We start from the raw sequence: 144,179 nt of genomic DNA, 5'->3' as shown, positions 1-144,179 counted from the left end.
TTTCTGTTCATCAATCAAAGTGCTTGGCACAATCTTCAGAGAAACCTTCCTCATGTACAGTTTTCTTTCAGGATGTGAGCATCTGCCTCGTGGTCTAAATTTAACTCTTCAGCCATCATTGTCCTGGCTAATCATGTATTGGAATCAGCCAAATCTCTGACCTTTTCAGCATTGTCTTTGGTCCTCTACACGACAGCATGACTGTACATCACCCAGCACATCTTCCTACCTTCTCTAAAATCTCCTGTGGCAGCCAAAATTTCTTGCCCTTGATGTTGCTTCTTTTATGATGCCAAATTTCTCACTTGTAGGTTTAACTTCTTGAAAATTATACTACGTACCAAATAATGATCATGAATTTATACAACATGAAACTCCATATGCTGCTATTCTCAGATGCTAGCACAAAACTGACTTTTCCTTCCCTAAAGTATTTCTGCTTCAAGGTAAAAAGTTTTCATAACATACACCAAAGCTATACAAGATAAACAATGAAAGCAGTTTCATGTTTGGTAGTTTCATGTTGTAAATATATGCACATAAAAAGAAGAGTTTGTTTTTATGAGTATCTTTGAACAATGACAAGAATGACAAGTGGAAATGGTCTTCCCTGATGACCTTGGGATGCATGCTCTATCCTCTGCTATCTCTGCTTTGAAAATGTTGGACTCTAGTTTTCGCTTCTTGGAGTGAGGACCCACGGCATCAACATTGTACTCTCACTCGAATATTTTAGGAGATTAATCTGACAAAAATTGGTTAAAGGTTCTATTTGAAAAGATAGGGACCCAGTGGTCAGTGTGTCCAAAATAAATTCACTGCCCCAAAGCATCTCGGCATTTTCACCCCAAGATGGTAGATCTATTTAGCAGGGAGGTAAAGTCATTACCAAATTAAATACCAAACTAGAAGGAGTTTGATATATTTGCAGATTAGTACAGGGAAGTGTGAAATACAAAACCATATGACTTTATGGATGAACAACAAATTGATGAATATATTGTCCAACGATTCCTGGAATTATTGAACTGGAGGAGCTCCTGAGGACAATGAGTCCAATCCTCGTAATTTCTAGATGATGGGAATGCTTGGTGGCTAAGTCATCTGTGCAGGATGACCAGCCAGGAGAGGCAGGAGGAAGACTAAGGTAAAGAGTGCAGGGCATCCCGTGTTGGTCTTTCCTACCAGGATATACTGATCACTGAGCCACACCTTAATTGAGCCTTTCAGGAGTTTGCAACTTAATATAATTATGACAACACAATTATAACAAAAAGTTCATACATACCCATTACTAATGAAATGCATTCTTAGTAAGCACTTGCTATATATCGCACTCTACCAGATATTTGGGACTGAAGGAAAACTGTGATCCAGGGTTCACCCCAAGGAACTTAAAGTCGAGTTGGAGAGACCAACTTTAGCAGATATTTCTAATCCATTTCAGTATGTGGGTAGGCACAAGGAACTTGGGCCGTACAGATGTGGGGTTAGTGCCCCCAGCCAGGCGAAAAGGGGAGAGACACTCGTCAGATGAAGTGACGTGGGGGTTAGTCAAGAAGAACTGGCGCACGGTGTCTGTCTGCCCGTCCGTGTCCGTATGTGACATGTTAATTTATAAAGTGCAGATGCAAAGGTAAGCAGTAGCCCTCTTGGGAGGATCTCTAAGCAGACTGATCCTTTTACTTGGTTATCAGGCATCAGACAGGGATTGAAAAGGTCAGCCACATGGAGCATATACAACCTCCTTTACACCTCATGAAAGCACTCATATTCGATTCAATATTACAGTTAAAAGGAGACTGAGACCGGAAAAGCCAGTGGGAAGATGGTGGATATGAATCTGACGACAGAGGTTAGGAAGTGCTTTTTGGAAGAAGTAACATATGAGAAATAGATTAGGGCGTCCCTGCTGGGAATCTAGGATGCAGACAGAAAAGCAGGGAGCTCGGTGCAGAAGGATGCTGGCCTGGGGCGTCCAGGGGAGAATGGCCACCAGTCCCCGTTCAGCCGTGCAGTCATCCACGGCACGAGGCCGCTCGGAGAAGCAGCCACTCTCCCCAAGGCAGGAGACCTCCCCTGGAGAATGGACCCGCTTCAAGGAGCTGCTTCTGCCCAAAGCCCCACGTTATTCCTTCCCGCGGAAGTCAGGGGCAACCCGCTTAGTCCGACGCGGACATTCCGACGACACAGCCCCAACAACATACCCCTGAACCGTAGAAGGAAGTTGTGAACGATGTAAAACTTGTACAACTTCTAGAAATCGGTAGTAAAACTTGTACAACCTGTAGAAATCGGTAGGGGTGATACTGGAAAGTTGCTTAAATCTCACACAAAGACACTGACAAGGAGCATTCGGTCATTATTAGGCACGTGGTAGCGCCACCCTGGAGAAACTCCGCAGGGAGGGCAGGGTCTTCTGAAGAAAGCGACACAGAGCTCAAGTCATTTCCTGAGAGAGATCCTTGGGAAAAATTATGAAGACCTAAAATATTTGTTTGCCAGGCGATTGTTACGGTTACACCGCAGAAGTAAACGCAAGGAGAAGGTTGTACAGTAGCCTAACCTAAAAATGTGTCAGAAGATTTTACAAAAAAACAAAAGCAAAAACAAAAACCTTTCTTATTTCTATTCTGGAACCATTTTTATAAGTTGTAATTATAACTGGATTATTGTTACAGGTAAGACAAAATACATTTATTTTCACATTTTCTTTTCTAAGTTCCAATTAAGTTTCATTTTCACAAATTATTCAGTGCGACATGGGGGCCTTGTTTTGGAAGATGCACCCCAAGTTACTGGCAGCGCCAGGGACCCACGGGCCATGAGATTCCTCAGGGGGTCCGGGAAGCTGTTCGAGCACGAAGGACTAGTGAGGCAGTCTCTCTCTGGATTCAGATCCACGGATGGCTACCCGTTTGTCACACATGAATGAAAGTCTGGTGCTGCCTTCCTGGAGGAGACCCCAGCTGGCTTCTAGTGAGATCTAGTCCTCTAGCCTCCCAGAGACCATTCGTCAGAGAGCTTGCATCTGCCCCTCTCTATCAGATGCCCTTCCTCACATACTCAACTTAATTGGTGAACAAACAATTATCAAGTATTTCCTGAGGGCCTACCTGTTCCAGGCAGGGGGTCAGGCACCTGGGATAGAGTTGTAAAAGTCATCAAAGTCATCATCCTGGATCCCATGGGGGGACCACCCCAGAGGCTGAGGCCAAAGATAAACAAATAGCAAACAAATTGATGCACAAACCCAGGAACTTCCAGAAAGGCAGTAAGGAGGAAATGACTGGTTTCCACGAGAGGGAATGAGGGTGCACTGGGGGCCATCCAGGTAAGGGCTGGAAAGCTGTGGAGGACAGGCTTAGCGTGTGAACTTGGCGTGTTCAAGGCTCTGAGGGAGGCCCGGTGTGGACAGTGCTTCTGGTGACCACGGAGAGAGGGCCCACGCTGCCCTGCGACAGCCATCTCTGCCTCGCTGAATTCTGATGCCTCTTTCCATTTATCAGACACCGCTTCCTGGGATGAAGGCTCCTGGCCCTCTGGGGTCCTGCGGGACGTCTCTGCGTGCCTCTCCTGTCAGAGTTAGCTCTGCACGTGTACTGGAAAGGCCTGATTCCGAGGGAGGCGAGCAACGGGCGTGCTAGTAAATGCTTAGCCCCAGGCTCTCTGGGGATGAGAAAGGCTCTTGCCTGATCCACATCCACAGCGCATCGTGCACGAGGGGGAAGGCTTTAAAAGTTAAGGAAGCACCTTCCACACCAGCAGTAGCTGCAGGAACTTGATCCCTTACCCCAGTTTCCAGGTCAGATTTTGTTAGCCCTTCCTCCACCCCTGCCCCTCCTCACGCGTGCTCTGGCCATGGTAACCACAGCTACTGCTGCCCCCAATCGTGACCCTCACCACTGTCCTGGGGGGACCCTCCTTTGTGTCCTCATGAACAGCTTCCTTCCCAGCTCCCGGCTGGCACACGATCCAGTGGCTGGACCATTGTGTGACCTCCCTCCCCTCTCTCACATCTGGTCCCTCCCTTATGTTCTCCCAAAGAGCCCCTCCTTCTCTGCCTGCAGATCCCCCTTCTGAAATCCTTCTCCAGCAAGCCATGGAAGGGACAGTATTGAAATTAAAACAATGTTTGTTCATCCGCTTGAACCAAGGATCTCCCCTCCTACCCAGACGTGGTCAGCAGAGTGGCCCCGTGGGTGATAAGGGCCGGGCCCGCTGACCAGACCACATGCATAAGGTAAGGTCCACAAAGGCTCTAGGGTGGGTCTCATCGCTGCTAGCGATGGGACCCTGAGACTAACGCCCTCAACTTGTCTTTCTGGATTCCTCTCTAGATGCGTGACCTTGGGCAAGTTACATAAATCTCTGGGCCTCAGTCTCCTCATTTGTAAAATGGGGTAATAGTCTGAACCTTTGAGGATTGTGAATTTTAACTAAGGTGAAATGAGTAAATGCTTAGCATGATGTCGAGCCTCCAAGAGAAAGATGAGTGCTCCCACTAGCGTTATTTCTCAGTGTCACTAGTGGGCAAGGAGTAACCGAATAAATGATTCATGTTTTGCCACATGTAAGTACATAATTTGAAGCTTCCTGTTATTATTTTCATGTGAGGAGGAAGTGATCTTTTCTTTGCCACACAAATAATTTATATGGAGGCTTAGAAAGAGTGCCTGAAGCACAAAACGTACCAGACTCACAGCAAGCAGACACGTTTGAAGTCCAGTGCTGATTGGCTTCAGTCTGCCAATGGGTGCGTGCTGGGGTCCAGGCTGACCAGGGGCCAGGTGAGTGGACCGGGGACCAGGTTAGGGGACCAGGGGCCAGGTGAACAGACTGGGGGCCAGGTGAGTGGACGGGGGGCCAGGTGAATGGACCGGTGGCCAGGTGAGCGGACTGGGGGTCAGATGAGCAGTCTGGGGGCCAGGTGAGTGGACCGGGGACAGAGCGAGCAGACTGGGGGCCAGGTGAGCAGACTGGGGGCCAGGTGAGCGGACTGGGGGCCAGGTGAACGGACTGGGGGCCAGGTGAGTGGACCGGGGGCCAGGTGAATGGACTGGTGGCCAGGTGAGTGGACTGGGGGTCAGATGAGCAGTCTGGGGGCCAGGTGAGTGGACCGGGGACAGAGCGAGCAGACTGGGGGCCAGGTGAGCAGACTGGGGGCCAGGTGAACAGGCCAGGGGTGTGGAGCTGGCCTCTGCCCGCGCAGAGCAATTTTAGAGTCATGGCTCCTGGTGAAGAAGACTGCCAGGTAAGGAGGGACTCTCCAGCTGTTATTTCCCAATAACACAGACATCATTCCAGGTGCTCGCACCTTCAAAATTTTATCGTTTTCCCCCAAATGTTGCACCCTTTCCTCCTCCTAAAACAGAGGTGAAGGAACCAACTGTAACCCTGATCCGGCCCGGCTCCCCCTCATGGAGGCTGGTTCTCAGAAGGAGTGGAGGCACTCGCGTCGCTTCCCTGTGTGTTCCAGAATGCTGGTGGTTCCTCCTTCCCTCCCAGACTGTTCTTGGTACCCTGTTTTCAAGTCCCCTTCTCCCCGAGGGCTGCACGCTGGTCAATGAAAACACCGCCTCCTCCTTCCAGTTTGTTGTTTTTCAGATTCTGGGGATGCGAAAACCAGATTCTAAGGATTGGGGGAACTGGGTATTAAAAAAAAGCATAAATAAGCCTTAAAGGAACCCCCATGGGGCCGATGAATACAACACACAGAATATCGGTATGGCTATTTTAGTTTCTCAGAGAACTTCTGTGTCTTTAGTAATTCCGCAAGTGTCTGCTGGCAGGAAGGGGATATCTTGCCTGTGGCTCTTCTGGAGGAGACCACACCTGGGCTTGCACCTGCCTTCTGCTCAACACCTGGATTCTTCATGACCAACTCTCAGTGCCGTGTAGTCTGCTTGAGAGCGAATCCGGCTGACGTTAAAGTTTGCCATCAGCTCCCAGCGCGGGAGACAAGACGAGGGGAATGTCCTTCAAAGTTTTTGGAAACATGAGGAGAGAGTTTGATGTATGGAAAGAAAAGGAAGAGACGCAGACATGTACACAAGATGAAAGCCCACGTGCCCTTCAGGCTCTGGAAATGTCTTCTTTGGGAGCCAAGGACACTCCCAGCGCTGGCTTACAGCAGATGATCTCTCCTGGATTAATGTTCATTGAAATCCATTAAAAGAGTATCAAGAACAATTTCTGTGAACACGTTTCCATGTATTTCCAGGGCTCAGTCAGGATAGCACGTAATCCGTAAGCAATCCCGCTCACACACACAAACACCCAGGGGTAGGAAATGGAGATGGAGACTAGTAGAGCAATGTTAAATTAGGTGCAAACAAAGGAATGCTCTGTTCTCACAGTTCAGGAAGCCAGGTCTCCAGTGCATTTCAGGGCAGATATAGACAGGGCAGATTTGCCTTCTTTACCCTCCCTTGTCATGAGGTGGGTTTGGTGCGAGGAGAAGGGTGTAGGGACCTCAGGCAGACTTGGATTTGCCTGGAGGTTTGTCAATTACTAGCTGTGTAACTTAGAGCAAATTCTTGACTTCTCTGAGTGTAAATGCACATGAAATGCAAATACTAAAATCTCTCTGGTAATTTTATTGACAGATTAAATAGAGGAGCAAAAGTAAAGTGCCTGACAAGGGTCGGCGTTCAATAGATATTAGTAATAGATATTCCCATATGCTACCTGGTTGACTATAAAGAAAACCAAAACGGTCAGTGAAGATTCAATACCCATGAGAACAAGGGGGAAGAGAGATGTATCATCTACTTAATGATGTGCTATTTCAATTTCTATCTTCCCAGGACAGCAGTTGAAAGAAACAGTCATAAGATGTGACATCGATATGTTTGCTGAGTTTGTACAGAGTAATTAATGTTTTGATCAGGTTCAAAAAATCTTAATTAGGTCTGTGAGGTCTTAGGGGATATATCCTTTTTGTCACTGGGTCTGTTTAGAAGACCGAGGCTCACTGTTCTCTGCGGCTTGCTTCCCTTGGGAGGTGCCCCAGGAGCACACCCTGACTCTAACTCAGTGCCAGTCACAGCCAGTGACACCCTGTCACTGTTTCCTGGGACACGGGGGACTCAGCGGTGGGACTCTCCCGTGTTCTGCCCTCATATAAGGAGATACCTTCTGTGTCTTTGCTGCAAACACGTGTGGCGCTTCCTGGCTGGGTTCTCTGTTTTGTGCATGTGAGTGTGGTTAAAAACAAACAGAACGAGCTTCAGAGTTAGAACTAGAAACTTTATCTCTGTGCCTACATACAGGTCTGCAGGTGAACAACTCTGCCCACACCTCTATTCTTCATGCTTTTACTTTGCAACTGGGTCAGAGAATGTGTTCCCAGCGAGCCACTAACTTTTTTTTTTTTAAGTTTCATTTATGCATTTATTTTTGTACAGAGGGGAAGAGAGAGTGAGAGAATCTCAAGCAGACTCCAAGCTGAGTGCACAGCCCGATGTAGGGCTTGATCTCAAGACCCTGGGATCATGACCTGAGCTGAACTTAAGAGTCGGGTGCTTACCTACTGAGCCACCCAGGTGCTGAGCTGTGAACTTCGTACCTGTCCCTCCTAGTGCAAGGGGTAGCCCTGGGTAACTTGACAAGTGGTTCTCTGTCGGTAAAATAGGAACAATACAGACATGGGACAGATGAGAGGACTGGCCATAGGTAACTTTGCAAGTTGTAAACTCACTTCAATTTGGGGTGATCTGTTTGCATTTAATAAATTCTACAGTAATGTTTCTAATAAATTCTATAGTCATAACCACCTATTTATTACCCTTTATTTGATAAAAAGAATTGGCCCTGAAACATGATAAAGTATTAGCGCTTATGTTCTGCACAGAGAAGAACAATTAGAAAATTCATGAATCGTCCATTTGCTTCCATCGCATTTAATGGAAGTGGATAGTGGTTCATTTCACTGAATCTTCTGTGTTGATTTGAGGTCTTAACATGTAAAAAGTACTACAAGTATAAAGAAAGCTGAGTTTCTGGTGTGAGATGTCAGGCCTCTGAACATCAAATAGTGTTCCATTTTATTAATAGCCTGAAGAGCCTATGAGACCATCTCAGAGATACCTATAAAGCAAGCTTCATGGAAGTCATCTAAGTCTGTGTAATTCAATATCCCTGGGTAATAGGGAGCCTTGAATGATTTTCTAAACTCAATCATGTCAGCTGTCCAAATGACCCCAAAGGAACACCCAAAAACCTGGTGTTTTCACTGGCCCGCACACATGTATCCCAGAGGTTGTTACTAATAGATGTAGCAAATACATGGCACTTCTTATTTCATATTTTATATTTATCTTGATGTTGTTATCCAAATCCTTAATAATATTTAGCATTTACGAGTAATGATTTTTTTTCTTCAGATCTTTTTATAAACATTAATGATTAATCCTCTTTGCACTTAGGTGAAAAGGATGTGTAGGAGGTTTCAGAGTTATATATAGAAGCAGGCTAATTCCCATTATTTTGACTCTGCTGAACCAGAGGATTTGGCCCATAAGGCACATTCAAGGCTCTTCCTGAGTCTTTAAGGGGTACAGAATGGCACAGATTCAACATCACTTCCTAAGTTTCCCAGATGGTGTGTTTGTAATCTGCTGTTTGCCTCGGACACCCTTGAAATGAATCCTGGGGTAAGAAACCTTGTGATTCACCCAGGTACTCTGAGCTTCTCTCTCTCCCCGCAGAGCTGTCGCACATTGCGCCAAGACCAGCCAGGCCACGCGGATTTCTGGTGCAGCCCCTCCTCTTTGGGAGCTTCTGTGGCTCGGGGCCGGCATGGTGCCCCCAGCTGCTGCCTCAGGGACCACCAAAGGCTCGTCCACCTGGACCTTGGGAGGCATCGAGACCACAGGTTGTTTTGTGGGTGAGTTTGGCAGTTAGGAGGGTCACAGCGATGGGGTGCAAGTCCCAGGTGATCTTCCCAAAAACTTAAGCAAGTTTCCTCCAGCAAGAAAGCAACTCCCAGAGCTGCTACTCGCTATTATCCCTATGGTGGGCAGGCCGCTCCTCCGGGGGAACAGTACTCACCCTGAATGTGACTGTGTGCTGAGAAAGTCTCCCTGAGAACATGCGTGATGCGAGGTGAAGAGAAATCTGCGGGTACTTGGACTCCGTGGGCCATCTTCTCTCCCATCTGCTACTGACGCAGGACATCCCCCAGAATCCGAGTCCCCAGCACCCACATCTGCCAGAACAGGACAAGTCCTCCACAGGAGACCATCCAGTGATCTGGTTTCTGGGCTCTGCAGGTTTTGTTTGTTTTCTTTTTCTTTTTTGATAACAGGAAATAAATCGGCAAAGACTGAAGATAGTTAAAGGATCCTTCTTGAATGTTCAAGTACTAGCTTCCTAGTTCCTTCAAGAGTTACAGGAGAGGGGCACCTGGGTGGCTCAGTCCTTAAGCGTCCGGCCTCGGCTCAGGTCATGGTCCCAGGGTCCTGGGATCGAGCCCCGCATCGGGCTCCCTGCTCGGCGGGAAGCCTGCCTCTCCCTCTCCCACTCCCCCTGCTGTGTTCCCTCTCTCGCTGTGTCTCTCTCTGTCAAATAAATCAATAAGCCTTAAAAAAAAACAGAAAAAGAGTTACAGGACTATGTCTGAGCCAAGGTGTCAGAGTTCCATCTGTATAGACAGGGGGAGGGGGAGGGGAGGGGGGGAGGGGCAGTGGGAAGGGGTGGGGGTGGAGGAGGGGGGAGGGAGGAAGGGGAGGGGGAGAGGGAGGGTGGGGAAGAGGGAAAGGGAGAGAGAAACAGAGAGAGGGAAAGGGTGGGCTGGAGGGATGGGAGGAGGGAGAAGGAGGGAGGGAGGGAGGGAGAGCCAGAGGGAGAGATGGGGAGGGAGGAAAAGGGAGGGGAAAGGAGGGAGGGAGGGAGGGCGGGGAAAGCGAGGCAGACAGGGAGGGGGGCGCACAGAGAGAGGACAGGGTGCCAGGCAGGAGGGAAGGCAGGAGAAGCAGAGAGCTCGGAAGGTTTGCGGTCAGTCCCAGGGCCCTGACACCCTGTCTTCTCTGCGGAGCGTCCAGGCTGATGCTGCCCCCCTGGAAGGGCGCTCTGCGTGTCACAGGGATCGCTTCTAGATCTTCCGGTCACCTAGCGGGTGGCCTCAGTGCTGGGACTTTTGGGCCTTCCACGGGGCCTAAGGGAACATCTGGTGATGGCCTCCTCATCTCCCTGCACAGCAGCCCCAGGTGATCAGACTTGACCCCCAAAGCCTCTGGCTTCAGAGGGCCCTTCCAGACCTGCTGGGGGGCTCCATCCCCAAGCAGGGGCTTTGTGCAGAGGTGCCTGTTGGAGCCTAAGCCCTGGCCCACGTTGCTCTCTTGCAGGCCCCGGCCCCTCCCCCTTGGGGTAACCAGGGAGACTAGTTGCCATGGTGACCGAGTAGGTTTGCTCCGCCCCTCCTGGAAGGAGCCTGGCCAGGAGCCCTTGCCAGCACTGCACTGGCTGCTGGGAAAAGCAGGGCCCGGTGCCAAGCAGGCCCTTGTTCTCCAAGGCTCTCTGCCCTCATTTCCATTCCTGCCCTCTCCCTTCCCCTCTGTCCCCTCCGGGCCTGTGGAAATGAGAGAGGGGACCCCCCTCTCCCACAGGGCCATTTTAGGTGGTTGGCAGGTAATTGGGTTGGGAGAGCCAGGCCGTTGGCTGCAGGTGGGGTGCAGGATCACTGCGGGCGGCAGCCTGCACGTAAGCTGCTGGCTCCTCCAGAGGCTGCTAACTTGCTGGCAGACAGCAGTGCCCATGGATGCAGGTTGCAGGGGGCCTGTCTCCTCGGAGGGGCTCTGGCTTGCCAGGCATTTCTAGCCAAGCCGGCCAGATTCCTAAAAGGGACCGCCCCACCCTCCCGTGTATTGGAATCTCCACTTCTCTGCATGCATGAGATGGCAGGAATGGTGAGCTCCAGACATTAAATATAGAGTCTAAATGTTTTTCACAACAAATCTGGCCGCGCCGTATGGCCTCCCTGGCCTTCCAGGCTGGTGCTGACAGCCCCGGTCTCATCCAGAACTGCCTGGCCTCCCCTCCCCAGGCCTCCAGGGGCCAGGCACTGCACCGAGCAGCGGTGACAATGACACAGTCTCCTGACCGGCAGGGCTGCGGGATCAGCATTCCTCACTCTTATTCCTGAGGCATCAGAGGGGACTTTGTAGGACACAATGCAGGCCTCCCAAAAGGCGCACTTGGTGTGCATTTGCATTCATGTACAGCAAGTGGGCGAACTGTTCTTCATCCTCGCCTACCCGACACAGTGAGTGTGCAAGCATTCAACATGGGATGCGCCCACCTCTGTGCTGCATAAAGACCACTGGGTGCCTCTCTGCAGAGGAGGGACATCCCTCCCTGCTGCATTTTTGACCAACCCAGATTCTGCTCTTCTTAGAAGACACTTTTCCGGCAATTTCTGGGACCCCCTAAACAACTGTAAGTCTGTTTGGAACCCAACATAGAGGTTTGAGCCTCTGCCTGCAAAACGGTTCACTGCTTACGCATCATAATTCATTAAAGGAGGTGCCATCTCCAGTAAAGGCAGATGTTTATGTGGAATTGTTCCTGATAGTAGATTTGCGAAGTGATAGGTTGGTCCACAAAGTAACAAAGTTCCATAGTTCCTGAGCCTAAAAATAATGAAAAGAAACCAGGCTTCTTGAAATATGTTTTCCTGGGCAAAACGACTAAGAAATAATCCAGCATTTTATTGTAATAACTGATGTGGGAAATGCACAGAAATGTAGACTGACGTCCAATGCAGAGGGGTTCTCTGATTCTTATAGGAGACAAAACAAAACAAAACAAAACAAAAACCCTCTTATAAATCTGAGAAAGACAAAATATAAAATAAAGTGTGCATCAAATATTCATCTGTGTTTCAAGCAGCTGGGAGGAGGGACCACGTATCGTATCAGCTAAATGAGGGGTTTGGATGAAAATAATCTCTCATTTCTCTTCCAACTCTGATGTTAGATTGTATGTATGTTTTCTGACATTTCACAAAACATCAGCTATCACAGATGGTCGGGCTATTTCCCCCCTTAGAAATGTGGGTCTTAGGAAAGTCATGGGGTTATCTACTGCAGTATTTTGGGGGTGCAGGTAAGTGAAGAGAAGAGGAAGTTGGGTCCTAAGACCTTGCGCATCCTGGTAGCACCTCTTCTCTGTTCCTGAATTCTACAGGCTGGGGAGGGGGATGACTTGAGAGATAGCCCGACTGTCATGCTCACGGGACATGGGCTCCAACGTCAGAACCACTTGGATTTGAATCGTAGGTGGGTGTGCACGAGGCAACTCGCTTAGTCTACTTCTCATCCAACCATCGTTCTTTTTATTTATTTATTTATTTATTAAAGATTTTATTTATTTATTTGAGAGAGAGAATGAGAGAGAGAGAGCACAAGAGGGAAGAGGGTCAGATGGAGAAGCAGACTTCCCGCTGAGCAGGGAGCCCGATGCGGGACTCGGTCCCGGGACTCCAGGATCATGACCTGAGCCGAAGGCAGTCGCTGAACCAACTGAGCCACCCAGGCGCCCCAACCATCTTTGTTTTATTTGTTCATTGATTTATTCATCCTTTCTGAGGTGCGAGGGATGCGCAGGGGGCCACACAGATAAAAATACCCGGTCTCATGGGCTTTAGTCTGCGGTGGGGAGAAGAACCACAAACAAAATCAAATATAAATGTACCCCATGCCAGGTAGTTAGCCCTATTCAGGAAATAAAGAGCAGACTACGCAGAGAGGGTTGCACGTAAGGGGAGGTGATATTTTGTCACAAAGGGCCTTCTAATAAGGTGACCCACATGATGTGATGTGCGTGCCCTGAGCATCTCCACAAAGTCACCATCACCACGGTGTCTCTCTCCCTCACAGGTCTGTTCTGAGGATGCATCACTCGTGTGATGCAGGTGAGCAGGTGTAGGTGACATTTCCCCTAATGCAAATGGAAGGTATTCACACTGCAGGGATATGCAGAATGGCCATCATCTTTCTCCGGACACACTTGGTAAGATGATTCTACAGAGGCCACAGGGAAGTTGCCCCTTCAAGGGGCTTTCTCATGTCACATAGAGGTATGCTCCTTGGCAACCCAATTTAGAAGCCAGAAATAGTGGTCTACATTGGTGTTCCATAGCTTATAAACCACTAGGAGATTTTAGGGTCAGAAAATGCCCTTTATAACTGGAACACCTGCCACCAGTGAGTGCCACTCTGGGCACCCAATGCTCCCAGATCTACCAAGCAAGTGTAATGATTGCACCAGGTTTGGGTTGAATTGGGTCCCCTGAAAAAGGTTGAAGTCTTAACTCCTGAACCTCAGAATATGACTTTATTTGGTTAACTTGAGGTCATACTGGGTTAGGATAGGCCCTAACCCATCGTGGCTCGTATCCTTATAAGAAGAGAGGAAGAATATAAATATAGAGACCCCCGGGGGGGAGACAGCCAGGAGACGTCATGGAAGCAGAGACTGGAAAGATGCATCTATGAACCAGGGAACACCAAGGTTTGGCAGGCATCACCAGAGGCTGGAGAAGGTTTTGGGACAGATTTGCCCTCAGAACTCCATGAGGAACCAACCATGCCAATTCCTGGCTCTTGGACTTCTGGCTTCTAGAAGGGAGGGAATGAATTTGTTGTTTAAGGCACCCACGTTTGTGGTCCTTTGTTACAGTAAATCCAGGAATCTAATACACTCCCTTTTTAGAGGTGAATAATCTATGGATTAGACAGCTTGTCTGATTTGGCCAATGAAAAATAATCAAGGGCTGGAATTTCAAGATCAGCTAGAAGATCTGCATGCAGACCCTTGGCCCATTTGCAAAGTGAGAACCGCTTGTATTACAAGTGAAGAAACAGAGAAACCAACCAACTGGGGCTGGTAATTCCCTTTTTCCCTTTTTAAAAGCTGTCACTCATGACTGAGAAATTGAAAATGATAACTTTTTTTAAGAAACCGATGGCACAAGTATACCCAATATTTTGATCTCCAGAATTGTCCAGATGAGGATGGGGCACATGCCTATAAGAGGCAGACATCAATCCAGCAATCCATCTGCTAGAGCTCCATCAGAGTTGAATGTGCCGAAGGCAAGTGTTTAAATGTCGATTGGACAGATTTCCAAACCAATTTAGAGGCATACGAAATGTAAAGGTTATCTAAACCTTGGGGGTGTCATATGGTTAGTAGCCAAGTAGCACCACTGGTCAGACCATCATGAATTGTGATAGATCATTCTTTTGCTGCTCTGACCCTGGTTCTTCCCAGAACATGATGCTTCACACCAGGGTGAGTGGATGGTTCTTCACCATTTATAGGTAGGAGATTGGTCTGAGCTTTTCCCCAAACACTGCTGTACTAGTCAGTGTTCTCCAGAGAAATAGAATCAATAGGATGTGTGTGTGTGTGTGTGTGTGTATTCAAATGTGAACCTCGTCCAGAAATGCCCTCCCAGACACATCCAGTCATGGTCCACCAAATATCTGGGCATCATGTGGACCAGTCAAGTCGACAGGTAAAAATAACATCACACTTGCCTATTGATAGAGGATGTCTTTATTCTGAAATGGCCAACAATCCCATTTCCTCATGGGCCATAAGTCTTACATTTGGAAGCATTACCTTGCATGCTTATATTCGAAGAAAGACATTTGCCCCCTAAGCAGCCGTATTATTTCTAATATGATAGCACTCTACCTACGTTCTTTCCCTTTGGTATTTAAGCATGTGATTGGTCTACTAGCCACTTGTCCCTAAAGCTTATAGATCATTTAGTTGTTGAGATTTAAATTTTATTTAAATTTTGACTCCAGCCATTATTTTTCAACCAACCTAAGGGTTATAGGCTCTGCATTTGACCTTAATATTCCAACCTATGAACCAGTTTCCGTAGTGTGAAATTATATTATGTAAGAGGCTCCCCTTTGTCCATTATCTGGGCATTTCAGTGACAGAGCTCTCAAAGAGGCACGATATTGTAAATCAGGAGGGGCCAGGAGGTGCAAGGGGAGAGAATAATAGTTTTAAGGCCACCATGGTAATTTCTTCTATTCTTAATGCCATAGAAAGAGCACTGTGAAGAATGGGCATGAGGTGTTTCTTCCTGGCAACTTGTCAAAGGAAGAATATTTTATGCAAATGGAGATATTCTATTCCGAGAAATAATAGATCTATAGTGATTTCATTCTTGTGTTTAACTGGACAAGGTTTACCTTTAAAAGATAGGTTGGCCCCTACCAGTACTACTTGTTGGATAAAGAAGGAATGCCGAGAAGATATTAATTGTACGACATTAAGCTAATAGCAAGCAACCCGCATGCCATACTAGAGAGGGGTCATCGATAAAAATTTGTTAAAGAATAATTGGGTGAGCTGAATTACTTAAATAGGTATTAAAAATGATAAAGTCAGTGCGGAAGGATTCAAAATAAAAGGCACTGAGAAAATGCTGAAATCCTGACCTTTGGCTATCAGCATTGTATTCTACCAGGAGAAATTAAGTCACAAATGGAATGTTTTAATTGGCTTTTCCCATTTTGATGCTGAAAGACTCACCAATAACCAAGAGATGATAGAAATAAAATGCAAAAAAAGGAAATTTGATTTTCTGGCTTTTTTGCCTTTCCTTACTTCCAGTTCCCATGTGAAGTTATACAAAGTCCGTGGGCTTCTGGCAAGATTCCTTACCATGTCCTTTGGCAGTGGGTTCCCAGCCTCAGTCCTGAGAGCTGTTGGTGGGATGGTGTCCGGTGCGGGACTGAGGAACAGAATTATAGCAGCTGCTTAGAGTGCACTGTGCCTTGGGTTCAGCACCCGCACGGAAGCCCTGAGGAATTTCGCATCATGTAGCAAGTGCTGATGTGTGAGGCACGGTGATAGTCGCAACACATAAGATGCAAATTCTGCTCTTGCTGTTGGCTTGAAGTCAGCAAGGAAGACAGAAGATAACTAACTTTGTTACAGCGTGTGTGTGTGTGTTGTGTGTGTGTGTGTGTGTGTGTGTGTGTGTGTGTGTCCTAGGGCCGGGGAGGGACGGACATGGGGTGCCATGGAAGCACCCATTAACAGTGTGAGTACACAATATTTAGATTCTGAAAGGTTTTCACACTGCATTTCTTCTCTTCTTAACAACTTAGTATTACTGTCTATTCCTTTTTAGACACATCGTACGATCGCCACACAATTCATCTTCTGCAAGAAACCCGGTAGCTAGAGATGCTGTGAGGACTGCTCCCAACTCTACAGCAAATTTCCAAATGCAATTGGCTGATGGGTTTGGATGCAACTCACTCTACTTTGAAAATAAAGCATTAATTCCACATATCACTCCATTTGTTTTCTCAAATGAAAAGTGAAAGATTGATTTGTTTGTTAAAAATAAATCCTTTCATAGGTAACTAGAATGATTTTTTTTCCTGATGGAGCTATATCAATTCGATATTAATTTCTATTGTTCATATTCATTTTTTGAGGTTTTAAAATGTTACGTAAATTGTTTAGTCAAATGCTGTCTCTAAAAAGGTATAGTTTACAGTAATTGTGATAATACTATTAAAAGAAAAATATGAATAAAAATGTATCAACAATTCCATGCTAAATGGCATGAGTTACTTTAGAAATACATTCTTAATAATCAAGGACAATCTTCCATATGTATATATTATGCTAGATACTGCATATGCTATTGAATCAGAATAAAACAAGATTATTCTGAATTTGAAGAAAAATGAAAACTTGGCTTTTTTGAGGAAAAAAGATCCTTAGCGGAACTACAAAACTGTTTAAAAACCAACCGGAATGAATAAACATTCCAGATTATCTTTTCTCTTTTTAAATCAAGTTCAAAGCCATATGAGGGAGACCTCCAAACTTTTGAAAGCCATGTTGGTATTTTGAATAGATATATCGCAATTAAAGGAAAACAGAATGTCTAAAATTCAATTGCTAATAATTGTGCATGTTTCAGGAAAACTTGCCCGTGGTAAATTTCAAAGTAGACTTTTTCAATTCAAGGTCTCAACATGGTTAGGCCTAAAATGGCCATTCTAATTCTTCCCAAGGTCCTCCAACAATATCATTCTGAAAGATATGAACCCCAGAAAGATATTCTGTAGCTCCTATGTCAAAAGCCATTTTTTGAATGTCATCAATAATTGTACTTTCCCAAAAAATTAGCATGAATATTTTTTTTATTTTGGAAGAAGAAGAAGGTATAGATTCAAAAAAAGAAGAAAATTTAAAAAATATGACCTGTTGCAATAATAGCAAACACATGGAATTACTTTTGTAAGTGATGTCACTTTATCTGCTCACACCTGACAACTCTTCAAGGAAGTGAAGAGATGCCAGTTATTGCCAATTATTGCCCTCCCGTTTCACAAGTGAAGGAATGGAGGCAAAGGGGATGAATAACCGGCTGGAGGTCACACAGCCGCAGAAAAGTAGTATAACCGAGGTTCATTCAGCGTGTTCTTATTTTTGGTGTTAACTTTGCCCTGCTAGATGGAGAAAACCATTATATTTGTGTATGGATGTTCAAGAAAAGGGAAAGATAGACATACCATTTTGTTAGCTGCTTTTTTCACTGTAAGATATATGATGTGCATCTTTACAATAATTACATCACCATATCAATTTTAACAGTTGCATCATAGTCAATGTTTCATTGTTTTGCAAAATCTCATCATGAGTTTCACTGACCCTGCTTGTTAAACATTGTCACCAACAATAGTCTTATATCTGCTGAGACCCGAATCTTCATACTCCTCCACAATTGTGCCCTGGGATAAATTTCTAGGATGGAATTATTGGGTGAAGAGTTTATAGATCTGAAGTTCTGGTACATTGCCAGGTTGTGCTCCAGGGAAGATGCAGGATGCTCAGGCCCTTGGCAGGCACCGGTCTCCTTCTAATTGCTGCATCGATCGGCTTCCTCTGGGGCTCGTCGAACAACCTCCGAAGCACCCACATGTAATCTTTTTCCTAGAAAATGTTTCCTTTCTTATTTTCTGTAATGCTGCTTTCTGGGTCCCCTGCAAATCTCGCTGCCTAGTCTCACTCAGGGTTTTCCCACTGAAGACCTCTAGGAATTAACAGAACCATCCCCTGCTGTTTCGCCCTTCATGCGTCCTGCCAGGTGAGTCCACCTTCCCTCACTCCCGTCCCTACACACAACGTGTCCAGGTGTACTCCACCGTCCCTTCTTCACCCCTGACCTCTAGTTTCCACCACCTGTGGGGTGTCAGAGCAGTGTCCTGCATGTCTCTGCACCAGCCCCAGTGTCAGGGAAGGCGAGCAAGAGGCCGTGGCCATGGGAGACCCCAGGATTAATGGGAAGTGAAGAGATGCCAACGACTCTGTGGACACCCCCCACCAACTTGTCGTGCTCACTTTTCCTACTTTTTCTCTGGCGTGCTAGGTTATAGCACACAAGCAGATATTCAAAATCACTTGATGGATTGCAAAATAAACTATCATAACTGACAAAGCTGAAAGAATATCATTTTCAGATACATAGCAGCCCAATTTATACATCAAAGAATGCTATTATTAAGTCAAAGAATAGGGGAAGAAAACCATTTCAAATATGTTAGATCAGTCAAAAATAGTAGCATAAGACTCTCTACCCACGATGTGCTTAAAATGTTGCTGGGGAGGTGCACCATATTTACAATGAGTGAATAAGATAGCAGCACATAATGTGTGTACGTGTGTGCATGTGTTGGCATTAGAGATGCTCTGACAAAAGTCTACACAGCAGTTTCTCTTCCATCGAGAGCATGATAGCAAACAATAGGGATTATTTATTGAGCACAGGCACAGGCCCCTTGTCTTCTGTATTTCCCCCAGTCAGTCCTTGAGGCTGATTCTCTGACCAAGTCTGCACAGAGGGAAAGTCATAGAGCCAGGCATTTGGCCTCCAAAGTCACGGTAAGCCACGAACCAGCCTAAATGTGGAAAGGGTGTCCCAGGCAGTCACTGAAAGATCCATGATGGGGTGTGGGCTCGTCATGACAGAGCAGTGAACGACGCCAGCGAACATGCCTCACATATGACCCACTCTGTATTTCTATCCGTTGGAATAACTGAGCCACTTAACCCCCTTGGGAGTTTTCCCAGCTCACTCTTGTTAATTCCCAGTGTTGGTTTTCTTCTCAAACTTTTACCTGCCAAAGTTATTATCCCTGCTTACATGAGCAAAGTAGACGTTTGACTCCGAAGCATGCCTTCCCTCTTCAGCTGTGCAGCCCCTCACCCGCCTTCCACCTGACGAGTGAGTCACGTGAAACTGTATGTCACATCTGTTTCTTACTGATCGATGGCCTTCAGTTTCTGGCTCTTGGTCGTTCAGCTGAGGTGGTCTCTACTGTGGGGAGGAGCGGGCTGGGCAGCAGAGAAGTCGTGTTTCCTCGCCCCCCAGCGCCATTGCTGGCTGCAAGTGCACAATGAGACGTAAAAAGACGAGGGGCCAGCCCCAAAGCGTTTACAGCTCAGGTCAGACATAAGGAGGTGGCAGCCAGCCCTAAAGACTCCATTTGTGCAGATATGACTGGTACACAGAAGGCTGCAAGACAGGACAGGAGAGTATGTCCAGTGCCCGGAAACCCGACACGGAGCTCAGAGAGGTTCAGGGAATAAAGTAGGAGAAGGTATAAGTCGGGGTGGTGATAAGCTAAAATGATCTACCAAACAATTGAAAAGAAAGTGCTGGGAAGGGGCGCCTGGGTGGCTCAGTTGGTTAAGCATCTGCCTTCAGCTCAGGTCGTGATCCCAGGGCCCTGATCCAATCCCACACTGGTCTCCCTGCTCAGCGGGGAGTCTGCTTCTCCCTTTGCCCCTCCCCCTGCTCCTGCTCTCTCTCTCTCTCAAATAAATAAATAAAATCTTAAAAAAAATGAAGGTGTTGGGAATAACTTAACAGGACAACCAAATAGATGATCCATCACCACATTTATCACAAGACAGTCATCTTCTACATTGTTACTTACTCAAAATGGCTTTTCCAAGATGACTGACCTTTTGGGGCTATGGCCCTGGTCTCATCGGTCCTGCTAAACACTGGGTGGTGTGAGAAGGGAAAGCAGCGCTCTCTGGTTCTGCTGCCCTCTTCGGTATCTGGGTCACCAGCACTTGTACCGGGGGCTCTAGCTTGCTCGAAGGAAGTGCACACCGTTGGTCCCTGAGAGAGCTTACGGCCGAGGAACACCTGTATGTATGATGATGAACAAGTGTCCTGAGAAGTAGGTAAAAGCTCCTTCTAAAGGACCCTGGTGCAGCAGTGACTTTTGTCATTAGAGTTGCTGGCGAAGGGGAATGTTGAATGCTTAGTAGGGGAATGGAAGGCAGGGGTGTGACTTTCAGGAAATTCCATGGCACACTCAGGGGGAACTGGATGAGATTTTGTACAAGGAGCCCACGACAGCAGGGATTTGGGGTGTGTTGTGGGGTCATGAGAACGCCCTGGGTGTGTACCCTACCCAAGCACTGAGGAAACCAATCCCTGTATTGGAAGACACCATCCCTTGGCATCCTGGCTCCTCAGGAGCACCGGCCACAAGGAGTCAGGAGGGCGGCTTAAGCACTGATAGTATCGATTACACTTTTTCTACACTAGTTCTGGGAACAACATAAATTCATTTAGGAAGTAGGCACATTATGGGGAAAAAAAGCAATCAGGTTTCACCACTCAGAAAAAGAACTGTTGACATTTTAGTGTAAAGTACTTTTATGCACTCATCTGTAGAGATTTTTAAAAGATTTAAAAAATGTTTTTTTAAAGATTTTCTTTATTTATTTGACAGAGAGAGAGAGAGAGAGAGAGCACAAGCAGGGGGAGCAGCAGAGGAAGAGGGAGAAGCAGGTTTCCCGCTGAGCAGGGAGCCCGATGCGGGGCTCGATTCCAGGACCCTGAGACCATGACCTGAGCTGAAGGCAGATGCTCAACTGACTGAGCCACCCAGGCACCCCTAAATCTTTTATTTTTAAGTAATCTCTGCACCCAATGTGAGGCTCAAACTTACAACCCCAAGATCCAGAGTCATATGGTCTATCTACTGAGCCAGGGGGAGCCCCAGTAGTTTTTGAACTAATATATCACAAATGTTGAAAGTTTTGCAGCCAATTGATTTGTAATGACTGCATTGTGTTCTTTTGATTTCTTAAAAGAAAGGAAAATCAGCAAACATACAGTTTGTGACTAAGAAAAAAAAAAAACTTACCCGATAGTTTCCCATACCTTTCACTCTATTGCTACTCCTGCAGCAGCCTCCTCTGGAGGGTGATGCTGTGTCCCCTACAGGATGTGAGCTTCAGGTCTTGCTGATGTGGGGATTCTCGGTCCTGGTGAGCAAGACAATCACGTGGCACTTTTTTGGTCTGAATGACGGTGAGGAGTTGCCACGCAGTGTGTGGAAATACCAGAGATACTCACCCGTCTCCTCCTAGGCTTCCCTCCCCCTCCAGACCTGGGACACCATCTCTGCGCCTGTCTGGGACTAAATTGAAAAGTAGGGCATGAGGGCGGTGGGGGCTGCAGAGCCCATGACCTCGAGAGAAGGCAGGTTTTTCTGGGGACTGGGCCACCTGGCTGCAGGCCAGCTAACAGGGTAGGAAAGGCCCATGCAGTCACTTGAAAAAAATCTTTCCATATAAAAAAAAAAAAAACTCCATAAAATTTCTCACCTGTTCTTAACAGTCTATTACTCCTGTCCTTCTGGGGGTGATATGTTTTCACTTCTTTTATATTCTGTGGTGAAGGATTCTTTTCATTATGAATTAGAATAACTTTTTTGTTTTACTTCTCTAATGTTTGTTCTGTCTTTGGACGTCTTGAGTCCTGGTTGAGCTCTGTGTTTGGTAAAATCCCCTATAGGTGATTCAGGGCTCCGTTGTCTTCAAAATTCCATTATTTGGGGGGACACATGACTCTGTATTTGCTCCCATTGCTTTACTTAGATTTGTTTTTCTATTTCTAGAGGAATTGTTATTAGCGAGCTAAACTCTACTGCCTCACATCTCTGAGAATTTATTCCAGTTAAAGGCTTCTTAGCCACTTTTAAAACTTGTTGAAATCCTTTCCCCCAAAATGTAATTTCTCTCTTTTAAACCATAAATTTAGTCTTTTTATGATCATTTCCCACATGATTTGACTACTGGCAACTAACCCTTCCTTGAAAAGCAAATAGAAAAGATCAAGTCCAAAGAATTATCTGTCTTGTCTTCTAAAATAAGCAACTATCCCCCAAACTACTTCAAGGAAATGTTTGCAAAGCTGTGGTTTTACTATTTTGTTTTTTGTTTTGGCTGAAGGATTTTATTTTGAGTCTAGCCCAGGGGCCAGCAAACTTTTTTTTTTTTTTTTTAAATAAATGTCCAGACAGTAAAAACTTTAGGTTTTGTGGGCTATATGGTTTCTGTCACAACGACTCAATTCTGTCATTATAACATGAAGCTGCCATAGATGATATGTAAGTGAATGACTGGGGCTGTGTTCCAATAAATCTTTATTTACAAAAATAGGCAGTGGGGGGCGCCTGGGTGGCTCAGTTTGTTAGGCGACTGCCTTTGGCTCAGGTCATGATTCTGGAGTCCTGGGATCGAGTCCCGCATCGGGCTCCCTGCTCAGCAGGGAGACTGCTTCTCCCTCTAACCCTCCCCCCCTCTCATGTACTCTCTCTCTCTCTCTCTCTCATTCTCGCTCTCTCAAATAAATAAATCTTTAAAAAAAAATGCAGTGGGCCGTATTTGGCTCACAGGTCTAGTTTGCTGACTGATGTTCAAAGTGATAAATTAAACTTCTCTTCCATCAGGACCTGGCTCATATGAATAACCAGACAAGGCATTTCACTTTTTCTGGTCTCATTAAGGGATATAGAATGATAAAACATTAGAAATAATCAAATATCAGCATTTTATAAGTGGCCTACCTGAGCACTAGAAAAGTTCAAATAATTACCAAAATTAACATGAGTCATAAATGACACAGCTCAAATGTAGGTCCCTGCTATCTTAGCTTGGTGAGCTCAGTAACCTTGGTCTCCCATGTACCCTTTTGGCATTAATTTTTAGGATGGGCTAAAAACCACCTATTATAGCTTCCACTATAACTCCTGCTCATCTTCCTCCTCTTCTCCATTTTTGCTCTAGTCCAGTAAGTTCCTTCCATTTTGCAGGTTTTTCAAGGAAGTGATTTTCTTTGCCTTAAAATAATATTCATAGTAATTATTTAATAATAGCAATATGTACTATGTTTGCTCTCAGCTCTCATTCTGTATCAGGTGTTGGGCTATCTAATCTGTACAATTTGTTTCCTATTCTTAAGATGATACTACAAAGTAGGTACAATTAGTTCTTTTTTCTTCTTTTTTTCCAGGTAAGAATATTGGCTTTCAGAGAACTTCATGGACTCACCTCAAATCATGCAGATTTTTACACAGCAACTTCCACATATTTTTTCACATGCCCATTGTTTTAAAATTCTTGATCCAATAGCCTCTTTTCTTTGTCCCTTCGGGGATACCACCATATCTCACTTTTCAGATTAAGTTGGAGTGGTGATTCTGAGCTAAGACCCCTGGTTCCTGTTCCTCATTTTTCACATCTATAAGACTGAGCCATGGAACACAGCCCATCTACAAATACTACAGTGATGTGGCTGCCATGGATATTTATGGAAAATAGATATTAGATGACAAGAGGACACCTAAGCAGCTGCTGTATGACGAGCTTTAATGGGGTGGCTGCAAACAGGGTGGAGTAAAGGAATTCCTCCAGGGACTGGTGAAGAACAACTTCCAGCAGAAGGCAGTATGATTGGGCACTGCTGGGACCCGCCTGGCACACAGCAATCAGAACTGGGTGGTTCTTTTAGTGCAAGAGAAGCCAGCAAACATGAATCTAAGAGATAGAAATGTCAAAAGTTACAAGCAGTGCAAATAGTCGCTCTAGTTGTGGGCCAAAGGAAAAGTCTTTACTTGAGTAAATGTGGAAGGAACTTCTGGCAACAAATATGCAGGCATGGATTAAACCAAGTAAATTATGATAAACTAGACCAACATCGGCAAGAGAAAAACACATTCGGATGAACCATCATCGAACATAAAAGACAACACACTTAAATTAGTGTAATTAGACTCAAACCTTGCCATCCGAAATTTACCACGGAGTTGAGGAGGCAGGACATACATTCACGCTCCTTGGAATTTGGTGGAAGTATTTCCAAAAAGACGGCCCTTTGTCGACTCATCCATTTCTACTTTCAAATAAGGTGGGATTTTATTTGTTTGTTTGTTTATTTACTACCGAATGGGAAAGTTTGGGGATTTTTCTGGATTAGTGCATTCCCTTGTTAGTTTGACCTTTTTGTTCCATGCAAAATGAGCAATATCCTTGGCTTCATCCAATCTGTCTTTGAAGAGAAATTGCTATCTCTTCATGATAAATCTCATGGTATGTAAGAATACTGTATGAATAAATGGGGGTTGGAATCTTGAATTCTGTCTGTGCCGAGTCACCCGGCATCATAGAATGTAGAGCGTGGTTTAATGGTTGCAACGCGGAAGAATAAAGGCGAGGACGTTCGACAAACAGTATGGATGGCTGGCCCGAATCCGCTATGGCGGCCGCCTGTGAGAGACGCATTCATATGGCGCCTCTACCCAGATGGCTTTCACTGGCGTTAGTCTGAGTGTCTCAGGAAGGAGACTTTCAACTACCCAAATCAGTTATCGCTTCAGTACATGTGTTTTTAAAATCCTTTTTATGTTTGGTAAAAAATCTCTGCTTGAGTAAACAGTTACATCACTAATTGCTAAATATGACATTATCAGATTGTTTTGACTTCCTGGGGGTGAGGGTAAGGAAAAAGGTTAATTACAATTACTTTTGTCTCTAACTAATGGAAAGCAGTGTTAACATCTGTGTGTTGCCTGCAAGAAGTTTGGCAATAATCTCTATGTATTAACCAGAGTAGAATAGAATGACCCATAGTGTGGATGTCATTGCCTTACCTGAATTTACCCAGCAGCTAACAAAATAGGTCTCTTTCGCTAAAGACTAATTTTCACATAAAAAAAAAAAATCTTTATTATGGGCCTAGTGCAGTTAAATTGCCTGACACAGTAGGGAATCTATACTTAGCCTGGTAATATTAAACACTGAGAAATGCCTCAGGTGATGATCAAGCTGAGCGGTAATTCAGACCCCTGATAATTCTCTTCCAAGAAAATTCCACCAGGTGGCACAAAATACCTCAAACGGCACTGAGCATGCTCTCTTTTTGGACCACAGTGAATTTTTTAAAAAGATTAAGAATTGCTAAAGATTGCAATAAGTCTCCCCTCCTCTTCCCAAACGCGCACATTCTTATCCTCAAACAGCTTTCTGAAAGACAAAAAATATATATGTGACAATATATACATTCTATATATTCACTGAAATTCATCCTTTGAATAATGTATAGGGCTACTCAGTAGAGATAAATAAAGCAGTGTGGGAAGAGAAATAGAGATTTGCAAAGTTGCCAAGTCACCAAATCTAAAGTCATCAAGTTTATAGAGAAATCTTAGTACAAAATCTTTCCATGAGTTTAAATGCAGGATCATTCATACAAGTTGTAAATGTTCTGGCATGTTGAGAAACTATAGTGATATAAAGATCTGTGGTGTTTAACCGAAGCCAAAATTGTTGCTACTCAAGGCCGGGGGAAAGACTTTATGGGGGAATGAAATAGGGTGAGACAGTTTTCTTTGTTCTAGATTCTGCCACTACTCCTTAAACAGTGGTCTAATATTTGCCCAACATTGGGAGTAAATATATGCTGGAACGGGGTGTCAATTAAGTAATTAGATAGAGATTGTAATAATATACAATCCCATGTGATTCCAGCCTGGTAAATAATAGGGGAGGGGTTTGGCTCTGGGCCTGTGAAGGGCATCTTGAATAACCTATGGAGAAGGTTTCTCAGCTTGCCTATGGCACTGTCCTGGTCCCAGAAATACTGTCTTGATATGTCTGTGCAAGGGTCAGGCCTATGCATTTTGAAAGAAAACTTCCCAGATAATTTTAAGGTGGCTTCTAATTAGGAGACTTAAATTTAAAGATTTCGTTTTCTATGGTGATTGTCATGGGTGGGTCCCCAGAAGTTCCATTCTAACAGACCCTTCCCGAGAACCGGGGAAGATCAGTACCCATGAGTAGATCTGGCAAGAAATCTAGTGTCTCTTCCTTAAAGAGAAATTCTTCATTTCTGTCTGGAGATGGAAGATGGTTGAGTCATGTGAAATTTCAAGCATCCTTCATGCTCACCTATCTCTGAAGGAATGGGTTGTCCCTAAAGGAGAAACAAAATATAAATACATAAGAATATGATATAAGAACTGTTCTTAAAGTGGACTTTGAGGGCGCCTGGGTGGCTCAGTCGTTGGGCGTCTGCCTTCAGCTCAGGCCATGATCCCAGGGTCCTGGGATCGAGTCCCACATCGCGCTCCCTGCTCCGCGGGAAGCCTGCTTCTCCCTCTCCCATGCTCCCTGCTTGTGTTCCCTCTCTCGCTGTTTCTCTCTCTGTTAAAAAATAAATAAAAAAATCTTAAAAAAAAAGCGGACTTTGAAAAATGCACTCTTGAATATTTTGAGCAGCAAGGAAATAAGAACAAAGAATCAGAAAATTAAATTCTGTGGATGAATTAATACTTTACTCATTCTAAGTGGAATGTGGGATATATGAGGGATAGTCAAAGGAATAGAGCCTTAAATTTTAGAGTAAGGTGTTTGAAGTTTCTTCAGTGTGAAGCCAACAATGTTTCTGATTCAAGATATAACATGAATCGTTTTATGCATTGGGATGTTTAAACATGACAGCTATATGTAAAATGAATTAGAACAGGAAGAGATTGAATTAATACTTTTATTGAGTTCTTTCTAGCACTAGGCTTTGTGATAGGTACTGATGTATATTCAGCATTTCACTTAAACCTTATAATGGCTTTGTAAAGTAGGTGCTCTTATTACCAATTTTAACTACAACAACAATCAAGGCTTAGAGAATTTAAGTGCTCTGCCCCAGTGTATAATTAAAATGGTGGAATAGGAATTAAAGCCCAATTCTGTTGGACTTCAAGACCTGCAAGCATGATGATTATATGGAGTCATCTAGGAGTGCGTGTAAGGACAGAATTAACAGTCATTCAGGATAGAAGTGATGACTTAAAAAGCAATTCCAAGAGAAAAAAATTTTCCTAACAAACTATAAGCATAAAGCTCTTTTCTACTAGAAATTAAATGATAGAAATTTTATATGGAGCAAAAGTCAAAAGAATTTTTAAAAACCACACTTGTGTAGAAACCAACATTGCAAGTAACACATAACCTCCCTCATTTCCGGGTATGGGGGCAAAGCTACTGTCCAAGGACACTCGAGGCTCTTCTGGTCTATAGTGCAGCTAGTCCTCCAGTCTGTCTTCCTTGAACTCCTGAGCTCCATGATTTGTGTTTGGCAAAAGTCCAACTGTATTAGACTGTCAATTAGATAATGTGATTAATCGAAACTCTAAGAATGCTTGACAAAAGTACTGAGGTAGAAAACTACCATCTTTGCATTTACATAATACCTCATTTTGAGAAGAATGGATGTTCAAGCCATTAATTAAAGAGGTTCTGCTGTGAAGCAAGAAGATACTCTAAACCCAGGTAGACCTTACTGGGTTTGGTTTCCTCACCTGTAAGAAAGGACTGACCATGCCTATCACCCAAGGCATTTCACAGGGACAAATGGGAAAACCTACAGTGGAGATGTGCCTCGCATTTGTCGGTATTCGGTCAATGACAGTTGTCTTCCACCTTCAGTTTTTCGAGGGTTGAATGTGTATTTCACTTCTGGGCTCCAGGTGTCTTCTCAGTATCTAAAGATAAGAACACGGCAGGTGTTCAGTCCCCTTGACCATCACCTTCACACACCATTCATTCATTCATTCACCCACTTATTCAGTGAAAGTGTTTCTGGAACCTCCTCTGTGCAGCGTACTGGCAACTGACAGATGAAAGTAGGTCGAGGAAAGACACAACCACATGTATGCAGAGGGGAACTATGGAGAGTGGAGAGGCATTACCTAATGCAGTCCACAGGGCTCTGAGAAGACTCTTGGGAAAGACATGTCTGATTTGGATTTTGAAGAAGGCATGTGAATTACCCCAGAGAAGACAAGAGGGAGGAGGCAGAAAGTCATGTCCAAAACAGAAGAATTCTAGTTCCGTAATCAGAAAAGGCTTCTTACCTTCCTTTCGGAAGGGTGACCATCTGATATGTATTTTAACAATAACATCCCTATGATTCCTCTTTTCTCTGGATTCCTTCTCACATTAGTCTTGGGCCAATTTAAGAATTCTTTACATTGAAATAAGGGGCTATACTTAATTTCTGCTAACCAGTCAGACCAGTGTTACAGATAGCAACATTTTCTACTCTACTTCTTTTAGACATAGCAATAAAATATTGTTGCATAGGTGAGATCTACAGATTTCTTCACTTGTTTTCCTTTTGTTTCTCACCCTATCCCACTGCTGCCTAAACCCCACCCCACTCAGTGTGGTATATTATCACAAAATCAGAATGGTAGTTGAGCTTATATGACCAGTTTCAATTTCAATGTGCTTCATTACGCTTAGTTATGTATTGTTGATTGTATTACTGAAAAACCCTTAATTTTAGGTAGGAACAAGAGTTTTTGTGCTCTCTTTAACATCTCTGATGGAGCAGTGGTGAACTGAAATCTTTTCAAACTCTGAAAATGTGTGATTCAAGCTATTATCATACATTTTTATCAACCATTTCACATCAAAAGAAATAGCTGTACTTAGTGGGGTCAAAGAGTCATATAGGAAGCGCTAGAGTTGAACAAATGCTCTTTTTGTTTGCTTTCCACTTATCATTCAGTTATTTTTTAGGTTTTCACGCATTATAGCTAGTCTGTTTTTTTATTCCAATATGTTTATTTAAGTGTTTTTGTATTTTAAAATAAACAAATACATTCCAGGGTCACTTTTTTTTGGGGGGGGTCACTTTTTAAATTTCTGTCACTTTGTTTCCGGTATTACTGAAATAGCATTTAAAGCGATGTTCATGAACAGTGTGATACATCACACCCTATTTTTATTCACTACGAGGTAGTGAGTTTTTCTTTTTTTTTATAAAGATTTTATTTATTTATTTGACAGAGAGAGACACAGCGAGAGAGGGAACACAAGCAGGGGGAGTGGGAGAGGGAGAAGCAGGCTCCCCGCTGAGTAGGGAGCCCGCTGCAAGGTTTGATCCCAGGACCCTGAGATCATGACCTGAGCCGAAGGCAGATGCTTAATGACTGAGCCACCCAGGTGCCCCGGTAGTGAGTTTTTCTAAAGTAGAGCTCATGTCTTAATCATTTTCATAGGCTCTAAAACATTTCTCAGCACATACTACCCATTTATAAAATTCTTAAGTTTTTTCAAGGGAATTCTCTAAAATTCTGTAGTTCTCATGAGTAGAAAAAATTCTATGCATATATTGTCAGTTAAGCTCTGGCACGAAAGACTTCTGTCAGCATTTTCATAGGGTTGGTCTATGCAGTCAAAGCTGAGCAGATGATTGTATAAATTATCAGATAAGCTCGGTCCAGCTAAAGAACATTTGAGTAAACAGAAGCTCTGTGTGACTTGTCTTGGTAGAGTTGGGTTCTCAGTCATCCCAGATCAGAAGCATGATGTCTTCTTTCTCACACATGCATTCACAGACTAACAGAGACAAAGAGACACGTGGAACTAGAAGGTATACAATAGGTTAGCTTCCCCTTTTCTCTATGGATCTGCTAATTCCCAGGACAATTCTTTAAGCACGCTCTTTGAAGAGCCCAAAATACTGTTACAAGTACAACATGTAGCAGACCTAGAAGAACATCCAACATGGCAACCAATGCCTCATGTAGGATGATGATTTTAAAACTATCTTCCAGGAAACAAAAAGTTTGAGGTTGTTCTGCTTCTGCAGATCAGGAGTTATAGCCCTGGCATGGGTCTTGCAAACTGGAGAGTCTCTTGGTGCTTCTGGAACTCTTCAAATGGTTAATTAGGAAGATAATTTCATCTAGAGAGATAGCATGAATGAGTTGAATCCTTTAAAAAGAGTAGCCTAAATATTGGCACATTCATTCTTAATTACTCTCTCATTAGTTAGTTTATTCAGTTTGTACAAAGAAATAGCAATTTAGGACATACTGGTGTGTAACAGACATTTGTGAATCGTTTTGTCTGTCCAGCATTTGAAGCCTGTTTTATGAGTTTTGATAAGGTACAAAGAGTATCTCCTCTTTAGGAGCAGAAAATGCTAGATGTTGACTTTCCCAGCCTTCCTTGCCCTTGGGGCAGTAGGTAAATGGTCTCACTTCCACTAGACATTGACTCAAAGCCAGAGATGCAAGAGGGTGGGCACTAGGACAGTGGCTGCAAGGGGATGCAAGTATCTGCCTGCAGGAATACCCACCACATGGAGGTAACACCCTGGTGCCGGAGGCACCAACAAGGGCTCAGTGTTAGCAGATGTGGCTTCTCACCAATCCAGCACGCGGCTTATTTGGGCAACTATTTCTTAAATGGTAGCCTCTACTTCGAGCCCTAGCCAGTGTTTTCCTGAATTGCTTAACATCCTCTCAATACATTTTCTTCTGCTTATGTCCATCTTTTGTTTGCAATGAAGAATCTCACCTAATTTCCTATGCTGGACCCTGGGGGACCCCAGAGATGAGAAAGACCCTCTCTGGGACCTAAGGACTTTACACTCGGGTAGGTGAGATGAGGCAAGTTCACTCTCAGTGGAATGTGTATATGATTATTTTCCCCATGAAACTACTCATGCTTGCGGAGAGGATTGCTGGTGTGGGTTCTCAGGGAGCCAGGGAATTCTCCAGTTCATCTTTCTGTCGTAGGCAAGTTTGGCTCATTACCCAGAAAAGGGACATCCCACATAAGCTGCCCCTTACGCGTGTGAGTGGCCGAGAAGACAGGCAGAAGAGAATCTAGCCTTTTGTCTGAATATATCAGTGGTAGAATAAAATCTGTGGCTGAGTTAGCAGGGAAGAGTTTGCCTCAGCTCAGGCCCGTGTGGAATCTACACAGATGGCACTCCCAGTAGGATTACACATCCCAGGGAACTTCTGAACCATATGGAGGAGAAAGTTCCCCGGCTGAGAGTTCCGCTCCATTATTTCCCATTGGAAGTAGTGCATTGTGATCAAGCTTGAATTATCAGAGGCGAGGCAATGGGTATCAAAATGTTATATTTGCCAGAGTTTGGAACCACTTATTCTCAGCCTAATGATTATAAAGAACATGTGGTTATAGCATATTCTGAGTTATGCTACCAGGGATCATTTACAACATTTCCAAGGGCACAACCATGTAACTGTGCAAACAGTGTCCCTGCCTTATAGCAGAATTCTGGAAAGAAGGATTGTCCCAAACTGCCGTGGGACATGCCTTGGCTTCTGAGTGCTGTTTCTTCCTGAATCTTTTTGATGGAACATTAAACTTCATGGCCAGGGAACGTGGTGTCCTTGCTTTGCCAGCACTGGATCCTGGTGGTCACTGTCACCCCTAAGAGCATCTGTGTGAAGCCCTTGTGTGGCTCTGGATGTCCTCATAAGCCAAGAATAGACACCACTGAAGACAGAATGGTGGGGTTGTGTGGAGAGAGATAGGGAGCCTGCTGTCCCCACTGCGGCTGACTGACCCTGGGTACCCTTGGTGCCAGTGTCCCGGCCCGGGAGATGCAAGCCCAGGACCCATTGCCAGGGAGAACTGCATGCTCCAAGCATCACCACAACATGCCCATCTGTGTCTGAGAAAAGGGAACTACTGGATCTGAGAGGTGGCCTCCTGGGGGAAGCGTTCCATTTGAGGAGACCTGTGAGCTAGGGATCAGAAGCAAAGAGACCGGGGTAAGCCCAGTAGCTGCAGACCAGTTGGCATGAGCTGGACGACAAATACAAGCTTTCCTGCCATATGTGTGAGCGACTTCCAGAGCCTTCCATAACTGGCATGTGCCTGTGCTCATTCGTCTCAACCTTACAGGGCCTGCAAGAGAGAACTCTGAGCTACACAGGTCCCCACTAGACTATGTTCACAGCCTACCTCTGGGATGGAAAACAGGTGACTTCTCCCCCATGCCAGGCCCACTAAACTCTGGTGGTCCTCCCTCCTATTTCCACATGCGTGGACTTCTTTTGGGTAGATTTCACCACTGTTGTAATGCTCAAGTACGTTAGGAGATAGAGCCTACTGCGTTCAAGGCCTCACCATCAGAGGGACAGGGTGCCTGAATGGAGAGGGCGTGTGCCTGCTTTCTGGGGTCAGCATTAGAGGCATGTTCCTCAGGTTGCAAGTGCAAACTGAAAAAAATTTAAAGAGCATTTGGGTTCAAGAAGGAAAGGAGGAACAGAAATTTCCTGGGTGGAACTATTTTTCACTTTAGGAAGACATGTGAATGAAACAAAACTTGTTGGCCCAGGGGGTAAGCTGGGCACCAAAAAATTCTAACTCATCCCCCACTGACACAAGTTCATTCTCCTCTGTCCTCCTTTACTGTTTAGTAAGGCTCTTGAGAAAGTCCCAGCCTGTCTTTTTTGTACAGGGCAACTGAGGATGCTTAAACTTAGGGTTCTGACTGCTAGGGCAGAATATTCCAGAATATCTGGAATATACCCGAGTGCTAGCAGCAGGAAGAAGGGTGAAGGTACAAGACAGGAAGGTAGAATCAAGAGGGTTTGGTTAAGTTAGGGGGTACGGTCTTAGTCTATTCAGCAAAGCAGGGATTCCCTGACACGGAATCAGACATTTAGGATTTCGTGGACACTGGCAGCAGTAGATGCATTGGCTGTTTCCTAGAGTCTCCTCAAAACCACATGACCAGATTATAGAACCAGAAAACAGAAGTACTTGTCCAATGCGTAAGGATATTTTAAACACTTTGTGAAGATATTAGACGAAATAAGCAATATTAGTAGGAAGTCTTCAGGCAGATTGAATCCCATCCAGAAATGCAGTTTAAATGTCGGTGACAAATACTCTGGCTGAGTCTAGACCAGACATAGATGATAGATTCACACCCAGTTATAAAGCAATTACCCCCACGGCTTTGGGCCAAAAGATTGGATATTTGAGACTCTGAAATGATCACCCTGTAAATGACCGTAATGTGGGTAATTAAAAATAGATTATTGGATTAAGATTTGAATACTTTTGAAGACCTTGCTTTTCCCTGGTGTGTGCGGTTTTCGTGTTTTGTTTTGTTTTGTTTTCCCCTTTATTTTTTTTCTCTCTGAGTGATCATAATTGAATGCATCTTTAGACTACAAATTGTAATTTTGCTGTCAGCAGTGGTACTTTAATCTCAGATATTTATTAGAAAATTTCTCTGCACTAAACTGTGAATTTAGCTAACAAGAGGCACTTGAATCAAGTGAATGGACTCCTAACAAAATTAAGAAATTGGTAAAATTCTGTGCCAGGTGTACCACTAAGCTTTGTTAGCTATAAATTTCAGATTTTCATATGTAGGATTTTACTAATAATCAGGATAAAAACAAATGTATTAGTGCTTAGATTAGCTCTTCTCTAGAAAAGAGAGATTGAGTAAAATGCAGTAGTTCAGATATGTATGTAATTGGGCCAAAGGAAGTGGGGGGTGGAGTCAATTCTCAATGAATTTGATTAATGTAAATAATTTATCTGGATCTTTCCACTCCTACACCCTACTTACTCCTTAAAATATGTTTTCCTTAAATAGATTTTCCTCTCCTGCCTCTAATTCACAAAAGACTCTACACAGAGCCTGCAGTAGAGAGCCTACAAAGTGGAGTGGAGCCCAGAGGTCCAGTCTCTCTGTCCGGCTCCATCCCTTTTCCTAGCTGTGCATTGATGGGCTCTGTCTCTCTGGTCTTCAGTCTCCTTGTTCTGAAAAATCAAGAAATCGGGCCAAATGAAATTTACAATTCTTCTGACTCTAGTTTTCCATGAATTGCTTCTAGTCAGGGTTTCTGTGAAGAGCAGTTTCCCAGTAGAAGGATCTCTACTCTTCACTCTTAAAGGAAAGACAATATATCCTTAGCCTGTGTTGACAGGAAAATAAACTGCAAAGTTTCTCCAGAAGTTAAACATACATTTACTATATGATCCAGGAATCCCCTCCTAGGTATTTACCCAAGAGAAAAGGATATTTATGTTCTTACAAAAAGCTGTACTCAAATATTTATGGCTGCTTTATTCATCTCCCCAAACTGGAAACAACCTAAGTGTCTTTCAATTGGCAAGTGGATTAAATGAACTGTGATATAACTGTTCAGAACAATACCACTCAGTGATAAAAAGGAAGGCACTATAACACACATGTCATCACAGATGAATGGGAGAAAATATTTCCAAATCAGATACCTGATAAGGGGTTAATATCCATAAGGAACTTCTATAACCCAACAGGAAAAAAAAAAAAAATTCCTACTTTAAAATGGGCAAAGGACTTGAATAGGTATTTCTCTAAGGAATACACACAAATGGCCAACAGGTACATGACGAGATGCTCAGTATAACTAAGTCAAATCCACAATGACATGCCATTTCACACAGGTTAGGATGGCTTTTACTTATATGTTATATATGAACAAAATGAGTGTTGGCAAGGATGCAGAGAAATTAGAACCCTTGTACACTGTTGGTGGGAATGTAGGACGGTGTAAGTGCCATAGGAAATAGGATGGAGGCTCCTCAAAAAGTTAAAGATAGTACCACTATAGGATCCAGCAAGTCCACTCTTGGATGTTTATTCAAAAGAATTAAAATCAGGATCTTGAAAAGATATCTGCACTTCCATGTTCACTGAAGCCTTAGTCACAGTAGCCACAATGTACAAAAAACAGATGAATGGATCCAAGACATGTTGTATACATGTCTGATGGGATAGTCTTCAGTCTTAAAAAAGAAGGAAATCCTGTCCTGTGCAACAACACGGATGGACCGGGGCATTATTCTAGGTGACATAAGCAGTCACAAAAGGACAAATACTGTTGGATTCCACTTACATGAGATACTTACAGTGGTCAAAATCATAGAGACAGAAAGCAAAATGGCAGTTGCCAGGGGCTGGGGAGAGGGAATGGGGACCTGCAATTCAAGGGGTATCAAGCTGCAGTTGTGCAAGACAAGTAAGTTACAGACATCTTCTGGATTGCATTGTGCTTGCAGTTAAGTGCTGTACGTTGCACTGCAACATCTGTTATGATGGGTAGATCTCATGCTATCTGTTCTTATCACAAGGAAAAAAAAGCACATAAATAAATAAATACATTATTTCCCTTATAAAAGGGAAGGAGCCACACAACAGCATGGATGAAACTCAAATGAATTCTGTGCTAAGTGAAGGAAGCCAGACTCAAAAGGCTACATGCTGTATGATTTTATTAAGACAACATTCTGCAAAAGGCAAACCTATCAGGACAGAACACAGCTCAGTGGCTGCCAGGGGCCGGTGGTAGGAAAAGGGGGCTTACCGACGTGGGGCACAGAAATGTTCTCTAATATCTTCGTTGTGATAGTGGTTGAATGACTATCCTTTGTGAAGACTTGCAGACTTGTACACTCAAAATGAGTGAATATTACTATATAGATAATAATTCAATTAAAAAAATCAACAGCATAGATCTAAGGTTTGTTACTGAACTACACTTTTCCTTAAATTTAAATTCTAAAATTTTTTAAAGTTGTTTTTTAAGCCAATGCAAACATGGAGGCACTTTTTCCTGTCTCCTTCTCCCTGGGGTGCACAGGTTAAAAACGGAAGTGGGTTTTACCAGCTGGCGGATTGAAATGTCCTGGAGAGCTATTGTCTGACCAGGCATCAGTGCAGTCCTCAAATACACATCTGCCTTCAAGGTTCCTGAAGGTTGCTTTCTGCTATGGAGGAAGCAGTTCTCATTTACATCAACTTCCAACAACTTCCCTCAGGCAAGGCCCCGGAGGCGCATACCTGCATTCATCGGCCTGCAGGCTCAGGTATGGCTTAGGGCAGCTCCCTCAAGAGTTCTTTTGTGCTTCAAGACAGAAGGACCCACAGAATCTGCCTTTCAGTACATCTGGCTTTCAAGGCAGACATTGTGCAGCTGGAGGGCTTCTGGTGTCGTCAAACCAGGGATGGTAGGTACCTGTGCTCAAAGAATATTTTATACAGATAAAGAGTTCCTATTGGATGGTCTAAGTTCTATGCCAGGCTAGAAACTCTATTAAAAACATTGGTAAAATATGATTTCACTCATCTATGGAATTTAAGAAACAAAACAGACGAACATGTGGGAAGGAGGAAGGAGGGAGGGAAACAAACCACACGAGGCTCTTGACTGTCGAGAACAGACCGAGGTTGATGGAGGGACGTGGGCGGGGGACGGGCTAGATGGGCGTGGGTATTAGGGAAGGCACTTGTGACGCACGCTGGCTGTGGTATGGAAGCGATGAATCACGGAATTCTACTCCTGAAACCCACATTGCACTGTATGTTAACTAAAATTTAAATAAAAATTAAAAAAAAATAAAATGCAAAAAAAAAAAAAAGAGAGAAAACATTGGTCAGTTCCTATGCTTTTACAAGTTAGGTCTTAGATTTTATCTGGCTCTTAGACCACAGTGTGGTAGCATTTTAAAATATATAAAATTGATGAAAAATATTTTATAGTCCGTAACTGCATGGTATGAGCAAGGTCCTCGTACATTACCAAATGTATACACTGCTTACAGACATGCATATGTAGGTGATTGACAAGAGTTAAATGCATTGGAAAAGCTTAATATTAATACAGAGACTATGTTATAAATGTGTTGCATGGTGTTTTTTAACAGTAGCAGTCTCTCTTCCCCTATATAAATATGTATTTTTAACTAGTCGGCTCAAGGGTGACATAGTCGGTGGTCATGTGATACTCAAATGCAGTATTTTGACCTCAGATTCACTGAATCACAGGACTGAAAAGTTTGAAGATCAGAAAGTCCAAATCCTCATTCCAAGCAAAAGGCACACCAATGGCTTGTCTAGGTTGGCTAGACTATGCATGGATGTGTTGAGTGATATGAATTCATAACTTCCAGAGGCAAATCATTCCAGCATCCTGCAGGTTGGCCTGACATAAATTTTGTCCTGATTAAGTGTGTAAAGCACCAGGTTCAAAACAATTAAGTGCAGTGGCTTAAATGAATCACAATATAAAGAGTCTACATATATTTAAATGTAAAATAATTTAAATTAGTTTCAGTTAGACAGAAATATCAAGCCATAATATTCATATGTTTCAATGAAAAGTGACCTTTAAAGATTGTTTGTTTTAAAACAATTTTCCCAAGGCATTTTACCAGTAAATTGTTAAAAAACAAAAAATGCTCAGAGTAAATCTTGCAAGCCTATCAAAAAACAAGACAAAAGGCCAATGGATGCCTAAATGCAGGGGCTAGTCACGGTAGTCCAAGCCACACTGGATAGCTGGGTGACAGTAGGCAGGTTGGCTGCACCGGCAGGGCAGGGAGTAAAAATGCTCATCTTTGCGTGAGTAAAATTTTCTTATGAGAAAAATTCTCTCCTTTCCATGGTGCCATATCACCACATAACTCACATAAAAGGATGTTCCACACAACCGGAGAGAGACAGGAATGGACTGGATCTTCAAAGCGATGACAGTAAGGCTGATCCCACGTGGTAGTCAGCAGAAGCACAAGCATATTCTTCCTCCCAGTTGTGCCTCACAATCCTGCTGGACACCACACTTGTGGCATCTGGGACCCGTTAACCCAGTCTGGTATGTGAGTATAGACAGAGCCATTGCCTAAGCCAGCCTAGGGAAACTACAGCTCAGTGGTTCAACCCAGCTCCTGACTATTTTTGGGTGACCTGCAAGTTAAGAGAGGCTTTACAGATAAACATTTGCAATTGGTTTGATCACAGAGAAGGTTAACTCTGAACACCAAGTATGTGAAACGTAATACCACAGAATTCCATGTTTTTCGTTAGCCATAGACCGAAACCACTGTCCTTTTTTTTTTTTTTAAAGATTTTATTTATTTTTTTGACAGAGAGACACGGCGAGAGAGGGAACACAAGCAGGGGGAGTGGGAGAGGGAGAGGGAGAAGCAGGCTTCCCGCGGAGCAGGGAGCCCGATGCGGGGCTCGATCCCAGGACCCTGGGATCATGACCTGAGCAGAAGGCAGACACTTAACGACTGAGCCACCCAGGAGCCCTAAACCATTGTCCTTGATTATTACTACTACATTTTGAATTTCATCAAAAGATTTGTGGACATTTGTCTTCTCTTTTGTTGTATAAATACCTAGACAATGTCTTTAATTTTGCCTCTTGGTCCGCAAAGCCTAGAATATTTATGTTTTGCCCCTTCCAGAACAAAGTTTGGGGACCCCTGGTCGAAGCAGCATCTGATCACTAAGCGGTACAAGAATCAGTTGGCAAGATGGGGGGGATGAGTTAGAAGAGAATGAAACAGAACAAAGGAGTAGATGCCTTAGTGCTTGTAACAAAAGCCTAAGTGAATGCCATTACTATGATTGGAATTTATCCAGGATGTTAGGATCAACTCAGAATGCCATGAGCTCTTTCACGTCACTGAGTGCTCAGGTCTTTACTTTTATATCCTTTCCAAAAGACAGAGCTCCTCCACGCCAGTTTATTGGCTCAATATGACAACGGTAAATCTCTGGTGACACTTCCCCAGCACATAAGAAGATAGTTCTCAGAAATGACCAATAATTGACCCAGCGTGACCTGCCTAAGCATGTGAGGTCTAACAGGCTCTAACATTAAGTATAGAATTATTTCCCAATAGATACTTTGCATGTAATGCTATTCGACTACTCAGAAAATGAACAAAATAGAGTCAAGTAAAAGAAGAGACTCCTTTTTATCTCCCAGTGATAAATGAAATTGAGTTTTGACCAATTGATGGAAAAATTACCTCTTATTATTTCTAAAATCAATGAGGGACTAATTAGATTTAGCAAATGGGATTAAAAAAAATCCCTTTGAGGTCACTGGGGCTATTTCCTATACTTAATCTAGGAGAATTCCCTAAACTGAATTTTCTAGGGTTTTGTTGGGTTTAATAAGACTTCAGCTTCATTGTGTCAGTATTGCTGAATAACAAATCACACCAAACCACAGCTTAGAGCTGTGATGGTAGCTCTTCTCATGCTTCCTGGGTTGGCTGTGTGGTTCTTGAGACCAGGCTGTGGGTGGCTCCCAGGGAGCTGGATGATTGGTTGCAGCCACACTCTTATGCCTGGGGCCACCGCTGGACAGACAGGCTGTCTCTCTCCCTTCACGTGGTCTGTTGTCACAGCCTCTACCCAGCATGCTGGAGGCTTCTCAAGAGCGGAAGCTGTATACCTTTGAATAGGAGGAGCTTCAAATAATTTTTGGCCTTCGACAGCCTAACCCCTTTTTATTCCTGTGTATTTATCATCGTGGACCCTGAGAGACAAGTTAAGACCGTATGAAAGGAGACTGAAGCTCCTTGCAGGTATTCCACAATGCTAATACCGGCAGTTAAGTGGCTTTAGCAGAGGGCGTAGCAGAAATAAGGCAGGAAATGCTGTCTTCTCTTTTACGAAATTATGGAATCTGTTTATATGCACATTGCTACATGCCCTTCCTCCGTTTACTCAAGTTATAGCACAGAGCTTCCTCCTGGAAGCCAGACTGTCCTCAAAGCTGCTCTCTGCTAGCTGCCTGGTATTGGCATAGGCAATTCAACCCTCTTGACTTTGTTCTCTCCTCCCTGTAATGGAACAAGAATAGTGCTTACTTGATAGATTTGCTATGAGGATAAAACGAGGCAGCGTGTGTGGGGTGACCGCATGGCTGGGCACATAATAGGAACACAATTAATATAAGCAATACCTGTTATTCTAATAAAATTCATGGTCCTATTACTGCCCTCAACTAGTTGATACAACTTGGTAAGTCAGGAAATCAAGGGTCTTCGATGAAATGAGCTTTACATTGACACATTTCAGTCCATTTGATTCTTAAACCCATGCTGACAATGGTTTTGTTGAGTCGCTGGACAGGCTAGGTTATAGCGAGGCAAGCAGTAGCCACAAAACATGGAAAAATTCGTTTCTCACTCATTAACCAGCTGGTGGCCTGCAGGCAACTCCCCTGGGGGGCTGTTCTCCATGCGGGGACGTGGAGATGGGCTTGCTGTCCTCACCCTGCTAATTGATCACAAGGCCTCCTTGGTCACTGACACAGGGCAGGCAGGGCAGAGGATCACCAGGCTTTTCCCTGCCTCACCTGGAAGTAACAGCCAACACTTCTGCCCGCATGGCCTAGGGCTCATCTTACAGCTACCCAACTGCAGGGTGCTGGAAAATCTGGCCTTCCAAGTGCCCAGGGAGAGGAAGGTGGGCCTGGATTTAGCAGACGCATGTAACGGCCCCCGGTACAATAATGACTCAGTCTGTGTTCTGTTCCACAGTTTTCTGAATTGATCCGTTTGGTCATTAATAGTTCTGAATGGCAGCAAGGCCTGCTTTCTATGACACACAGATCCACAGGATTTTCATTTTGGGTTACACAGGACAACCCTAATCCCTCTGCATTTTGAGAGCCAGTCCAGAATATGAAGAAGATGGATGAACAAGTAGCCGTGGTGACCAGAAATGTGGGATGCGGCTCCGGCCGAAGGCTTTCCTGTCTGAGGCAGCCCTGAGGGATTTCAACCCCTCCTCCACTACTTCAACCATTATAAGAGTTCACGTAAAATATCATAAAGGGAATAGAGTTCTTGTGACCTTAGCCTACGGGAGTGCCAAGTTCTATGTTATATTAGTTTTCTGTTGCCACTAACAAATTACCTCAGCTTAAAACCACACCTGTGGTTTAGCTCAGCGTTCTGTAGGTCAGAAGTCCACGTGGGCTCAACTGACTTCTCTCCTTGGGGTCTCACCAATATCCAAAATTACTGTGTCAGCTACGCTGGACTTATCACGATGCTCGGAGGAGATGCCTCTTCCAAACTCGGGCAGGTTGTTGGTGGAATCCAGTTTCTTGTGGTTGTGGGACTGAGGCCCCATTTTCCCGTTGGCCAGGCCATCCTCTGACCCTACAGACCACCCACATTTCTACCCACATGGCTGTCTCCGTGTTCAAAGCCAGCAACGGCAGGCTGAGTCCTTCTCGTGCGTTAAGTATCTCTGACTTCTCCTCCGGCCACCGGCTAGAGGAGACTATGCTCTTAAAAGGGCTCCTGTGCTTGGAGCAGGCACCTCCCTAGCCACCCTCACAGCCATGCCTTGATTAGTGTTTGATTGAATGGCTAGAGTTTGGGAACCTTTGGGACATCCTTACAAGTGTGACTGCTGCATATGCTAACTCTCCTATATTCCAATTTCATTCGATACTAATGGGAACTAGCACTCTTAGAGATCTTGCAATGTGCAGGCACTGTCCACGGTAACTCTATGAGGTGAGTACTATTTCCCTCATTTGACGGATGAGGTAGTTGAGGCCCGTGAGGTCCGGTTCTTGGCTTAAACTCAAACAGTACATTAGGGGGCGCTCTGCCTCCAGTAGCCACAGTCCTGAGCACTGCGCCGGGCTCCTTTCTACTGAGCTCTAGGAATGGCTTTGAGATGAACCAACACGGGAGTGTCTCCCTGAGCGATCCTCCAGACCATACTCTCTCCAATCTCCCTTCCTGTTTGGAAGAGCTCATAAAATGAGCAAAATGCAGAGATTGTTAGTAGCTGATTAGGTTGTTTAATTTTAATTGCAGAAAGTGGCAAAAAGAACAGACTCAACAGATATAAGTTGAGCTTCTCTTCCTGCCTGTTTTCAATATGACAACATTTAGAATGGTATGATTGAGAGATGGATGGGTGGATGGAGGATGGATGGATGGATGGATGGATGGATGGATGGATGGAGTATAAGTGATAGACTTAGTAAGTAGTTTTTCTCTTGTATTTTAGAGTAACTCTAAACAATGAACAAAACCCTGTGCCCCATAAGAGTTGGGCAGAGCTCACGTTATAAAGGAATGTTCTCTTTGGACTGAGTGCTAGCTGGGGTCCCTCAAACTCACACCAAGTCCGTGCGGGAACTACCTGTATTTACCACCATGATGCTTTCCAGAAAGCAGTGCATAAATCCACAAAGCTGATTAAACAAGAAAGGGCCACCTTTTTCTTCGAGGCTTCTCTGCTGGTTAGAAATAGAGACTTCCAGAGTCCAGGAAAGAACGCGGAGCAGAGAGCCCAGAGTTTTTTCTAAGACAAAGATGTGTTGCCCGGCATAGCAAACCCAATAATGAAAACAAATGTGCATATATGAACCTTCGTGAAGTAAGACGTACGCTCTCCAGTACTACTTTGGTTGGATTTTGCTGTTTCGTTAACGGTGCTACTTTCAACATGAAGCTGATACTGTGATAAGCCCCTTTCCATCCCATCCTGGGGGCTTTTGGATCCACAGGAATTCTGAAGGTGTAGTGTTGTCACACGTCTATTTATGCATTTAGGATGTTCGAGCGATGCGCTATTTATAGAAACCTAGTGGATTTGTGAACAGAGAGAGTTCTAATTAAATCTTTACTTTTTGCCATGCTGTAGCTGATGGTCAACGGACACTCCTATTTTTAACCACCTCTATTTATACCAGGATTCTGTTGCTCTTATTTGCATGTTAACTGAACCCAGGCACTTGGCAGCCTGCAACTTAATAAAATAGATTTGGAAACAAGACTTAAATCCATTTCTCTCTCCCCCTTTTTAAAGTTCTAGGACATTCGAAAATGTGCTTATAAAAATGATCATTTGGCTTGGAATTTTGGTCTGTTCCTACTAAAAAAGTGAATTAATCTTAATAATTGCAAAGAAATCATATATGGAGTAGTCCTCGGAAGGGTAATTACTCAAATGCAGTGGTTTTCATTAAAAAGTTAACATTTATCTTATTACGGTAATTACCTTATTGCAGTAAATTGGTGATATTTTCCTGTTCCTTCAGTGAGATAGCATAGTGAGATAAGTTCACTGCAAAAAGATGGTGTTTGAACTTATTAATGAGAATCAGATGAATTATTTTTAAGCTTGGTTTTAAAAAAGGCGAAAACACACTTTATTTTTTCTGTATGAAACCACATTAAGTTAGAAAACTATCATTAGATATTATCCATCCATCTTATAAATGACTCTCCTTTGAGAAATGACCATACTAGTTGTATTTGTTATCAGGTAAAATATTTCCTGTTCTCCTCGACTTTCTATTTGTGAAATGAAAACATCACCTTAAATGAAAGATGTTGTGCTCATATCCAAAGGTTTACTGACTTTTAAGGATTCTTAGAAAATATCTCATTCAGTCTTACTTATTTTCATCATAGGATGTCTAAAGCACAAAGATGTTACTGCACTTATCCTTAGTCACAGGGTGGGAAAGTGATAGAGTTAAGGTTGGAATCCGTGTCTCCTGCATCTGAGGGTTCTTTCAGATATGTCCCATCTCTAATGTGCACGCGTGTGCCTATGCATGTGTGTGCGCACGTGTGAGCGTGCGTGTGCATGCATGTGCGTGTGCTTATGCTCGTGTGCTGTGACACTTCCCTGTAGCTAAAATGACCACATTGGAGCTACAAGGCCTTTATGTCCATCTTCACGTGGCTCCTAAGAAACCACAGTGCGTTTTAACTTGACCTCCTTGTCTCGTATGCTATGTGGCATGTTTGTTCAAAGGAAGCTGACCGCCCCCCCATTGTTCCAGCTCCTCTGTACCCCCCAGTCCTGTGGCTACGGCAAACTGCTTTAGGTTGCCTGTTAATGTGTCTTGCCAGGAAACACCTCTGTGTGTGTGTGCTCACTTCTCTGTTAGTGGCTGAGCTGCAGTGATTTCACCCTCATTATTGGTGACCCGGCTTGGTCACTCAGTAACAGGTGTGTGTTCTGGCTGCTGTGGATAGGGGTGCGCGAGGGGCCATGGCTGGAGACTGGTTGCTGTCGCTGAATATTCAGAAGCTGAGCAAATACAGTAGCTCCTTCCTAGCCTCAGCCCTGAGGCTCTTCCTAGATGTTCAGCTTCAGAGTGGGGAGAAACCTAAGCTCGTTCACAAAGCCAGCAGGCAGGAGGGGACTCGATGCATCCCCTACCTGAGTAACACCAGTGTCTGTAACAGGTGTGTCCTCTCTCTCTTAGGCCAAGGTGATCCGTCCAGTCCACCTGCTCAGACCCCCTCCTGGGGAAGGGCACAGCCAGCCTGCCAGGCACGTGTTCTCCTCAGGCTCCTTCACTGTTCTGAGGGCATCCTGATTCTCCCCCAGCTCAGCTGACGAGTCAAACACACACCGTAATCACACTGCGGGTGCTGCCCGGGAGTCACAACCTCGGACTCACCGCTGCTCGGTGCTTGCCAAAGACTTGGCCAATGAACAAGAGTCTGAACAACATGCCGTCCAACATTTTTGGCACTTTGAAATCTTCTTCTGGATTAACCAAATCAGCAGGGACCTGCGTACGCAGACTTCCTTTTCTTCTGCCCCCAAAGAATGGCCCGACCTGAGTAACGCTTCAGTGTTCTGTCTCCAGAGTACACAATGGGCTATTCCAAGAAATGGCCCCTATTGAGGGAGGCTTCTGAGGCAGCCATTCCCTGCATTGTACGGTGTCATCTTCACGTGAACCCGTGAAAAAAATTCTCACTAGCTGTAGTCGTAGGGATGATTATGCCTCTCCTAAGCAAATATTTTTTAACTTTATAGACTTAATGAATCATGTAAATTGTGTCTTTTCTTTCTCTGTATTGGCTGACACGACACTCAGGGCCATGTTCATACCCAACGCTGACAGGTGCAGACTTCAAGAGCAGGCGGCTGAGCATTAACTCACTCTGTTACTAACTTTACTTCTCGTTTTTCCTGTCCTGGAATGTCCCCACTTACTTCTTTTGTGTCATTTTGTTGCATTGTTTATATCCTTCTAAGTTGGCTTACATTACTTTTAGGACAAGGCAAAGAACAAAATAAATAAATATACAGATAAACCCCTACAAATGTGTTAAAGATGTAGCACATTCAAGCTGAGGAGAAAACCACCTCATAAACCACCTAGACATCTGGAACAATAGGAATAGGAATACGGCCCCTGCTTCTCCCAGTGACAGCTTGCGTCTGGATGCGGCCGCACTAATAGATCCTGTTTAATATTACCAGAAATCTGCCGGTCCGGAAAGGCGTTAAGAGGCACTTATACATAGCATAACTAGTTCATGGTCTCAGTGAAACAACAGACATCAGCTAATTCTTTAGGCTCTGGAAAATTTTAGCATACGATGATGATTGTGGGGGTTGTCTGAAAGTAGCTGACACTCCGCTCCCTGCATCCTGTGGGGGAGGGGGAGGGGAGGAATCAGCCTCCTCACCCTTCCTCCAAAGCAGTACCTGAACTTCCTGTCTACAGGAACAGCTGAGCAAGCACAGGAACCAGGGTAGCCTTGACTCCCTTACGTTCAGCTGAACCAAGAAGTCAGGTCACCCTGGGCAGCGTCCAGTTGTCATGCAGGTGCCTGGCTGGTGCCTGTAGCCCAAGGGCCATCTCCTAACAGGCAGGGAACAAGAAACCCTCTTTGGAGAATTTACTGTCGGCATTAGCCACGGCAGTGTATCTTCATGATCACCTTATACATTTGCTATTATTATTTTCATACATTAGATATGATCTACGTTCTAAGCGCTGAACAAAAATAAGAGTTAGGCACAGGTTTTGCTTAGCTTCTTCGCAGACAAAATTTGATCGACAGATAAGAACCAGACCCGAGTAAATGATGGAAACACAGCTTACTGTATGTGCAAACTGATGAAGTTATTCTGGGGAATAATGTTCTTTTAAATTTTCAGTATGGCAGGGAGAGACGCAAACTCCTTCCACACACAACGATTCATTTTAATGAGGGACGGTATCAAAATAGAATCTCAAAACTCACAGGGAATGGGGGGGAGACCAGGGCCATCGCGTCTTCTGTGAAGCCAGACTTCAGTCACTTAAGAGCAGATTATTTAAATTGGGGTTACCCGTGCTTCTCACATCGTGTGTCTGTGTCTTCCTCCTGTTTGTTTCCCAGCTGGTAGACGTTTCAGGGAGCATCTGTACCCCAGACAGGGTAGTAGCTATGAAGGTGAAGGCAAAGTGCACCAAACTCAAATTCAAGGCTAACCTGTCTTTGAGGGACCAAGAACCTCTTGGGGCAGGGAATGTGCCCTGTGTCCCCCTCACAGATGGATACATTATTGTTGTTGTCCCTCCATGATGAGCAAGTGGGAAGTCTCAGGGTGACTGGCTTGAGCTAATGGACACTTGAGTTTGGTAGCTGCAAGAAAGGCCCTCAGTGACGCACCCTGGAGCGTCCTCCTCCTCGGCCGCCGCATCGTCCCCCTGCCACTCGGATTAGGAACGACTGAAGAGCGTAGGGGTCCAGGAGAGTTCTTAACACAGTGCCTCATTCTTTGTTTTGAGATATGATTGACATATAAGGGGGTAAGTTGAAAGTCAAGGGAGAGCAAGTGTCCACAAGGATGAGGAGAAAAGGGAACCCTTGTGCGCTGTTGGTGGGCGTGCAAATTGGTGCGGCTACTGTGGAAAATAGTATGCAAGTTCCACAAAAAACTAAAAATAGACCTCGCATAGGATCCAGCCATCCCACTTCTGGGTACATCTCCAAAAGAAATGAAAACAGGATCTCGAGTACATCAGGCCTCCTTCTTAAAGAAAAACTCAACCTATTTTAAGTGCTACCATTACTATTAACTTAGGTTTTTTTGTTGTTGTTGTTTTTTGTTTTTTGGGTTTTTTTTTTTTTTTTTTTTTTTTTTTTTTTTTGGCTTTCTGGCTCTTAGAGTAGCTAGGAAGTGGAGTAAAGTATTCGACCTTGTTGGCATTTCATTGACTCATGCTTTCTTGTCCGTCAGTGCAGCAGATAATCTGAAAGGCAAGGTGGCAACTCTTGTCCAAAGCTGGATGGTCACACTTCCCACTCTCCTGGAGCCTCCGATGCGCTGGACGCTTGGAAGGAGCACGCAATTCCACGGTGTCCCTCACACTGTGAATAAGTGAGAAAAAGATCTGTGTCAGTGGTAGTAAAATCACACATGTTCCAGACACACAGATTGATACAGGCTCCAGGATGGGAGATGCAACACAGCGAGTCCTGTGTTAAAGACTTGAGACAAGGTGAGCAGCACTTTGCAAAGCATTTCCACATGAAACTCATGACTCCGAAGCTCGGTGCCATCAGACAGGTCATCGTCTGACTTCTGGTAAGTATGGGGGAAATTTTCCAGGCTGGTAGAAGTTTCAAACCACCCTAAAAGATTGATGGATTACTCTCTAACTTACATTCCTTTCCAAGAAAGGAAAGAACTATTTTTAAAAAACGCCACCTGACCTCGAATCTGTTTCTATTAAATGCCAATGCTTCTATATTACCACTGAGATCTTAATAGAAATGATGGGACATTTCTTCTTGTCATGTAAGCCACTGAAAACTCTTTTTCTTATTTCTTTTGTGTTAGGAAAGAAACATTTCTGAAGAAAAGGAGTTTTCTTTTTCTGGCATCCATTACAAACAATCCCACAGACCTGCCTTCTCAACATCTTTCTATCTCTCTGTTTCTTTAACCACTTTGTTCTTTCTGATACAATCGACTTGACTCTCAACATTTCAGTTTACAAAGAAACATGAATCATCAGGGGGACAGAAGATTCAAAATAACTTTTTTCTTCATTCCTTATATGCCTATCAAGATTGCTTTGGAGGAAGTACAGCTGTGGGGTATGGCTTAGCATGGAAAAGAAGTTAAGAGTGATGATTTATTTTTCAGGAACTAGATGATGTATTTGAGCACCTTATCTTTCCATATCTCCTTCTTCATCTGCCAAATAATACTTTCTTTACAAATACAGTGTAAGTGAAAAATGTAGCGCACTATTACCCTAATATACCTCAATATAGTAAAAATATATTCCACAAATTAGAAGTTTTTGGAAATAAATATAATTAATGCTGACTCCGTGAACGTTCATAATCTTTGCAAACAGGCAATGCCAGCTTTGGGGTGCGGTGCCGGGTTTTGGGGCTGACGTCCTTCCTCCTCCTCTGTCTATATGCCATTTTTGCTTTCGTCCCTCTCTCTGTACCTCCTTTCTTCTCACGAGGGCACTGGTCCTATTAGATCAGGGCCCACCCCCATTTTCACCTGTTGGCGTCTGCAAAGACCTCATTTCCAAGCAAGGTTTCCAGATGGACACAAACGCTGGGGGACGCTACTCGGCCCGGCGCAGCTTGTCCCACGTGGTCCCTCAGATGGCACCATTCTCCCCAACGCTGGGGTGCTTTCCCCGCTTCCCGCTACTGTGACGTCCTCGAGTCTGTGCCGACGGAGACCAGTGTGCAATATTGCTCCTTCCCTGCCTTTCCTGAAAGTACCCGAGTGCTCAGGGACCCAGAACCAAGGATCCACGGGAAGGTTGAGGACCTTTCCTGAGACCCCCCCCCCCCCACATGCAGAGGCGGCCCGGTGCTGGGCGCACCGTGCAGCCTGCAGATGGCTGTGCCCCCACCGCCTGGGCCTCTGGGGGCTCACGTGGTAACTTAAGAGCTTTCTGAGGCCCTTGATCCTATCGTGGGTCTTTCAAAACAAAAAGGCATATTTTGTTGTTGTTCCAAAAAGCCACTCAGAGCCCGGAATACATTTTAAGAAAGGACAGGAGTGAACTAAATTCGGGAGATATGGGGGAAAGGGAGCAAAAATGGCTTTATCTAAGGAAAAGCAATATAATTTACAATCAATTTGAGTTTTACCAAATATCTTGGAAAATTCAATGAACTAAATGTTGGCTAATAAAAAATGTAAAAAAAAAAAAATACTTGGTGGTTTTAATCGAAGCTGTTTTCTTCATTGAGCGAGCTGCTCTCAGGGAGCCAGACCTCTCTGGAAACCCAGGAGCCTCCAGACCCTCCGCTCAGCCTCCGGCCCTTTCGCTGCCCTCAGGTACCCTGCACCTAGTCTCCTTAAAAGTGAGACCTGCTGACACTCCTCTTCCTTGGATGGAAGGAAGTGGTAACCCTAGCTAACACGTATAGCCAGCTGTCAAGGCTGCAGTGGGTACAGACGTCCCGCCCATTTCCTGATGGAAAGGTGAAGTTCGGGGAGAAAGAGTGATGTGCCCAAGGGCTCTCTAGAAAGGGGCAGAGCTGGGACACGCTCTGGGGTCCGTGATCCGGGGCTCTCTTCCCCCACGGCAGCTTGCACAGGAGACTGGATACGCTTCCTCTTTCCCTGACCTTATTACACCCATTTAGAATCAATTCAATTCCAAAATAGAGTTATGAAAAGGATATCAGAGAAAGCCCGATGCAAACTCTGGGAGGGACAATTGACCTGCCCTGTGTCCCCTTCTGGCTTGACTAGAAGCAGCTGTCAGGACAGCTAGTGCAGTACCTTGTTCACCACTTCATTTTAAAGAAAAAATATAACTCACGTTAAATTACAGTATTTGGTACTGGCCCTCCCCAAATGTCTAGATTTGTGACATTCGTTATTTAGCAGAGAAAAAAAACAAAAACAAAAACAATGCAGCTTTCAAAATATCCAAAAACTTAGCACACTTAAGAACACAAACTCTGGCTTATTTCACACAATAGATCGCAGTGTTACTTTAATATTTTTAGTAATCGATGCTTCCAAAATTTAATTTTTTGGTTTCTGGCAACCTCTCTGAGTTGCCGCTCCATGACAGACCTAGGAAACTAGGATTCATTAGGCGTTATGTTTCATAGAGGATCAGCATATAGATCATCAATAGGTAATGAACGTCGGCAAATTAAAATACAAGACATTAAAATCAATTTATCTGATGATACAGAAGTCATCCTAGGACCCTGCCGTACCGCAAAGATGACAGGGCTATATGGGATAATGTTTTGAAACGGCAGCCAGGTCCCCCACCCCCCACATTGTCTCTCCCACTTCATTTCCGTATTTGCTTAGCCAGGGTGTGAGAGCAGATAGCTTCCAGTGCCTCATCTTGTAGGGGGAGGAAGGGACAAAGCACACGCAGCTGAGACAAGAAGTTTGGAATGAGATGTCTGTTCAAAAGAAAACGGGCAGTGTTTGTGCGGGGCTGTGTGCTGAGGCACTTCATGGGCGCCATAGCCCTTGACGCTCACAGTCACTGTCGGGTGTACATGTGACGATTTCCCCCATGTTCTTCAATGAGGTGACAGAGGCAGAGGGAGTGCAAGCACCTTACCCAAGGCCACTCAGCTGCGACGTGCAACTGCGGCTGCCGCGGTCCCTGCTCCTGTCCCTGGAGCCCCTCGCCTCTGCCCCCGCGTGCCACCTCTAAGACCCTCCTAACTCCTGCCCTCCTTCCTTCCTCCACAGCTCCAAACCCGTGTTCTTCTGAACCTTAAAAAGTGATCATGCCAATTGATGTCTTAAACTCTTCTAGGAGCCTCTAAGCAGCTCCTGAATAAAGCTCCATATACTCTGCATAGAGTGTAAGCTCTTCCTGACCCAGCCTGACCCAAAGCTCCCTGTGATGCAGGCAGCCCTAGTCCATTCACACAGTAGCCACCTTCTGTTTACCCATCCTGGAAGTTTTGAACTGTGTCAACAGGCCCAGGCTCACCTGCATCTTCCGAATTCCCTTTCTTGTATGATTTCCATTCGGAGGCCCACAGGACAGATGTGTGCGAAGGTGGGAGTCCTACGCATTGTTGCTCTTCTGCAGACCTTCCGGGGGGGCAGCAGCTGGGCAGGGGTGCGCCACCTTCCCTGTCCCTCTGACCCCGGGACCAGATGTGTGTGTGTTCCTGTGTGTGTTTATGTTTTTTGTGTGCTTTTGTGTGTGTTTGTATATTTGTATGTGTGCTTTCGTGTTTCTGTCTGTGTTTATATGTGTGTTTGTGTGTGTGTATGCTTTTTGGGCACATGGGTACAGACGTATGTGTCTCCGAGGGGTCCTACCCTCCGGTTGGCCACTTCGGGGTAGACCCCACACTCTTTCTTGCTGCCATACTATTTTAAGAGATGTTTGTAAGGCCCAAACCTCACGTTCCATCCCTGGAAAAATACAAAACATGCCCCTAACATTCTATAAAGGCTTGATCAGTCTTTCATTTATGATGTCTCAGACCCTTTAAAGTACCTCTATAGTATAACTACTCCCGTTTTCTTTTCTTTTTTTTTTTTTTTAAATAATTCACACTTTAGTTTCCACTGGATCTCAGCGTCTCAGAGATTGTGGTTTACTTATCTGGTAACCACATCACCTGATGAGGTGCTTACCAAATAGGAGACAACGTGTTTGTCAAATCAGAGAAAACACATGATTGAGGAATGAATCAATGGACAAATGGATGCATAGCTATAGAGATGCAAAAAAGAATACTTAAGACTATTGGATAGATAGATCATATGTTTTATAGTATCACGTTTATTTTTGATGTCATAGGGATAAATGAATTCTACAACATCAGAGTTTACTCAAAATGATAAAAAAGTCAGAAATCAGTTTCTAGTCTCAAATTAATATATTTAAATTATTTTCAAATAATTTCTGAAAAGTTGATGGCAACCTTGGCGACATTTAAGATGATTTCCATAGCTCCCCTCCCGGCCACCCCTGCTTCTTAAGGTCTTTGATGCATAGCTATTTACACATAGAAACAGCTTTCTTTCCTCCTATTCATGTACCTTTTGTAGAATAATTTCCCTTTCCCACCATTGAAAAAAGATACTCCTGTCTCCATTTTTATACAATAATCAATGATCCACAGTCATTCACCCTCAAGAACCATTAGTTTCCCCAAATAATGCAACATATGTTAAGAAAAAAGAAAAAGAAGAAGATAGCAGGAGGGGAAGAATGAAGGGGGGTAAGTCGGAGGGGGAGACGAACCATGGGAGACGATGGACTCTGAGAAACAAACTGAGGGTCCTAGAGGGGAGGGGGGTGGGGGGATGGGTTAGCCTGGTGATGGGTATTAAAGAGGGCACGTTCTGCGTGGAGCACTGGGTGTTATGCACAAACAATGAATCATGGAACACTACATCAAGAACTAATCATGTAATGTATGGTGATTAACATAACAATAAAAAGTTAAAAAAAAAGAACCATTAATTTCCCTTTTGGTAAAATAACCTCATCTTAGATTCAGCCAACTACTTATTCATGAAGACATTTGTGATCCAAACAACGTTGGCTGGATGCTGCGAGGAATTCAAGAGAAATTTGATATGGTGTGTAATCAATAGGCTTATAGTCTACTCGGAGAGAAAACAAAACATGAGATCCAAGGCATTAATAGGGAAATGTGTCCTGTTTATAGTTCTATCTTCCTAGAATAAAAATGTTCAAGTGAAAGCTTAAGAAGATATTTTGTTTCATTTTCCATTTCAGTATCTAGGAAGCGGTGTATGGTAAATAACTATTAAATAATGATGATGGCGAGGTAATTATGGTGATGATGATGATGGTGGTGGTGGTGCTGGTGGTGGTGGTAGTGATGATGACGATGTTGATGATGATGGTGGAGGTGATGATGGTGATGGTGGAGGTGATGGTGATGGTGGAGGTGATGGTGATGATGATGATGGTGGCAGTGATGATGATGATGATATTGTTGATGGTGATGGTGATGATGATGTTGATGATGGTGGTGGTGATGATGATGATGATGGTGGTGGTGGTGATGATGATGGTGGTGGTCGTTGTGACGATGCCATGGATTAGCTCTCACTTTATACAGTGGAACTGAACAGCTGGTGGTTTTGTTTTTACAAGCTCTTTGGCAAGCAGCCTGAAGACACAACCTTTGTCTTTGAGGAGGCACACATCTAACCAGCTTGGAAATGAGCTACTTCCCTTATAGTTCTTTTTGTAGTGGTCTGACTTCTTACCTAAACTTTCCTCTCATGGTAGATTGACTCCTTGCCCATTTTTCATGTCCCATGTACCCACCACTGAGACTTTTGTTCTTCCTGTTGTGGTTTGGATCAACATTCTTAGAAATCTAAAATTCCACATAGATACTCACTATAATCAACTTTTTCCTGAATTCTCTTATACTAAATTATTTCATTAGCCTATATATAGTCTAAAAGTCATACTGCTCTGCTTATCTCTTTTGTTCAGTGATATTTTTACCATTTTTCATGACATTGAAACAAATGTACTTCAAAAACTTGAGCGAATGTTTTTACTTTATGCATCTTTCTCTTTCTGCATAGGTTTCTAGATGACAGGATTGTCTTTTATTCTTCTTTGTTCTCCCAGTTCCTAATTGAATGTGAAACATATTTTGTAACTAATGGGTGTTTATTGAGTGAGAGGATGAAAGAACAAATAAATGGATTAACTCAACCTCTATTTCATTTATTTGGTACATAGGCCAGGTGTTTATAAACTGTGAGTATGTGAGAACTGAAAAATGTATCAAGTTTTTCAATATGTAAAATTACTTTTTTAAGTTTTAAGAAGAATTATGAAACATGTCTATTCTTGGCAAGTTTTTCCATCTAAATAGGATGCTGATTCTCCTGCTGAAGCATTGGATTCTGAATTTTCCCCGTATGTGGAGCTGATGAGCACCTGGCGATTCCCCATTGTCCACATGTGTGCATCCTTTCTGAGAAAACCGAAGTAATAGCTATGCTGTTCAGGACCACCAGATACAGAGGGTTTAGCAGTTGTCACTACAGAGGGCATTGGTTTAGTAGTCAGAGCGTGCTAGCCTGGCTGAAACCCTTATCTGCTACAACCTCAGCCAGACCAGGTACATAATTTGCAGGACCCAGTGCAAAATGGAAATGTAGGTCCCTTGTTCAAGTATTACAAGTAGCTTCAAGATGATGATAATAGAATCACTAAACCAACCTCAGGGCCCTCTGAGTGCAGACTCCTATAGGACTGTACCAGTTGCCTGGTGGATTAGGGTCCTGGAGCTGGCCTAACAAACTACCATGAATGGTGGCTTCAAACAATAGAAATTTACTTGTGAACAGTTCTGGAGGCCAGAAGTCTTGCAGTAAAGGTGCTGGCAGAGTCACACTCCCTCCGATGGCTTCAGGGGAGAGCCTTCTTGGCTCTTGCAGCTTTTGGTGGCCCCAGGTGTTCTGTGGCTTGTGCCTCATCATTCCAATCTCTGTCTCTGTCTTCACAAGGTCGTCTTCTCTTTTTCCCTTTTTCTGTTTCTTACAAGAACATTTGTCATTGGATTTAGGGACCATCTGGATAAGCCATGATGATCTCAGCTCAAGATCTTTAATTTAATTACATCTGTTAAGAACCACTTTTCAAAGTAAGGACACATTCAGTTTCTGGAGTTTGGGACACAGACATATCTTTTGGGCAGACACCATTCAATACACTACGAGCACTCAGGAAGCCAGCACTGACCTCAGACCGGTGTCTCCATCCTTCCCAGCTTCAGCTGCTCATCAGGAGGCTGTAATAGTGAATGCCTTACTGACCTTGCATGGGACGTGTTTACAATTGGCTGATGTGCATGAGAGCATGACAATGTTAAATGACATTCAGATATAACAAAAATGGAAGTCACTAACATCAAACACAATTTTCTGGCCTCCCTGTTCCTCCAGCCTAGCAGAGACTCGATTCTCCACTTCTCTCCTTGGCAAACTCCGGAGGCATTTTCTACACACGGTGACTCCACATCTCCTCTCCCTGCACTCCTTCAACCTCACCCAGTGGACTGTCCCTCCCAGCTGTCCCCCTCAACCGCCAGGAACATCCTCACCAGGTTTACCAGTGAATTCCTGCTTCTTGGGCTGACTCACCTCACCTCTGACCTGTGACTCGGTCATTCTTTAGTATTCCATGCACTTACGTGAACTCCCTCTCTGGAGGACCCCTCAAGATTTCCTGATTCTCTTCTTTCTGGCTGCTGTTTTTGGACTCTTCCCCTTCAACTTGATATCCAGATTTTGGAGTTCCTAAGATTTCGATCATGTGGTCTCTTGCTACCTCACCCTGTGCTCGCTCGCTCTCTCTTTCTGGGAGTGCTTTACCAGTATACTGGTGACTCTACAGCGTTTATCTCTGGCACCAGCCTCTCCTATAAGCTGTAAACTTATTTATCTAACTGCATATCTGACATCTCTACCTGGAGCATTGCATGTTGAAAACAGAGTACATGATACCTGTCCACCTCCAACACGTGTAAACACCTGCAAACACGTGTACATACACATGTCATGCCACCTTAAGCTGTGTCTGTCTCAGGCTCTCCTACCCCCACACGGTTACTCAGATAAGAACCTCGGGTTGCCTCGGCCCCCTCCTTCTCTTGACCTCCCACATCACAAATTCCTACAGTTTCCTTCTCTAATGCATATTCGAGTCCATCTACTTCCTTTCACGCCACCAAAAAGTATCATCGCTCTAGTCAAAGAGCTCACCTGGCCTCCTGGATTGCTGCAGTGCTGTCTTTCCTTTGCTCCACATTCCATTTTTGGTGCCTTTCGATCTACTCTGCAGATAGCAGCCAGACAGCCTTTCATGTGTTTTATTTATTTATTTTGATCCCTCTATGATTATGTAATGCCCATCTTTGTCTCTCTTTTTTAAGTTTTTATTTTAATTCCACATAGTTAAGATACAGTGTTATATTAGTTTCAGGTGCACAATATAGTGATTCGGCACTCCCATACATCACCTGTGCTCATCCTGACAAGTGCTCTCCTTAGTCCCTGTCACTTACTTTACCCATCCCCCACCCACCTCCCCTCTGGTGACCATCAGTGTGTTCTCTGTGGTTAACAGCCTGTTTCTTGGTTTGCTTCTCTCCCTCTTATTTTTTCCCTTTGCTTGTTTGTTTCTTAAATTTCACATATGGGTGAAATCATATGGTATTTTTCTTTCTCAGCCAGACAGATTGTCTGTTAAAACACAAATTAGGACAGGGAAACTTGCTACTTAAATCTTTTGGTGACTTCCAAATTCTGACATGACTGACAACTTTGTATCTGTCTCTTGTCCAAAGCCAGCCGCCTCACCTGCATTGTAGCGAAACTGGGTTCTTCCTGGGTCCTCACACCTTCCAACGTGGAATCATCTTTACAGTGTCTCACGGCTCCTGTTCTTTCTTTTGGTCTTTACTTGAGAGAAACCTTTCCTGATGATGTGAAAAAAGTACCCTTTCTCCAGGTTAGCTCCTTGTTTTCTTGGCTTCTTCATTACATCATCATCACTATTTGAGATCAAGTGTTCATCGGCTCATTAATTGTTCCTGATCTGACTTCTCTGAGGCAGCATGTCCCTCTCATTCTCTGATGAGCAGTGCCTAAGGCAGCCTAGCCATGGAGCTGGTGGTCGGTAAATATCCAGTGAATGGATGTTGAATAAATGAATGGAGGAAAAACCCAAGTTTCCTTCAAGGAGCTAACATTTTAACATTAAAATGTTACCGAGCTTAAGTCATTCTTCTCACACCATTTGTGAGGACATGGCCAGGGAAGCCTGGTGACCCATGTTGTGATATAGGAAAGATGGGAAGCACAATGGGCATCTGGAATGAAATGCACCTTCTGGAAAGGGATAGACTTTCGGAGTCAGACTCATGTTCTGGTGTTGGGGAACGTCCGATCCTGCAGCTTGCTGGGCCCCCAGGAAAGCTGGTGAGTAACCTGCAGGGCCCAGCCGGGGTGCAGAGGCAGGGACAGTAAGGGAGAAGCTAGCAGGGTCCTGGCTGGTGGAATGGCCCATGGGTTCTAGGCATCATTCTAAGACAGGTGTTCTGCTTCCAAAGCCTGCTCTTGAGCTTAAAGCCTGGTGTCCATGGCAGGATAGCTAAAGGGCAAAGGTCAAGTTCCAGAATTTCAGTGTGGAAATGTGTTTCCCTAACTTAATTTGGTTAGTAATTGTAAAATCATGGGACCCAAAGGCTCCCTTTAAATTCATTAACTATTTTGGCCCCTAAGTCTGATTTCACCATGTTGTACCAACTGACCTCAAAAATTTACTGCAGCTTCAAAAGAAGAACCATCATTATCTCTTGCCTTAAAGATCTATGCAAAATATTTTTTTTTCTGCAAAATCCATTTTTAAATTTCTTTTTCACAGAACGGTTTTAAGCGATTGAGTGTTTGGGGATGCCTTCTTCCTAGAGAGTCGAACAGTGTATTTTTGAAGCTTCAAAATAAGAAGCTCTTGAAAACGACCACCATATTTCAACCGTGGAAAGTATCTAATAATCATGGACTCAAGATGTTTTCCGTAATATTTTTATCTTTATCTTGAATGACAGTGATAGCGTGTCCAAAGAATGTGCGAAAGCGGCGGCATGTCAGGGGAAGTCTTTTTTGTCGGTGGAACTGTCTCATGTGCTTGCATTAGAAACTGCTATGATGTCAATGCAAATGCAGGTGCCATTACAGTGTCAACGGGAGACGTCTCCCCTTGCTTTTGTCAGTTTCAATTAGATGCTTGATGTTACCATAATGCAGTTTCTTCCCCTCCCCCCCCATTTAATGTACTTAAATTCTGAAAGTTACCACTTTTAAGAACCGTGCTCTATTTCCTAATGGCACTCCACAATGAACCCATATTAAAAAGTAATACATTTTCCATACAGAAAGGAATATAAAGTAAGTTCCATAAAAGTACAACACACTTACATTTTAAAGTATATAACATTAAATATATTAAAAGCACATTGTGTCATACCATATATATTAAATACCATGAAAAAAGCCGGCTTTGCAATTTATTTTAAGTACATGAGAACTGCATTTAATAAAATGTTTAAAATATAATTTATTACTGTAACAATTTATTAATAATGATAACTAAATGCTCTTGAAGAGGTTATTCATGAAAGAATGGTTTGTCAAAAGAAAAGACTTTTCCATTCTAAAGATAAGGGCAATAGTCAGAGAGGCATAAATTTTGCCCTTCTTGGTAATTTAACAATTCTAAAAGAAGCATGCACATTAAAAACCTTTCCCATAACTGTTATTCTTTAAAACACTGACAGTGGTGAGATCTTATTCTGTACATAAACTGATCATTTATTCTGTGGGGTTCCCCTTTGCCTACAAAGAGTGGCACAGATAACTTCACTTGTCCTTATTGTAAACACTACCTCCTGATTTAAATGATAGTTGGTTTGAGTTGAAGCTGGGGTATAAATATTTTACATATTGCATAACATAAACATCATTACGTTTCCTCCTCTAGAAGAGTCGGTACGTGTGGAATATTTGTCAGTGCCTGAAGCTCAAAACCATGGTAAGAATGTCAGATCTGGTATATGTCACTTTGAGCTTTGCATCTTGTGTATTTATTTCACTCAGTCTGGTCCCTATGAAGTGCCATAAAATGTACATGCCATATCCAGAAGATGATCTGTGCCAGACAAATGACAGACCTTTGCTCCAAAGGCAGACACACCCTACACACTTGGGAAAGGACAAGAAAACAAACAAACAAACAAAAAACAAAGCAAAAAATCCAAAACCAACAAGAAATATGCCAAAGAGGGAAGTCAAGTACGTATTGACAAATAGCTGATATTCCTAGATTCTTTCAGGAAACTATGTTTAGAAGTGAGAGAAAGCTCATGGTGGTTGTTTTCCCTCAATGGATTATAACCTGCTAGAATATCCTGGAAGAGAAAAATGGTAATCATGTTAACAGTAGACTGAGTTTTTCTCAGCTTATCAGCCAAGTCTGTTGAGTAGAGCTCCTTGTAGATGTTCATCAGTCTCTGTCCTCACTGTCTTACAGCATTCAGTGGTCAAATCTGAGTGACCATTCACATCTTAGTAGAGGTGCCAATACGACATGGGTGATGTAGAAATTTAGTTATGCCAACAGAATGTGGTTAGCATTATTATTTTCCCATAGGACTCAATGAGTCTTGGTGTCGAGGCTAGCATGGGAGTTGTTGGAGAAAAATATAAGAACTGATAAACGAGTTAAAATTATTTAGAACTGTCTCATTAGCAAGCTGTTTTGTTTCGGTTTGGACTATTTTACCTTGCATGTAGACACATAGCTCTCTACCAGTAAGTTAAGAGGAGTCAGTTTTTCACAAAGGACAAGCAACTGCATGGTCCTCACCACTCACCACTAATGGTTCTAGAATTGCAAACTCTGGGCTCTGGACTTTCAAAAGGGGCAGGTTTGCTTCCGTTGCTTTCTACTTCCTTCCATGCCGATAAGAACATCCCAGTCATTTCAACTCTGCTGTTCTTGTCGGTTACTGAAAATGTTCCAGCCAAGAACCCTGATCTTCACAGTGGATGCTCACTCTAGACCTGCGAAGTTTTAGTGTCAGAGGGATTGCTTAATAGAAAAAGAGAAGAAAAGAGGTAAAACACTGCGAAAATATTTCATCCATCTCTCTTCTTCTCTTCTTCAAATGTCCATCAACAGATGAACAGATAAATGAAAGGTGGTATATACATACAATGGAATGTTACTGGCAGTAGAAGGGAATGGGTGATGATACATGCTACAGCATGGATGACTTTTGAAAACATCATGCTACGTGAGAGAAGTCAGTCACAAAGAACCACACGTTGTGTGATTCCACTGGTTGTTTTCTAGCCCTGGAGGAGCTGTGGCTGGGGTGGTTGTGGCTTCGGGGTATAGGGCAGAAGTCGTGGTGAGGGATGCAAACGTATGTACATATACTACAATCCATTCGATTCTGCCCTTCTAATGAATTGTGTGGTTTGTGAATCAAACCTCAGCAAAGCTATTTAAAAATAAAGAGACTTCTGAAAATAAAGCTATAGCACCTAGGATCAATGTAACGCAGACTGGCTTAAGTAAAACAGGGAGATTCAGGTCAATCCAATTAAAAGGCTAAGATGAGGCTAACTCCAGGCTTGCCTGGATACAGGGTTTAAACAGTATCAAGATCCTTTCGTTTTCTGTCTTGCAGCTTTGGTCTCCTTCAGAGGGCTGTGACTCATGGCCTCTGGAAGCACTCTGTCCCCTGAAGCAGCTCCATAACCAACCACCTTGCAGCTGCAGGTCCAACAGGGAAAAGCCAAGATTGCTTTTCAAATGGACCCAGAAAAATATCACAGGAACGAGGGTTCAGGAGAGATTGGATCCCAGGAGGAAACAAGGTAGCAGTATTAGATGTTGGGGGAAAAGAGAGACAGAAAGACGGACAGAGCACACAGGGGTACAGGGAGGGAGAGAAAGATGGTTGATAGGTGATAGGTGGATAGGCATCCACAACATACATTTTTAAGAAAATTCTCACTAATTAGTTGTTCTTATGCTGGAACAAAGTACTTTTTAATTATTGTATTTTTCAATGTTTTTCTATCATAAAGTAAATTTCCTCAGGTAACACTTATTTTCCAGATTGTTTTTAGATTCTCTTCTAGACTGTCTAAGAGATGCGTTTAAGTTATTATTTTTTTAAGCAAAAACATAGTCTGGGAAAAAAGCATAATGCAAGAGAGAAGAAAGATCCACAGAATATGGAAATTTCTCATATCCATAGATAAATTCATGAGAAAATAATCTCGACAAAGCAGGAAATCGCATCTTGAAGATAAAACAACAGAATCACATGAAAAAGGAAAATTGCAGACCTAAGAACATACATCAAGAGCTGGAAATAATCTCACTGTAGAACTAGGAGGTAGAAGCCAAGAGCCACCATTTCCATGCTCTGGAGTTTACATTTTCACAAGAATTATTGTCATTTGAATGATAAAAGGAAAGAAATGTAAAACTACCTGGTTTTGGTGGCTTTGTTGGAAGTAGTCCTTTGACAATATTTTTAGTACTTTCCGTTTTGTCTACTCAGGATTTCCATTTCTTCTTGGGTCTAATCAGTTGTCAGAAAACAGTTATTTCTTCAAGATTTCCTCATTTATTTGTCCAAGGGTTTACATAATTTTTTCTTAGATTAATTTTTTTCTTTATTTCTATAATTACATCACCCTTTTCGGTTCCTAATATTTGTTACCTGCTTGTTTCTCCTCACTTTCCTTCTTCAACTTCTGTCTTCCTCCTGTCTTTTCTCCAGGTACGTTTGCCAGATACTTGTCAATGTTAATGTCTCGGATTTATCAATCCCACTCCTCTGCTGTGGTTTTGATTACATTATTCACTCACTTATGTTTGTCCTTCATTACTTCATTGGATCCTTGTGACAGCCTTAAAGGATACATCATCTATTGCATTTTACAGAGAAGAACACCAGGGTAGCTTCTCTACAGTCACAGGAATAGTACCTTGAATCCAGCCAGGCTTGTTTGAAGCCACCATGCCATCTTGTCACTCTTATGTCAATTCTATTGTTTACATACTTAGATTTTTATATTATGTTATGTTAGTCACCGTATGGTAGATCATCAGTTTTTGATGTAGTGTTCCATGATTCATTATTTGCATAGTTACATTCTTTAAAAACTTAACTTACTTTTGCCTAATATCATTGTGGAATGTTGACTGAATCGTGTTCCAATTTCTTACATTTGCATTCCTGTCATTTAAAAATCTATGCCCCCAAGCCCCCAGACTTGGCAATTTAGCACAAGAGCATCATTTCTCATTCGTCTGGATCTCTAGGCTCCTGGACAGCCTTTGGCTCTTCATGAATACCTGGGTTTGTCCAGGAGGTGGGTGAGCAGGGAGGTCCATGAGGGATGGGGGAGCGGGGCTGGCTGGGCTCAGCTGGGCACTGTCGCTGTCCCATTGGGCCTCTCGGTATTTCGCGGCCCAGCCTGAACGTTTTGTGTGGTGACCGTCTTCTACGAGTGTACATTCCAAGAGAGTGAAAATGGAAGCTTCCAGGCCTTTTAAGGACAGGGACTAAGATCTGCCCAGCATTGCTGCATTCTTTGGTCAAAGCAAGTCACAGGGCAGCCTGCATTTAAGGGGAGGAGAGACAGACACACACTGTTGATAGGAGACCAACAAGCAACTATGAAGCCTTTTAAATAGTTTGGCTGAAAAGTCATGCTAATGTCTATGGGAGACATCTGTGACACCTCTGTTCATATCTACTGTTGAATGACTTGTCTTCGACCATTGTTTCATGATACGAAGGCTAGGTAGAGTGTTTTGTGTGTGTGTTTTTTTAATTCCAGATAAAATATGTGGTACAATGTTTATGGAAGTTATCTGGAATTTACTGCAGTGTAACAGAAGAGGAACAGAAGTTGATGAGGACATAATTGAAACCATATTGACAATGATTTGATCATTTTTAAAACCAAGACATGTATTATTTTTTTTCTATTTTTGTTTGGAAATTTTCCATTATAAAAAATTAAAATAAAAAGTAATTTTAGTTCTAAATGATCTGAAATAACTGAAGGTTCCCCCAGATTCATCAATACTGCTTAGTGTTTAAGCAGACTGTCCTTGATGTCGGTGGGGGATGTTTAATATTGCTCACATTTTAGTGGGAAGGCTGTAAAACATATATCAGGGTCTACCTGCTATCAGGATTTCATTCATTTTTATTTGGTTTTTGGTTTGATTCGTTTTTGATTGTTTAATACTTTAAAAAAACAATTTAAAAGTATACTTCATTATCCCACAAATAATATACTTCCATGGGAAAAAAGAGGAAGAAAAGGAGGAGAAGAAGGGAAAGTAGATTCCAGTGAGCCGAAAGAAACAACGTGGATGTCACGCAATGGGCTGTTTTTAATCTGTGTCAGGTATTCAGCCCGCTGCCCTTGCCGCGATGGTCAGGCAGCCCTTCCAAAATCCTGCACTGGCTTAGTTCTCTGTGCAAGGTATTTGGAAGAAAGGTCTCAACAAGAGACACGTGGCAGAGTTCTGTGGAAGTCTAGTCTCCCAGACCTTGCGCAGTGTTCAGTGACGGCCTTTACAGTCCATGCCCACCTGAGAGGACAGTCAGTATATTGACAACAGCCAGGGTGGCGTCCCTTACTGCCAGAGTCCATCCAGGAGCTGACATCCCCACGTTTCTGAGAGCCATTGAAGTAGCCAGTGTGTCAAATGCTTGGATTCCCCAGTGAATAAGTGGCCAGGCTCTATTTTATTGGGCATTCTTGATATGGTCGAGGTCAGGGAAACACTTCTCCAAGCTGCCCTAGTGCTCACGCTCCTGCAGCAGCTGGAGGGGGGGGGGGTCTGCTGTGGCCCCTCCCTCCCTCTTCCTTCTCCCCCCCCACACCTGCCACCCTTCTCTCCCCACTCCCCCTGTTCCCGCTCCCTCCCTCTATCAGCCTCCCCTTTTTGGGTTTAGGCTTCAGTACTCCCAGCAGCTAGTGGGCTAGCTCCCTGGAGAGGAGGAAGCAAGGGCAAGGTTCGGAGAGCTCCAGAGGGACTAGTGTCACACAGTTCAGCAAGCCTAGAGCCCACGCTCCTTCCTCTGCTGTGTTCCCAGGGGAGATACTGAACGACTTGCCCTGGACCCTGAATCCATCCCTGGGACAATCACTGCATCCATGGTGGCGCATACTATAATTAGGTCTGTGTCACTCTCCATCTCCTGCCGTGGCCAGGGTGTTTGGGGGCTTTGATTGGCAGGCTCATGAACCTCAGGAATGGAAGGGACGATCCCCCCAAAAAGGGTGCTCTATGAGAAGATGGGTAGAGTAGTCTGCGTGGACTGCCATGACAGAACACCACACACTGGACGGCATAAACAACAGACATTTATTCCTCATAGTTCTGGAGATTGAAAGCCCGAGATCAAGGTACCAGCTGATTGGTTTTCTGGTGAGAGCTCTCTTCCCGGCTGTATGTGGGTGCCTTCCTGCTGTGAGCTCGGCTGGTGGAGGGAGAGGGCTCCGGTGCCTTCCTCTTTCATCAGGGCAAAAGCCCTACTGCCTGAAGGCCTCACCCTAGGACCTCGCTTAACCTCATCACCCCCTCGTGGGCTCTAGCTCCATGTACAGGCACATCGGGCAGCACTTCCACATACGAAGTAGGGGGACACAAGCATTTGGTCCGTTGTAACAACAGAGGAAAGGGCCTCTGGGCGCAGAGGCAACCACAGAAACTATTCTAACTGGATTTTTATAGATAACCAAAGATCTACAAAAGAACAAGATGCAATTGGCTACATCATTGACCTAAGCATACACTTGCATAAAAGACCTAAAAATGATGTGCAGACTCAGGTCCAGCTGGTGGACCTCTGGCCCTCCTCCAGGCACGGGTACTGGAGCATCCGAGGTGGTGTGTCAGACCCACACCCTCTCACAGCCCCTGGGTCCCATCCGCTGATCCTCCGTACACAGCCTCCTGCTCCTGGCCATGTGCTAATCACAGAAATTCCCGTCTCCATTCGAAACCACTCTGTGTTCGTAATTGTAAAGTGTAACATCTTCAGCAATGTTGGTGGTAATCCTTTCTGTTTCTATTTGCTTCTGTGCAGGTTCGCATGAAGTCTGGGAATGAACGTTCCTCTAATAGTGAAAATAGTCAGCTATGACTCAGTGAACTAGCAGTGCCTTCCTCTCTGCATGACTTTGAAAATGCTCCAAAATGCTCTGGATTTTTAACTATTTTTAACACTTTTCTCATTATTCAGAAATTTTTGATTACCTCCTGGTTGTTTTGTAATTATCCACAGGGGTTAGAAAAAGATTTTGGGGCCACTTAGATATGGGTTGCTCATGCTTGAAAGACTTAAACACTTGTTTGTTTGGATGATTGGACAGAAAAATGTACCAACCTGATTATGGAGATTCAATTTAATACAATACTGTGTGTAAGGGTCGAGTGCAGTGAATCCAATCCCAGCCTGGAAGTCAGGATGTAAAAGCTCTCCTCCCAGGTTTTATGATGGGAGCAACTTCCCAAAGTATTAAATTGCAAACAGTGGCAATTTCTAAGGATGTTTTCCTTGTTCCCACTGTTTGACCTGAATGGACGAGATTCAACTTAAACTCTGTAAAATAATTTCATCAACCCCCTTGATAGAGAAAAAAAATTATAATTAAATGTGACTTATCCTGTCTGCGTATGATTATATCTGCATAGAAGATCATTCAGATGAAAACAAGAGTCAAAATTTTGTAGAAAAGAGGTTTTGAAGTTATCTGTTGTGTGATTTAGCAAAATTCCAGTTGCTTTCTCTCTATTTTCTTTTTAAATCATGTTTTCATTTTTATACATTTTACTTATTTTCAAGTCAGCTTTTATTCGTGACGTTCACATGGCATTGTAAGTTTTTAAAGCAAACTGTGATATGCAGTGGCCGAAGCCCCTGGGCGCCCCAGGCCAGGAGTTCTTCACCTGAGGCCTGTGGACGCTCCCAGGCTGCTCCTCAGGGGGTGGGTCTGTGGGGAGAATTCACAGGAGAGCCTGGCTGGGTTAGGCAAAAATTACGTCTTAATTTTGCTCTGGCCTCTAACTTAGAAGCACCCTCTTTAAAAAAAGAAAAAGATTTATTTATTTGAAAGAGAGAGAAAGAGAAAAAGTGGGGGAAGAGGCAGAAGGGGAGCGAGAGAGAGAGAGAGAGAGAGAGAGAGAGAATCTCAAGCAGGCTCCGCGCTGGGTGCGGAACCTGACTCGGGGCTCCCTCCCCGGGCTCCAGGATCACACGACCTGAGCCGAAATCAAGAGTTGGACGCCCAGCCAACTGAGCCACCCCGATGCCCCTGAGAAGCATCATCTTTTAACGATGAACGTGGGCCACAAATCGTAGGAGCGTGGCGGTGTGGCAACTTTGTCAACGGTGGAACTCACAGATGTGTTCCTGTCATATTAGTAGAGTGGCAGATAACTTAAAAGATCATTTATTCCTGTCACTGCCTTGAAATTTTGGTATGGTTTTTCCAACTAGTTCAGTTTACTTAAAACTATGAAAGGAACATATTGTGATATCACACATATTTTTAATATCGTGATAGCTGAATTTCAGTGTGCTCAGTCCCCTTGGTAATCCTATGCAATCCTTTTTATTCATTTATAAACATGATTGGGAAAAGGGGTCCACAGGCACAAGACTGTGAGGGGTCAGGCCCTGACCCAGAGGAGCGGGTCATCCCTCAGTAGAATTCCCCGATCTGTGCAAGTTGGTTCTGCCAAACTCTCTCACGTTCTGTGCCTTTCTTCTGCCTCCTGGTTATATGTTCCTTCCAGGCAAAGACCCAGTGCCTGGGACCTCAGTGCCTTTGGAATTCGCCGAGGGTCTCTGACACCCTGAGTCTCTCAAAGTGCCTCCTGTTTCAATTTAACCCCCCATGACTGTTTTGAAACTGATTACCCGAGATGTTTGGAAGAAATTGATGACATGTCTGCTAACATGTACATAAGAACCCCCCACTGGCCCTACCAGGAGATTCACATTAAGAAAAAAAAAAAAATCTGATCAGTGGAATCATCCTGTAAATAAATGGAGCAATGGAGAAGTGATTTGGAGGGGAGATGCTATCCTTTCCAACATACCTTAAACGCTGCACGGGGGTGGCCCACACAGGCAATGATTCTTCACTGCTTGCCCCGGGTGGCTGCCAGGAAGCCTGCAGGGCACCATATCCAGCTACGGCGGGCATAAACACATCAGGAGCTTTGTGTCCCAGAGAACTGGGCTCCGGATCGTTTGCAGAGTCAGATAAGCTTGCCTTCCCCAACAGTAGACTCAAATCCTAATGCACATAGGGAAGGTTTATTTAATTAATAAGAAAACTTCAAAATACTGTCAAAAATACTTCCGTTCATTTTTCTGGTTTTATTTTTGTTGTCATCAAAATGTACCACAAACATAGTCACTTAAAAGTATGCTTATTTAGCATCTCCCAGATCTGGAGTCAGAGGTCCAGGCGGGGTTTTGCCTCGCTCCTGCACTCAGCATCTCACTGGGTGCCACCAGCCTGGGCACTGGTCCTGAGGCCCGGGACAGAGTCTACTTCAAGCGCATGCGTGGTGCTGTTGAGTTAGTTGCCTGGGGCCCTGGGTGCTGGCTGGCTGACTGACGGGCTGCTCTCTGCCCCGAAGGCCGCCCACAGCTACAATACAGCTGCTCCTTCACACCAGGAAGGCATGGCTGGTCCTTCTTACCTTCTACCTCTTCCACCTGCCTTCCCTCCTCTGCTTTCAGCTTTGAAGGGCTCATAGGATTAGCTCGGGCCCTCCTGGATAAGCCCTGATAATCTCCCTATATTAAGGCCTATCTGCAAAGTGCCTTGAGTCACGTTGGGTGACATATTCACTGGTTCGGGGGATGAGCATGTGGGCATCTTTGGGGAGCCACTCTGCCTGCTAAAAGGCGCACGAAGCAATATTCTATCCCAGCAGACATCTAGGCTTCTTGTTTCGGGGAAGAGCTTTCCTATTAGTGGAAAGGCTTGATAAACGCTGATGTTACTGCATCAGCTTATTCATGGAAATCTCTAAGACTAGATTAATCAACGCCCATGTGGGTGACAGAGATAGATATATTGGGGTGATTAGATAAATATTTTGGTCTCCAAGCACATTGCATTCATACACTTTCTCAGTAAATTCAAGCTGTTTCCTTTGAGCTTTCTTCCTCTCACATCTAAGGCATCATGAGGTGGAATCGTGGAGTTTGCTCCTGATGGTGCCCACCCTCCGGTTCCCTGAGAGCTCCACGAGCCTCTCCAGAATGGTTTTGGCGTCTGCTTCAAGCTGGTTACCAGTTCTTCTGAGTTCCTCCAACTAACTGATTCCTTTAAATACTGTCACTCAGCGGGCAATTGCTGTGGGCAGACATGGCTGGACATCTACATCTTGTTGTCAGAAATTAAGCTTTTCGATGATCATTGCAGCCGTTTTGTGCCTATTAGTATTTAGGTGGCATATTTCCTAGGAAGTCGATACCGGGCCATTTCAGGTTTGTTGCCTGAGATCAGAGATCTAATGATTGTGCCCGTTGTTTATGGATGCTACCACTATGCATGGCGGGGTATTTTCCTCCCTCTTCCTTCTTCAGAGTCATGAGTTTGGTTGTTCTTCCATGGAGTTTGAGAAGATCACCTCCAGAACCCCAAATGCACCATTACATTCTTCAAAGATGTGTCTTCAAGAGCAGGCAATTAAGGTGTCTGAGGATAGCATAAATAGCCGGTCTTAGTCCACATCTGCAAAGAATGTTTGCTATGTCCTTAAATATCCTTATTTATATCAGTACCAACAAAGAAAGAATATGGAGGCTGTTAATCTTTTTAAATGCGTAAATGTTATACTTTAATCTGCATATGAAAAGAAGTTCTTATTATAATACTATACTAAATGTATATATTTTCCCAGGAGAAATTTTCCTCTTTAATAGTGAAATAAAGAGTGTAGTTGGCAATATTTAAATATCAGAGAATATGGATAAAATTTACCAACTAAATCTAACATGTGTGTCCCTGATCCTTTTGGTTGTTTGATGGGTTGAACTGGCTATTAACCAACACCATGAAAAAAAGTTTAATTGAAATTGTTTTGAATTAATTTGTTCTGTCAATTAAGTAAAAATAGTGGAACCAGCTAGCATATATGCCTAGACTCGGAAAGATACATACTCTCTTTCAGCATATTTGAGGGTTTGAAGCACATCAATGCATTGGCTTTGGGGAAGGCAACCTGCTTCTCAAATATTTACTGGCTTCTCAATTGGGAAAGGTAGAAAGAAACCAGAAACCCTTATTTAAAGGTAGAATCAGGCCACTGAGAGCATTCACCGGTATTCATATTGTAATACAGAATTACAAAAGGACCATTCAGAGCCTAGGAAGGATGAGGGTATTAGAGACCCTGATGTCAGAGGCAGAAGAGGGGGGTGATCTGACCTGATTTTCCAGGGGTTCTTTAACATTGACCTTCAGACCATACTCCTCCCAAAAGAATGATTCAGCAGTCTAATAAGAGGGAAACTCTCTCCACCACACAAAAAACTAGACAGTGTAAAAGAACACTGCATGTGCAGATGAAAATAAATGTGAGGTAGACCCCACACTATTGAAGAAAAGATGTGTTCTTATGTGAACCTGATCTGTCATAATAACACTTAAAATATAGCTAAAGATCTCATGAATTTACAGTATAACTACCTGTTTCGAGGGTTTATAACTCGGCCATAAATTAGTTGTTCATTACAATGTGGCAAATACATTTCACCCTAGGTGTGAATGTGTGTGTGTGTGTGTGTGTGTATGTGCGTGTGTGTATGTGTGTGTGTAATTTAACGGGATTCAAAGATGGGAACTTGTCCACAATTGGGTTAAAAGAGTTACAGAACAAAAGCAAACCCTCCTGTCCCTGCTCACATTCCCCGGGGCCATCCCACGGGGTGGGGATATGCTTTGGGCTGGGGCACCTGTGCGGGTCCACGGGCTGTGCGTGCCCTCATGTACCGTCATGCAGAGCTCCGCGGCGTTGTCTGCAAGCCCTCAGGGGATGTTTCCAGCGTTTGATTTCTGTAAGTAGACCCCACTGCTTCCTTCCCTTTCAACTTTTTAGCACTTTACCCATCCTTCCCTCTTCTAATATCACCTCATTAGCGACCCCTTCAGCTGCCGCAAGGTGTCCTCAATTATTCAAGTACTCTGGTCAGCAGAATGGCCTCCCAAAGCTGTCCACGTCCTCCCTCATCTCTGCTACCTGTGAATTTGTTTCTTTCATGGCAAATGGGACATTGCAGATGTAATTGATATTTAGGACCCTAAAATAGAGAGATTGTCCCGGATTATCCAGGTGCGCCCAATCTGATCACCGTGGCCCTTAAAAGCAGAGCGCTTTATCTGACTGGACGAAGTAGGAGGGGTTCGAAGCAGAGAGAAGCTAGTCACACCACTGCTGCTTCCGAAGTAGGGGCCACGTGCCCACATCCCTGGAGATAGACCGCCGGGGTCCACAGAGAGCACGAAAAGGAATCCAGTAAGGCTCCAGGCAAAGATCAGTGATAGTCAGCAAGGTCGTGGTATCTCAGACCTAAGGAATTGAGTGTGGTTGATAGCCCCATTGGGTTGGAAGCAGGATCTGCCCCGGAGCTGCTGTAAGGAACGTAGCTCAGCTGAAGACCCATGGGTTTTATCCCAGAGAGACCCAAATCCAGCCTCTGAACTACAGAATTGCAAGGTAACAGACGGGTATTGTTTTAGGTTGTTGTATTTGTGGTCATTTGTAAACGAACATCATAATTTTTCAAGACTTTCCTCAACATTCCTAGGGTTGTTCCTGGCTTCAGGTTCTGACTTACGCTTAAGTAGTCCACGTTATGGATCCTTTTTTCTCTTCTTCTTGGTTCCCATACTTTAACCTAGGTGTGGAATGTAGTCCTTATTTAAAAATTTCCTCTACATACTCACAAACAAGGCGTTTGTAGGAAACAGGGTAGGATAGGAAAGGTTGATGTTCAAGATGGTCTCCAACGATCCCTGTGCTCTGGTGTTTGGATCCTTGTGTGGTGTCTTCTGACAATGAATTAGGGTTAATCTGTATGACCAGTGGAACACAGCAAAGTATTGGTATGTGACCCAAAGTCTAGGTCATAGAGACATGTGGTTCCTGCCTTACTCCCTCTCAGGTCACTTGCTCTGTGCCACGCCAGCTGCCATGTTCAGAGGACACTCAGACTTCCTAGGGAGAGCATGTGTGGCTCCCTGCCCACAGACAGTTGGGTGTGCCATCTTGGAAGCTGTTCCTCCAGCTCCCAACAATCAGACTTTGGCCCATGCTGTCCCTTCTGACAGCTTGACCACAACCTCAGGAGGGAGCCCATGCTACACCATCCACCTGAGCCACTCCCAGCCCCCGGACCTACAGAAACTATGTGAGACCATGTGCATTTGTTGTCAGAAGCTGCCACATTTGGGGTAATTTGTTACACAATGATATATGAGAAATGAGGCTTAATATCATGGAAATTAAAAAAAAAAAAAAACTTAGTATCTCCTGTTAGACATTCTAGCTCCTAGAAGTGTGTCAGCCATTTCATGCATTGGAACACTGCCTCTTCCCGTCGGCCTCCTCCACCTCCCTCCGCTGGTCCCCATTCCTTGCCAAACAATCTGACCTTCTCAGGAGGGAAACTCCCTCTGGTGCCACCTTCACCTTCTGGTCTAGGCTCACCTTTGCCTAACCCCAAACCCATGCAGCAAACAGCTGGGTGCTTCCTGAGACAGACCCTTCTCTCCTCAGAAGACAGAAATTTTCCATGACTGTTGTTTTTGTTCAGACAGAATGCTATTATTCTGTGTTTGGTGAAACTAGGAATTACGGTAGACACCTTCCTTCCCTCTCCATGTCCCCACCACACCTGCATGTTGGGGGGTTACCTGCTGACACTCTTTTAGCCTGTTCTCATTTAAACTAGCCCCGATTCCTCTTACCTTTTCTCAGAAATTTGGGTGAGTTTAATTTTCTCAGAGCACTCTCTAATTTTTCTGTAGAAATCAAATTGTAGAAAGTGAAATTAGACATCGTCCTGAAAAGTGTATGCTAAAATGGACAATGGAGGGAAGACTCTTTTCGAATATTTCTCTATTGAAGAAAAAACATGATTAATCGGAATTAAAATCAATGGTGAGCTTCTATCAATTACAAGTTTCCTTTTAGAAGCTATTAAAGAGATTTCAGTCTTTCACATTACTAAAAAAAAGCCCAAACAACCCTCCCTCTCCCTAAAAGAAACCTATAGTGTTACCAAACAAATTATTGTACATATTATACACAAATAGTGGTTGAGAAAGACTCTTGGCTGTGGAATTGAATCAAACCTCAAAAAAGCAGCATTTATTCCTACTAATCACCAGAAGAATGTGGCAGGGGTTTTATCTGAAAGAAAAGTACCAGAAACATCTGAGCAATGACATGTGACTTCCTGAGTGAATATCCAAGGGGACCACCATCTGTTTGGATAGCTATTTGCTTCAGGGGCGTTTGGTTTTGCTTCTTAAGCCCACTCTTCAAGGTCAGATTTTCCCTGAAAACATATTTTTTAATCAAGTTCCCCAATTTAAATGTCTCATTTCTCTCACATTTTAACCTACTTCTGCTTGATTTATAATCTATCACAAAAAGTAAGTTCAGTCTCACCTGCTAATTTTAAGGAAAAGAGAAGTAAAAATTCTCTTTCCCTCTATCACTTGCCTGTCTATGTGCAAGTGAGTGATAAAATCCTTGGATAGTAAAATGTTAAAATGTTTTCCTGTTGCGTCCTAGGTCTGTGGAAGTTGAATTTCCCTTTCCCCATCTACATTCTAATTTTTTTACAAATGTCTGCTATCTCCCAGCTTGCTCCTTAATGACCTGGTCTGATGTGCACTTCTCTTAGCCTTCTGTTTGCATTTCAGATCTCTGGCTAGTTCTTATCTAATTAAGCCTCATCTAATGGAACTCAGCAACTTCTACTATGAAATGCTCCTGGGGTGAGTGGGTCATCACTAGGAGCCCAGGAGGTGACAATTATTCCACGAAAAGGAGCCTGAGCAGGCTTTGAAAGTCGCCTTTGAGGAAGCATTAGCCCATGTACTACGTAGGCTATCAAGAACAGAGTAAGTGCTGGGGAGCATCCTTTGATTCATAGCTTTGCATCCATTGGTCTGGTGAGCAGGACTGGGTCCCCTTCCAGCCACATGCAGAGGAAGAGGGCAGGAGGGTGGGCAGACACTTGTTGCTTCGGTCTAGAAACCGCCCGGCAAGTTCATGCCGAGTACTGTGTCACGAATAATGAGTCCCTGGGTGCCCAGGAACACAGTGACAGCAGCTAATGAGGCAGAACAGTGTATGTGATGAAACAATGACATTTTTTTGAAGTCAGCAATCTGAGGTAGAGATCAATAAGTGTTTTCCAGGGTTAATTTACTGGTCACCATCACTGACACACTATTAGAGCTGGGGATGAGCCCAGGGGTTCAGGAGTGGGGCTTAATCTAGATAAGTGTTGTGAACATCGGAGACTTATTTCAGTCACCCCAAACACTGGGTGCCAATCCAAACCCGTGTTGTTCAGGCAGCCTCCCCTGAGCCTGGGCCATCGGATTCTGCCCTCACCTGGATTGGAGATTCCATCCCACTTGACCGAGACCACAGAGGAAAAGCTTTTATCTACCTGCACTTATGTGGGTTTCAGGGTTGAATGACTTCTATTTCCATTTGTTTGGGGAAATGGTAACCAGGAGACTCATTTCCGTCTGTAATAGATATTGTATTATATTGTCGGGTTGTACTGTGTATCAATCAGATAAAATTTAGAATATCTGGGCTTTTGTCTTGCTTCTTCACAGGCTCACAGTTCAAGCTGAATGGAAGTTTTCCACCTGCCTGTGCCTCGGCTTATCTACCTGTGAAATAGGAGTGGTAAGACTCGCCTCCCAGTCACCGTTAGAGCTCATGCAATAATAATAACCCTCAGTGAGCCCTTCTTGCTCTCCAGGCACGGAGATAAATGGTTCACTTGTACCCTATGAGAAAACACGTGGCAGCCCCGGGAGGTAGATTCATGATCACTACCATCCCCAGATGAAGTGGCAATATGTTTAGAGTAGTTTGGATCTTACTCTTTCTACGTAATTTGAAAAAGAATTTGCAAATTCTCTGATTACAAATGGCACTTAAATGACCCAGTGAGAACATCGAGGTGACGGCGCAGTGCTGTGCGGAGCGCTAGCTTCACCCAGGGCAGGTTCAGGTGTAAGCTTACCTCCCGATCCTGGGGCCCGTGAGATACCAGGAATGGAGCCAGATCACTTTCATAAAAAGGGAAAATGGGACACCGGCCGAACTAGAGGAGGAAGGAAAATACCTGAAATTATATGCAGCTTTTCTAAGCTGTCTTAGAGGAAGGGACATGGGGAGAGGGTTAGGAACACTGAGGTTAATAACTGACCTGTAGCCTTGCTTTTCATGGAGTAATTATTTATTAATTGTATCTGGTGCAAATGTGATCGTCTGACCTTTAAGGCCCAAAGGTAGAGGAAGGGAGGAAAGACTTCATCTAAATTATAGGGACAAACACTTTGCATAAGTTCAAGATTGTCTGTAAGTCGACCACAACAAAGGAAATTGAAAATGGGATCTGCCGACAGAATCAACTCTCCCATCCAAATGCTTGAGCCACAAAGAAAAAAAAAAAAAAAAGGAAAAAGAGAAAGAGAAAGAGAGACAGAAAGAGGTTGGAAATTGCTCCAGGAGGTCAGCATCCATGTGTGTGAGGTACTTGAACATGAGAAGCCTCGGTATCAGAATTATTGATGCACTGACTCTGGTCTGGTGTCAGCTCCTGGAAGAACATCCCACGGCGATGCTTCTGGGAATGATGGCTATTGGCGCCAAGCTAGGATGTTTCTCATGCAGAAGCTCTGCCTCAGACGTCAACAGTTCAACCTTTTCATTTTATTGGAACTGGGACTCATCAGAGAGATGCAAAGTCCTCTCTGTTTGAAGGGGAGGCATTTGAGGCAGCAACCAAAAGATGAAAGAGGGGTTAAAACCCACCCGACGAGATAGACCAGCATCCTTGGCAGAAAAAAGCAGATCGCACAAATACAACTCTGACTGCAAAATGATAATTACAAACCCATGGGTAGGAGATCCACAGTACAAACTCATCTAAAGCTTTGGAAAAGTAAATGTGAATCGTTGGAAAATTTATATATATATATAAATCAGACCTGGTTTCTTTTGTTTAAATGCTGCACTAAACCAGGTCTGATTTGTTTACAGTTTAGTTTTCTCTAAGATGTTTGGGATGTACACGTGATGGCCGCCTTGTAGACATGGAGGGGGTTGTGGCCGTAGCATCTCAGTAGAAATGGAATAATGAGTCAAACGGACAATCAAATATGAGCAGCTATTGGCGGAGGCGAAGCTCAGATGATGGTTTGGCCTTTCCTGGGCATAAAAGAGGCCAGGACAGAATAGACCATATGGTATCCTCCTGACCTTTAATGTTTCTATGTAACTCTGTATTAACAAGGCAAGAGCCAGTCGAAGGAGATAATGCCATCTGGTGCCACGGAGATATGAAGCAGGATAATCTATTAGACAGATAATTGAGGCTGTTGGACTTACACCCGACTGCCTGGGAACTGTAAAACCCTGCACAGGAGCCTGGTTTGACGCTGGACTCATCACGGCCAGGAAAACGCAGATGTCATGTGCTAAAACTCTGTTTCTTCTAAAAGCACAGTGATCAAAATTTTCCACCGGCTCATTTTCATAACGATGAAAAAATAAGAAAAATAAGTTCATTGCCTTTGGTTGAAACAGTCATTATATTACGGCCATATATTGAAATACGTTACGGAACCCAATGTGATTAAGGAATGAGCTTCGTTTTCCATGAAACTAAACTGAGAATATGCAAAATTTACCCAAAGGAATCCTGGGAAGTCTTGTCCTCTTAGACTAAGACTTGAGATCGTGACTTAGAAGGCTTTCCGTTCTCCAGAAATATTTTGGGGCAGGGAAAGAGGACGGGGTTTGCTAAGAGACAGGCCTCGCTTCTGTCTGCCACAAGCTGTCACATCTTTTGAAGGCGTTCTATAAACAAGAATGAAGTATTTAGGAAAACAGATTTATTGGAGCATTCCCAAGGATTCAAGAGTTTATCTAAGCGGGTAAACAAACAAAAGGTCCCTGGTAGGGAGACTGATAAGGAGGCCAAGCTCAGCACTTGGTATTCACCCTCTCACGCCCGGGCCTCCTGCCATTTGTGCCTGAGAAAGAACTGGCTGGACAGGTTTTCCAGATCCCTTTAAACATTCCTAAATTACTGCACTCCCCAAATTACAGTCCTCAGGGGTCTCGTTTCATTTTCTGGAAATTGGTAACAGGCCACCGTGGCTGATGAAATGAGGAGGGTATCCAGGCAACTATTGTGCTGTTTGATTAACACAGAGACGCCGAACAGGAGGATCTCACAGACTCCCAAGTTCTCCCAACGTCCTGCCTGAAACCGGAGCCCTGGAAAGTTTCCCCGCAGAGATAGCCAGATTCCCGGGCTTCTGCAGCCTGCGTTTTCCATCTGATAATAATCTCATCCTGCCCATCACCACCACCCATGCCGCCAGTGATTTATCCTAATCCTGCGAGCGGAGCTGGGGGCCCCGCGAGCTGGGTGCAGACTTTCGGGCTAAATACCTGCAGGTCTTTGGGCAAGACACAGAACTTGCCTGCGTGATGGTGATAAAGTCCATTCATTCATTCACTTAAAAAATATTTAATGACATCTCTTATGCTCCAATCACTACTCTCAACGCTTCGCTTACTTTAGATCAGGAGAATAACACACACACACACACACACACACACCTGCCTCTCGGAGCTTACTTCCTAGCAAGGGAAAACAGACAATAAAAGCAAACACATTAGATGAACATATGACATATGTTTTGCTTTCAACTGTTCCCTAAGACAAGTTGGGGTCCTAACACCTGAAACCTCAGATTGGGACCTAATTTGGAGAGAGGGTCTGCACAGAGGTGATCACGTTAAAATGAGGTCCTCAGTGCAGGTCTTCCTATGACCAGTGTCCTTATGGAGGGGAAGGTGGCCGCAGAGGTACACATGGGGTACAGTGACCCCTGTGTCAGTGGTGGCGGCTCGGATCCAGGCTGGGTGGTTGCCACGAGGAGGTCAAGAGAGAGTGCATCTTGGAAACTGTGATGTGGTGCCCACCTGCTGAGCTGGAGAAGCCCAATCACCAGCTGGTGGTGATGCTGGCTGAGCAGTTGCATAGATGGCTTTGGCATTCGAGAGAGCTCTGGGTGGGAGCTAGAATGTGAGAGTCGCCATCATGTATGTCTTATGTAACGTCAGAGCAGAGGAGAGCATGCATGGGAAGAGAAGGCCCTTCCAGCATTTTTCAAGGGCAGAGTCAAGAGGGGCCTGCGCTGCAGTGTGAAAGGGACAGCTTATGGGCTCCATCCCTTGATTCTGCATGGGGCATTCCATACCTACCATGTGAGTCCCACTCCACCCACTCACTCGTGGACGGTCGCCTTCCAGGAGTGCACTCCCCCTCCTGGGTCGATTATCATGGGGAGTCGCATGGCCCTCCCTCATGGGCAAGAGAGAGTCTAGAAGCTTCTTTGTGACAGCCCCATCACTCTTCCAGGACTGACTGCTTTAGATGGAATTTCCAAGAACAAACCCTCCTACTAGAAGATTCTTCCAGTATCCAGAGCCGGTCCAAGAAGGCCGCGTGACTGCCTGACGGGTGCCAGTCAGACACCCCATCCCAGGCTGCACAGGGAGGTGGTCATGGTACTCCCAGACCAGCAAGGACACTTGGCAGCCTGCGCGTCCCTGCCCGGCATGGAGGCCATGGTGTCACTGTGCCTCGCTGGCCCTAGGGGCGCTGAGGGACAGCTTATTCAAATGCACAGCAGTATGCATCACCATCTCCAGAGGCTTGCTGAAACCTCCCAGAACCTGTAAGAGGGCACTTAGCATATTTTGTATTTATAGAGAGCCTTCCTACCAACAAGCAGTACGGTGCAGGTCTCATTTCATTAATCCTCGCAGCAGGGGAGGAGAGGGTTGGTAGTATTGTCAATTTTAGCTAATGTCGAGACAGAGCTGGGGAGAGGTGAAATGACTTGCCTAAGGCTGGAGGATGAGTCAGTACCGGAGTTTAGATTATAGCCCTGGATTCTTGACTTCTGATCTACCACCTTACACCTCCTTTCTGAGAGAACATAATAAAAGTGCACTAAATTTGAGAGTCTAACTTTCCTTCTGACACCCAGCATGTCTCTCAGCCTCTCCCTGCCCAGATGTCTGAATCCATAAAATGGGGACAACAGTACTTGTCATCTGGCTTGTTGCAGAGCTGGGAGGCATATTAATCTTCTTAGTGATCAGACCATTTGGAAATAGCTGCCATACACACATTCCAGGTTTAGGTTAAGATCAAAGTCAATGACTTCTATGTTATTCAAGGAAATAGATTGAAATCATTGGTTTCATTTCAATGGAGGTAAGAAAAATGTAGAATGACAGGAAGATTTTAAAAGGATGCATTTTATTGACCAACAGGGGTTGGTTTTCCAGTTCATACTACAGAGGGACCATGGCATGCCTTGATTTTCTAACGTCCAAACCGTTAGTTCTATGGACATGGTTGAGCCTGATTTAGTATCCATGTAACATATGATAGCGATATGTGCTTTGTGAAATCACATTTGTAATGAAAGGAAACAAAGGAAGAAAGTGGAAAGGGGTTAGCATTTGGCCCCTCTCCTCTGCATTTCTGTTCTGAATCTAATATCCGCCATAGCTGTTAAAATGGCGGTGAAATTTGGATTTATTCCCCCTTTCCAGTTCTGGTTTAGTTCTCCACATTACTTTGAGTAGAGTTCTCAAGAGTTAATGGAGTCCATGGTGGAGGGTTTGCTTCTTCTGTTTGAAATCAAACATCTGATCTTTATCTGCAGTGACAGGTTTAATGCTTTTCTTCTCTGACAAATTTTCAGTTGAAGAGGAATGCAAACACTGGTATCGGTACAGTTATGTAAAGAGCTAATCTGAGCAAGCCAATATTGGCAGCTTGATCCCTAATGAACAGCAGAACCCTGAAGTAGCACCACTCCTGCTAGAAGGAGAAAAAGAACCAAAACTCTATGTACCTTTTACAGCACTTTCCTTGGTTGCTGGATTCTGACAAGGGAGATAGAAAAGACAGAATTTTAGCTTAGAAGTACCAGGATTTAGGAGCACCTGGGTGGCTCAGTCGGTTGAGTGTTGGAATCTTAATTTCAGCTCAGGTCATGATCTCAGGGTGGTGAGATCGAGCCATGTGTTGGGCTCTGTGCTCAATGGGGAGTCTGCTTGAGATTCTCTCTCTCTCTTTCTCTCTCTCTTCTTCTTCTTCCCCTTCTCCCCCACTCTCTCAAATAAGTACACAAATCTTTAAAAAAAAGAGAGAGCGTGAGAAGTATCAGCATGTACTACCACCACCTAAGGGATGGTGGGCGTGTGGTCACCCAGGAAGCAAAGGAAGCTGGAGAGAGAAGCAGATCACAGAAATCCCCATGAATTAACTGGGATTTTTTTCTGGCTCTCAGAGTGGTTTTACCCTTTGCAAATGTTAGAATTCTATGCTCCTCACTGGGAACATAATACCCTGAGAAGTAAATTTGCTTACCATCCATCCATGGGCCTAATGCATTAATGAACTTGGCCAACTTGGACAGCTTTCCAGATAATGCCTTAAACTTCCCTACCACATAACATATAGGTCTCCAGAGATCTGGAGAGCTCACTCAGGACAGCGAGAAAGGTAAATTGCTGAAGAACTTGAATATGCCAAGTATGCCCAAGACAGGGCCCTTTGCAGTAAAATACTGTGTTTCATATGAGGGAATATATCACAATATATGGAGATATTTTAAGTTGACTCTCTCTCTTTCTCTCTCTCTCTTGCATTACAGTTCATGTGATATATAGGAAAATTGGAAAAAAAAATTACATGGTAGCAATTTTTGACCATGACCTGCCTATAAAGTTAGGTAGAGAAACCTTAAAATTCTAACCCACAATACAGCCTGAACCAATATGGCCATTCGTACGATGTGAATTTTAAATTAAAATTTTAAAACTATTTTTGCATCTAGTCTGAAATACGCTAAAATCTTTGCTATTTGTTTTCTTGGTGGCATGGCTTTTCCTTCTGTAGCCTGCTTCCCTTCACCTTATTGATCACTTAAGTTAGAGCTTCTGTCTAATGAAGCCACAGATATTTATTAAATGTCTATTTGGTGCAAAGTAAACTCTTTGGCCCTGTTGGGAAGGAAGGCAAAACTGGGTAGGAAATGGCCCTCTCTCTTGCACCAGGTCTTCTAACCATGTCAAGACATTCTGACCACAGAGCTCATAGGTCAGAACAAGGTTGGTGATGAAGCTTTGTCCCCCATTGGCCTGATACTCCTGCAATGTGACTTCCAGTGGATGGGTTCCCTTTTCTCTTTGGACCTATGACTTTAGCAGATTACACCTTCTTGGGGAGTCTTAGTTGAAGTAATAAGTGAATTCTGAAGTCCTCGGGTAGTGTGTGTTTTGTTTTGTTTTGTTTTGTTTTGTTTTGTTTTGTTTTGTTTTGTTTTTTATGGCCAACTAATTCCTCCTGCCATGCACTCACACCTCACTGTCTGGTTAATTCCAGCCCCTTTGGAATCAACCCTCTCTCACTGTTAAGCACCACAGAAAGCAAGACCCGGCTCAGGCAGTTCACTTACTCTCCCAAGCCCAGTCTCTCAACCCCTCAGCCCTCTCCCCATATTTCCCCTTATTGAATCCTTGGGAGGCCAGAGCCGACTCAGCGGTTCCAGGTGTCCCTTGGCGAAGCCGTGTCTTCCATCCGTGAACACTGCCTCTGCAACTCATTGGTTAACCCTTTAAAATGCACCACCTTTCCTGTTCAACGGAAATGTGTACCTTCAAACAAGATGATAAAAACTAGACATTCTCAGAAAAGGTTAAATTAGGAGAGACGTTGCAATTTCTAATCTTTGTGCTACAGGATTTTATGGAAAGTTTTCTATTTTTGCGTGGACCAGCTTGACATCAGAAAGTTGACCAGTGAAGTAGAGGACAAATAGAAAGGTTAGCAGCTTCTGAATAATGAAATGTTTTTGACTCTTGATTGGATCTTATTTTGTTACTTTGGAAGTTGAAGTAAAATGTTTTCTGTGATCCTTTCAAGGTTCTCTCATTCTTTTGGCAATAACACCATCCGTGGCATCAGCTCATCCCACATTCACTTAAATATCGGCTTTTGTCCTGTCACTGAAAATAGAACTTAGGAGCTAAATGATAAATTCAACAGGAAAGCCGTGAACCGAGGCACTGGGCGAGGGTGGCAGAACGCCTCCTTCCAACATGCGCTAACTTTGTGAGTTTGTTAATTACCACACTGGTCTGTCAGATTAGTTCCCTATGAATTGGGAAGAACATCCAAATAAATATGCCCGCAGTGAGAACAGCGGACGATCATCATATCAACCGGCAATGGTGACATACCTCTGCTATTCACTATTGCCATCTTCCTCAAGTTCTGTGTCGTGACAGAGATTATGGTTGGGGTTGTAGCACCCCCATTACTTCTGTATTATTAGAAGACCCTGTATTATAACATCTATGGATTAGAAGATTTACAGTGTTCACCAAGACATACAGTTTGCTTTCCAAAGGGGGATGGATGTGCCTTCTCGACCCCTCAAGCCCTTCCCTCCCCTTGCAGAGATGGGTTTGTATGAGAACACACAAGTCCTCCCAAAAGATTTCTAAGAAGAGAAGAGGAAAGCAGTGTGTTGAAGATGCCATCTCTGATCAAAATCCTCATTGCTCTTGCCATTTTTGTAACTTTCATAACTTTCTCTCTTTGGATCTCCCCCATTGTCCAATAGGAGAAACAGTTTTTAAGGGAGATTTTATTTTTTTTATTGTGCTAACATCTATGCGACACAGAATTTGCCATTGTACACATCAGTGGCATTGAGAACACTCACAGTGTCGGGCAACAGTCCCCACCAGCAGTCGGCAGAACTTCTTCATCTTCTCAAACCGAAGCTCTGTCCCCAGGAGACGGTGGCTCCCCAGCCTCCTCCCCAGCCCCTGCCCAGCCCCTGGTCCCCACCATCTACTTTCCGTCTCTATGAATTTAACTCCTCCAGGTATCTCCTGGGAGTGGAATCATTCAGTATTTGCCCTTTTGTGCCTGACTTATTTCACTTTATATACTGTCTTCACGGCTCATCCATGTTGTGAAAAACATTTTTTTTTTTTTAAATAAGAAGTTGAAAGGGGAAAGAGAAAAAGCAAGAGTCATGGAGAACATGAATCTTTAATAAACATTTATGTTCAAGTAACTTATCCAAACCAAATCTCAGGCTGTAGCAAACCTTGCGGCTGGGATGCCCTTTACTTGAGGTTTCTAGTTACAGACCTTCTTCCAGTGCTACCCTAACTTTGTTTTGTTTCCTTCTAACTTTCTAAGTAAATTCCTGGCGGCAGTAACGTGGCTTTATACGGCCCTTCAGCTCATAGTATTTCAAATCTTGCCTTCTCTACCTCCAGGGTCTTATCTGAATTCTTGACATATCTAAATCTTGACTCTGTTTTTACAACAGGCCTTTGGACCTGGGTTCAGAAAGGAGAAATCAAACGTAAGGACAGTGGTTGGTCCAAGGAGCTGTTTCTCAGGCTCCATGTGGTCTCTGCACCAGTTACACTGTGCATCCTATGACCTACAGATGAGGAGGAAGCCGTGTATTCCAGATGACAATGGAAACGCTCAAAATCGAAAAGCACCTGTTTCAATCATATTCACTGTTTATCTTACTCTTGACTGTCACCCAGCTGAGCCTCTCTGCTTGTGCTATTCTTGCTCACTCTTTGAGTTAAGCTTGATATGAGTTTTGCTCTCTCAACTACACCCCATACAAATTCTTCTCAATCAATGGAAACATTCCTTGCTACCGTTCCTCTGGAGATCAAAATCTGTGCTTGGTGTCCTTCCACCACCCTATAAATAATGAATGTATTCCTTGTATTCCTTTTCAAAGCTGCAGGTACAGCTTCTCTTCCATTCTACCTCACTTCCCCTTATTTTCCTCAAAGCGGAGAGCCACCAAAAGCTGATGCATTCATCCCCCCTCTCCATTCCATCAGGGAGGGGCGGCAGTGGCCATGTTGGGGACTCACTTCTGGATGTGGGATAAGGTGGTTGGAGCTGGAGTGAGTGGATGTGGTGTATGTGTGCTGGTGGGTTGATACGGGGGGCAGGGTTCTAGACAATACCCCCACCACCATTTCTGTTTGATATCAACTCTGACCCATCAAGTCTGGGATCCTTCTAAAGCCCTGTGGATTCATTGCTTTTCCATGCTCACTCGCATCTTTTGGAACAAGGGCCATGCCCAATCGGTAGGGACCTTCCAGAAATACAGCTAAGAGGAAGAAAAGGGAAGAGAGGCCAGCTGACTGACACCCAGAAACTTTGCTGTCTACCTAGACACAGGATAATTGACAGGCTGGAGACAGGAGTACTGGACCACATGGATTACAAACAATTACTCTCCTCAGCTGTTGGATTTTCAAACGTGATCTATAGAGTGATGCTGACAGTAGATTTTCTGCAGCAATAAAGGTGGCCTGATTCACAGAATAATTACTGTATGCAAATGAGTGTGATTTTCCTCTGCCCTTTTATGGATGACTCTGCTCTGCCATTCATCAGGGCCACAAATTTCACTTGGGAGGAGACGGATTTAAAGAGACAGGCGCCCCTGGAGCTTTGCCGTGAACTTACTAAATCCACGCTAAGTGTCTACATAAATAGTTGTGCATATGCTAGCATGGGGCCGCCAGACTCTGACCTTTTTGTGTGTGTATTGTTGCTTGGAAAATTGTTGAGAAAACATCTTACTTGGTTTCCTCTCCAGTCCCAAGTGCTTTCGCTGCATGGAAGAGCGGCGTCTTCTGGAGGTAGTGTTGTTATACGTGTGGTTGCTGTAGACTGTGGAGGGCTTCTCCTTCACCTTCCACTTATGCTTATGTGCCTGTATGAGGGGAGGGGAGGAGCAGAAAGCACATCTTTATATCTGGAGCTGGTTTTGATGAAGTTATAGCAGCAGTGATTTGAAACAAGAAGTATGTTTTTGCTTGACACTGAAATGGAAGGAAAACACCCCATAAAAGCTGGAAACAGAAACAGGCTGCTAAAACCCTTGAGTTGCATGTCTTTGGGTTGGGATTCTCCAGGACTTAATAGCATCCTACTGAGGTAGTTGCATTTCTTTATGAGTGTCTCTGTGTGTGCATTCCTAGAGGGTGGGTTCTCTCTTTGCAACTTCAGTGGGAGGTAAGTTTGGGTAATCCTGCCAAATGGAGTATGCCATCGGTCCTTGGTGTTGGGACCTGAACACAAGGGCACATGCATGGGGAGAATCCATAACACATAATGTGTCATTGCTAAATATCAGCTCCTGCTTTTGCTTCCAACACGTGGCATGCACCCTCATCCTCCGAGTGTGGAAGAAAAGGGAGCTTGCGTGTTACAAACGGAACAGCCCCATCTGTCAGCGGGCGGTCTTGTTACTCATATTGTAACAATATATTGATGTCAGTACATCCAGAACACACTTTCTTCCACTGTCACTCTCAGAATAAAGGAAAGACACATCAGTGTTTACATGTACACAAGCAGCATACACCACTGGAGGTCATCCCAGCCCTCCCAAAATGAATGCCAATTAATGTTGACACATTCCAAAGCATGAAACAGGTGAGCAGGGTCTTCAGACATTCCTTCTGCTCTTGACTCCAACAAGTCTTCTCGGTGGCTCGTAGGGGGGACACCGATGGTTTTACAGACCAGCACAAACCATGACATGATTTTAAAACAAAGCTTTAGATCAATCCCTGCTCACGATTCCTTCTCATAGGAAACCCTTCACAAAGTATAAAAATGAAAAATACCTTTTATTAGTAATTTATTTTTTCACTTAACTTCTTTTGTTAATACCTATTGTGGTGCAACATGGAGGACAGACACAATGTTCAAAGGAAGATTTGGTGTTCAATGACCACAATTTATAACACAATTTTAAACTTGTATACCACAATGACTGCATTTGCTGAGAACTGTTTCAGTAACTAGATGGGGAAGTATGCAATGTTCCACTTGAGAAATAATCTCAAGAAAAACTAATTCAGTTCAAAAAATTCTAAATAACATACATTGTATAAGTTGATTGTTCATAGCTTTGCAAAGGAAAAAGAATGTGTAATTACTTATTATTAGTTAAGAGTCAAGAAAAGTTTTTTATACATTTGTTGCTAAAGTTAAATACAAATTGACAATTTTAACTTTGGTTAAAAAAAATCCTAAAACTAGTAGGAATGCTCAGAACACAAGAAATTAACAAGTGGAAGAGGGTTTAAGAAAAACTGATTTAGAGAAAAGGTAGCTTGAATGGTATTAATTCTCAGCAAGTCCATTCTTTTTATTTAGCAGAAATGTCTATCACTCTCTGTAATAGGTTGAATTTTGTCTCCCCAGAAAGTTTAGTTTGAAAGAAGCTGGTCCATAGTATGAACTAATGGACTGAACATAGAAGAAGGAGCACACTGGAGTTGGAGACAATAAGAGAAGCTGATGGTGCTTGAGTCCCTGATCTCAGCCACCTTCAATGCTCAACTACACACAGCCGTTCAGCTGTGCCCTGCCTTGCCTATGGTTTGTTCTTATGGTGCATGCGTTATTCTAAGCTAGTTCGAGTTGTGTTTCTGTTCTTGCAAGTAGACAACTCCATGTTAATATGCCAGTAGAAAATTAGCTGGACTTTAGTATCCCTATATATATGACTATATGCCAAAAGGAATATGTTTGGGGCCTCTTGAGCAGGTACTTAAATAGCTTTCACAGATTTTAAAGGGTTCGAAAACTCTATGCCTTGTTAACTTAACGTTATACTTGATGAATGTTTTCATTAGACCAAACTATATAGTGTTGGGATTCAAGGTTACTACTGCATAGGTAGTCACGGTATTAGTAATTCTGATGACATAATTTTATTTATATATCTCTCTATATAAATATTTTATGAGTTATTTCTTTAAATCTTGCCCTGTGTCTTTATGACAAGTTGCACTGACATTGGACCAGAAGGACTTTTGAGTTGCAATTTTAAATATTGCTCATCTTTAACCAGTAACTCACTGAACTGAGATAGACAGTATTTGGACATTTGTCAGTGCCTATGAGAGTCTTATAAACTCAGCTCTATATTTTTCCAACCATGTCTGTTATTTTCCCCACAAGTGTGTACCTTCCCCAATTAAATCTGCTACTGTCACATTAATCCTTCAGCTTCAATCAATCATCCACGTGTTCATTCATTTGCTCAGTAATTCATACACTACACTTCTGTTGTATGCCTATATGTGTCCACTATTCTGATCTATGCTGGGTCTTCTCAGACTTGAGGAATATAGCACCTGCCCTCAGGAGTTTTTGGTCAGGTTATAGTTTATGCGAATCCTTTACTCCAACAAAATGGTTAGTACCTTCAATGGCTGGTAGGATCAAGTCCAAATGCCTTCACTGACCAAAGTGTCCCTTCCTTAGCTGGAGCTGGAGGTTCATCTAACTCAAAATCTGAGAATTAAATACTGGCATTCAGGTAGTTAATCTAAAGTATTGGAGTAAGTTGCCACAACTTATGCCGATGTCAGGAGCCAAAGTACAAAACTTGAAGACAGCCGAATGTTGGCCTGGGAAAATCCATAGCTGCTAGCAACTCATGTGTGAGTCAGTCTGTGAGCCTGGGACCTTGCTTAACTGTGGACTTCTGGATTGGCTTCAGACAGGAAGCATGAAAGTGTAATTGTTCGCCGCCCTTGGAAAGTCAATCAAACAGCTTAATGATTTGTGCTGAGTCTTTGGTTCATGAACTCAGTCATAACGTCACCAAATATGTATTATTTACCAATCAGGTGTCCAGAGAATTTAGAACAGGGGTGACCTGGAAAGCGTGGAGTTTGCGGTCTCTCGTAAGCTGGGTGTTGAACACCTAGAGTCACCGTGAAGGATTACAGGAGCCCCTGCCTCATTTTCCCACAGCCAAGGAATGGCAGCACCATCTCTGGTGCTAATCTCGTATCAGCGATCTAGGGATTGCCCTTGATACATCTTGTGATTCACACCAACTCTGCTCCCCAATATGCAGTCTCTCTCTACTATCTTCCTAGAAAGTAACCACTTCTGTGTCCCTTTGACCAAGTTACTTGTCCTTGCCAATGAGCTGTGAGCAGAGGGGATGGGTGTCACCACAGCATGGAAACATTTACAAGTCAGTGCATGGCGCTCGATGTTCTTTCAATCCGAATTCAACAACCAGCCACATTCCAGGTGAGGAGTTTCAGCCTTTGAGCAGGAACAATGTGGAATAAAACCCTTGCTGACCCGCATGGAGTGGGGCATGAGGGAGGAGTTAATCTGAGTTGTCCTAAGCCTCTAAGATTTTGGTGTTATTCCTCACATAGTACAGCCTGGCTGTAATGAAGGATATACTTCTCTGTCTCCTGGCAGGGTCCAATCCTTCAGGAATTCTTATTGTTCTACTTCAACGTATGTTCTGGGTCTTTCCCCACATCTTGTCATCTCCTCATCTCTGTTGCTATCATTCGGCCCCACCCACAAGCCACCTTTTGCCTGGACTATTGCTGTACTACCCCTCTTTGGTTTCCCTGTTACAACTTTTGGCCACTTGAAGAGATGCGAGAGAACCCTTTAAAACTCCTATCAAATCAAACCATGCAAGTCTCCACTCTGAAACCTTCCAGGGGCTTCCTTGTAAACCTGGAAGGAAGGGTGAACTGCTGCCATGCATACAAGACCCCCACATGGTCATCTTCCTCCCGCCTGCCTGCTTTTACTCACCTCCTCCCATGTCTCCCTCACTCATTAAGCTCCAGAAACACCAGCTCCCATTTCCTTTCCTGAACCTTTGAGCTGCCTGCTCTACCTGAAATGTTCTTGCTTCCACCTCCCCTAGGCTGGTTCTGTCACTTACATGTCCCCTCTTCACAGAGATCTTTCCTGACCAAAAAAATCACGTCTAGCACACCACATTATTTTCATTTTCCATGTGGCACTCATCACATCAGATGTTTTTTTTTGTTTTGTTTTGTTCTGTTTTGTTTGCTTATGTGTTTGTTTGTTTTCAGTCTGTCCTCTTGAGAATGCCGGCTCTTTTAAAGCTGGGGTCCCCGCCTTTCTCATTCATAACTGTATTTTCCCTAGGGCAGCGGGAGGTCTTCACTCGAGATGTGTGGACAGGCTCTCTGAACGAGTGAATGAGCATGTGCTCACAACTGTACAGGAGTGGGGGGCATAGGGGAGCTTGTGGCATGGGGCAAGGCTGGCTTAGGGATGCCTCGCCAGCAGAGATGTCCACACCCGTCCTCTGGAGGTCCTTCATCCTGCCCCGTGAGCTGGTCTATGAAAAGTAAAAGTGTAGCAGGTAAGTGACGTCTTTCCTCTCTCTTTTAAAGGAGCAAGAGGAAATGAGTGTCTAGTGCAGCACTTCGGGATGTAAGTGGTGAAGGATGGTGAAGGATTTTAGAGTACTACAATAGGGTGTTATTCCATTCATGGAAATCCCCTCCCGAAGTTCTTTAAAAATAGAATGGTGTGAAGATGTAGCCTAACTTTCCCTTTGTTCTGGAGCCCAATGGTTATTTTAACCAGAACGGCAACGAAGGATGTTGCACAGAAAGCCAGCTTTGGACATGTCTCCACGCTGTCGATTGCTTGGATGCAGTGAAAACTACACACTTACGGACCCTTCCAGTAGGTTCTCTCTCTTATTTGAAGATGTAGTTGAATAATACTCAACAGGCATTGAGGGACTGAATGAGTGGCCCGCCTGTCTTTTTATTGTTGAGGACATATTTAGATTTACCTTAATAGAGGATGGATGATTTTCTGTATCTTCCCTTTAGACACGGTTTTGTGGCATGTGAGAATCCTGTTGGTGCAGTGATGTAGGCAGGCTTTGCCACGGTGGGATGTCCAACCCTGCTACCTCCTTAGGCTAATTTGAAGTAGTATTTAGTTTATTTTGTCCACCTTATGATCTTATGTCTTCCTTTCTCCTCTAAGACAAGACCACTATTATTTCTTCTAATAACAGTTCCTCTGTTTAAAATACCCCATCAGGTTTGGGCTTAATGGTTGTTCATATGGGGTGAAGTGTTCAGAAAGGGAATGTCCCCAGGAAAGACTCTGGTTCCCTCAACCTGACACGTCCGGGGAGGTGGTGACGTGTTTTACAGGCTCGGTGGGCTCATTGGGCTCGGTGGGCTCGGTGGGCTATCTGATACAACAATGGAGCAGTCATAAAATTTGTTTCAAAGGACATTTAAACAAAGCCTGCTCATTCTCTAGCTTATGGAAATTGATCACTTGCTACCTGGACTGAAGCCATGGAGGAATTTACTGGGCCTGAGAGCTTTGACATTTGAGTTGTAGGCTAGGTAAACTGAGGCTGTGGAAGGGTTTGACGTGGAGCTGACAGGCGCAGGGGTGCTGGCTCTAGTATTTACATCTCTCCAGAATTCGGGTCACAGGCAATTTTCTAGCCAGGTGATATAGGTTTCTGTTTTGTTTTGCTTTGCTTTTTCATTTTGTTTCTTAACAGCAATTTAAACTGGAGTGGCTGCTATTTGCCGCTAAGATTGTGGGCAAACTGCCAAACATTTTCTTCACAAAGAGGCATTGGCAGAAGCCAAAGCTTGATGATTTTGGTGATGTGCATAATTCCTTTTCCATGGCTTCAAAGCTCATCCTGCTTGATCTTTTGTCTTAAACCTTTATGATATACTTATTGAAATCTCATGCTCTTGAACTTGGTGGATGACCACCACGTTCTTTGTAATGATAAAATCCTAAAGGAATTCTAGAGAGGAGGACAAGATCCAGGATAACTTGGCCAATCCCATGGAATTTATTGTCTGGAAAAGGGCCCCCTCACGGGGTCTCCTCCACCATCCTGGATTATGCCGCTTGACAGGAGGTTTGCCCCCCAAGCACAAACTTACTATGCCCAAAGATTCCCACAAGTCCTTAAATCGGTCAAATGGCTTCAAATAAGCAAGTAGATGTGCCACGGGAGACTAGCTAAAGGAAAACAGAACATCCTTTCAGTCAAAATATCCTGTAGTAGCTCCACATACAGCTTCACGACACAACACAGGTGGAGGATGGTGTTGCTTACTGTTGAAAATGAAATCCACGTTCATTGTGAATTGCCTTTGGAGGAAAAAAAAGAGAAAGAATAAAACAAAAATCCTGAATCTCTATTTCAGGGTGACTCAACCTGGAAGCTTGCCTGGAAGTGTTGGTTTGGGGGGCGGGGGCAGAGGAGCTGCTTAAGGCCGGGGAAATGGTAAACACGGGGGAAACGTGCACGACCCCCACTTCGGCAAGCCCCATTTTACAGGTTCCATCAGTTCTTACATAATAATCCTCTCTGATGTTTTTTGGGGGAGGGGTGCGAGGTTTTAAGTTTGGAGGGTTTTTTTTTTAATTCAATAGATTATAAATAAAATGCTTTTAGTGTGTTGCACAAAGAAATGAAATGAATATACGTTAGCGTAGGAATCCCAGAGCGCTTGGCTGTTGCTGTTTCAAACACAGTGCAAAAAGCTTTGACTAAAGAACATACTATTAAAACGACTCCTGAAACTTCCACTGTCTCAAAACAAAAACTTTACTAGGCTGTTTGCAGCGACGGAATTCCTTAAATTTTCATTCTCTTCAGCATACACACTCTTAATTTTGCTTCTTGATTTTGCCTCTTACCCTTCTCCCATCTGATGCATACACACGGGCATGCACACACACACACGTGCATGCACACACACGTGCACACACACGTGCACACGCGCACACGTGCACGCACGCACACACACACACACACACACACACACAGTAACCTCAGTTTTTGGGTTTTCATAGCAGTTGCCCCAGAAGAAATGCTCTCCACCAGAGCTGATGCCTGTCGCCACATCCCATCACTTGCCTGGTAATTAAACTCAGACTGATTTATTGACTGACAGCCAACAAATCCCAACCCGGTTTTTATGATATACATACTTCCCCGGGCTAAATTCACTCAAACAACAACCCAGTCAGAAAGGGGAGGAGAAGGAGGAAGTGGAGGTGGGGGGGGGGAGCGAGTGATATGAAAATAAATATGGAAAGTAGCATTAGTTGGCAAAAGGAGACATTTTGCAAAAGAAAGAAAGGAAGGGGGAGAAAAATCTCAGTGCAACATCTTTTTCAAATCCGGAGTTCTGGGGAGCCAGGGGGAAAGAGCTGGTAAACATCATTACTTCAGCCTGAAGATTCATTTGAACCTCCTCACGTACAAAAGCGCTCTGAAGGGGAAAACAAGACGTGCTTGCAGCTAATATTACAGTCAAGTTCCAATTTTACCTAAGGGAAAGCAGCTTTATTAAAAGTCATGACTGAGATTGCATGACAGGTGCCAATATCCTCCACCCTGACAGATGCGTCAGTTTGCGAATGCCATTTTCTTGTCAGCGGTCCCTAGATGGAGCTCCCCGCAATACCATTTGTCTCTCTTCCAGGAGATCACACATGCCCGATGTTTGCCTCCAAGCTGCATTGCGTGGTTTGATATGTGGAATCCTCACAATGAGACTTATTAAAAGACAGTCCATTATTTTTATTTAGAGCATTTCCAAAACAAGCAGAGCGCGCACAGAGATAATTTAAAAATCGTGTGGCAGGTCATCTCTAGGCCAGCGTGGCTCCATTGGAAATGCATAAGAAAGGAGCATCTCCATCCTTACACACACACACACACACACACACACACACACACGCACACGCACGCACACATGCGCACACACACACGCACATTCCAGCTCATAATGGGCGTGATTTGAGTGGCATCGAGCCCTTGACGGATGGCCCTGACAGTCCCGAGCACGAGTTTGCTATAAACTACAGGGGCGTTGCAACATGAAGGAGCAACCCTGCTCCCTTCTTTCCCTAAATCTTACTTCCTTTCCTTCTTTTTTTTTTTATTTTTTCTTATTTCCTCACATACCTCTTCTTTTCTGTTACAGGTGGGCTCTCTCAGTGCAGCAGTAGATATAAAATACTCCCGATTGGCTGTATTTATGGGGCCTTCTCGTCCTCCTGTTGGTTTCAAACACAAAGAAAAATGGTCTCTTTCGACCGTGCCTGGTTTGAACAGCAGGTAAAGCACCAGCAGCCTCCTCGCCAGGCTCCGACTGAAAATTATTATGGATGAAATGATTCCGTCATGGAAATGGTAAGAGGACAGCTTTGGCTTAAAGGATGCTGTGCTAACACGGGGGAGGGGGGGCACAGGTGATGGATTCTGCCCCTGGGACAAGCGTGACCCACGACGGCATGCTTTCCCAGCTGGGGAGGGCGCAAGGCAGGGCAGCGTTCAGAGAGCTGAGTGATACTGCCGGGGTCAGAGATTAGAAGACACCGGGGTGAGACCTGTTTTGGGGTGACCATGGGGTTTAAGCCTCCATAGTGCCGTGTCAGGTGGAGTGAGATCCAAGGGAAATCTACGTGCCCGTAGGCATGGATTCTGTAACCCCGTCCCAGTGCACCTGCTCAAGCCCAGAGCGGCATCTGGCCCCAGCCAGCAGTCTGCATCCTGGCAGGGCAGCAGTCCCAGAACAGCGGGAAGTGTTTGGGGTCAGCTTTGAGGTGTGGCACACACAATCCAGGGACCTGGCAGCGCCTCCATGGAGGGGCCCGTGGAACATGCAAGGTCACTTTTCCCCCTCTCCTCAGAGTTGTTGGGCTCTTGTTTTCGTGAGCACACTAGGAAGCCACAAAAGAGTAAAAAGAAAAAAATCACAATAATGAAATAGAGCATTCCCACCTTACTGTCATAACGTTGATCTGGCAGATGGGCTCTGGAGGAAGAACAGTCTCCCGAGGTCCCCCTAGACGATGGGAGGCTGGTGTCAGGCGCACCACCTCACCTTCACACCCTGAAAGCGGGGGCGGGTGCAGACACCACAATGTGCACCGGAGTAAATTTGCTTGCGATTACTCTTCCTCTATTGGGTGCCTACTAGCCTACGAAGGCTAAGTGTCGGGAACCAAGACATCAGGTATGTGGTCTCTAGCCTCTAAGGGGTCACATATGTTTTTAAGCAGATGACGGGATTTCCTACATTGTTCTCCTTGATAATGACATGTATTTATATATCCCTTCTGCTAAGCCTATTAATGAACTACTCAATATTGATTAAGCATGGAGCGTGGTTTCTTCACCTGCGTCCCCTCCCATCATGGAGCTAGGTGGCCCATGGCAGTACCCGTAAGCTCTCCCTGCTCACCTCTCTGTTGTGTAGGTTTCTTGAAAGTCCATAGCAAGCTTGCACGCCAGGCATGGTATCTTTCGTTTTGCTCTGACTTTGGGATCTATTCTCTTCATTGGTGCTTAGTTACTGAGCTCACCAGAGGCAAAAGCAGCATGTCGGGCTGACGCCCTCATCCTTCATAGAAGACCCCACCATGCTACCTTTTGTGTCCAGAGGCTGTCTATCTAAAGCCAGGAGAGCACTGATCTTCCTCACTGTTCCACCATTTGTAAATATTCAAATTGTTTTGGGGTCATTTTCATTGTTTCATTCCTTTGTCAGATGTTTCTATCACTTTTTCAACAAATACTAATTAAACACCTGGGGCCTGGTGACGAACAAACACAGTCGCTGGTGTCCTGGTGGATCTTGTAGCAGCTCAGGGCTGTCCTTGTACCTGACCATGATCAAAAATTTAAAAACTCCTTTATAAACCAGATTTTTTAGATTCATATTGCTATCTATCCAGTGTTATCCCATAGACTTTAGTAAAGGAGGTTCTGTGTTTTATTTTTGTTAAAAAGAAGAGCATTTGGTTCGATAATTTTCCAGGATTATTTCCCTTCCTCGTTCAGTAGACTTCGTGGCTTAGTAAATAAATTCAAATTCCTTTCTTTGGCATTCCAAGTTCTTCCCCGTCTGACTCTAACCTGATTATCTGGCCTCCTGTCTGTCCCCTCCCCCGGCTGTCCTTCTTGCTCTGGCAACCAGATCTTACCGTTCACCTCTCTGTTTCTCTGCAGAAACTCTTCTCCAGGAAGCCCGTCTGTGTTGGTAAAAATTGTATGTATCTTCCAGAACTCTTCCTTCCTGCCTTCTCTGTGCCCTTTTCTGTGAGCTGTGTACACACATGTACGAGTCTTCATTTTTTTGTTCATGTCCCACACTAGACTGGAAGCTCTGCATGGACAGGATCTGTGTCTTCGTAAACACAAAACATCTCCCGAACACCTCAGCGACGCGTCATGAACATTTCCCCAATGCGCCCGATCCGCACCACCTTACTGGCCTTCCATGCATGATTCCCATCTCTGTGGCACAACCTCTTACTGAATCTCTAGCTGCTGGAGCCCTAGTAATTCTTAAGAGGTCATTTCCTAGGGGGCAACTCCATTCCTGCTTGAAGACTCTTCCTACTCTCCAATGGGATCCAGTCTTGTTCTCCTAAGAATGCTCGGGAGCTAAATTAAACTCTCCTACTTTGTAATACTGTTAATTCGGATGCAAAACTTGTCCTCACTGTTTGATTTAAAATATCTGCAAGGCAGTTGGGGATGCATAGCTTGTATCTGTCATGTCGCATAGCATGGAAGCACATGCCTATCGTGTGCACAATGAAAGCGCGTGCACAATGAAAGCCAGTGGAAGGGCTGGATAAATGAACTGATGTATTAGCATCCACACGCTACTTTAGTTTTATCTATCTAAAATTGGCTTTTAACATGTTGCATTAGAGCAAGTTGGTCTGGATATTTTTCATTCAAGACACTCTCTGTCTTTTCCCTTGGGAGAAGACACTGATAAGATAAAGGTGCGCTTGGACTCAACACATCCTTTGAAGAATCTTTCTTGGACTCCCACGGAAATTATTTTTTGAACGACTTCTCTGGGTTCCAGTTTCAGGAACGCTTGACCACCAAGAACGTCAGCACTGTGAAGACTGTGGGGAATGCATAAAACGTACGATTAAAGGCAGAGGGGAACAGGGGAGTCGGGAGAGGAGGACCAGGGGCGGCGCGAACAAGTCCCCAGGGCGCATGTGGTCCTGCGGCCTAATTGCAGAGGAGTGTCAAGCAAGGACGTTATTTTTAAATCTTACAGGCCATTGTGACATATAGGAAGTGTGTAAGGATTTATGGCTGGTTTAGGTCACTCAAGCCAACGGGACTATTTCTTAGGCAGGCACTTGAGACCCTGCTAAACATCATGACTGAAAAGGAATGATTAACAACTTTTTCGAGCTTTTTCAGGAAGCAATTTTATTCACATTTCAAGAACCGGAATCAAAGTTCTCTTTTCCTTGTTTCTATTAGATTTATTCTTCGGCTCTGTTTTAAAGTCACCTAAAAATACTGCTGAAATGTCTGGCCCGGGGTAGCTCCCCGAGTCCCACAGACCTGGAATTGCTCAGGGGTCACAGACTTGGGAATCTCACCTCCGTCTCCATCGCTGATGGGAGTCTTTTTCATTTTCTTTCCTTTTTGTAACCAAACAATTTAGAGAAACAAATCCCCCTCTTATATCCAAACTGTGACATTCAATGGATTGGTCACAGAAGGTCAGGAACAAACGAGGTGAATGGATAAAATTCTCTAAAGAGAAAGGAGAATTAAAAGAAATCTGGAGATGCTCCCCTCTGACTAGGGGAGACGGTGCGCACGAACAGGGCCTCCTTCATGGACCCCACCAGAGGCAGCATCTGCAGTCAGCCGCACTGTGTCAGAGAGGGGAAGCCTGCTTTGTGGGACCCCCACAGTAGCAGGAGAGTGAAGCTGAGTAAAAACTAGATCAATGAGTCTGTACTTCATGGGGAAGTCTGTGCAGCTTCCTCCAGGCGTGCCCCCCTCCCCCCTAGGCCACGCAGGGCCTTTGCACTGCATTCTGAGTGATAGAGGGCCCATCTTGCAAATGCAGCTGTCTCTGCACACAGACATCCACTTCTGACAAAATAATCCACTTTGGTTGTCATTTGTGATTCATTAGTAACTGTTTGCCCAAAAGTGTGAAGACCCCAGGTCTTGCTGCTGAGTCTAGAAAAGCTCCCATGTTTGCAAAAGTTTCGCTATTTCTTGACACATTTTTTTATTCTGCCACTCAGCACACTTTCTCTTACTGCCCCTAGTTCCTATCCCACACCCAACGAAAAGACGAGTACCCCAAATCCTTACTCCCCAAGTTTCTGAACCTGTTTGTAAATAATCTATGGCCACTGAGATTTTGGAGGAAATACCAAACAAAAATGTTCCTATCATTACATTTGCAAACCAGATTGGAAAAAAATAAAACAAAACAAAACTTAGTGAGTTTGGTCATCTAGTAATTATTTTGAAAATAGACAGATTCAGTTCTGCTCCCAAAAGGCCACAGTCTTGCAGTCATTGTTACTTGTTTCTGCTTTATTTGGGAGTCTTAACTGCTCCTTCACACACCTCCCTCCTCCTAGCCCTGCGGGTTGGCTCTGGAAAACAGGCATCGATGATGACTTTCACACTGAAGAATTTCACGTGTCTGAGAATAAAGAAAATCCTGCCTGTGTGTGTATGCACCTGCATGTGTGTGCATGTGTGTGCCTCAATGTGTGTGCGTGTTTATGTGCATGTATGTCTGTGCCTCTGTGTGTGTGCACCCGTGCATACATGTGTGTGTCCATGTGAGTGCATGCCTCTGTGTGTGTGTGTGTGTGTGTGTGTGTGTGCGTTTGAAACAGTGGTTTCCTCAAAAGACCCGGGAGGATGATGAGGAAACCTTATCCCCTCACAAGGGCATAGACACCTCCAAATTCAGCCTAACATGGCAAAACACTGACAGATCTCTCTGCTGAAGATCCCCACCCATCACATGTGCCCATGCTTGAAGCTACTTTGCCTTTATGAAGGATATGGGTGTCCTTCAGGTTTCTTTCTTGGGGAAATACTTGCAAGGGTTGCAAAAATTTGCACTATTTTTCAGAAAGTTTCCTTTGGCCTTTGGGAAGAGCCATGCCTAGTCTGGCACATTTTTTCCTAGGCTAAGTACCTTTAGTTTTCTCCCAAACCTTTAGCAAAGTATGTGAAATCACACAACGTTGTGAAGAAGTGAGGCCCAGGAAAGCCAGTGGGAGAGGGGCCTTTGCGCGTGGGGGACACACGAAGAGGGCGTCAGAGGAAGGGCCTCCAGAAGCAGTTCTACTGCGGGAAAACAAGCACGAGGGGGCCGGGCCCATGTCGTCGTTGTGCAGGGAGCCCGGCGGCATTCAGCAGCTGATGAGCACGGAGGCAGCAGTGGTCTGGGGAGGAGCACACCAGCTAGACGGAAGGCTCGTAGCCGGAGAGGCAGTCTGCTCCTCCCCAAGAACACTGATGGGACTTCGGAGGTGGTGGGTATGATAAGGCAGAAAATCGGGGTACAGGATAACAGCCCTGATGCACGTGTGCATCTGTCTTGTTCCCCCCAGGGGTAAGCTCCTGAAGAACCTGCAGGGCAGTTGATGACAGTCTCTGAGCGTCTAGCCCAGAGCAGGGACTCAGGGAGTATGCATTGCCTAAACTATGAATTTGTTGTTATATGCTATCTTAAACATATTCCCAAGTAGTTAAAAGTCTGGAACAGAAGACAATTATTTGTTTCTATAGGCAGCACTAGAGAGAACGAGTAGAATGGCATCTACATTGTGTCTTCTGTTCTCTGTTCCCCTCCCTTCAACAGCCCTTTAAAAATTTCCTGTTTAGTGATCTCTACCAATACCTATTTCCGTATCTGTACCTACAGAGATACACACACACGTATCTTGGGGGTCTAATTCAGGCCATCTGCTCTTCCACGCAATGTGATAGCTTTTAGGTCCCTTTAATATTCCTACTTATAAAAGATCATAGGTCTGTATAATAATTAGTCTTTTCCCACTAATTGGTGACAACTTGAATCTACTTTTAGCTGGGCATCAAAATGTTTGAAATATTAACTAAGCTTCCTGAGCTCTCAGTGTGATTGTGCTGTGTAACTGGGGTAGAGATGGGTCAACTGGCCAACTGAAGCAGAGCCAGCCAGAGGCCGGTGTGGAATGTTGGGGCCTGTCATCGACCGTCACATCCATAGGTCATGGGCAGTCCAGACCCAAGGCCATCTGAACGTGGCTGTCTCTTAACTTCAGGATACTGCTGGACATAAAAATTGGCTTCCTTCTAATTGGTGTGACTACCCCACTTGATTTTTGAAAGTCAAGTCAGTCAAACAACTCATTGGACACATCTCCAGGATGATCAGTCAAGAGAAGCAAAGGGATCTCATCATGTACGTGGGCAAACATCTTCAACAAAAGCAGGTTTTGAAGGAATTCATGTCATGTGCTTAATTTTAAGTGATAAACGAGCATAGCATCATTTGGGGGAAATTTGTCAATACTCTAGCTATGTTTTTGCTCATAGTTGGTATTTTTAATGAAGTTTATCCATTTATTTATTATATAAATTTATTAATTAATTATATTATATTAATTAGTAATAATTACATACTGCATGATGTTAGTTATGTGATTAAATTATAAAAAATTAAATAAGACAATTATTAAAATATATTTAACAGCCATGTTATTATATAATTGTTACATTAATTAATATAACAGATTATATTATTAACTAATTGACTATTATAGATTAAAATAAAGTCATTGTTTATAATCGCAATATTTTTAGGGGCACTTGGGTGGCTCAGTCAGTTGAGCATCCAGTTTGATTCTGGCTTAGGTCATGATCTCAGGGTTGTGTGACTGAGTCATGTGTCAGGTTCTGCACTGGGCATGGAGCCTGCTTAAGATTCTGTCTCTCTACCTCTCTCTCTGCCCCGCCTCCCCTTCTTTCTCTCTCTCTCTCAAAACATAAAAAAAATATATATATATAATAGCAATATTTTAAAAGGCTCATATTTTTATATTGCTTTCTAGTTTAAAAGCTTGAGTGAGTCACCAACCATGAGCCAATTCAGAGAAATCCAAAAATTAGCCAGACCTGGAATCCTCAGGAGTCTAGAGGGCTGTGTGATGAAAAGCGACCGTCCTCCATGATTTCACCCCTTTTAGACAATGTCCTCTTCCCATATAGCCTCATGAGAGGTAGCTGTCTGTGACCACTTAGAATCAAGTTTCCATAAACAGCAGTGTCAGGAGCTCCTGAAGATGGCACTCTTTCAGAACAACATGTCCTCTCGCCACCAGCTACAATTGGCCAAGGAATGTCCATGGAGAGGGCGTGACCTGCTTTTAAGGTTGAGGAAATCAGGCCTATGTGCTGGTCCCTTCCATGGAAAGCCTGGCCTTAGGGTCAAGTTTTTGAATACACCTGCTGAAATGCAAATGTGTGATAGAAAATAACCAATTGAGTCATTATCACTCATTAACAGTTAACAAGAACTAGTTTGCCAGAGGGGCCCTCCCCAAGTAAGGCCTTGACAGAGACAGAAGAGGCCAGAGCTGAAGGCATGAAGGATTCAGAAAACAGAGCTTTGTGGTCCTGGGTGGGCAAATGGGGCCGAAGTGGAATATAGAGTCAGATGTGGGAAACCAAAGGCAGGAAGAAGCAGGACTTCCATGGACAGGAGCAGAGTAACACTAACGTGCCACTGAAGAGCGGGGAGAGGGGAGCCACGGTGGTGCCCCCAGTCTTGCTGAACGTGAGCACAAGCACGGGAGCCCCAGCTGGCCTCTCCACGGGTGTCCTGCCCACGGCTCCGCTGTGGACGAGCTAGCGGGACTCTCCGAACATGCTCAGGTTGGAAGAGCGGTGCATTCACACCGGCATTCCCCTTACTTTCTCGTCTTGCTGTGACTGAGTTAAGTATGACCCCAAATGTATTAATTATCAACAGAAAAGCAAAGTTACAGCTAGAGGAATCTCACAACCAGAAAAGATAATTCTGTTACAGTTGGGGGTGGGGGGCTGTATGCGACATTTATACTTGTGAGTGAGAAAACAAATTCCAAATAAGCAAACAAAGTGAGAGAGAACCAAACAATCGAGGATTACGTCAATCTCTGTCTGTTTAATGGCGATCAATGTCTTTAAAAACGTTGGCTGTCTTTTTGGAAAAGAATGTCATGGAAAACTACAAAGAATGTTTTGTCTTGATTTTGTTATTTGAACAATTATTCTTTGCGCCTCAGAGAGAATGATCAATAGTCCATGTTTTTATTTCAAATGCACACCTCTGGTTTCTTCTACGGATGAGATAATGCACGTGAATCTCTTGGATTAGTGCCTGGCACTTAATGAGTGCTCCATCACTGTTAGTGAGTCATTATTATTACCCTGGTTCCTCAATCCTAGTGGTTTGTCTATGAAGATTCACTCCAGTGAGTGGACCCAAGGACTTAGTCTGCCTCAGTCTGTCACATGCAATCTTTTAATTTTAATTTTTTTAAAAAAATTAAATTAAATTAACACATAGTGTATTATTAGTTTCAGTGGTAGAATTTAGTGATTCCTCAGTTGCATATAACACCCAGCACTCATATTTCCCCAGAGCATACTTTGAAGTAAGCTGGAGTCCTTTTTGGAACACTTTAAGAACCTTGGTGTTTAATTGTTTTTACTTCTTTTCATTTTTCAGTACATGTTTGTTTACTCTGTGGGTAGAGTGCACCGAACAAGTGAAGAAATGACAAAAAAAAAAAAAGTTTTGTTTACCTAAATAATGTTTTAAATTGTGAAAACGTAAAGCTAAAATAATTACCTGCTGACAATACTGGCTCGTAAGCCATTCATCTTTATGCCTGAAAGACCCTTTTTGGTCAATGAGAAACATGGAAGATTCCAATAGGCAGAAGAGTAACAGGCAGTTCACAGAAAAAGACATCAATTGATGAGTTTTTTCAATGCTTTGAAAAATTTCAATGCTTTGAACATTGAAAAAAATGTTCCTTTTTACAACCACCTCAACAATGTGAATTTTTAGAAATTACTCTTTTCTCATCTATTAAATACAAAAAATATGGTAATGCTCACAATGCATGTCAGATGTGATGACTACATTCCGTAGGAGTGTAAAATGTTTCGGTGTCTGATACACTTGGTCACCATACAATGTTCAGATACTTTGATATTTTCTTTTTTGGTTTAATGTTGCTCCTTATTCTTTTAAATAATTTTTTTAAAGGGACCATTTGAAAGTTGTTAAGAGGGTCAACCCCGAGATTCTCATTTTTTCTTTCTCCCCCTCCCCCTCTCCTTCCTCCTCCTCCTCCTTCCTCTTCGTACGTGTATGAGATGATGGATGTTAACTAAACTTAAACTTATTGTGGGAATAATTTCACAACATACGCAGGTCACATCATTATGCTGTACACCCTAAACTTACACAGGGCTGTGTATCAATTATATCTCAGAAAAACTGGAAAAAATTCTACTAGTCTTCAAGATTTGTAGTCACAGTGGTCCTGATGTTGTCTCTTTCCACTTTTCAGTAGTTTCTACTCTCAACTCCTTTGGTAGTTTCTTCTGATAGTTACCTCCACATTTCTAAATAATATGATGCTCTGTTATCGGATGCATTAGTTTTAGACTTTGTTGACTTTTTATTACGGTAGATGAAGGTATTAAGATTTAAGAACTTTCTCCTTCCCACATACACCTAAATGTAATTCTATCTTAATTTTATTGTTAAATCCATAAACTTGTCTGCACTTTCATTACCACGACTATGAAACTACTCTTTATTGCTGAGCTTAGTGGGGCGCTATATTTGTACTACCTATCTCCTATAACTTTTAGTTTTCCCCAGGGGTTAATCATTGCTTCTTTTTCTCATTTGCTTAGTTTCTTTGTGACTCTCTAGCTAAAAATTCTCAAAGTAATTTTCCTTACGAACTATCAGTGTTCTTTTTCCAGAATGTCTGTCCCTCTTGATCTGTCTTTGACAAGCCGCCTTGAGTCCTCCACCTCCTCTCTCCAGTCTGGACTATGTTTTCTAGGCTTGCTTGTGCACCTGTGATCTCGGGACTGGCTTTTTTAGTCATTTTATTAATTCCTTTTCTGTGTTGTTCCCCATGCCATTCTCTTTCTTGGTTTAGTCCACTGTTTAGGTAGAGCCTTTTTCCTATAAGCTTCCCGAAAACAAATACATAGGAAGTACATTTTATGAGATTGTATATGTCTGAAGATGTCTTTATTTTACTCTTTCATGTGATGGTAATTTCACTAAGTACAGAAATTCAAGTTGAGAAGTATGATGCTGTTTTGACTCTTACGACTTGCTATGTTACCGGGTTTGATCTGAATCTTCCTCAAAGCGTTTAGGAATTTATCTTCCTGCTTCGTGTTTTATCTTTTATTCCAACATTGTGCCTAGGATTCATGGAACCAATTAATCTGGATTTTCATGTTCTTCAGTGCTGAGTTTTTTTTAAAGTCCTTTTAGCTAGATATTAGTCCTTGTGGATTAATTCTCCTCTATTTTTGGGTTTTATTCCTTATCTCATATTGTCCATCTCTGTGTTTTTTTCTACTTCTAGGGAGATATCCTTGATTTATCTTTCAACCTTTCAATTTAATTTTTATTTCAGTTATTAAATTTTTTATTCATAAGAGCTCATGTTCACTAATTATCCTCCTTTTAGAGCATCTTGTCTGTATTTTCATTGATGCAATATCTCTTCCTTTCTCTCTGTGGCTCTTTATTAAATTTCCTTTAAAACTTTCTTTTCTCACACTGTCTTGTCTCTCTTTCCATTTGGCTCCATTTGCCTTCTGCTTCTTTTGTTCCATCTTTTGCAGGACAGAGGCTTTTTTGAAATGTGCAGTTCATTTCTTAACACTATGAAATATTTTATCGATATTAGTTTAAGTAGAACAGAAGTGGGACAGCACAATAGTCCTAGCAGGGCTGTTAAGAACATAATTTCTAGAGAAAAAAACATCTTGAGTTAAGTTTCACTTTCTAGCCATACGACCGCAAGCAGATTACTTGACGCTCTGTGCCTCTGTTTCCTGGTCTTTGGAATAAGGCTAATGACAGTACTTATAGGATCTTCGAGAAATTGAAATCAGTGGATCTGTCTAACGAACAATTTAGGACAATTTCTCACACATAGTAGACACTCATTAAGTCAAATCTATTATTATTATTATTATAATTACCTAATGAGGTAACATTTTGGTATCTAGTTCTGATAACCACACTATAAGTGTGGTTATAAGTGGAACACTGACAAGCTAAAAACGTTCAAGAGGATATTGACAAAAGATCTGAAAGCTATCAATGAGGAATGGGTGAGAAAACCATGAATGTTTAACCTGGATAAGGAAAATAGCTTGGTGAGGAAGCATGATATTAATTTTTAAATAAGATATATGTTTGCTGATATAACTCTTTCTTTTCTGGTTGTAAACATTCATAGTTTTATGAAAATCTTCAAGGCAGCTCTTCTAGCTATGGTGGAAATGCAAAGGGTTGTATGAAATAATACAAGAGGAGAGAAGAATTTAGGAAAGTAAAAAGATTTTTTTTCTTTAAATTTTTTTATTGTTATATCAATCACCATACATTACATCATTAGTTTTTGATGTAGTGTTCCGCGATTCATTGTTTGTGCATAACAGCCAGTGCTCCACGCAGAACGTGCCCTCTTTAATACCAGTCACCAGGCTAACCCATCCCCCCACCCCCCTCCTCTCTAGAACCCTCAGTTTGTTTTTCAGAGTCCATTGTCTCTCATGGTTCATCTCCCCTCCGATTCCCCCCCCTTCATTCTTCCCCTCCTGCTATTTTCTTCTTTTTTTTTTCGTTTTTCTTAACATATATTGCATTATTTGTTTCAGAGGTACAGATCCGTGATTCAACAGTCTTACACAATTGACAGCACTCACCATAGCACATACCCTCCCCAATGTCTGTCACCCAGGCACCCCATCCCTCTCACCCCACCCCCACTCCAGCAACCCTCAGTTTGTTTCCTGAGATTAAGAATTCCTCATATCTGTGAGGTCATATGATACATGTCGTTCTCTGATTGACTTATTTCACTCAGCATAACACCCTCCAGTTCCATCCACATCGTTCCAAATGGCAAGATCTCATTCCTTTTGATGGCTGCATAATATTCCATTGTGTGTGTGTGTGTGTGTGTGTGCGTGTGTGTGTGTGTATACCACCTCTTCTTTATCCATTCATCTGTCGATGGACATCTTGGCTCTTTCCACAGTTTGGCTATTGTGGACATTGCTGCTATAAACATCAGGGTGCACGTACCCCTTCGGATCCCTACATTTGTGTTTTTGGGGTAAATACCCAGTAGTGCAATTGTTGGGTCATACGGTAGCTCTATTTTCAACTGTTTGAGGAACCTCCATACAGTTTTCCAGCGTGGCTGCACCAGCTGGCATTCCCACCAACAGTGTAGGAGGGTTCCCCTTTCTCCGCATCCCCGCCAACATCTGTCGTTTCCTGACTTGTTAATTTTAGCCACTCTGACTGGTGTGAGGTGGTATCTCATGGAGGTTTTGATCTGGATTTCCCTGATGCCGAGCAATGTGGAGCACTTTTTCATGGGTCTGTTCGCCATTTGGATGTCTTCTTTGGAAAAAATGTCTGTTCATGTCTTCTGCCCATTTCTTGATTGGATTATTTGTTCTTTGGGCATTGAATTTATAAATTCTTTACAGATTTTGGATACTAGCCCTTTATCTGATATGTCATTTGCAAATATCTTCTCCCATTCTGTCGGTTGTCTTTTGGTTTTGTGGACTGTTTCTTTGGCTGTGCAAAAGCTTTTTATCTTGATGAAATCCCAATAGTTCATTTTTGCCCTGGCTTCCCTTGCCTTTGGCGATGTTTCTAGGAAGAAGTTGCTGCGGCTGAGGTCGAAGAGGCTGCTACCTGTGTTCTCCTTTAGGATTTTGATGGACTCCTGTCTCCCGTTTAGGTCTTTCAACCATTTGGAGTCTATTTTTGTGTGTGGTGTAAGGAAATGGTCCAGTTTCATTCTTCTGCATGTGGCTGTCCAATTTTCTTAACACCGTTTATTGAAGAGACTGTTTTTTTTCCATGGGACATTCTTTCCTGCTTTGTCAAAGATGAGTTGACCATAGAGTTGAGGGTCCATTTCTGGGCTCTCGATTCTGTTCCATTGATCTATTTGTCTGTTTTTGTGCCAGTGCCATACTGTCTTGATGATGACAGCTTTGTAATAGAGCTGGAAGTCCGGAATTGTGATGCCGCCAGCTTTGCTTTTCTTTTTCAACATTCCTCTGGCTATTCGGGGTCTTTTCTGGTTCCATACAGATTTTAGGATTATTTGTTCCATTCCTTTGAAAAAAGTGGATGGTACTTTGACGGAGATTGCATTGAATGTGTAGATTGCTCTAGGTAGCATGGACATCTTCACAGTATTTGTTCTTCCAATCCATGAGCATGGAACATTTTTTCATTTCTTTGTGTCTTCCTCAATTTCTTTCATGACTATTTTATAGTTTTCTGAGTACAGATCCTTTGCCTCTTTGGTTAGATTGATTCCTAGGTATCTTACGGTTTTGGGTGCAATTGTAAATGGGATCGACTCCTTGATTTGTCTCTCTTCTGTCTTGTTGTTGGTGTATAGGAACGCCACTGATTTCTGTGCATTGATTTTATATCCTGCCACTTTACTGAATTCCTGTATGAGTTCTAGCAGTTTTGGGGTGGAGTCTTTTGGGTTTTCCACATAAAGTATCATATCATCGGCAAACAGTGAGGGTTTGACTTCTTCTTTGCCAATTTGGATGCCTTTGATTTCTTTTTGTTGTCTGATTGCTGTGGCTAGGACTTCTAACATTATGTTGAATAGCAGTGGTGATAGTGGACATCCCTGCCCCGTTCCTGACCTCAGGGGGGAAGCTCTCAGCTTTTCCCCATTGAGAATGATTTTCGCTGTAGGTTTTTCATCGATGGCTTTTATGAGATTGAGGTATGTGCCCTCTATCCCTATACTCTGAAGAGTTTTGATCAAGAAAGGATGCTGTGCTTTGTCAAATGCTTTTTGTGCATCTATTGAGAGGATCATATGATTCTTGTTCTTTCTTTTGTTAATGTATTATATCACGTTGATTGATTTGCAGATGTTGAACCAACCTTGCAGCCCAGGGATAAATCCCACTTGGTCGTGGTGAGTAATCCTTTTAATGTACTGTTGGATCCTATTGGCTACTATTTTGGTGAGAATTTTGGAAAGCAAAAAGATTTTGATACCCTAGATTGCTGACCACCATAGCACTACCTTCCACAAAGACAGGACACAGCCCGTATGAGTTTCCGATTGCAGCCATAACAAATTAGCCACACATTCACCAGTTTGCACACATATTTATTAACTTAAGGTTCTGTGGAGAGTCAGAACTCTCACTAGGCTAAAGACTAGGTGTTGCCAGGGCTTTGTTCTTTCTGGAAGCTCTAGGGGAAAATCTATTTCTTGTCTTTTTCATCTTCTAGAAGCCCTCTGCACTCCTTGGCTCACAGCCCCTTTCTCCATCTTCAAAACCAGCAGAGCAGCACCTTCAAATTCCTCTCCTCCCCCTCTCAATCTGAATATCCTACATCCCTTTTATAAGGATCCTGCCCAGATAATCCAGGATGGTCTCTCCACCTCGAGATCCTTAATTGAACCACATCTACAAAATCGTTTTACTGTTTAAGGAAACATATTCACAGATTTCAAGGATTAGGATGTGGACATCCCTGGGGAACATTATTCTAATTACAACACTGCCTATATCTCGATATAAGAATACAATGGGAAGTGTGTTAGAAACAGGAAGACAGGGCTTTCCTTTGTCCAGCAGAGAACCATCACGGTTGTGAGAAACTTCTGGGTAATGTCATAAGGACACAAGCCCGGCCATTCTTCAAGGAGCAGGGCCAGAAGGTAGCCAGGAACAAAGGAAGAAAAAGAGGATTGCAAATAACCCTGGGGTCCACCAGCAATAGATTTGTGGTAAAAAGAGGGATTCGAAGACTTAACCATGGTGACCTTCAGGAAAAATGAAGGCCAGCTTTAAAATGTAAGTTGTGGAGGTCCAAGGCCTGGGGTAGATTCTGCAGACACGTAATTTTTAACATAATTATTAAAAGTAATAAGTGGGGTGCCTAGGTGGCTCAGTCAGTTAAGTGTCTGCCTTAGGCTCAGGTCATGATCCCGAGGTCCTGGGATCAAGCCCGGCATCAGGCTCCCTGCTCGGCGGGGAGCCTGGTCTCCCTCTGCCTGCCACTCCCCCTGCTGTGCCTTCTCTCTCTGTGTCAAATAAATAAAATCTTTAAAAAATTAAAAATAAAAGTAATAAGTGTACAATCATGGCTGTATTTTCCTACAAATCACACTAAAGAAATAAAAAAGGACAAAGGAAAGGAAAGAAAAGAAGAAAAGAAAAGAAAAGAAGAAAAGAGAAAGAAAAGGAAAAGGGAAACCTGCACAAACTCTATTTTCAGTGAAATCAGGAGGCTAATATGATGTCATCTCTGATTTATGCAAAAGGCTATCACAACCAGCTGAGTGAGTGGAAGAGGAGAGACAGAGAAGGCAGAGTGGAGGTAGAGAGGGGGCAGCAGGTCCTGGAGGTGGGTCTCAGGAAACGTCAGCAGAGGGACCTTTCCTGAAGGTCAAGAGCTCACCTTGAAGCTGAAAACATCCCATGTGGCTTGTTTGTAACAAAGGGTGTCAGGACTCAGAGAAGCAGAGAAGGTGGAGGTCTGCTTGCAGGAAGAGGCATGGGTCTGGGGCAGCGGAAGCCAAGGGATGCTGTGGGGAATCCTGGAGGGCTGCCCAGCAGGGAGCCACCCTGGCCCTTCCCCTGTGCTTTCCACAAATGGGAATCCCCTACACATAACTGCTGAAGGAAAACCCAGCTTTTTTTTTTCCATGATGAGTAGTTAAAGTTGAGCTTCCATAGCACTGATACAAAGCCATTGCAAGAAAAAAATGGTGAAAAAATGTAATATTAGATAAATATCACTAACCAGAAAAGAGATGTCACTAATTGGAAAATGATCATTTTTCACATAAGATGAAGGTTGTGTGGAAATATTTTGTAATGTTTTAGAAACTTTTGAACTGTAATTGCCTCTAGAAAGGAAGACTAGACAGGAGAAATGGAAGAGCTCTGGGAAAGATGCTAGATATTAGAAATGAAAAATGTTGGAAAACAGCCTTAGCAATGAAGATTATATATGGTCTCTATATAGAATTATAGGCATTATACATACATAAAATATATTAAATATATGTATTAAGTAAATATAAATATAATAAATATTTTCATCTAGGAGGAATGGGTTCAGTATTTACTAATTCAGTGTTTGCGGAGACTTTATAGAACATAATTGTGAATAATAAGAATGCACTGTGCATGCATGTGCATAAGTTTAGAAACACACACGCATGTATATGTGTATTTGTCCATTTTCCTTCAAACCACTACTATCAATACAATAATAGGCTATGTTTAAGAAGAGGGTCTCAGTGGTTCTTTCAGAAGATTGTCAAGGGCATTTTGAACTGACAGTAGGTCTTCCGGGTGATCATGCCTGTACACAGTTTGAATTGGGGTTTGTTTGAGTTTCCTTAAATATATTACTCTCAGCCTTTTGTTCAACTACTACTTGTTTATTAGATTTACACCAACCCTTGAGAGCTTTACCCATGACTTAATTTAGTTTGCAACATTTCAATTTTATCCATGTTGTGTTTATCACCATGGTACCTGCATGCTATGCAGATAAGAATTTCCAAGATTAGTTGGTGAAGCTATAGGGCAATGAAATCATTGCTCCATAGAAGCAAAGAAAAGTTAGGTGCCAGATGCAAAAGAGAGTGCAAGGAGGCTTCGCTGCAAAGGGGGAGTAGTTCCATGAAGACTCTGCGCTTTGTGATTCTCAATACCATTTGTCCTTAGAGTGCATATTGCTTTAGGAAAATAATACTTAAGTTCTCTTTGCCAAAGCATTATAAAAGCAGCTGTGAAAACAGTCAGACAGCTCAGAAGATCTGTTTGCTAGGTGAACTTTCTGGAAATCTCTCCCTCCAGCCCCCTGCTTGTTGGGCAAACTCCTACACTTTAATTTGTTTCATAACAAAAATCTCCTTTTTATTTTTTGTTCCCAGACCTTACTTTTATCCTTCCTTGTGCTTTGTTTGTTTTCATTCATCCATCCATCTATTCATTTATTTATTCAGTAAATATTTACTGAACTCCACAAGGTACTAGATACTGTTCTGAGAATAAAGTGATGAACAAGACAGAAAATGTTCTACTCACATCGATTCTAAAGGTGGAAGACATAAAATTCAAATAAAGTTATTAAATAAATAGCAAAATATCGGACATAAGGAGATTTGATGCAGAGAATTAAAATTATATGATACAGAGAATGACTGAGTAACTATTAAGTGATCAGGAGGTGACGTTTCCTTGAATGTTGTCTTTTCATTTTTGTTTCATATTCAAACTACTTTCTAGTTTCCATTTTTACCTCTTCTTTAACTCACGTGTCATTTAGGAATGTGTTATTTACTTTCTTAATATATGGGAACTTTCTAGAAATATTTCTGTCATTGATTTTTAATTTAATTCCACTTGGTCAGAGATCATACTTTGTATGACTTTAATTCTTGTAGATATTGAGATTTATTTTATGGTTTTATGCACCCAAATTTGGTCTACCTTGGTAAATATTCTGTGTGAAAATTTTTTAAAAATGTGTATTCTGTCATTGTTGGGTGGGATGTTCTATAAAGAGTAATTGAATCAATTGAGTTGACGGTGTTGTTTAATCTTCTATATTCTCACTGATTTTCAGTCTCATTGTTCTGTCAATTACTGAGAGAGGGATATTGAAATGTCTGACTATGATGGTATATTGTGTATTTCTCTATCAGTATTTGCCTCATGTATTTTAAAGTTTTGGTATTACATAAAAATTGTATGATTGTACCATACTCTAGTATAGTTGAGTATGGTTTGCCCTCTGGATAAACTGAGTCTTTTGTAATTACAAAATAACCTTTATGCTAGGTAATATTCTTTGTGCTTATATCTACTTTTTCCGATTAAAATCCCTTTCATATTTTGAATTTTTGTTAGCATGATATATCTTTTTTCTCCATCCTTTTACTTTTAACTTATTTATATCTTATAAAAGTGCATTTCTTATAAATAGTGTGTAGTTGGGTCTTGCAGTTTAATACAATCTGACAATCTCTGCCTTTTATTTATTTTATTTTTTAAAAAACTTATTGATTTTAGAGGGGCAGAGGGGCAGAGGGAGAAAGAGAGAATCTCAAGCAGACTGAACACAGAGACTGATGTAGGGCTCGATATGACACTGAGATCATAACCTGAGCCGAAATCAAGAATTGGATGCTCAACTGACTGAGCCACCCAAGCACCGCAATCTCTGCCTTTTAAATAGAGTATTTATACTATTTACATTTAGTTTTATTATAGAAATGGTTAAGTTTAAGCCCATCATCTTACAATTATTTTTTTCAATTTGTTCCATCTGTTTTTTCGTTTTTCCTATTTTTTGTCTTCTTTCAAGTCAAATATATTTTATGATTCCACTTTATCTCCTTTGTTTACCACTGTTTCCCTCCAAGTGATACACCATTCCATATATAAGAAAGAACATTGCTTTATCATTTCCAGTGCTCCTCATTCTTTTGTGCAGATTGATATTTTTAACTGGTGTCATTTTCCTTCTGCCTGACAACTTCCTTCTTCCTTTCACATTCCTTGTACCATGGATCTATTGGTGATGATCTTTGTATTTAGACAACTTGTGTACACTTGAAAAATGTCATAATTTCACCTTCTTTTTTGAAAGATATTTTTACTGGCTATGGAAATCTGGATTTCGTTTTGTTTTTCTTTCAGTACTTTAAAGATGCTGTTCCACTGTCTTCTCAATTGCATTGTTTCTGACAAGAATTCTGGTGGAATTCTTATTTTTGTTCCTCTATACTTAACATGTCCTTTCCATTTGGTGTGCTTATAAAATTCTTTTTTAGAATTGGTTTTGAGTAAGTTTATTATTATGCACCTTAATGTTATTTTCTTCATGTTTCTTGTGCTTGGGATTCTTAGAGCTTCATATACTGTGGATTTATAGTGTTTTTCTTTTAAATCAAATTTGGAAAATTTTCAGCCATTAAAGTTGTTCCACAGTTCAAAGCTCACAGTTTCACTTTTATAGAAAATTCTTTTTTCTTTATGTGTTTCATTTTCACAGTTTTATTACTATATCTTCACATTCTTCCACAAAGGCTAATCGACTATTGATCTCATCTAGCGTATTTTCATCTCCACTGTAGTTTTCATCTCTAAGAATTCAATTTGGATCATTTTTTATGTCATCTATGTTTTGCTTCACAGTTTTAATATTCAGAATAAGGCTATCATAACTGTTTAATATCTTTGCAAATTCTAATATCTCTGGATCTAATAGTTCTAGGTAAGTTTCAACTTAATGATTTTTAAAAAATTGTTACCATGATTGGTATTTTCCTGCTTCTTTCTTTGTATGTCTGCTCATCTTTGACTGGACGCCAGCCAGACATTGTGAATTTTCCCTACTTTGGTATTGAATATCTTTCTATTCCTAAAAATATTTTTGACCTTTGGTCTCAGGTGCAGTTAATAAAGTTACATGGAAATAGTTTTTTTTTTTTTTTTTCTTCAGGTCTTGCTTTTAGTATTTGTTAGGTGGTATCAGAGCAGTGCCTAGCATGGGGCTAATTATTCCCAGCTTCTGGGGAAAGAGTATTTTGAGTAGTCTATCCAATGCTCCATGATTTATAAGATATTTCAGGCTTACTGGTGGGAAAAGGCACTGCACTTGGCCCTGTGTGAATAATGGTACTCTTTCCTCTAATATATATTTTTAACATATTATCGAGTTTACCCATTTCAATTATACAACTCAATGATTTTTAGCTAATTTACCAAGTTGTGAAACCATCACCACAAGTCAGTTTTAGAATATTTTCATCATACTAATAAGATGCTTCATGCCCATTTGCTATTAATCCTTGTTCCCTTTCCCAGACAGCTACTAATCTATTTTCCTATAGACAGCTGCTAATAACACTCATGTGTAAGCCTTTGTGTAGCTGTGCGTTTTCATGTCTCTTGAGTAGATACTTAAGAATGGAATTGCTGAGTCATAGGACAAATTTATATTTAACTTTTGAAGAAATTGCCAAATGGTTTTCCAATGTGGCTACAATTCTCACAAGTAATATATAAATGTTCCTGTTTCTCCACATCCTTGCCAACATTTCTTATAGTATGTCCTTTACTGTGGTTATTCTAATGGGTGTGAAATAGTATTGCATTTCATTTTTAATTTGCATTTCCCAAAAGCAATGTTGATTTTGTATTTATTAACTATTCATATATCTTCTTTGGTGAAATAGCTATAGGAATAGTTTGACGACATTTTTTTATTGAGCTGTTTGTCTTCATATTATTGAGGAGTGTTTTTTGTTTTCATTTTGGTGTGTGTGTGTGTGTGTGTGTGTGTGTATAGTTTGGATACAAGTCTTTCACTGATTTATTTTGAAAATATTATCTCTTAGTCTATTTCTTGACTTCATTTTCTTAATGGCGTCATTTGAAACTCAAATATTTTGAATTTTTGGTGATACCCAATTTATCCATCTCTCTAATACTTTTTGATGGTTTGTCTCTCAAGCTGAATTAGTTGCTTTACATACATGTGCTGATGAATACTTTGATAAATACATGAGTTGGCCTTCTGCAGATCTCTCAGATTCTCTCTGTGAAGTTCTCTTCTTTGTTCTCTGAGTCTGACTGCCTTATTCTCCCCTGAATTTCATATTGTCTCCTTAACTCAAAGCATCTGCCTGGTTCTTCCTGGATTCTCCCTCTCTGCACCATGGTCTGCAAACTGTCTCTAGACGGTAGAGAGTAGAGGACAGAAGTTGAGGTTCATTGATTTCCTGTCTCTCAAAAATCTTTTTCTTTTGTTGCCTGATGTCCATTTTCTTAAAAAAATGTTTTAAATATATACTTAATTCTGTTAATTTAGTCATTTTTTTTTTATTGTTCCAGGCCAGGTGGGAAGATAAAACCAGTCTCTGTGACTCCATCTTGGCCAGAAGTGGGAGTCTTATCATGGAGATGACATTAGGTTGAGATCTGAATGGCAGAATGAGTAAAGTCATATGAAGCTCAAGTGAAAGCTTAGATGTGAAAGATAAGAAAGAACCGCTGGTAGTCCCAGAAGACTGACCCTGCCAGAGTGAATGCCCTTGGTGAGAACAAGTTTGATATGTTTCAGAAATAGACCAAAAAACTGGAATGGTTGAATTTTGATTTTGGAAGAGAAGGTGAGGTAAGAGAGATAAGGGAAGCAGACGGAGAGGTTGCTAAGCCCAGGTAAGGTGACTGGGTCTTATCTCATCTGAAGTGGAATGGGATGCCCTTGGAGTCCTGCTTCCTACCAGCTTCCTCTTGGTCTCTGGACCCTTGGATTCAGTGGTCAGGTTTTAAAGGTGCCTAAGAAGGTCAGACGATAATTGAAATGGTTCCCATCCTCAACCTGTGCTGTGCACACAAGTGTACACATGCACACACCACGATGGGAAGAGGGTGGATTTAGGTAAGCCACAGAAGAGAATAAGATAATTGAGAAAATCCTCTTCTATACTACCCTTGTCCAGAGAAACATTTCCATAGAGAAGAGGAGCATAAGAGTCAGTGATGCGTGGTTGATCCTGACCTAGGCCTTTTGGCATCCTCTCTCGGGATTTCTTGTAGCTCCCCTAGTCTAACTGGGAATAGGAAAATTTGGATAAAACTGAAATAATTTGCAACCATAGGAATTATTATTATTGTTATTCTAATGCATTCACTTCATTACCTCTCCTGGGGAGAAAATTGTTAGATGCTTGGTATCTGGAGCAGAAAGGAATTTACCCTGACAAGGTATTTTTTTGTGAATTTGTTTTCCTTGGTGTGTGATGACTAGGACTGCTTCTTAATGGTCTCCTGATGTTTGACAAGATCTCCAAGCAATAATTGTACCACTGCTGGTTGGAAAATTTTATCCCTGTCAATTTTGTTCTTTTAGTTATATTTTTCTAATAAAAATGTCAATACACAAAACATATTTTGCTGCCTTTTTCTTTTCAACCCAAGCTTGCATCTCATCATAGTTTATGACTTTTTCTGCTAAAGATTTGCAACTTGCTGACTATCCCCTCATGCTTAAGATTTAAAGAGCATCCAGTCGTAGGTATTTTGCTAACCTACAAACTTCGGTTTATTGTAAGTCAAAGGCAGTGAGGACTTGATATTCTCCACACAACGTATTTTAACAGTGTCCAGATGCCATCAATCTAGAATCGTTGTGTACACACATATGTCACAAAATCCAAAACTTCTAAAACACAGTCTCCTCTCAGTGGGGGCTGCCGGTTAGCTATCATCCGATTCTAGACCCACCTCTCACATTTATTGCATTCTTCGCGAATCTTAGCAAGTTGGATATATGATCTGCCGAGACACAAGGAAAGATTTAAGGCGCCTATCTGTTTCCACAAAGCTGCAATATAAAGGGTGGGGAGAAAACAGGAAGGGAGAGAAGGAGGGAGGAAGGGACGGAGGAAGAGAAACCATTGTTAATGGCAATGAGTTGCTTAAACACTATGTAATCTGGTGACTTCAAAATAGTATGAGAGAAGCCTACATTCTTTGTTGTTCTGGTCCAAAGAATGCCCTCTTCAGTACCTGGTGGAAAACAGGCTTCTCTAGATCCAATTTATTTGGGCTTATGCTTTCTATCCTTGAGAGTAACTAAGTTTATAAAGATCCCCTTGCCTCCTGGGCTTCTTAATCGTGATAACTGGCATCGCCCCCTCCCCATCCCTCTCCGCCTCCACAGAAGCCATTTCTTTTGTGCCCCCCAGGAAAGAATAACTTTTACAAGGCAATCAGTTATAATCCCGTCAATTCTCCTTTGTGAACCTAGGCCACAGACCAGCACCTCCTCTGAGGGTCACCGAAGGACACACCCTTGCAGAACACAGTATGCCTAGAGCACGGGCTGCAAAACCCAGGGCTGCTTTTGTTTACAGCTCTGTTTGGAAGTCATTACCAATGTGTGTGCAAGATTCAGTTTCCCTGATTATCCCTTTGAATTTTCTTGCTTGATTCATTTGTGTTTGAACAACGATTGGGGTAACCAAATACCAAAAGGTCAAAACGGTTGATGGGATCCTGGCTCATTTCAGTTGTACCGTGTGCTGTTTGAGGTTCACTTAACGTGAGAGGGAACAGCTATCAAATGATTTCAAAGTTTGCTCAGACACTTCTAGATCTAAAATAATTCTGGCTTTTCATTCTTTAGTGACAATATGCATCCCATACAATGTTACCATTATCATCTATTTTATCGTTTTAATGAGGTTAACATAGAGACCAGTAGACCTCCCTCAGTCCTGCAAATGCATGCTTCTGAATTAAGCCTGCTCTTGAAGGCGTCAATTTTGTGATAACAAAAGTACCTTGGATTCACAGAATTGGGAGAATCTTAAATTTCTATGCAGGCTTGTCAGCCATATTTGCTTCAATGTCTTTGATGTCAGAGAACTCATTCTCCTTTCTACCCCTGCACTGTTTGCCTTATTAGAAAATTTTCCTTCACGTGAACTGATACCTACCTCTCTACGGTCACCATATTCTATGACTGGAATTCAACAATCCCTAGAATTTTGTCCCCATGTTTTCAGTGCTTTTCTCCCCATCCCTTAGCTCCAGGCCAACTGCTTCCCACCGAAGACTGCAGGGCCCGAATCCTCTGAATCTGTAAGTAGGTCACTTTATTTGACAGAAAGGACTTTTCAGATGTGATGATATGAAGCATCCTGAGATGGGAGGATTATCCTGGCTGTTTAAGTGGGCAAAGCATTGGGAAGCAGAGGGAGAAGACGCGAAGACAGAAGCAGAGGAGAGAGGCTTGCAAAGACGTCCGCCACACTGCTGCAGCCGAGAGAGAGAGGAGCCACGAGCCAGGGAGAGCAGGCAGCCTCCAGAATCTGGAGAGGCAAGGAGACAGGTTCTCCACTAGAATCTCCGGAAGAAACCAAGCCCTGCACATAACCTGATTTTAGAATTTCTGGCCACCAGAACTGTAGGTAATAAATTTGTGTTTTTAAGCCTTCCAGTTTCTGGTTTTGTTACAGCAGCTACAGGGAAAAAACATGACTAAAATGCTTTCCTGTCTTCATTCTGCCTAACGTGTTCCTCTCATCCAGCCAGACCCAGGATTTATTTGTTACTTTGATCTGAGGTGACCCTCTACCTCTTAAACATATGCAACAATTATTGCTCGGATCCATTCAGTTAAGACAAAAATTGCCCGATATTATTCGCTCTCTTAAATGGTACGCAAATACTTCTGTAAGTACTTGGTTTATTCAACTTTTCTTATTTATGTGGTCTTCACACCCTGATTATAGCTTCTTTGAATACAGAAACTATGACCTCAAATTTATCTTCCCGGGTCCCCTGGAATCAGACCCAAGACCTTAGTAAGCATGGTCCATCAATTCTCTTCTTTGGCCTACGTCGTGTCCTCACCAGTCGGTACACGGAGAGTGCGTGTTTATATGACAGGGATAGAAGCTTTACATCCTCGGCTCTCACCCCAAGATATTTTAGCTGACATGTCCAACGATCCTCATTTCCCTGGCTGTAGCCTTAACTTCCTCTCCTTGAATGCAGTCTCTCCCAACTCTGTCTGTCTTTCCTCTTTTCACGATTCCAGCGACTCTCCCATCAGTTAATTCTTCATTTTCCCAAGAAATCCCTTGTCCCTTTCTTCTTTAAAATAAGACTCTGTGATATTCGGAAGCCAAAAATATCTGACTTTTTTTTTTTTTTAATTAGAGCTGCGTCAAACCCAACAGAAAACTAAAACTTAATCAAATTGTGCAATACCTTAAAACAAGAAGCAAACAAAAGAGTGCATTGAAACTCCCCATTTTATTTCTAGCTGTGTACTCGTGAGTGAATTAATGGTTAGGAAAGGCAGTTTTGCTGAGGTAGGTGTTGTACAAAGAACTTCCTGCAGACGGAGGACCACAAAACCAAAACCATGCTTAGTTTAAAATAATTCAATTAAGTGGAAGTCACCCTATAAATAAACATATTGAAATGTCCACTGGAGTACCAGAGTCATGATTAATAGAGTGTTTCCATATAAAAATTAACCCAGTTTTTTTAACATCTGCATTATTATAGTATGGGCATGTCCGTGGTTCACGATGTTCATTTTCACATTACAAACACATATTCACCATATATTCCATTATGCAAACTTTTACGCATATGCATAATCTTTGTTATAATATAATTTATTTAGGGGAGGCCATAAAAAACTTATGCCCTCTTTTTATTCTGCTGATTTAAAAAATATGGATCACGATCTCTACCTTGAACATATTCATTTACTGGGATTTAAATTGTGTTTGCTGTTATGGGTTTCCCAGGCCCTGGGACGGCAACCTGCACAGACCCTCTGGAGACAAAGTATAGTGACATTACCTTCTAACAGGGTTGTTTCTTTTTTTTTTTTTCAATTCTTTTTTTTTTCCCCTTTAAGGAAACAAGGGAGGCTTGTACCTGTGCCTTTGACGAGCCGACGCTGTCATCCCAGAGCAGCCGTGACCCGCCTCTCCCCGTCAGCCTGGCCAGCACGATGGTCTCCGAGCCCTCGCCGGCCTTCAGCGAGGACAGTATGTGTTCAGTAACAGCTGCAAAAGGCTTCACAAATGCTGGTTGACGAGAAGTGACAGGCCTGTCTGTCTCTCACTGGCACTGACAGCTGACAGATGGATACCACTCACACACAGAAGAAAAGCCCCCAGGATGATTTGCCAACATTACTCTCTGTTCAGAGGGCCACATTTGACTGAGTGCTGCTCAGCATAATAAACCCTTGTCGATTCGCCACAGAACAGCCTCTCCCACACAATGCCCTGGGTTCTTTTTCTCTCTAAAACATGAACAGACATATACACTAAAGCTCTGTTTTGTGGGTTAGTTTCTTCCTATTTATGTTTTGAAAAGGAAAAAAGAAAAAAAAAAGAGGAGAGGGGGAACAGAGCAGAAGGGGGCCCAGCATTTGTGTGGAGACTTCCAGGCACAGGGGCGATCCGTGTGTGATGGCAAAAAACCCTGTCTGGGCTTTGGTCCTTAATAATTCCTCCATCTCGCCAATCTGTTTGTTATTATCCCTTGGATTGTTTTTATTTCTTTCCATAAATCAGCCCATCTTTAAAAGCATCGCTGCTTGGTTAGTTGGAAGACAGTAACATAAAACTGGACGGGAGGCATGTTGATGCAGAGCAGAGGGAGGGAGAAGGGAACGATAAACAGAAAGAGACCCAGCCCGAGGGATAGACGCTGGGGGGCACAGGGGGAGAAAGGGAGCCAGACGGAACTGGTAGGGTGACAGCTCACGGGTCGGGGGCAACCCCTCATCTTTTCCCAGGGGTTTGAAGATAATTTCTCCAGCGTTTGCCATGGTCCTTCTATTGTCTGGACTTGCTGGGTTGAGTGCAGCCGGGGTCACTTGCGCCGAGGGAAACAGCAGTCTCATGAAGGCCCCCCTTCCAACCGCCAGAGTGGGAATAGAAGATGCGTTCTCCATGAGGGAAGCACCTGAGCGCCAACAGCCCCTCAAAGCAGGTTCTGGTCTACTTATGCACTCACAGCATGTGGTGATGCATAAAGTTGCCTTGCGTATGTGGGTTTTGGTAAGTTAAGCTGGAGCATTTTAGGATGCATTGATTTCATCCTTCTGTCCCACGTGACTGTAAACTCCCATGCACTTCATGACGTGGCACATCACGGTCCCCCAGGGCCCCTTCTCACGTGGGCGGGAACATCCATGGGTCCCGTCCTACAGCACGTTGTGCCTCTCTTCCTCTAATTGCTGTCTCAGTGTTGTAGGTTTTTGGCAACACGGAGGTCCTGAGCAGGCATTAGCAGGGATGGATGCTGAAGCTGTCTTACTCTGGTGGCTGCCATGGCTGCCATGGAAACCTCAGGCTGGGCTCCCATGAGACACACCATCTCATGCTGGTACCTGAGGATGTGCTGGTGTATTTCCACAAAAGTCACTTCCATGCTCAGCTCGATGGGGCAGGAGAGGGGTCAGCTCCATGAGTCTGTGAGTCTTTGTCCACCATTCACTTCTGCCCTGTTGGCCATGTGGGGACACTGGGTCGATGGAGGTGACTTGCCAGGTTAGGGCTTTTAAACAATCTCAGTGTGGAGAGTAAATTGTGTTCCTTTCATCCAACCTAGAGAGAAATGTGCTTTCCTGAAATAATCTCCCTTAAATACGGCAAGACCCCACTCTCTCCAGAAGAGTACATGTTGGGGGGGGGGGGCTGTGAAACAGGAAGGAGGCACGAATGGGCAAAAAGTAGATTAACCAAGATGCTCAATTAATGCCTTCTTGTCCTCAGAGAGAAGAAAGATCCTCAGCCATCAGTAACGGTCAGTGTGCCAGATTTGCAAGTATTTTAAAACGCGAGAATCTGTTCAATCTTGTCCTGCTTGTGTCTAACTGAATGATTCTGAAATAGCCGAAGTTTGTACACTGTGCAGTAGTAAGGCTGTGTGCTTTCATGACATCTGGCCCTGCTCCATTTCACGTCACAGGGTCAGTGTCATCGTGCAAACTAACTCAGAGGATACCTCAGCATCCAAGTCTGCTACCAGCCAAGTGTTTCTCACCATGTAGCCTGTGCTTCTAGAATGGCCTCTTGATTAAGTGTCTGTAAATGTTTTACAAAATCTCAGCTAATGACATTCCGCATCCCCCACAAGGCAAGTAGCATGTATGACTTACCCTGTGTATTGTGATCTCCAAAGCAGCAGATACAATGTTAACTTATTCAAATCACCTAATTTGTCTCTTGCAACTTCATAAAAAATTCCTGGAATGGAAATTTCCCAAGTGGATCTTGGTGAGAGGAAGTTTCCAGCAGGAGGAAAGAAAGAAAGAAAAGAAAGAAAGGAAGGATCACTTTCACTTTGTGGTTTCTTTTTTCTGTTAATTAAATAAAAGCAACAGGGTGTGCAAAACTAGATGTTTGCCATATTAATCAACCTGAAGGGAGACGGATGTAAAGTCCCAAAAATCCAAAAATATGAAGGGCATATCGTTTAGACATTATGAATGTTTCCCCTCTATAGGATGTGTTGCCTTGGATTTAATCATTGTTTTGAATCAATCTATGCAATCTACTCAACATGACGCACAGGGGGTATTATGTGGACTCTAGCTTTGGTTACTCGGGTGGGTGCCATCTTCGTCTGGGGCTGAACTTGGTCCATTCGGGCAGTGTCCGTGGCCTTCAGATTTCCCTAAGCACCATGCAAGCAGAAGGGTCAACACTCAGAGCAAGGGGAGCAAACATTCCAGAACTGTTGTGTCAGGCCCTCCTGCATGGGTCTGGATTTGAGCCGCCTGTCAAGGTAGGCACTGCTGTGGCCCCCAATTTGCGAATGGAGAAAATGGGAGCCAAGGTAGCTTGTCCAGGGACACACGGGAGGTGCCAGAGCTGGTTGTCCCCGTGCAGAGAGCTCTTTATCCTCACCCCATACTGACTCCTTTGGACAATGTTTTCCAAGCAACACAGATATTAAACATTATTGTCTTATTTTAAATTTTCCAAATGCTTTCTTCCCCCCAGAGTTAGAAGGTGAAATGAAAGTGGGATGAAAATCAAAAGGAAATATCATTGTGAGAATTCCAAAAAATATGGTAGTGAGGAAATTTGTGTGTGGAGGAGGAAGTCCAGTCAGGGTGGCAAGCCGGCCCGACTGGAATGAAGGTAGCTGGGCACACTCAGAGAGAGACCGGGGAGGGCCGGTGGCACCAGCATGGGTGTCTCCCGAGGGACGTCACCACGCCCAGCTATGCCCTGCACTAGAACCGTTGCACTTGTTGAATAGGGAGGTTTCACCAGAATGGATGTTGGGATAAGTGTCTGTCCTCCTGAGGGACTTCCTGAGAGCAGGGACAGTGGTCAGGCTCCTGGGGAGCATCCCGGGGAAAGGCCATGCAGGAGGCCCTACTCTGTAGCTTCTCCCAGACGTTAGTCCTTCCACCCCTTGCACCTCCCCTGCTCTGTTTCTCCAGACCAGAATCACAGAATGAATGATGAAAGCATCCTCTCTAGAGGAGCTAAGTTTAGGAGCAAAATTGATTCCTCTGGGGTCATTAAATTAAATGCATCATCATATGCCTTGTAAGGAGCACCCAAATGCCTCATCATGTTTGTATGCCCAGCTTCCCATGCCTGGGGAGAGCAAAGCTCTGCCTTTATGAGTGAATGCAGGGAGGAAAGAGGGAGGCAACACAGTGAGATTTGCCCACATTCATCAGAAGATTCTCCTCCAATTCACCGTTGACGCAACCATAGACAATGCAAAGAGTCACGGAATGTTAAACTGGCCACACACCTATTCTACAGTTGAGAATAGGATTCCACCATCAGTTTCCCAAATATGAGTACTTTTCTTCTCTCTCAAATGTATCTCAGATGCCTGAGAGAAGGTTCTCTCCATTCCACTCCACCTGGCTGCCTCTTCGAAGGACTTGCGGTCAGTCAGCAGGTGCACACATCCCCCCGCGGGAGGGCAGAGTGCCTCGTCATCCCCTCCTGGCCCGCGTTGGTCCGGGGCCAGAATAGAGGTGCCGTGGCGGGCCGGGAGACCAGGGAGCGGATGGACTACCTGCTGCCCCGTGTTCTCAGTAACAACAGCATCTCCTGAATCCAGGTGCTCCTGGGTGGGGACTCTGGCTTTCTTTCTTTGTTACCACAGTTTGAAGCTTTTGATTTTAACTCATTAAGAACAGGGTAGAGTGAGGGTGCAGGGGAGCGGTCTGTATATACAAACAGGCTTGCGCAGTTTTAGAACTTCGCAATGCTTTGTACTTCCAAGCCTGCAGAACGGGGAGTTGTGACCAAAGCTGATGGTTCACTTATCTAAATTTGCTCTCTATGAATCATGGATTCTTAGATACAAAGAACATCCCAATAAAAGAAAGAACACTAAGGAGGAAACCAGAGGAGAGGGCTCCAACTTCCACTTCCTCACATCATCCGAGTCTGTGTTTCTGTGAACAGCCCTTCATCGAAGAACCGGAGACAGCAGCTCACACGTCAGGGGCTTCTAACTCTCCTGCTGTTTCTTCACTGCTTTCAACCGATAGGTGGGGTGGCTGGAGAATTTCATCAGAAGGATGTCAAGAAATGTTCTGGGGATAATTCCATGTTCAGCAGTCCCTTTGAATGAAACTTAATATTATTCATTACAGAACAGAGATAATCTTGTAATTCATACCTCATATGTTTGTGTGAGGATTAAGGGAACTGAACTGAAATCAGGTCCTGTGTGTGAAAGTTCTTTGCAGACGGTAAAGCACTATGTAAATGTTATTATAGATGATATTCAAGTCAATAAAAAAAGAATGTTTTTAAAGAAAGAAACCAATTCTTTTCTACAGCACCCTATAGGCCAAAAGACTTTTGTGTAGATAATCATGGATTAATTGTAAACATAAAGAAAGATACTGAAAAAAAAAATACATATCAAAGCTATTGCTTTGGGGCAAACTCCAGTGCCATGGAAGCTGGGATGTTTTCTTTTATCAGAGATCCTTTCTGGCCCCTGAAATTACTTCTTTCATGTCTGATAGTGAAGAGCGGAGCAGCCCTGTTCCCTGGAGATGTGCGGTTGTTACCAGGGTCTCATAACATATCGGCAGCCGATGGGGCATCCACGTACACCTGTCACTCAGGGCTCTCGTGCAGATGTGGCAGGCAGGCTCCGGCTCAGACGCGGGGCGCCCCCCTGCCCCCATCCCCAGCTGGCGCTCTGCACGCGCACCGCGAGCCCCGGCTGCCCTCCGCCCAGCACGGGCCTGCCCGTGGAGGCCGCGTGGGACGGGGCCGCATGTCAGTGCCACGAGGGCGCCCTGGCAGGTGTGCAGGGCGGCCCAGAGCGGACGCGACGGTGCTGCCCGCGCATCCCCGGGAAACTCGAGCGCTGTCCCATGCGTTTCCTCCCAGCCGAAGTCCATGATCTTCTATTAGGCAGGACACTGGAGGTGAACGTCTAGATTTGGGGAACGTTTTCCTAGTTTCTTGATTAGGCAGTACAGATTTGAGCAGGTGGTCCCTTAAAGTTACCAAAGAGGAAAAGGAAAAGAACCAAGGCTTCTGGTTATTACAAAATGCAGCTCCGCTGCGGTGTCAGAGCCTCTAACCAGGCTCGGGAACGTGGTCCTCTGCCGCGCTCTGGTGCCCCGTGGAGAGGGCCGGAGGGGCGGCGGCGGCGGGCGCTGCTCTCCGGGGAACGCGGCCCATGGATCCCACGACCCGGCCCCCCGGCTCGGTGTTCCCATGCTTCCCAGTCTGAAAACGATACTGGGCCTCTTAGCATCATCGTTGTCACTGACATACCCAGAATACTTAGGTTCTCAGCCTGAAAATCAGCTCAGGCTGACTCTTCCCGTGGGTTCACTCCACCAAATTCCTACCCAACTCCCTACTTGAAATGGAGGGTTTGGTGCTGTTTAAAAGTCCAAAACAGCTTCAAATTTCCTCTTCCTTTTTTTTTTTTTTTTGTCTTCCACCCAGGCCCCAGGGACTGAGCTTTAGCTTATCTGTTTGCCTGGTGAGAAAATCCAGAGAGACAGAATCTGAAGCTTATATTTACCTTTGGCAACCGAAATCGAGAACTCTGTAAACTGTCTTCCTAGAGGCTTAAATTTAAGTATGACTTCCTTTTTTCCCCTATGGGTCACACTCAAAATACATTAAAAGCGTAGCCAATTAGAATTCATGGAGAACACTTTTGAATATACAGAAAACACAGAAATGAGGGTAGTATGACTGTGTACGTCTGTGTCATGTGTTCAAAGGATATGTTGACAAAGAAGACCCTCTAGATTCCAGCAGGAGAGAAAGAAGAGAGGGAAGGAGAGAGGGAAGGAAGGGAGGGCGGGAAGAAATTTCCATTTAACCAATGATTGGCTGCATCCAGCCCTCTTGAGAGTTTCTTTTCTCATTGAACCTTCACTATGATCTTGGCAATTCAGGTGCCAGCATCCCTCATCTATAGATGAGATAGCTGGTCACTTGTCCAGGCCACACAATTAGTATTAGGGCTGGACTGATGAAAACAAGTCTTCTAACCCAAACTGAAAATCCATTTTCACTACATCGGATGAAGCAGGTCTAGTTCACTCCGGAAAATAAACTTTGAAAAGCACCAATCACTCCCTGTCCACTGTTGGTTGTGACAAATAATAACTAATAAATACATTTTTACCATTTTTCTTCCTTCCTCTCTGTGCAACATTTCTGTTATGGATCCCAAAGAAGAGGTCCTGTTTTGCAAATGTGTGAATCGCAGAGTGTCAGCCTGGGAGTGTATCTTGTCACTTTGAATCTTTCAGCCTGGTTAGGTTGGAGATTCGTCCTCTCTCACCCCAGTCCACTCCTGAAAAATGGAGATTCAGAAACCGTGGGATTTGGTAAAGTGACACAGCTCTCCACACCAGTGATCCCTGCCTCGCCTCCTCCCTCTGCCCCAGCACTGTGGCCCAGAGCAGATCTGATAAGGAAGGAAGGGAGAGGGGAGGGCTCATGCCCATGGTAGGAGGCAGCAGCCCCAGCCCCGTCCTTCAACTTCACACTGTTCTTTCTACACATCAGAGACTTTGCTTTTTTCCTGGGGAATCCCACGGTGAACACAGATCTGAATTCATTCCAAGCAGATGAGGGCGTTGGCCCTGTGACCCCAGGGTTACTCATAGTTTCCCACCCAGCAGATTAAAAAAAAAAAAAAAAAAGGCTAACCAGAGTAGCTAGTGCCCCTGGCAATCCTGTCCAGTAGTCAGACACCGCGGTGATTTTCCCCACACCTGGGGGAGCCGCCGAGCCTGAGGGCTGAGCTAGCAGATGCTGACGTTGAGAAGGTTGAAGGGAAGGAGGTTCCTAGCCACTGCAAGATGCAAATTGAAGGCAAGACAGAAGGCAGGGCCTCTGATTGAAGAACAGAAAAGATTTTCGGAATCAAATCAACAAGTTTAATTCCTGGGCTGATCTGAAAGTGGCTTTTTTTTTTTTTAATGTGGAAAATATCAGAATGGATTCAAATCTCCTCATTTCAAACTTGTAAATGCATCGCTTCATTGAACGATTTGTCCTTTTTTATAAGCTGATTTATGGTAGCTGTAATGTGATTCATCATGTCATCTTGTAAATAAATGCGACACTTCATTAAACAAGGTAATCAAATTTAAGCAGTTCCACTTTTGTGTTAACAACTGAGACCTTTACGTTTCTATTGCTCTGGAGATCCTCCTACTCTAATGAATGCAGCTTCTAGGAATAAAGCATGGGGTATTTCCTTAGGGGTGGGAGAGAGAACTTCCATGAACAGCCAATAATGACATTAATAACAACCAGCAATTTGCTGTAATGAAGCATTTTAATATCTGGACTTTTTTTTTTTTTTAAGGGGAGGAGAGCATATCACTTATGCTCATGAGAATTGAAATGTTGGAACATCATGATCTGTTATCGGGCTAACAGAACACTTTCCAAAGAGTGCATTTCAGGAGGAAATTTTTCATGCTATTTTTGTATTTGCCATCTGGAATGACACTGCAAGCTGGCAAACACAAGAATAATGTGATACTTCCATCACATAGAGTTAGTTACGGATTCATCTGGGAATGTGAGCATCTGAACATCAGTAGGATAACTGTAATTATCCCTACTTTGACCTTCTTGGATGGTTCAAACAACTTCAGGGATATTAACGTTTGCTTTCCGGAGGAAGAGGTGATGCATCACGAGTGAGGCAGAAGGCAGGTCCTGCACCGTGCACCCTGCGACCAGGAGCCCAGCAGGAGGAGGAAGGACATGGCCCCTTAGCAAACTGCAGCAGGATGGAGGGTTTGACTTCACACGTCCCTGATTTCCGTGAGGTCAGCTGAGACCCTGAGCCTCACAGCTTTGAGCACACATTTCCGGACACAACCCAGCCATCATGCTGTGTATGATCAGCTTACTTTCAGCTGATAAATTTCTAGTACAGTCTCAGAAAAAAATATCTAAAACATATGGGGTGAAACATTCCACAGGTTGTCACACATCGAGCAGTAACCTCTCCATTCTGCTGAAAACATTTTTCATTTTATGACCATAAAAGTATTAGCCTTGTTATGAATTGACATGGTTAATGCTTGTGAATTAGAAAGGAGTTTCTGTGAAAGGAAAAGATCTAATTATAATGGCTCCTTAAACTACTTGCTCAAAAGTTTTAACAAAAATAGAAATTTCTGAAACCTTGGAAAATTGATTTCCAAGACAAGATGATTCAGAAACCTTGATGTCAAGATATTGAACCTCTGAACAACAGCAAAAAGAGGGAGTTCTAGCTGTCAGTGTGCTCCTTCCCCACGTGGTGGCATTGAGAAAGTTCCAGAGAGGTGAAACTTAAAATAATTTGAGGTGGGATTATTTCTAAAACATATTCTCTGCATTCCTGCCTTCCTAAACAAAGTATGTAGAACCTAGGTTTCTTGCATTGGTTTCCACCTCATCAAATTCAGTGACGTCCTAGAAACTCTCATGTGTGTGCAGCTATTTGACTCGAGAGCAAACCACACCAGGCCACAGATATTTCTGATTTGTTGGGTCTGTTTCTAAAGGGATTTCCCTTTCACTTCTTACAAAGGTCAAGGTACTAGTCCATATTCTCTCTGCCCAGGATTTCCTGTCCTTAATATGTTGTGATCCAGAAGGAAGAAAAGCAACATTTTAGAGGGTAGACTCTAGAAGTTTTTTAAGATTTTATTTACTTAATTGAGACAGAGAGAGAGAGAGAGAGAGAGAGAGAGAGAGAGCCCGAGTGGGGGAGAGGGGCAGAGGGAGAAGCAGGCTCCCCACTGAGCAGGGAGCCCGACATGGGACTCGATCCCAGGACCCTGAGATCATGACCTGAGCCGAAGGCAGATGCTTCACAGACTTAGCCATGCAGGTGCCCAGAATCTAGAATTTTATCTCTTTGTGTCCCCAACAACTAGCCTAGTGTCTGGTGTGTGGGAGAAAAATCAAAATGTTTTCTAAACCGATGAATGGGAAACAAAACAAGTGTTAAGTGTTCTCATCAGCTCACCTGCCCGGCATGCCTGTGCAACCACTATAATGTTGCGTGAGTGGCCTGGTCCATACTCTCAGGGCCCTAGGTAAGTGCCTGTAATATTGGCTGAGGGCACCTGGACCATTCTGCTCCACCATTTGTGAGAGCTAAACAAGCAAACACGTGAGTGCAAGAACAAAAACAAAAACAGAAACAAACCAAACCAAAGGATAGTGACTTTGTGAGGAAAATAAGAAAAAGATGGGATTAGAATATACAGTGAGAGGGGCGCCTGGCTGGCTCAGTCAGTTGAGCGGCTGACTCTTGTTTCAGCTCAGGTCATGCTCTCAGGGTCATGGGATCGAGCCCTGCATTGGGGTCTGTGCTCAGGGTAGAGTTGACTTGAGATTCCCTCTCTCCCTCTGCCCCTCTCCCCACCTGTATTCTCTCTCTCTCTCTAAAATGAATAAATAATAAATCTTAAAAAAAAGGAATATACAACCAGAATATAGCTATATCCTGTTTTACAAGAGCTTACGTATTTACCACGATAGGTGCCACGATGCAGCTGGGCGCCGGCCACACACGGGGAGCCATCAAGGGACAGGACAGGGCGCTGACATCCACCGTGTCACCCTCAGAACCGTGTTGGCTGAGCCCACAGGGTGCCCTGTTGGGGAACACTTCCGTCCTGGTCCCAGAGCATCCTCCTTTCCACCAGAAGCACTTCCTTCCAATCCCAAGTTCACACACACTGGGTGGGTTGTTTCCTAGCAATAATATTTTCCCGTCCGAGAATCTCTGTGCTTAAGATGATTAAAATGCTGTTACTTAAAATACAAACCTTAGCTACAGAAAAGGCACTCAGTCATTAAGCAGACATTGAACATCTACTATGAACCAGGCACTGTTTGGGATGTTTTGGGATTCGTCAGGGAAAAGAGAAAATACGGGCAGGAATCCCCGTCCTCATAGAGCTTACACTCTGTGGAGGGCTAAATAGTAAGTAAATAAAATAAAATGTAAAATGTAAATATAAAATAAAATGTAAAATATAAGTGAAAAAATGATATCCTATGTTAGAAGGTGGCCAGCACTTTGGAAAAGAAGCCCTGAGTGGCATATGGATGTCTTGGTGCTCAAGCAAGAGGAACTTGGAGGCTGTCATTGGTAATCAGACCAGGTTCGGGGCTGGGGGCGGTGGAGGGCATGCCTGGCGTGACCAAGGAAGGTAGGGGGCAGGGTGGCCGAGCTGAGGGTGGGGAGAGGGATGTGAGGTCAGAGAGGCGGCGGCTGGAACGGTCAGCAGGCTAGTGACACCGCTGGTAAGAGATCTATCAACTACATTCGTATGACTCTATGGCATTTTTAATTGGCCTAATCATCTGATCACCATGTTAACAAACTGCCAATAATTAACATTTTTTTGTACTCCAAATAAATCCTACTTGATTAAGAATGATTATTATTGGAAGATAGTGTCGCATTTTATTTTTTAAAGCTCACTGTAGAATTTCTGAGTCATTTATAGGCAAGATGACTGTTTAATTCTTTCTTTTATTTTGGTAGTATTTTCAACTGGTTTTGATATAAGTTATATGCCAGATTTAGAAAATGAATTGAGCGCCTGGCCTGTTTATCTAAGTTATGTTTTAGTTCATGTTTTTTAAAGTTAATGTTTTCATTTTGTACCATTGTCATTACTTTACTGAAATGGCCAAAGATTTCTCAAGTCCACTGTGCTATATTTTGAGATATTCCATGGTTTAAAATGTCTCCATTCCTGTCTCCTACTTGATTAGTATGAGATTAGTAGTTTAATGAGTACAGAATCCTGGGTTGGAAATGATTTTCCCTGGTAATTTGAGGTAACTGTCCATTAATTTTAGCATCCCAAATAGCTAAGGAAAAGTCCAATGCCTTTCTTATTCCTGGATTTTTGCATGAGTCACATTTTTTTCTCCTTCCGTAATTTTGTCTTTTCTTTGTCCCCATTTTTCTAAATTTCATGACACCTTGTTTTGTTGTGAGGCTGTTTTCATCCATAGTGGTAGGTAATTGTTGGGCCCATTCAAACTAGAAACTCATGTCTTTAATTCAAAGAAATTTAAAAAGATATATATTTCTTGGTTTATTGCCTTTCAAATCGTTTCCCCCCCCCAACTGGAACTTCACTGAGAAGTGAAGACTTACTCTGACGCAGGTCCTGGACTCGCCCACTAACCTTACCATATTCTTTCTCTCAATTTTCTTGTGTGGCTGTGTGTGTTTGCTCTGCTATTTTGAAATCTTTTTTTCAGATTTATTTTCATGCACTCACTAAGTTCTTATCTACTGCTATGACAGTAGATAATTTTCAGAGCTAATTTTCAATGGAGATTTTCAGACTTCAGAATGTTCTGTTCTTATTACACACTGCTCTTGTTTCATGAATAGAATGTTCTTGTACCTCCCTAAGGATATCAGTAATTTCTTTCTCAAATTTTCTTCAAACTCAATCTCTTTTTTCTCCAAGATTCTTTTTAATTGTTTGCACATGTTGGTCTTTGTCTTTCATTTTGAATGCTTTCTTTGAATTCCTGTTTGTCCTTGGTTCGTTATTAAAGAGTGGAGCATTATGAAAGGAATCAGGCCTTTCATAATGGACCTTTGACATGACTGGGACCTCGTGACATGGTGACCAACACAACCAGCTCTTAGTTCAGTCCAGAAATGTTTCCTCAGCTGTGCCTTTAATAGAGTTCCTCATTTCTTCTGTTTGTCTTCAGAAAACTATTTTAGTCTTGGCATCCTGTCACTTCTGAGACTTCCATTCCTAAAAATTTTTGTTTTCCTTTCTTCTGTTTTCCCCTCCTGAGCAGGCTCTCAAAGTTACCTTCATACCAACAATTCGATTTTCTGGTTCTGACATGTCCAACGTGTGTTGCCCGAAGCATAAATGTTCATTCTGGTGTTGTGCTTGTGGCCTCTTGTACTCCGGCCACCCTTTCCTGTGTCCCATTCATCACATCCTGGTAGATTTGATCTTCCAGCTTTGACATTCCACTCCCGTTGCATGACTATACTACCAAAGAATGCCAGAGAGTTTTCTAAAATTAATTTTATTTCCCATTAGAAATATATTTTAGAATGCCCTTTTCATATTCAGAATATTACATTTCTCATTTCTTGCAGAGATTTTATCACCAAACAAAGGAATGGTCTACACAGATCTGCCCTGAGGCTCACTCTTGCTCACTTGAATGTGGCTTCCCATTTGCAGCCTGGTCAGCTGGTGGATGAGACCACCTAAGATTCCTAGGGTCCACCCACCAACTGTGTTCTCTAATCCAGCTTCACGGGGAAGGGAATCAGTAGAAACATTTTCCAAGATTCAGTCTGTAAATTGTCTGAAAGTCCTTATGTTTGTGGTGCTTCTGGAGCTCCATATTCTTTTCTATATCCCCATAGGCATTTAGTGAGAATGTAGGGACAGCTGTGTTGGGAAATTTTAACAGACGTCATTTTATTTTTTATTATTCATTTTATTTTTTTAAAGATTTTATTTATTTATTTGACAGAGAGAGAGAGAGACAGTGAGAGCAGGAACACAAGCAGGGGGAGCGAGAGAGGGAGAAGCAGGCTTCCCGCAGAGCAGGAAGCCCGACATGGGGCTCGATCCCAGGACCCTGGGATCACGACCTGAGCCGAAGGCAGACGCTTAACGAGTGAGCCACCCCGGGGCCCCTTAACAGACGTCATTTTAAATGAAAAGGTAAATAGGTCTCCCCCCCATCCTCAATGCACTTTTCAAATTCCCAAAAATTTGCTGCCCTGTGAAACCAGATACATGGTGCAGCATTTCCCCATTTCTTAGGAAAACAACCTGCAGGTCTTACTTTCCCAGCCATTAAGCAAGGCCACATTCCACCTCTGCACTCCACTGTGTGTTCATTAAACCAATGACTGGCTCCGTTCCATGTCTTCCCGATGAAATGATGAGAAATGTGGCCCTAAGCTGACTGAGTAGACATGATGCTATTGAGCACTGCTCCTTGGTGGCATTAATATTGCTATTATTTATTATTTACATATTTAATGACCTTATTGATATTATGCACTGTTAGCACTAATTATAACACAATAAACATAATTTATAAACATAGTTTATGGTGACACACATAATCAACCACTAGAGACACCACCTGAAACAGCTGCATTTTCCCAGCCGGTACGGACTGTTCTAGAAGAGAGGACCGTTGGCTCACCATAAACCTTCAAAATAAATATTTTAATGCATTAGAAACAGATTGTGAACAACAAGTGCAATGATTGCTTCAGAAATAAATCCAAATGACCATTTTATGAGAATGGCATGCTTCCACGTCTCTGAAACTTCACAAAATGTTCACAAAGATGGTCCCATATCACATCACAGAAAGACTGGTTGTGTGGAGTGTCAAGTTAAGAACTGTGAGAATTCCAGGGTAATGTTATGGCCCAAAAGTAGAAGCGCCACCAGATAGTGAGCACAAGGAGTACTGTTTATCTCTGGGAAGAGTGATGTTACATCATGAGAACACATCTCCTGGATCCAGAGGTACAGAAAATGAAGGGTGGGTCCTGATCAGAAATGAATTTAACTGAACAGAAAGGATTTCAGGTCATCTATTTAAAGGAGGAAAACCATGTTGGTTAAAACAAGCCTTGACCTGTTTCTCAGCTTCTGAGTGGCAGCCACCAGGTGTTTGGTGATGGTGCTGTAGGATTTGGCGATAAAGAACAGCTTTATGACTTTCTTCACCATAGAGGCTCACTGAGATTTGAAATGCATCCATATCTCATATCAATAGTATGTTGTTGCCCTGAAAGGGACAAATTCTAACTAACTCAACCAGATGATTTATTTCTATGAAATTATTGTATGTGTAATCAATATCATCTAGAACCCTGTGTAGTGTTCAAATTAATCTCGGCTTTATCTAACTGGACCTTACTTGAAGGTGTCCTTTATTTTCTCTCACTCATGGGACTCGGGCATCAAGAAGCCTGCCAACAATATCCATCTTCACTTCCATTGTTTGTCCAGTTATTTGCAGCGGAACTTTACTTCAGCCTTGAACTAACTGTGTACACATGTCAGAAGTATTTAACAGACTTACATCAATCTCAATTAGCTTGTTTTTCGGGGTGCTTCTTTTTGCTTTTGGTTGCATCTTTTCTCAAAGCACACACTTTTTGCACATACCTCTTCACCCTTACACCTTCAAAGCCTGGATCACAAAAGTTCATTTTATCTTAAATTAATATGCTTTCTGACAACAAGATGTACATTTCATTTCCAGGGAAAAATGCCTTAGGTGGAAGAGTATGAAATATTTCTAAGTACGTAAACACCAACCAATGCGGCTCTTTGACCTATTAAATTTTATTACAAATGCCTGTCTGTCTTTGAACCTGTCATACGCATATTCGTAACAGTAGTTTGGATGATATCCCCAAATCCCTAATGTTCTCCAATGCAAATAGGATAAATGGGATTCCTTTGGTACAAATGTTCTCATCCACCCCCTCACTGGATCAGCTTAATGGCTCTAAAATTGAACTGCTTCTGTAATCAATATGTATGTACGTCTGATGTAGCTAGGCTCAAATTTCGTCTCACATTCTTTTCTTATATCCACTGAGAGGTCTATATTTGACAGACAAATCTTGGAATAGGGCAAATAGGATAATTTACCTACCAGACTTTATTGAAACTTCTAATTTGTGAAAGGAAAACAAATTTATTTTGCTTTAGTCACTAAAGATTATTCATGAACTGGTCTACGTACTCTGAACACATCCTATGAAAGCCAGGTTCTAGCCAGAGCCTCTTAAGGGAAATGTGCCATGCTACCAATATGTGGGCACATCAGAATGTTAATATCCTTTGTGTTGCCAAGCACTAGTCTCCATTTCTGTGGAAAAGTTATTGGTGGGGCAGTGGGGAGATAAACATATTCCCAAGTATTAGGCTGAACCATACAGAACTGCTAATATTGGATCGCATTTTTACTCACACACACACACACACACACACACACACACACACACACACACACAGAAAGCCAATTTCATGTGACTCAGTCTAGTATCGAAGCATTAATGGTGCTTTCTAGACACAATAAATTTTATTCCACACACCTAAGCAAATAAGAAGGTGGTGGGCGACCAGCTAAGTGCCTTAAATAGCAGACCTTTTTTACAGCTGTAGCTTTATGAGCGTCTCGGAGAGGCTTTCTGGCTTCTAAAATATCCATCCCCCCATCCCAAGAGCAGAGAGCCTCGTCTCTGGGAGCCTGGGCCCGGTAAGAACTACAGAAGATGCCAACGGAAGAGTCCGAAAGCTGATAAGATGTAGCCATTACTCTCTGGCACCATTTTAAAGCAGTGACCCTAAAGACATTTGGAAGTTACAACACTGATCAGGGTGTACTTTACACATCCTTACTTCAGTTGCTTCCCTTGGCTAAAAGCAGAAATATTAGAAAGCTGCTCCAGAATCAGGAAATGGCACTAAGCAGATATTCACAAGACGGATCACTTTTTATGCACCCTGGAGAATTGCATTGACAAGGTATTAAAACTAAATTATCTTTAAAAGTGAGCATGATTAATAACAACCCATAGAGTGAGTGAAGATTTCTACGGTAAAAGAAAATTAGGCAGGGTTGTTTGCATTTGGGTTGGTCTCCAGATACCCCTGTGGTTAAATTATCACCACATGACGCAAAACTACTTGGAGTAGGGAGAAAAAAACAAGCAAACGTGGCTCTTCATAGGACCAATGTGCGTCCCCCAACAGCCCTGCTGGGAAGGTGATCTGGACCAGCAGAGGTTGTAAATAATCTTGCATCCAGAAAGGACTCCTGGTCCTTTGTCTCTGGGAAGGGCAGTATTAGGTCATGAGAACACTTTCCTGGGACCCAGAGATGCAGGCTTTGGGAAGGACATGTGTGATGTACGTCTGCCAATATGGAAAGAATTCAATCTTTATTCACAGCTGCATCTCCCATATCCTTTTTCTTTACCACACCAACAGTTTCTTGAAACATGAAATTCCAACTAGGTAATGGTTCTCTGGTTTTATACATCTTTTCGCCAAATAGAGTGATTACAAAGTAACAAATAATATTTCTCACTTACTTCAATGGCAAGAGTGTACAGTCAAATGTGTCTTCATGGATGGTGAGTGAAAAATTTGTGTTTTATGTACATAATGCCAAATAGCTAAATAATTGAAAGTCTCAAATTTTTTGGTATCGTGTAGATGCAGACATATTCTGTGACACATTTGCAACTATGAGTTAGAAGCTGCTAAACTAAGCCTAGTATATTCATGGTTATTTCTTTTTTTAAGATTTTATTTATTCATATGAGAGAGAGAGAGTGAGAGAGAGCGTGAGAGCAGGGTTGGGCAGAGGGAGAAACAGACTCCCCGCTGAGCAGGGAACCCCGCGTGGAACTCCATCCCAGGACCCTGGGATCATGACCTGAGCTGAAGGCAGACGTTTAACCGACTGAGGCACCCAGGTGCTGCTCATGGCTATTTCTTATTTATATTTTAAAACACATGCCTTTACCTTTCCAGTATATGTTTCACATACAAATTTATAATTTTTGACCAATAAATTTTCCATGTTAAAGGAAGATTAGAAAAATAGGCTTTTGACAGTGATATGATGATGTTAGCTATGGTAATAATATTTTGTATTTGTACAGTACTTTATGTACGTGGTTTACTAATTCACTAATTTAAAAATGTACCATTTTAAAGCGCTTCTTTGTACCTATTCTCTTTTTTCCCCTGTCTTAGGCATAATATAGATAGGATTAGTATTATTCCAACTGTATAGTTATTGAAACTTGAAACTCTAAGTCAAATCATGATAAACAAATGTGCTTTTTTGGTAATTCCTAAAAGGAAATGGCTACTAAATCCCCAGTATTTCTGGAGGAAAAAGCATAATCTGGGCTATCCAAGTCATGACATTTTAAAGGGGTTAGTAGATGTGCATCTTCCATTTTGCACTGGTTTGGGATGGTAGAGGCTGGTGGCCTATCCATGGGTACTTTTTTGCAATTTGGATCACCAGCTAACTCGTATCAACAGCAGGACCTGTTTTTGCCCCCCTCCCCCCCCGCCACGCACACTCATCATCTCGTACTCTATCTGGACAAAGGTGGTAGGACATTTATTATTTAGGGAATACATATCATTGACTACTTAGAACCTACAGAAATGAACTTTGGATTGGTCACCCATATGAAAAGCAGAAAAAGCAAATTGCAATAAAATGAGCAAATATTTGCTGAACAGAAGAGTGAATTTGGCGTAAAATAAGTGGCAACAAAAACTTTGAATGTCTTATTTCTTAAACCCCAAAGGAGAAAGCACGCCTCGTAGCACGTCTGGTCTAACACAAAGTAATCATCTAGGCCATGTTACTGAATGCTTGGGAGAACAGGACTCGTTTTCGATGTCAATTAATCAACTTATTCAAACAAGCATCGGTTCATTGATTAAATGCTTACAAGGTGTCCAGCATGATGTGCGCTCCCAAAAATGCAGGGCGCATAACCTACCGCCCTGATTGCCATGGCTCCTGCCTTTTTCAGTCCCCAAGCATCAGGAGATCAGTTTCTTCATCATGAAGCTTTGCAGAGAGAACTGCATCAAAATTAATTTTCAAAGATGAAAATTACTAAAATGAACCTGTTTAAAGCTGGACTTTGAATCAAATGATTTCTCTGAAGTGAAATAGTTCCAGTATCCTAATTTTTCCCGGCATAATTTTAAAGATTAACGCTCTTTCTCCTCCCCACCCCCAAAGAGATCATTTGCAAAGATTTATGTCTATCATATTCAGGAGCAGCTACGAGCAGGGGTGGATATTTTTTACATAAGTGTAATTATATGTAAGTGCTATAATTTAATTACCACGATTCCATCCCTATTGATTTCAGATACTCATCTGGAGCCTACAGATATGGTTGTGTGAAGCTGACAGATAGCATCATCTGTTTGAATGCCTATGGACACCGTAGGAAGACAAAAATGATCATTCATTAAAGAATATCAAGGAATTTTGTTCTAGGACACATTAAGGTAACTGTTTCACATTAAGGGTCAGATTTTCAGGTAAACAGGGCAGAATGAAACATGGTCATAGAATGTTACTCATGTAACACCTAAGAAAAATGGATACAAAGGGGCAAAATATATATGTACAAATTAAATTTAAAGATGCAAATTGATACATAAAATTAAAGACTAGCTGGAAATTTGCTATCACCAACAATTCAAGTAAATGGGAGAGTAGTAGATAAGAAATTAAAAATTCAAATCAGTCAAAGTGAGCAATTTAATTCTATCCCTGTCTCCAGAAAGCAGAATGTCGAATATGAATTGATTAAATCCTAAGATTTCTTATAATATTCTATAGTTTGGAAAAGGTGGCCCTGGATAAGACCAAGGGAAACCCTTGGAAAGATGTCCCTTTTACAATTGCAGGACATCAGCATGAGCAGGAAGGACTTCTGAGCCTGCCCTCCCCGATGGCAGGTATGTTTCAAGATCAGTTCACTGGGCTTGCGGTGACTCCAGGCTGGGTGGAAGAGGCTTCTCTAAGAGATATTCAATGGGATGTACTCTTGGGCTGGTCATTTGTCTCTTAGGACAAGAACTTAAATTCCAGAAGTGCAGGATCCTATTTGACATAGTCACTGCTACATCCTCGAGGTCAAAATAAAATAAAAATATGGTAAAGATAATTAATTAATTATTTGGTGAATAAAATAAAAGAAAAATGTGTAAAACCTATAAAAAGAACTCTGTTGGGAATAAAAATCAAGAAATAGCAACAAATGTCTATGTGCTCCCCATGATGGCAGAATTTAATAAAAATATGAACACAATAAAAAGAACTCCAAAAATAAGTTGATAAAAGACATGTAAGGAAGAAGCCAAAGTACATCATATAGTCAATTTGATGGTTTCCATAACTGGGTAATAAACACCATACAGTGTAATTTTATATTAACAATCTAGTGAGTATAGAAGAATTTTATCCACAGTCAACAGATGTTGAGACACTGAACTGAGTTATAGCAATAAATTATTGACACATGTTTTGGAAGGTGTTCTCAAAAACTGTAACATTTAATTAAACTAGTAAAACATTCCCTTAAAATTTATAGTTTTATTATTAGATTACTGTTGGATTTTTAATATTCATCTTTGTTAATTTTATCTTGAATTCACACATGAGGCATTCTGGATCAGAGACAGATTACTGATTAAATGCCTCACAGTAAATAATAGGTCTGATGGCCCCTTTTTGCCCCTAATTTTTACCTCTAAGGCAACGCAATAAAAACCGATGAGGATTCTTCCTACACAAACTGCCAATCTGTGAGTGTGGTGGTTGGTTATACGTGACAGCTTGGCTAGGCTGTAGTGCCCAGTTATTCAATCAAACCCAAACCCAGGCATTGCTGAGAAGTTATTTTTCACCTGGCTTTAAGTAAATGCGATTACCCTTGATAATGCACGTGGGTATCATCCAATCAGAGGAAAAGATTTACAAGTAAAATTGAAGTTTCCTTGAAGAAGAAATCCTGCTTCCATTGCAGCCTCACTCTGTGTGAGTTACCTGCCTGCTGCCTGACTTGAAGGTTCCTCTTTGGATAGGCAGCCCTACAACTGTGTAAACCTCATTGTCTCTACCTCTTTATTTATAGTCTACACACACACACACACACACACACACACACACACACACACACATACACACACACATACACACACTGCTAGTTCTGGTTTTCTGTTAGTACCACGACTGAGACACAGTTTGGTACCAAGATTGGGGTGCTGCTATAACAAGTATTTAAACATATTGAAATGGTTGTGGAATTGGATAATGGTTAGAGGGTGGAAAAATTATTTTGAGGGGCATAATAGGAAAAGCACAAAGTCCCTTGAAGAGACTGTTGGTAGAAATAAGGATGTTAGAGGCAATTCTGAGAGTCCAGAAGAAAGTAAGGAGCATGGTAGAGACAACTTCTGTTTCTTCAGAGAATATTTATTTATATTTAAATTTATTATTTATATATTAACATATACACTCAAGAACAGAATGTTGGACACAGTGGAAGTCACATAGTAATATACTATATAACTCATTTGTTTACTATGTTTATTATTTATAGTCTGTCTTCTCAACTAGAATTTAAGCTCCAGGAAGGCAGGAACCTGTGTCTACAACAGTGGCTGGTGCCTGGTGGATACACAATAAATATTAGTTTAAAGTACATAGAAGCAGCAAATAGCTCGATTTTTCTCAAAATTCAACACCCATATCAGAAGGTAAGGAAGTTTATATTATCTGTGAATTGACAAATCATTTGAAAGGAACCAGTTCATACAGTTTTTTGAAAGGCAGGTGAGCAAGTTGTAAGTTGACTGCAACTTCTAGGATTTAACTTTTAGAAGAGATAATTACGGGCGCCTGGGTGGCTCAGTCATTGTCTGCCTTCAGCATGGTCCCAGGGTCCTGGGATTGAGCCCCGCATAGGGCTCCCCGCTCGGTGGGAGGCCTGCTTCTCCCTCTCCCACTCCCCCTGCTTGTGTTCCCTTTCTCACTGTCTCTCTCTCTCTGTTGAAAAATAAAATCTTAAAAAAAGAGAGAGATAATTCCATAAGTGTAGAAAGATGTTTGCATGAGGATTATTATCACAGTGCCATTTATAATAGTGAACATTTGGAGCAAAAATTAACCATTAGGGTACGGTCACATAAGGCATAGTACAGGGACACAATGTAATATTATAAAACAATTATAAATATGACAGCTTGAACTGAATAAGTGACAACAGAAGTGGTCAGATAATCAAGATTTCTTAGATATTGGTCATCTGTTGTGAGAAAAAGAGAATAGTCAGAGATGACTCCAAGATGTTTTACTGGTAGGTAAACTTGACAGCAAAGGACAAGAGGAAGTTTGCCAGTAGATATTTCAGTTGGACATATTAGAATTTCCCTATGGACCTGCTAAATTTGACATTTCTAGCAGTCAACTATTTTGGGTTTAATTTTGTTTCCCTAAAAGATATATTAAAGTCCTAACCTCTGGTACCTGTTAATGTAATCTTATTTGGAAATGGGACCTTTCAAGAGATAATGAAGTTAAGCCCTAATCCAATGTGACTAGAGTCAATATAAGAAGAAGTGAAGTGTACAGAAGCAGAGGGAGAAAGGAGAAGGCATGTGATGATGGAGACAGAGGTTTGAGTGAACCAAAGAATTTCAGCAGACCCACAAAATCCATTCTCCCTAAGAGCCTTCAGATGGAGTGCCACCCTACCTCGATTTCAAACCTTCCACCCCTAGAATCATGAGGAAATGTTTCTATTGTTCTAAGTCACAATTCTATTACAGTAGCTCTAGGACACCAGTACAGTGAAGAACAAGAATAAATGAATACTCCTATTCCTGAAGTGAAAGGAGGTAGCTACTCTTGTCCATTCTAGAAGGTCCTGTCCTTACTCCAGTCCTTTGGTGTGTAAATAAAATCTCTCCAAGGGCCCCTATGTATCTAAGGTATTATTACCTAGAGAGATGTCTCCAGTGTCCTGGACTTCATTCATCCTGGAGACCAATGGGCAGTCACTATTTGGCCCTCTTGAAAGATAAAAGAACTTTTATTATCTTTGTGGATCGGAGCAATTAAGCAGATACATGACAATAGATGAAATTCTCAAGTTATATGAAGAGTGTCAGGAACACTGGGAAACCCAGCTAAGCGTTATCTCTCCACAATTACAAAAGACTAGTATTGGCAATAAAAGCAAGACTAAGTAAGTTTCAAAAGCCTGAAATATACAAATTATATTCTCTGATCAAAACAGATTTGAACCAGAAACGAGCAACTAAAAGATATGTGAAAAATCCCTAAGTATTTGCAGATTAAATAACACACATCAGAATAACTTATGGGCCAAAGAAGAAATCACAAGTTGAATTAGACAATAGATTAAACTGATTTAAATAAAAACCAGCATTTCAAAATGTGTTTTGCAGTTACAGCATTGCTCTGAGAAAAATTTATGGCATTAAGTGTTCGTGTTATAAAAGAAGAGTCTCAAATCAATGATCTGAACTTCCACATTAAGATGAACCTTAACTGACTTTACTGTGGTGATCATTTCACGATATATATACATGTATCAAATCACCAGGTCGGACACCTGGAAGTTAGACAATGTTATATGTCAATTATAACTCAAGAAAGCTGAAAAAAGAAAGACCAAATTAAACCTTATGTAAACAGGTTTCTCTTTATAAAGAGAAAAGATAATTAAATTAGACAATGGACCAACAAATCAATAAAACAAAAAGCTGGTTCTATGAAAAGAAAATTGAAACATATTCAGTCACAATAAACATGACAAAATGGAACTCAGGCACAAATTACTATGTCAGGAATGAAAAAAAAAGGGGCATTACTACAAACCCTACAGAAATTACAGAATGATAATAGCATCAATAATAGGACCACTATCAGAGATACAGGAGAGGACATTGCCAGATAGCCTACATTTAGGATAAGAATAAGAAAAGAATAATAAGAGAATAATTATGAAAAACTTTATGCCCATAACATTTTCAAGTTAGGTGAAATGGATATATGCAAATTACCAAAACCTACTCAAGAAGAAATGGATAATCCTAATCACTCTATATACACTAAAGAAAGGTAATCTATAGTTAAAAAAATATTTGCCTTTAAAGAACTCCAGATCCAAATGGATTCACTGGTGAACTTAATCGAACATTTGGTAAAAAATAACAATCCCTCAAAAATATTGCAGAAAATAGAAGGGTAGGGAATACTTCCCCACTCATTTTATGAGGTCAGCGCAAAGCTGATACCAAAACCAAATTAACGAAGTTATAAGAAAGAAATCTACAGCTCAATATACTTGATGGATATAAATACAAACATCATTAACAAGATTTTAGCAGTCAAACTGAACATTATACAAACAGGGAGAAACATCATGAAATAGCTTAATATTTAAAAACCAATATTTCTACACTGGTATGAAATGAATGGGAAAGGATGTTTCTCTCAAACTTAGAATGAAAAAAATCCAAACTAACTTCAAATTCATAAATTTCTTTTTAATCCATTGGAAAACTGCAGATACAGAGCAGACAACTTATCCAAAGTTGAAGGAGAAACTGACACCTTCAACAAGAAGGACTTTTCACTTGCTTACCTGGGATGGTTGCAATCACACACTGGTAGGAATGAGGGATGTAGACAATAATGGGAAATATGCTGTTTTAAGGATTTTACTCTACATGCAAAGAGTAATAGTATTTGAAAGTAGACTGATGAGTTGACAAAAAAAGAGATATAAATAATATCTTTTAAAAAAAGATATCTTTTTAAAAATAAAGAGATATAAATAATAAGTCAATAGGGGAGATAAGAGGAATCATAAAAACTTTTCAATTAACCCAAGAGAAGGAAGAAAAGCTGGGAATAAGGAAACAAAGAAGGATAGAAGAAGTAGAAAACAACTATTAAGTTGGCATATTTTAACCTAATCCATCACTTTAAATGTGGATGACCTGCTCTGTCCAGACAAGATGGCATAAACTCATTTCTCTATGCTTCCCTGCTAAAGCCTGGGAATAGTGTAAGAAGCAACCAAAGGAAAGTTCCATAAAGGGAAAAGTTAAAACAGCCTGGCTGAGGACCTAAGGACTGCAAGAATGACAGAAAAGCATGGCGCCTTAGGACACCCACACAACAGAGAAAGGGGACCCAGCCCAGGGTTCCCCAGCCTCCAGACTGATGATAGAAAGGGCCCAGATAGGTTCCTTTTTCCCTGGAGTCTTGAGAGACCCCAGCAGAGAATGAAATAGCAGGTACATATTGGTGGGAAGCCACATATCCCACAAAGTATCTGTATCTAGAATAGAGAAAGAACTCTCAAAACTCGATAGTCAAAAAAAAAAAAAAAAAATCCAGTTAGAAAATGGGCAAAACATGTGAAGAGACATTTTACTGAAGGAAATAGACAGATGGCAAATAAGCACATGAAAAGATGCTCAACATCATTAGCCATCAGGGAAATGCAAATTAAAACCACAATGAGATATCACTACACACCTATCAAAATGGATAAAATAAAAAATGGTGACATTAGCAAATGTTGGCAAGGATGCAGAGAAACTGGATCATTCCTGCATTGCTGGTCGTATGTAAAATGATAGAACCTCTATAGAAAACAGTTTGCCAGTTGATTTTAAAACATGAAACTACCACACAACCCAGCAATTGCACTCTTGGGGATTTATTCCAGAAAAATGAAAACTTATGTTCACCGAAAAAGTTGTACGTGAATGTTCATAGCAGCTTTATTAGAGTAGCTAAAAACTGACAACAACCCAGATGCCATTCAATGGCTGGACAGTTAACCAAACCGCAACACGTGCGGAGCATGGACGACCATGCAGCAGCAAGACAGAATGAGCTGTGGGCACACATGACTTAGATGAACCTCAAAGGAATTATACTCACTGGAAAAAAAGCCATCTCAAAAGGTTACATGCGGTATGACGGACTCCTTTTATGTAGCTTTCTTGAAACGGCAACGTTCCAGAAATGAGACCAGATGAGCATTTGCCAAGGATTCAGGATGAGGCGGGGAAGCAGGAGAAATGAGTATGGTGGTAGAAGGAGCACGTGAGGTATCCTTGTAGACATGACACAGCTCAGTGTCTTGACTGTGATGGCGTGGATATACAGGCTGCGTATATGATAAAATTGCATGCAAGGAGTATGCAAACCAAAATTGCATACAAGGTGTGTGAGTGCCATTAAGACTAGGAGAATCTGAATAGGATTAGTAGACTGTATCATTATCAATATAAATACTTTGTAATGTTGTGCTACTGTTTTGCCAAAAAAACTCTCCTGCTTTAAATGATGATAATACCTCATGACCTAAAGGGATTCACCCCAGAAATGCAATGCTGTTTCAACCTTCAGGTATTACCAAATATGAGTAACATTGAAATGTCCGTGTAATGTACCAACACTGCACAATGTAGCAACACACCAAAAAAAAAAAAAAAAAGCTGGCATGATTATCTAAGTAGATGCACAAAAAGCAGTTAACATCCACTTATAATAAAAAACCCTCAGAAAAGTAAGAATAGAAGAGAAATCCCTTAATTTAATAAAGGACATCTACACAAAATCTAACAACAAATAACCTCAGAACTAAGTGGAGATAGAACGATGGTAGGATACAAAATACAAGGTCAGCATACAAAAATCAATTTTATTTCTATAAAAAATCAATAAACAACAAGGAATATTAATTTAGAAAAGAGTACCATTTACAATGTCTTTAATCCAAAGAGAACATTTAGGTTATAAGCCTAGCAAAGTTATGTGTAGGAAATAGATGGTAAAAACTGAAAAAAAAAAATGCTACTGACAGGGAACAAAGACCTTAAAATAGAAGGAAAAGCCATGTTCACACATCGGAAGATGTGACACAGTCACCATGTGAACTCTCTGCAAAGTGATATACAGGTTCATTGCAGTCACCATCAAAATCCAAGCAGGATTCTTGGTAGATATTTACAAGCTGATTGTAAAGCGTGGGTGGACATGTAAAGCAATGAGAATGGCTAGAATATTTTTTTTCAAAATGTGAGGTAATGTGAGCCAAATGGGAGGCTCACATTACCTGATATTAAGGTGTACTCTAAAGCTGCAGTCATCAAAACAGGGTAGAATTGATAAAGCATCAGCACACAGATCAGGGGAGGAGAACGGGCAGTAAAAATAGCCCCACCCAAACACGGTCTACTGGTTCTGACAAAGACAATTCAGTGGGGAGAGGAGAGTCTTTCACCCAACGTTGCTGAGACATTTGGGCATCTAAATACAAGGCAATGAACATCAACCTAAATCTTACACTTTATACAGATGAACTCAGAATGGATCATAGGTCTAAATATAAAAGACAAAACTGTATACTTTCAGAATAAAACATTAAAGAAACTCTTTATAACCCTAAGGTAGGCAGAGTTTTAATATGACACCAAGAGCAGGATAACATAAAAGAAAATCATCTGTAAATTGAATTTTCCAATATTCAAAATTAAAAACTTTTGCACTACAAAGAATGCCATAGAGAGAGAGACTGAGAAGAAAGTCACACTTGGGGAGAAATATTTGCAAGTTTCATAGTCCAA

This window comes from Zalophus californianus, chromosome 14 (genome assembly GCF_009762305.2).
Source record: "Zalophus californianus isolate mZalCal1 chromosome 14, mZalCal1.pri.v2, whole genome shotgun sequence".
Lineage (NCBI taxonomy): Eukaryota > Metazoa > Chordata > Mammalia > Carnivora > Otariidae > Zalophus > Zalophus californianus.
This window is presented reverse-complemented; position numbering follows the sequence as displayed.